Genomic DNA, 127,630 nt, shown 5'->3' with positions numbered 1-127,630 from the left:
AGCGGCTGAGAGGAGCAGCACATTCTGCTGACTGCACGCCAGCGACATAGACATGAATGAGCTGCGCATGTGCACGCTGTGTTAGCAGGAACCAATCAGTGATCACATAGCAGCTGCCTTCTCCTTTGTTTTAATTCAAAACATTTAATTTTTCTTGGCATGCGCTTATATTCACTACTAATCAGAGTTTTAGTTCATTCCGGTTCGGTTTCTGAACTCTCCGACTTCAGATCGTATATTTACAGACTATACATTTTACTTATCCAAACACAACAATAAACCTTCTTCAAACTCATAAACATGTAACGTTAGCTAAGTTCCGTTCCGTTCCGTTGTCTAACAGAAAATATGTAATCGAGAACCGCTTTACTGGACATTCGCTATATACTTATATAAAAACAGTATGAGCACGGTTTAGGGGAGATAACCGTTATTATAAACTGAAGTAGGCTACAGTACCGACAAATTAGGCAGAATGCAAATACGACGCGATGACGTCATTAATATGCTAATGACGCATGACGTCATCTGGCGACATTTAGCTACTTTTCGAGCAGGCTTTAGCTACTTTCCATTGAAAATAGTTGGCAACACTGGTTGGACTTGTGTTATAAAGTTTTAATTAGATTGAATTCTGCTTAGCTCTATATAGTATATGTTACATACCTCTGCTGTCTTTTTCTGACTCATTACTCGATTATCACAAAAAATAAACTGCTTTGTTGAATGGACCAACTTTAAATAAAACAATTGAGTTAAAGTAACTATAACTAATTAGATGGAACCACTGTCCATAATTTCATTGAGTTGTTTGAATGAAATCTTCTGATGTCAGTTGAGTGAAAAATGTTTGGAGAGTTTTTTAATAGACCAAAACATGTTCAGAAAACGTAACCAGTTTATGTTACAGGGAAGTGATTAAATTTATTTGGTTGGACATTACTATTTCACATACATTCCATTGTGTTGTCACAACACAAGGAGATTAATGTTAATAAAAACTCATTTGGTTGTGTGGAACCACTGTCCATAAATGAATTGAGTTAATTTAAATATAATTGTTTTGAGTTTAGATCGTGAACATAGAGAAACGTGAATAAGCGCTGCACGGAGCACTACGCAATATGTGTTGCTCTATAAATGAAGTAGTTGGTGAATGAGCGTTGCGCCATGGTTTGGTACATTTGCACTTCTTTGTTCATGAATGCTGCTAAAGTTTATATGGACATATATGAGTAAAATAATAAGTAAGATCCATATTATTTATTTTTTATCATATTAATGCTTTGCATTTTTGTATTTAATAATTAATCATGTTATTTAAGCTTATTTTGAAATTTGGTTAAGAATCTGAGCATGCTACAGCATGTGATATACAGTGTAGGCTATTCTAAGAGAAATGATTAGATGATGTTATTGTTTATCATATGTGATAGATACAATGGAGATATTTCAGTAATTCAGCTGATTCTTTTTATTGGTTACTGCTTCAGAAACCTTGCATGTGTCCTCTACTTGATGAGCAGTCATTAAAGCCTTAATGACACCTGTAAGCCTCTAATAGGTAGTTATCCAATAGAATGATGTAGTGTCTTTAATGAAACCACAATTTGAAAGTGCTCAGTGACCAGTTTTACAGAAAATAATGCCTAAATGTCTTAAAGCCCCCAGTGAGCAAGCCAAAGTCGATTGTGGCAAGGAAAAAAACTTGATAGATAGAGAGACAGACAGACAGACAGACAGATTAACAGACAGACAGACAGATAGATCCATGCTACCCCCAATGTTTAAACCAAATATACGCCCTTGGTAATACAAGTCATGAATTAAGTCATGTATGTGGTGTTCGGGTCATTTTTGACCCATTTTGATTTTATTTATTTAATACAAATTGTATCCTTTATCTGAGTGGTGGTAAAAAAAAGTGACACTTGTATAAATGAAGGGGTGAGACTATAAAACATCCACAATGCAGAAAATACATGCAGAGTGCACACACACACATACAGGTTTGTTGATTATATTAGTGATCTCTCATTGACTTCCATTGATTTCATATCCGGCTGTTGATATTTTCTATTTCTAAAGTCTGCCACTAAACCTAGCCATCACACAAACATGTGCACATCATTCGATTTGAAGATTAGCATCATCTTTTTTTTTTCTGATGAGGACATTTCGCCCCCACAAGTGTAGACAGACCTGTCTATTATACCAAACATACCACACAGGTCGAAGTCTGAGTCTGAACCCTGTGTGACAATGTTTACAGTGCAATATTGATGTTTGAAATAAATGACAGGTATCAAAGCAATTACTATATATATATATATATATACATACAGTGGATATTAAAAGTCTACACACCCCTGTTAAAATGCCAGGTTCTTGTGATGTAAAAGAATGAGACAAAGATAAATCATGTCAGAACTTTTTCCACCTTTTTCCATTCAGTTGAAAAACAAAATGAAATCTTTGAGGGGGGAAAAATAAAAAATAAAAAATCTCACAATACCCTGGTTGCATAAGTGTGCACACCCTTAAACTAATACTTTGTTGAAGCACCTTTTGATTTTATTATAGCACTCAGTGCAAAAGTGCTCCAAATCTGTCAAATTGCGAGGACATCTCCTGTGCACAGCCCTCTTCAGATCACCCCACAGATGTTCAATTGGATTCAGGTCTGGGCTCTGGCTGGGCCATTCCAAAACGTTAATCTTCTTCTTGTGAAGCCTTGCTTTTGTGGATTTGGATGTGTGCTTTGGGGTCATTGTCGTGCTGAAATGTGAACTTCCTCTTCATCTTCAGCTTTCTAACGGACGCCTGAAGGTTTTGTGCCAAAATTGCCTGGTATTTGGAACTGTTCATAATTCCCTCCACCCTGACTAAGGCCCCGGTTCCAGCTGAAGAAAAACAGCCCCAAAGCATGATGCTGCCACCACCATGCTTCACTGTGGGTATGGTGTTCTTTGGGTGATGTTCAGTGTTGTTTTTGCACCAAACATACCTTTTGGAATTATGGCCAAAAAGTTCAACCTTGGTTTCACCAGACCAGAACACATTTTCCCACGTGCTTTTGGGAGACTTGATGTTTGTTTTTGCAAACTTCAGCCAGGCTTGGGTGTTTTTCTTTGTCATCCTACCCCATAGCCCATTCATATGAAGAATACGGGAGATTGTTGTCACATGTAGCACACAGTCAGTACTTGCCAGAAATTCTTGCAGTTCCTTTAATGTTGCTGTAGGCCTCTTGGAAGCCTCCCTGACCAGTTTTCTTCTCGTCTTTTCGTCAATTTTGGAGGGACGTCCAGTTCTTGGTAATGTCTCTGTTGTGCCATATTTTCTCCACTTGATGATGACTGTCTTCACTGTGTTCCATGGTATATCTAATGCTTTGGAAATTATTTTGTACCCTTCTCCTGACTGATATCTTTCAACAATGTGATCTCTCTGATGCTTTGGAAGCTCTCTGCGGACTCTGAGATGCAACTAAGAAAATGTCAGGAAAATCCTACTAGAACAGCTGAACTTTATTTCTGATTAATCAGTCACTTTAAATGATGGCAGGTGTGTAATGATTTCTATTTAACATGAGTTTGAATGTGATTGGTTAATTCTGAACACAGCCACATCCCCAGTTATAAGAGGGTGTGCACACTTATGAAAACAGGTAATTGTAAGGTTTTTCATTTTCATTTTTCCCCCACGAAGATTTCAGTTTGTTTTTCAATTGAATTGTTCACATCATAGGTCACATTAAAAGTTGAAAAAGTTCTGACATGATTTATCATTGTCTCATTCTTTTACATCACAAAAACCTGGCATTTTAGCAGGGGTGTGTAGACTTTTTATATCCACTGTATATATACAGTGTTTGGGAGTAACAGAATACATGGAACGGGATTACGTATTTAAAATACAAAATATAATTAACTCCAATACAGGTACAATTTAAATCATTGGCAATTAGAATGTAGTTACATTCAAAAAGTATTTTGATTACTGAAGAGATTACTTTGCATTTTTTTGTCATTTGTTTCATTTAATATTTAGTCCTTTCAGATGGAAGATATTTATACATCTAAAAAAAATTATAATAATTATGCGATCCAAAGTGCATTTGAACAGCGGTGAAACACTTTCATATGATGTGTTGCATTCATACGAGCAGACAGAGAAGTACGTTTGAAGTAAGTTTGAAGCAGAAGAAATAGAAATAAACCTTGTGTAAATTGTCAGCTTTACTCTAAGCTAAAATGCTATTTCTAGTCATTTTACATGCACATGTAACCAGACATGAACATATTTTTTCATCAAGAAAATGAATGTTGGATCATAACACATTTTTTTCTAGTAATATCTTTGATATTAGGGCAAGTATCTTATTCTTGATAATATTTTTTATTGTTTTCATGTAAAAAATATCTAAAAATCCTTAAAACAAGATCAATCAAATCGATCTTGTGTTAGAAAAAACACTGCATACAAAATTTAGTTTTTTCAGGGAATGTTTTTAACATGTTTATTTTGTCTTACTGTACTGGCAGAGTTTTTATAGTCAACTAAACAAGTGAAAAAATTTACCAGTGCTGAAGAAGTAATCCAAAGTATTTAGAATATGTTACTGACCTGAACTGCCCTGATACATATATATATATATATATAAAAAAAATGCATTACTTGTGATAATATCTAGAAATTGAGTTTTTACAACATTGACTTAAAAAGATCAGCCAATGCATACAGCACTGAATCCATGCACTGGCCATTGTTGTTATTTCATGTAATTTTTATTCCAGCAGATGTCACCAGAGGTCCACAATGCATGACAAATTGGGACGTTCTTTCAACTAAAATTTTTCTTTTTTTTGTCGAAGTGAAGATAAAAAAGAAGTGTGCTTATTTTATATGAAATTAATTGTGTAACATTAATTTAGAGCTAAATAAGGTTTAAATACAATTTTAAATCCCTATATATATATATATATATATATATATATATATATATATATATATATCGTTCGCTCCATTTGGGCCTATCCGCATCTGTTCGTATCTTTGCATTGACTTTGTATGTAATCGGGCCACGCAAAACGCTGGCTTGACTTTGGATGTGAACGCACCATACGTCATGCTCAGAAATTTAAAGTACAACGCTATCTTATGACACTGAAGCACAATGGTGCATAGCTTGTAAGATGGTACATTTAAATATTTATATATTATTTGTATTGATTTGTTGTTTTAAACACCTTTTTGGGAGTACATTTATTTTGCTTTCAGCGCCACACAGGGCCATTTTACCCAAGGACTGCGGTGATAAGTGTAAGCCTCGTACACACATGCGGAAGCGACTTCCAGCGACAATGACACGATCCCATTCATTTTTGTTGAGAGCTAACGACTCCCGGTGACACGAGCATCAGCGACCTCTGGCGACTAGATATGGGTGTGGTGTGCGACATGACAAAGTTGAGAAAAGTTTAACTTTATGCAAATGAGGAGTGATTTTCGGGAGTGACAACCGATAATAATGAAGATGGTGTTCAGTAGAGCTTGCATCATCCATCTCCTTTTGAGATAATGGAGTCGAATGCAGGCATAATGAACAATGTAATATTATTATTAGTATGACTGACTTTCTTCTGCTGAACACAAACAAATATTTGAATATCTAAGCTCTGTACATCCTCACAATGCAAGTGAATATGTACAAAAATGTGATGCTTCAAAATGCGCATAAAGGCAGCATAAAATGTATCCATAAGTCTCCAGTGGTTAAATCCATATCTTCAGAGGTGAAATGATAGGTGTCAGTGAGAAACAGATACAAATTTAAGTCCCTTTTATTTTTTACTATAAATTCTCTTCTCTGCCCAATAGGTGGCGATATGCCAAAAAAAAAAAAAAAAAAAAAGGTTAATCACCAAAAGAATAATGTGAAAGTGGAGATTGATAGTAAAAATGTACTTAAATATTGATCTGTTTCTCACCCACACTTATCATATGTCTTCTGAACATGCATGGATTTAACAACTGGAGTCGTATGGATAACTTTTATGCTGCCTTAATATTCAAAATTTTGGTACCCATTCACTTGCATTGTGAGGACCTACAGAGCTGCAATATTCTTTTAAAAATATTTTTTTTGTATTCAGCAAAAGAAAGAAAGTTATACAGATCTGGGACGTCATGAGGGTGAGTAAATTATGAGAGAATTTTCATTTTTGGGGAAATATCCAGTTAATTCAATACAGTAATAGTCTTCATTTTCTTTATGCAAAACATCTATATATACAGTATATTTCCATTTTAGGGCTACACACATATACAGTAGTACTCCAGCCAGCCTTAGGACCTAGAGTCTGCCTGGCAGTCCTGTCCTTGCAAAGACCGAGACCTCTGAATGCCCCCAGTTCACATTTCTAGCTTGGTTTTGCCAACAGCAAGGGCCACGCTTTGCTGACATTTTGACAACTCTGCGTTCTCGACCCCTTGCTCCTTCCCTCCCTCCTCCATCAGTCTGTCACAGGGGGAGTGAATCCCCCCTCGCCTGTGTGGTGAAGGTCCATGGGACCAAGCTGTTAATTCAATCAGGAGGGTGGTATGCTCAATTAGGCACTCATAAGGGCCCAGGAAGGGTCTGGGGCCCAAGGAGAGGGCAGGCAGCCCTACCCCTGAGAGCCATTAATTGTGGATGACAGTGTGTAAACATTTGGGTGAATAGGTGGTGCAGGTGTTGGACACACCACTCATTGGACACTGTCTCGGTGGTTCTTTTCACACCCTGCTTTCCTCTGAACTTTCTCTCTTTCTGTAATATATATATATATATATATATATATATATATATATATATATATATATATATATATATATATATTATTACTGTATTTGTGTGTGATTGTATGTTGAGGAGTATTATTTAGAGCAGTGTTTCCCAAAGTTTTATTTTAATTTGTTTTATTTACACCCAAAGCCCCATAATCGACACCAAACCAGGATTTGGCATTATAATTCATTATAAGAAAGTGACCATTATTGCAATGAATAATTCACATTTAAACTAAAATAACCAATAATGGAAAGTATAGCTTCTTCTCCCTTTAATAAGACAATTCAGCTTGTTTGTCTTTCATAAGGACCAACACTATGAAAATACAATATGACATTTCTGAGGGCAAATATTGAGAATTTTTCACAAACTTAGACCTTACAGCAAATGTATTCATAAATCAAATCCAGATTTGATTGCTCACAAAACATACTATTAATGAGTAAAAAACACTTTTTGTGTGTTTTGTTTTCTTTCCTCAAAAAGAAACTGGAAAAAACATCAGATTGATCATAATTTGTTATTTTAATCTATTTACACCCCTCATATTCCACATACACCCCTAACGCATAATTTATTTCTCTTTTTTTATTATTATTAGGTTTAACATAGTAAAAAAAATACCCCCGAAACCTGTTTGGAGATCTTTGCTTTAGGGAACACCCTAAAGAACATGTAAAATGTGAAACAGGCTGGTGACTGAACCCTCTGAAAACTCTGGGCAGGCCTGACATCATGTGACTTTTCCAGATACGGGAGCTTGTGAAAATTACAGCCAGTACATGTAAAAGACATGAAATTCAACAAATGAAAGCCAGATGAGGGACTTTAAAGTGAAAAGGCTCTCCATTTGACCTCACATTATCTTGTTTGAAGTCCCTCATCCATCTCTTTTCTTCATTCTTCCACAATTAATCAAAAATGCACAAATATGGGCAATGTATAGAACGACTTTTAAGATCTGAAAGGTCTTGTCTTGTTGTGTAAGTCCCCAAACAGTATTTCATGTTCAAGTTTTTCTGCAGCTGTACAGCAGGTTTACACAACCATAGTAAAAAGAAAAAATTACAAATGAAATCTACATTTCGTAATTTAGCAGACACTTTATCCAAAGTGACAAATATCTATTTTATATCTTTGTTGTTTCTCCTTGGCTTGACAACAACACGATTATATTAGATGTTTCACATGAGAAAAAGACCCCACTAGTCTTAAATGTGTCCCCTTCAGATTTTCAGGAGAGATCTCAACAATATAATTCAGTCAAAATTCAGAGATTTCAAAATGAGCTCAAACATTTCTCTTCAAATTCTTTAAAAACCGAATTATGTGATCTATGCTATCCACATTGATTTAATAGCTCTGTACTCTTTTTGTATTCCAACAATTGTCTAGTGTATGTCTGTTGAAATTTTTCCAAAGGAACTTGTCTATATATAGGAGACACATCTGAGACAAAGTGGACACTGGCAAAAGCAACATCTGAGCTTAAATATATCTCTGTGAAAACATAATGGACACACTTTATGCTTACACTTTCTTAAGATTTCTGAACACATTGAGATTTCACATTGAGTAATTAGTAGTATTGTGGATATACTGTATAAAAGGGATAGTTCACCCAAAAATTAAAATGATCTCATTATTTACTCACCTTTGTGATGTCCCAGGTGTGTATGACTTTATTTCTTCACCAGAACACATTTGAAGAATAATAGAAAATATCTTAACTTAGTAGGTCCTTAAAATGCAAGTGAGTGGATATTTCTCTTTTGATGCTCCAAAAATCACAGACAGTCAGCATAAACTTCATCCATACGACACCAGCTGGTAAATTCATGTATTCTAATACGACACTATCGCGTTTAGTGCGAAAAAGAAAAATATTAAAATACTTTTTTAACTCTAAATCATTCTTGTGGTCGGCAGTGGTATGCACGTGTGTTACGTAATCGCATTGACATTTGAAACAAGCGAGCAGAGGTGGGGGACTCCAGTTACATGACTTGACTTGAGTCTGATTCGAGTGGCAAATTTAAGGTCTTGTGACTTGCTTGACTAAAGGAAGAATATGACTTGACTTGACTTTGACTTGAGAACCAGTGACTCGAGACTTGACTTGACTTGAACTGCATGACTCGACAATTACTTGAATGTTTTTTGTTATTATAAACTGTAATACAATGCGATTAAAAAAGTTTTGGCAACATCAATGAATTAATATGCAAAAAGTAGTATAAAATTTACAGAATGACTCGTGATGAAATCCAAGTGCTCTCATAGGGATTAAGACTTTAACTAAAGCCCTTGTTTGCAATACCTTTATGACTATTTAATATAAATGTATCTCTGAAGGGAGCTGACTGTCTTCAGAAAAGTTTTGATGGCAGTTTCTTTCATCATATATATATATATATATATATATATATACAAACATTACTGTTATACTATTAATATTAAAAAAAATTATAAGTAGAGCAAAAATAAATATTCATTAAAAAATGTATATTTATTAAACTTATTTTAGTACTGTGGCTTGACTCGACTTGACTTAAAACTCATCAGGACTCGACTTGACTTGCTTGAGGTGAGTCACTGACTTGACTTGTCTTGACTTGATTTGTCTGTACTGCACTTGAGACTAGACTCGAGACTTGATGGTTAGAACTTGAGACTTGCTTGAAAATGTGTGACTTGCTCCCAGTTCTGCCATCGAGAGCTGAGGCATGTGCATCACATCCGGAAGAGCAACGCAGATTACAAGTGGGAAGGAGAAATGCTGTACAGAAGCGTTGTTGATTTTGGTTTAGATATGTATTTATCTGTTTCTTTACTCACAATGGTGTGTTTGTGTTCTTATCCTGGATGCCTCAACCCAGTGGAGAACGTGAGATTACATATGTATCCATGGCAAGATTACATTACATCTCCACCTTCTCGTGAATCATTAGATTATTGTGACAGGTCTCTTGCTCTGTTGTGAAGGAGGAAGCAGGAGCCAGGCAAACAATCCAAAGTAAATATTTATTTTTACTCTATTTCAGTATCCTCACACTGTTTGCTTTTCAGCATAACACAACTGAGTGCACACATTAAAACTGCTGCATGCGTTGTCTCTCTCCTCTGGTGGTCTGGACTTCTTTCTTAAAGAATATTCATATTCATATTCTTTAGGGTCTGATTAAATCGTTCAACCAAGCTGTCCGTTTGGGGGTGGTAAATGCTGGTCCGAATTTATTTAATCCCCAATAATTCGTACAGTTTGCATAATGTACGTAACATGAATGTAGTGCCCTGATCAGTGAGGATTTCTTTCGGTAATTCTGAAGAGTGCCTCCGCAAACACTTTGCTCTGAAATGTTGTGCAGAGGCACTGCTTCCGGATATCATGTTGCATAGTCCACCATAACAATACAAAGCGATGTCTTTGTGCCGTCTGCTCTAATGGCCCGATGAGGTCCATATAAATTATTTCGAAGTGGACCTCGATTTATGGAAGGGGGTGCAATGTCACTCTTCGGGTGGCCGGCAGATTCTCCAGCTGACATTGACTTCATGCTGCACACCACCTGTGAACATCCCCGCAAATGCCCGGCCAATGGAAACGGGCCATTATAAGGTGCAGTGTCTTTTCCTGCCTTAAGTGACCCACCATCAGATTATAATGAGCCATCTGGAATAACATTTTCTGACGGCTCTACTGTATTAATAATTGGGTTGTATACTCATTTGTCTGAGTGTCCTGCATCACTCAATACAACCGATCTGTTATAATAAAAAAAACACAGATATACGAGTGCAACGTCTGGCTGGAGGTGTTGACCATCAATCACTTTCACTTGATTAAAGGCATCCCAAAGGGTCTCTTCTTGCATCTGCTCCAGAGGGAACTCCCATGCAGGGAATCCTCTAAGGGCTGGGGAAGCTGAAATTCACCACACACCACACACTAATATGTTTTCCTGCAGGACCCATCCACACAAATTCCCCTTAATAAAGTTGTAAATGCCACCCAATTCGTGTCGAGACTATGCTTTTGTCCCGAAATTGAATAAAGACCATCACTACAAGGGTAATTTTGAATATTCCTATGCACTCAACTTACCTCCACAAGTCCACTTGTATCCAATGCCTAGGATTGAACCAAGCTTTGGTAAATGGAGGTTTGCTTACAACCCGAATACACCAAGGCTTGGTATGTACCCCCTTAATACTCACAGGTATTCAGTATGCTCCTGCTTGATTGGGGGCAGCTTATGGCACATCGGAGATTCGGGCCAATGCCCTCAAGCCCACACCCACGGAAGCAGATTCACCAACCTGTGGGTGAGAGTGGAGAGGGTTAGGGGAAACTGGAGGTTGAATGGCCCACGGGACAATGGAACCGGTTTTGGGGTCGGAATTCCCCGTTTCCGGGAAATAGGAACAGGATGAGGGGAAGGAGAGGGAGAGGGAAAGAGAGAGAAGAAAAAGATGGCTAGCTGGCCCACGAATGCACTGCCATATGGTCATCATCCAGCTGGACTGCCACATCCATCGACACCAGTCGGTGGCACTGGACCCACTCTGTTGTTCCTTTTGGTAGCCGGACGATGAACTGCTCCTGTACCACCAGATTGAGCATTCCCTCGGCGTAATGTTCTTCAGCCAGCAGCCACCTTTGGCGGGTGTCACGGAGCTGTTGGGTGAATACAAATGGACAGCCGTGCTGATGCTGTTCTGGGCAGCGGCTGGCCCGTTGCATGATGGCCTTCTTCAAGACATGTACACCATGAGGTTAGACGCAGGAGGTTGTTGGGCGAGTTGGGCTTCCCCGGACAACAGCAGCAGTAGACGGGCTTCCCACTGAGTGTTTGGTCACTTTCAAGCTCCAGCCGTCCACTCAAAGAGCTCGAGGAAAGCCTCCGGGTCATCCTGAGGTCCCATGTTCATGAGCGTGACATGAAGCATGGTCATAAGGGAATCCGGGGTCACGGCTGCAGACCCCTCCTGGCGTACCAAGCTCTGAAACACCTGCCGGTCCTCCGCTTGAGCCAGGAGGATCACATGGAACCACTGCTCCTGTTCCATTCACAGGTCAAGCAGAGCCTGATGTTGTGTTTGGTGGATGCTGGCGAGGATCTTGAACAGCGAAGACGGCATTTTCTTCCTCCTAATCCTAGGTTTCGGCACCACTGTGACAGGACTCTTACTCTGTTGTGAAGGAGGGAGTGGGGAGCCAGGCAAAAAAATCAAAGTAAATATTTATTTTTACTACTTTTTATTATCCTCACACTGTTTGCTTTTTAGTATGACACAACTGAGTGTACACATTAAAACTGCTGCGTGCGTTGCTCTCTCTCTCTCCTCTGGCTGTCTGGACTGCCCTCCTATCCCTCTCCAGCTCTCACTGTAACATAGAAGAGCTGAGATATTTCCGCACAGGTGTCAATCCTTACCGTTCTTCCTCTCCTGGCATATCTCCAAAAATGTTGCTCAGCCACATCCACATCACCACAATTATAGTTAAAAAGAACTTAAATTTGTCATTTATATCGCACCAAAAGTGATCGTGTCTCTTTAGAAGACATTAATTTAACATGTGGTGTCGTATGGATGAAGTTTATGCCGACACTGCAATTTTTGCATCAAAAAAGAAATCTCCGTTCACTTGCACCTACTGAGCTAAGAATTTTTTTTCTATTTTTCTTCAAAAGTGTTCTGGTGAAGAAAGAAAATCATACACACCTTTGATATCATGAGGGAATTTTCATTTTTGGGTGAACCTTACCTTTAAAGAAGACAATTGCTATCAAAAATATTAACTGAAGGAATCTCTCAGGGCTGGAGTCAAAACTTTAACTTCTCTGAAAGCTGGTAAAACCACAATAAAGCTCAGTCCAGATGTCTAATTACAATAGCTGTAAATGGGTTTAACAGCACTGAGAACCACACAATTTAAAGTACAAAGGTATTAAGAACAGTTAATGTGAAGTTGGCCTGTCACGGTTATCTTAATAATAATCTAAGAGTAGGGGAGAAAGACCTCTCCTCTGGACCGATGTGTTGATTAAAGCCACGGAATGAACATAGCCTGGCAATAATTGCGTCCGAGTCGGTAGGGTGCCTGCTGGTTGGGGCTGGCTAGTCTTGTCTACAGACACCTGCTAATTTTCTGTCGTCTTCGCTTGCTGTAAACAGACAGTGAACTACGATTGAGGATCTGCGGAAAGGGTTGCAGTGATAATTGGGCAGCACAACCCTTTTCAGTGTGTTCGCCCATCAAACATTTGTTTCAAGTCCAGCCAAGTGACAACAGCCATCTGTGTTGGTCAATGTTTCTCCAACAACAATATTTCACACACCAAAAGGCTTCTTTGTTTTGGATGAGGGCACAGTTAAAGCCGAGAGCAGGAGGAAAGTGGATAAAAGACATAAAGTGATCTCGTTAACATTCCATTAGACACTCCTGTCCCCCCATGCCTCTCCCCTCCCCCAGAAATACTTCACACAGTCCTGGACAAGCAGGGACCATCTGGCACAGTGAGGACTAGTGCAGCTGAGCCCTTAGGGAGATCCAACTGAACTGGCAGTCCAAAAGTAATTTAAGGTACATTCCACAAACTGCCAACCCTGATAGCAGGACCACATGGAGGCAGCCTTGAGCTCAACATTCCCTCTGCATATCTGATAGTGTCACCCATCATAATCCTGTCAATGCCCAGGAAAAAAACAACAACATATGTGTGTGTGTGTGTGTGTGTGTGTGTGTATACACACACACACACACACACACACACACACACACACACACACACACACACACACACACACACACAGAGTTCAAGAGTTCACAGAGTTCAGAGTTCCCAAGTGCCTTTAGTGGGGCATGTTGTCATACAGGGTAAGTTGACTTGTTGTTTACTGACACTATTTGAAACAGATGAAAACCTATAGTAAATCTATTAATTTATAGTAATATTTACACACACACACACACACACGCATGTTGGTCTACCTATCATTATGAGGACTTAGACATAATGATTTTTATTTTTATACTGTACAAACTATAGATTCTATCCCCTAAACCTAACCCTCACAAAAAACTTTCTCCATTTTTACATTTTCAATAAAACATTTAATATGTTATATATTAGTATACGTTTAATGTTTTTTAAGTGATTTATATTATGTAGACACTAGAAATGTCCTCATAAACCACATTTATAGCATAATACCCTTGTAATTACCAGTTTGTAACCTAAAAATTTTTTTCTCGTAAACCAAATAAACATGCACACACACACACACACACACACACACACACACACACACACACACACACACACACACACACACACACACACACACACACACACACACACACACACACACACACAATGTGTCTTAAGATGGTTATTTATATTTTCAGCTTTAGTGTGTCAATAGGAAATATATATTTTATACACCCAAACATTTATTTTGCTGAATAATGAGCCAGTCTGGGATTACAAGAAGAGACACAATTGAGACCTCCGAAATAGATAGAAGATCTGTGGCAATTTCTCCAAGAAGCTTGAAACATCATATCTGCCAACAACTAAGAAAAACTGTGTCCAGGTGTACCTAGAGAATTGGTGCTGTTTTGAAGGCAACGGTGGTCACACCAAATACTGATAAATTAAAACAATTTATGGTATTATTTTTGAAGACATCCTCACTATGCAACATTTTACGCAAATAGCCTTAAAGTTTTGCACAGTACTGTATACAGTACTGTGCAAAACTTTAAGGCTATTTGCTTATATATATATATATATATATATATAGAGAGAGAGAGAGAGAGAGAGAGAGAGAGAGTGAGATAGAGAGAGAGAGAGAGAGAGAGAGAGAGAGAGAGAGAGAGCGCTGTATTTTGTAAGAGCGGTTGTCTGAGTTACAGTAGACTTTGTCAGTTCAAACCAGTCTGGCCATTCTCTGTTGACCTCTCTCATCAACAAGGCATTTCTGTCTACAGAACTGCCGCTCACTGGATGTGTTTGTTTATGGACCATTCGGAGTAAATTCTTGAGACTGTTGTGCATGAAAATCAGAGGAGATCTGCAGTTACAGAAATACTCAAACCAGCCCATCTGGCACCAACAATCATGCCACGGTCCAAATCACTGAGATCACATTTTTCCCCATTCTGATGGTTGATGTGAATAATATCTGAAGCTCTTGACCCATATTTGAATGATTTTATGCACTGCACTGCTGCCACATGCTTGGCTGATTATATAATGGCATGGATGATTGTTGGTGCTAGATGGGCTGGTTTGAGTATTTCTGTAACTGCAGATCTCCTCGGATTTTCACCCACAATAGTCACTAGAGTTTACTCAGAATGGTGCCAAAAACAAAACAAAATATCAAATGAGGTGCAGTTCTGCTGACAGAAATGCCTTTTTGATGAGAGAGGTCAACAGAGAATGGCCAGACTGGTTCGAACTTGACAAAGTCTACTGTAACTCAGAAAAACCACTTTGTTCAATTGTGGTGAGAAGAATAGCATCTCAGAAGGTATCAGAAGCTATCTTTTTTTCCTTCATCTTTTTTTTAAGTCTTACCCAGTTAACAATTTATGGTGACCAAAACATTACTTTTTGGTTGGTTCACAGAAACGCTTAACAGAATGGACATAATATTCTCTTTGGGTTAGCCAGGATTTTTGATTTATTTATTTTATTTCACAGAATGTGGGTTTGGAGAATATTTCCCTAATGGTCTCCTAAACTCTTTATTCTTATATCCTTTCTGCAACACCGCTGTATGGCAACAATAAATGTACAATTGATGTCTTATTCTGATCAATATGTTAATTAACCATCACAATAAGTTAAACGCATCAGTCCACATAATACAGAGTCTTATGTTAAAATGTACGATTTAATTCTAACATTAATATGAAGCCTAATATATGCTGAAACACATATTTTTGATTTGATTAATTGTATTTATTTTATTTTTTTATCGATCTATCTTTCTATCAGTATCACAATACTGAAACGGAGCATTAGCATCGAACATCGATACGCAGATATTGAAGTTATTCTAAATAACCAACGATTACAACACAGTCTTGTGTTTTTTAAATCTGCAATTTATTGATAGACTTTAAAAAATGTCATAGAAATTAATGGTAACACTTTCTATGAAGTCCATATTTATATTGCATTGTAAAGTCAATTAGAACTGTTTCATAATACACCTTATGATATGTTGTAATTTCTCATAAACAATTGTAATCATAATTATAATACATTATAATACGTACAGATTCATAGTTATACCTTAGAGTATAATGCATTAGCACAAGCAACATCAAATGTTATCTGCAGAATGTATAATGTATTATATATATTTCAAATATAATGTGTGTAATAGGTACGCTTTAAGTAAAGGGACAAAATGTATATCTTCTTATAAACTTTCATAAGATATTTTTAGTGGTAATAAGAAATCACAACAAATGCTAGAAATGATATACATTACACGTTCACAAAATACAAAATAACACCATTTCACTGTAAACACACCCAAGAATAAAACAAAATTCAAACTGATTCTATACTGGACTCTATTCAATAAAGTATGTTTGTGAATCTTATTTGGAGACTCATAGAAAGTGTTACCAAATTCAATTAACCTTAATAAAGATAATATTCGATTTATTTTTGTATCACTTATTTGTACCTTTTTTGGGGGGGACATCACGTTTTCTCTTTATTAAATAGCCGTAAAAACATTATTATTATTTTTTAATTATACGCATGAGATTTGTTTAAAACAAATGCAAACGCAAAGCTTTGTGCGTCATTACACTTGCGGTAACCAACGTGGACTGGTGATTAATCCGCGGACTTTTGCACCCCCTCCCCATCACACTGTCATTGGACCCTCCGAATGTCAATCATGCAACATAAACCCACCTCCTCAGGTTTTAAACGCTTCCCAACGTAAACCAAACTATTCAACCTGTAGCGCTGGACAGGACCGTACATCACACAGATTGCATCACTACGACATCACTTTATATGAGTCCTCTCCATGGCACTATGAAAATGAACACCACTTTACACATGTAAAGGAAAACCCCACTGAGGACGAATATATTTGGGAAAACACGTTTGGAATTTCCTGCAACTTTGGAACCTTTGCTAATTAAGTTTAATACTTGTCCATAGACTGTCAAAACATCAGACAGAATGTACTCCCACAATCTGGTCCTTCTCGTAATGTTGTATTCGCTCACGCTGCTCATGGTGATGTGTCTGCCAGGAGCCTCCGCGCAGAAGTCGAATGGTTCGAGGGTAAGTCAGTGCTGAACTTTGATCGCCGTCGCATGATATTCAGTTGCGCTTCTGCGCACGTTTGCGCATTTGGAAAGTGCATCTTTCTGAAAACTTTGCTGCGTCATTTAAAGTCGTCAATGCGTATGCTATTCATACTGTCAGACAAATGAGATGCAAATGTCGCTCTCAATTTTAGAGCACATGTCAGTGTCAGTGTAGTTGCACATGCAAAATTGCAAATAAATAAATAAATACATTAATTAATTAATTAATAAGATAATAATGCATGACAAAAGTCAATCTGATAGAGTTACCATAAGTATGAACCTACTGGTATAGACACAGACATCAAATTAAATCATACCCCCTATTGCATTGCATCCTAATTACTACATTGAACCTTTTTTAGTCTGCATCATAGCCTATTGGGTTAATGCATACTAGGTTTGAGAATGACTAGCTAAACATTCTATAATTAAATAATAATCTTCTGGTAATTTTACAGCATCTTTTACTACCATATAGTGACATTGAATTAAAGTGCTCCCAGCATATTGGTATTGCATAAAATATTTGGAACATAGTTTTAGCATTTGCCAATACTACTGTTATTAATATTATTATTATTTATAATGTATTCGTTTTAGAAAAGATTAACTAAACAGTCTAGACTACATTATAACCCAATGGGAATTTTCCAGTTTATTTATTTATGTATTTATTTATTTTTAGCTGCCATACAGAAACATTTAATTAAAGTGTACCGCATTGCATCCTACAAACCATATGTAGAACCTAGTTTTAACCATTGTCAATGCTTCTAATGTTAATTTGTATTAGTTTTAGATATACCATGACATCAAGAGTAGGCTAAACCGCAAAATATTCCATTGCATATAAAATTCTTAGAAATGCGTTTTAGCCTTTGTGCTTTTTTATTAGGTTTATACTTGCTAGTTTTAATGAAAGATTAACATAAAATTCTAGAAGGCATAGTAACCCACTGGCGATTTCACAGCATCTTTTAGTGATTCAGCTAAATAGTTGGGTTTTTCATGCTGTGGCACATTGTGCTGTGGGATTGTCATTGAGTCTTGAGTGCACCCATTGAACTTTTGTCATAAAGGTCTTTTGCTTCCTGTGCACCCCTCTGTGCACATAGAAAAGAGGACCATTGCCTTTCCAATGCAGCATTTCATACGATTTCAACAAGGACAGCTGTGTGGAGTATTTATTTCTGTAGCTGAATTGGTTTGCAGACAATATTGAATAGTGGTTCTATATGGTGTGTTAAAAAATTACCCCTGGTACCTTTGTGTTTGCATCTGTGGAGATGTCATGTCCATAAGGTAGAAGGTTTGCGTTAAGGTGGTGAGCTGTTTCACTTGTTCTCAAATCTATTGTCTGTAATACATTTAAAATTGATGACAAATTAATTTAGACGTACATGTAATTAGTACCACTTTTCAGGCATAATATGAAAATCTGTCCCTGAAAATGTTTTTTTTGTTCGTCTGTCCTGAAATATTTGAATAATTTAAACACACGATTGTTAAGATTGCTACCAGGTCATTGCATGGTCACTCAAACCAAGATTTGACCATTGAGAGTGAAAGAGAGTGAAAATGAGAAAGAGATAGAGAACAGCGCAAGTGAGTTTGAGAGGAAATGTGTGGATGCCGCTGAGGTATTACTTCCTGGTTTTAACTTAACTCAGGTCTTCGATGATGCTGTCCAACGAGCTTCCAGTCGTTCACACTGGAGCCGATGCAAACATGTCTGATAGGAGATGGCGCTTGTCAGTGAGTTGGCGTAATGTGGCCGATCCTAGGGTACAGGAAACAACATGTTGCTAAATCGTCAATTTTTTTTTTTATAAAGGGGTAGTTCAAACAAAAATTCAAAAAAATCTTCCATCATTTACCTACCCTCATGATGTTCAACTCTATCTGACTTTCTTTCTTCTGTGTAACACAAAGAGAATTGTTAGGCAGAATGTTTGGGACTGACAGCCTCAGTCACCATTCACTTACATTGCATCTTTTTCCATGCAATAAAAGTAAATGGTGACTGAAGCTGTCAGTCCTTCACATTTTCATGTCTCATTTTGTGTTCCACATAAAAAAGAGTTAGATTGGTTTGGAACAACGTGAGGGGAGTACATTATTACAGAATTGTCATTTTTGAGTGAACTATCCCTTTAAGAAATTGTAAGAAAATTTCCGAACCAGGTAATCTTCAAGGAATACGTCAGGTCACACTGTGATATGTTACTAGGTTTTAGAAAAGTACATTAAAGGTGAAGTGTATATATATATATATATTTCAATATTACAATACTTTCTTCTATCTCAGCTTAATATGCAGAAATTACCATAAGGTTGGCGGCTGTGGCTCAGGTGGTAGAGTGGGTTGTCCACTAATCGCTAGGTTGGCAGTTCGATTCCCCGTCCACACAACTCCACATGCTGAAGTGTCCTTGGGCAAGACACTGAAACCCAAGTTTCTCCCATTGGCAGGCTAGCGCCTTGCATGGCGGATCTGCCATCATTGGTGTATGATTGGTGTATGATTGGTGTAAATAAGCCATTTGACTCTGAAAACACATTTAATCAGCTGCACTGAAAGTCACATACATCTGTATTGTATTGTATCCACATTTCCTCTTAGATATTTCCTCTTAGATATTCTTATTTCTTAGATAAGAAATTATTAAGTATTTAGATAACATCACCACTGTGCTCCTTTACTGTGCAACTGCATAATTATTAAAGAGCATGAGGTTCTACATTTATTACAATTTGAAACTTGCTACAAAAAAAACAAAAAACAGGCTGCTGAGAATTATTGTGAAGCATTTGTCTTTGTCATTAATCTCTTTCCAGACTTATGCAGCCTCTTTCTAATTTTTCTTATTTTAACACCCACGATTTTATCTCATGTGACAGGCTAGAATATCTGCTTACCAATTTTCTATTGACAAGAGTTTTACAGCCTCTAGTACTCATATGATTCGAGCGTGTGCATGCATGTGTGATGAATGGTCATGCTCGATGACATAGTAAAAACAATGTGGAAATATCTCCACAATCTCACCTTATTGTTACAGGATGTCAAAAAGACTGTGCTGAAATAGTTATTCAAAGTTAAATGCTTTTAAAAGTTGTTCTCCCTTCTGTGCCCCATTTGTAAAAGCTTATCTCGGTACACTGTCAGCTCTAAAAACAAAAGTGTGAGGACTTAAGGTTTCTGGGCCGTGTGTAAGATGTGTTGGGGCCAAGAAGATGCTCGAGCTCTTTCCAGAAAAACAACTGAGTGATTGGGTTTATTAAAAATGAAGAAAGTATGAAAGGAGAGAGGACAAAAGAAAGCAGAATCCAGTCAATGCAATTCAGAGCTCTTCTACCTGGCCAATTCTGACATCCAGCAGACTTAGAAGTTCATATTTTGTTAGGATTTAATGTTGTCAACAAGTAGAGAAGCGTCTGGGCACAGACAATGTTCCGGCTGTCAGCATGCATCATTTTGTACTATTCTCTGAGATCTTTTGGTTAAACTGGTCCTGTGCAAAGGTCACAGTGAGCTTTCACTGTTATTTATCTGGTAACATGGTCTGACAAACATGATCCTTGTGTTTGTAGCATGATGTCATCGTGGATTTAAAGGGATAACAGAAAACATTTAAATAAACACTTACAGTAAATCATCCTTGATGTTTCACCATAAATCAGAAATAGTGCTTTTTCGCAGTGTGATGTTTTCTTTTTCCATGTTGTTCACTTGTTACAAAGCACTTCAAACACCTGCTCTAATAAGATGTGATGTTACAACATAAACACTTTTATTAATTATTGTATGTGAACTGTTACATGTAAGTCTACATGACCTAATGAAAATAATTATGCTTTGTTCTATCAAGTCACCCTTGCTTCTATTAAAGTCATCCTATAACTAAACTATGATTCCAACCAGTTAATATTAATATTCTTTAACAGTATTAATAAAATGTGATGTAGCTAATTAATGTTATGGTATTTTCAAGTTTCTAAGAACATCATCTATGCTTATTTACCATTAGACTGACTTTAATAGAAGCAAGGGTGACTTGATAGAACAAAGCATAATTATTTTCATTAGGTCATGTAGACTTACATGTAACAGTTCACATACAATAATTAAAGAAAGTGTTTATGTTGTAACATCACATCTTATTAGAGCAGGTGTTTGAAGTGCTTTGTAACAAGTGAACAACATGGAAAAAGAAAACATCACACTGCGAAAAAGCACTATTTCTGATTTATGGTGAAACGTCAAGGATGGCAGTTGAGCATATGGTGTTCTGTAACCTTGAAAGATGTTACTCAACCACAGTTACTCAACCACAGATTAGAAACCCTGTAAATACATCAAAAACAAAAATACAGACGTAAAAAATTTAGTTCCAGCCAAAAATTTATTCTAAAATATTTTTGCCAATACACCATTGAAAAATGCATGTTGGTGGACAATTATTATCATTTTTTCTCACAAGTCTCTCTGGAATACCCAATTCTGATTGGTCAATGGCGCCATCTAGGAGTCCGATATTGTTCGGTAACAACCGCACATCCACGTATCAGACCACTCTTCCGGGCACTGTGAGCCATCTCTCCTGCTTCTCAGATCACTGTGTGATCTCTACAAGTTAGCTAACAAAATGATTTCAACTCAAATCAATGTCTCATATCCATTTATTTGCTTATTTGGCAAGTAGTCTTGTAATAGGCTGAATAATGAGGAGTCAGATGGTCCTTTTCACAAAATAAACAAACACCAACAGAATTCAGATGCAAAACAGAGGTTGATTTCAGCTGTTCACTGATTTCTTCTTAAATTACATACTTTCAACACAAATCAATTTTGTATGTCCATGTATTAATTGATTTGGTTCGTTTTATTTGGTTAGTAGCCATGTGATAAGTCACTTCGCATCAGGGTCCTGATCACCCTGTCTGGGTTTATTGTGCGATAACCACCGGTTGACTGTACATTATCCCTTACATAGCATACAGTAGTTCTAACTCTAAATCCTAATTGGAAAAAATCACGTTTAATATCATTGTAAAAGGCAGATATGTACAAACATAAAGGTGTAAATGGCAGCTTGATCTCATGAAAATTACGTAGAGACAGGGGGCGTGACTGCATTGCATCATAGATGTCACTTTACTCACAGCTGATTGGTTCATATCAGTTTGCGATCTGTAGCCCGAATAAAACCTGTTTGTAACTTAAAAAAAACATAAAACATAAGGACGCAGACACACATGCAACGCGGCTGCTTGCGTCTCTCTCTGTCCAACCGGTGTCTCCAGCTGCCTCTTATCTCACTCTCCTACTGATCAGCTGATTCAGCGCCAGTCATGCTTCACGGCCCGGCCACACCCTCCTTCTCGTCACACTTTTCTCCTGCCCGATTCAGGCTGGGGCGCAACTGGCCATTCTGTCAGCCGGTAGCCCACCCTGCCTCCTGTGAACTTGGAGGGAGAGACGAGGGGAGGCATGGGAAGAGGGTAAAGGGTTTACAGAGACACACAAATCCCAGAGAGAAAGAAGAACTTGCTCGCCGGCTCCCGGATGCACTGTCGCCCAGTCCTCAACCTCTCCTCTGCCCTCTGGTGGATCCCAGCTCACTCCACACCCAGCGGACGGCAGTGACCCCTCCATCCCCAGGCAGATGGCTGCTCCCCTGGTGGATGGCAGCGGTGAGGACTAGGTGACAACGCATCCCTCCTCCTTCCCAGGTTTTGGCACCACTGTAACAGTCTAATGATGGGCAAGGAGGAGGCAGGAACTGGCTGAACAATAAACAAACTTTAATGATGTAAATTAACTAAAAACAACATAAAACATAAGGACAAAGACACACATGCAATGTGGCCATGTGCATCTCTCTCTCTCTCTCTCGAACTGGTGTCTCTGACTGCCCCTTATCTCGCTCTCCCGCTGATCAGCTGATTCAGCGCCGGCCATGCTCCATCACGGCCCAGCCACGCCCTCCACCTTGCCACACTGTTCCAGAGCAGGTTAGCCATGTAGCTTAAGTTGCTATGGCGATGAACACCGTAAAATCCAACCCACCTTCTTGAGCCCGAAAAAACAGCTTGCTCAAAATAAACTCAAACTTACCTGGGTAGCCATGGAAACCAGCATCATGCAACAGGCCAATGATCGTTTTAAATCAACAAAATCTACTTCCCTACCTTAAACCTTAAATCTAAACCTAACAGATATTGTCAATAAAAGAGAATATGCAATGAAAAACAGATTTGAATTAAAGTTAATGGTGCATCGAGTCTTTAAATCAACAAAAAATTCCTCCCTACCCTAAACCTTAAACCTAAACCTTAAGAATAGTATCATAAAAAGCAACGGATGACATGAAAAACACAATTGCTGAAGCAACAACACAATTTGTGGTGCTTCAATGACGCATTGAACTGACGTGTCAACTTGCATCCTCTTCAGGACTCGTACCTCTGTACTTTGCATAGGAATTGCAACGCTCTATCAGTTGAGCTACTGCTGAATTTGATTGTGTCTGAACAAGCTTGTAAATGTAGTGGGTTATGTGATGCAAACATTAACATGTATCACCATACAAGTCATGCACTATAGTAAAAGTGTTTAGATGTCTTAAAGGGATAGTTCACCCAATCATGAAAATGCTCTCATTATTTTCTCACCCTCATACCATCCCAGATGTGTGTGACTTTCATTCTTCTACAGAATACAAATGAAGATTTTTAGAAGAATAGCCCAGTTCTGTTGGTCCATACAATGCAAGTGAATGGTTACTGGAACTTTTAAGGTCCAAAAATGACATAAAGGAGGCATAAAAGTAATTCATATGACTCCAGTGGTTAAATCAATATATTCTGAAGCAATATGATAGGTGTGGGTGAGAGACAGATCAATATATAAATCCTTCTTTTACTATCAATCTCCACTTTTAAACAGCCCCAACCAGTAGGTGGCTGAATGTGAAAGTGAAAGTGAAAAACTTGATTTTCAGTAAGAAAAGGACTTAAATATTTATCTGTTTCTCACCCACACCACATCATCATATTGCTTCAGAAGATATGGCTTTACCTACTGGAGTATTATGGATTACTTTTACAGTATACTGCCATTTGGACCTTCAAAGTTCTGGGCACCATTAACTTGTATTTTGAGGACCAATAGAGATAAAATCTGGAATAGCATGAAAGTGAGTAAATTAAACATTCACTTTTGGGTGAACTATCCTGTTAATAGAACAAGGGAAAGTAAATATTTATGAATGGATAATCTGCTGTTTTATTTGTGATTTTTGTGAAAGGAAATAAAAGTCAGTGTTGTTGTAGTGGTCTAGTGTATATTTCTCCAGGAAAGTGCCATGATATGTACAAGGAGCAGTAAAAATATTCTTGTAAGGTATAGTAAAATGCGTCATAGTCGTAGTAACATAACATGAGAGAGAGAGAGAGAGAGAGAGAGAGAGAGAGAGAGAGAGAAAGTTGTGTGTCTTTTTGTTTAAGTTCTTATTAAATATTATTTTGACTGTTCAGCTGGTTCCCGCCTCCTCCTTTCCCAACCTTTAACCTTGTTACATATGGTTAAGGTAGTTTTAACTGTGGTAAAATAAGAATATGATAGTAAAATCATTGCCTCTCGTGGCTATGCCCTTATAAAGGCTAACTCTTTTGTCCTAGCAGATTTGTGGGTTATTTGTAATTGTTCGAAAAACGCTTTTGTCTTTGGCCAAACTTTAAATTACAGCTTTTTCTCCAAACATGCTTTTGCGTCCGCACAACACTCATGATTTGTACCCTTCATAGATCACTTCAATATTTTATGACTTTGAAGTCTGGATTTAATTGAGCATGAACTTTTCCCATCATGACAATGCATAGTTTCATCTGTTTTCATTTGGTTGTTCAATTAAAAAATACAGCATAAGACTTCCCACAGCATTCTTTTCTCGGAAATGGCCGTTCACACAAATTGTTTCAAAGCTGCAATATGTGCCTTTGCAATGTCATGAACAGGTTCCATTGAACTCCTTTCAAATATTTTTCCATTTATGGACTAAATCTATAGATCTATTGGTTCTTTTTATTACAGCTCTCCACTCTTGGATGTTAGGTCAGGGAAAGGAACGGAACACGACCACAGTATGAGTGATTAAAAAATGCAGTATATACTTGGAGGTTGGCCAGGGATGCAGGTCATACAACACCTGGTCGAGTACATCACCAAAATCTTGTAAAGTCATGTAAAGAACAAACACAGCAAGCCCAGTCTGTGCTTCATGCCAAGACTGCATTCTCTTAGCTCTGCAGATGAGTGCCAAACCCCCTGCACCCCCCTTCTTTCCTCTTTTTATAGGAGCGATCCACATCACACCCTAAGTGCAGGCTTTAGTGTGTGTTTGTGGGTGAGAGGGAGAGTTTACATGTAAATCATGTTTTACATGCATGTGCAAATCTGTGTGTATTTGACAGTATAGGGAAAGCTACTATAAAACTGTAACTACAAGTAATTCTTTAAAAACGTTGTTAGCTACACTACAAGCTTCTAACAAACAGCAGCTAAATACATTGAAGCTATTTAAAGTGTGTGTGTGTGTGTGTGTGTGTGTGTGTGAGAGAGAGAGAGAGAGAGAGAGAGAGAGTATGTGTGTGTGTGTTTGTGTATATTCTGTATATAACAATCAACCTGATAATTACATATTAAATTGGTTACTGCAGGCATGGTTACTACAATATTAATTATTAAAACCATGGTTACTATATGGACAGGCACTGTAGTATTACTGTTGTAAAACCATTGTTAATTGCATCATAACCGTGGTTACTGTAAAAGAATAAATAAATAAAAAATATGGTTACTACAATCGTTGTTAGTACAATATTATTTTAGTAAAGTCATGGTTTCCATTAAAAAACATGGCTGCTTCAGTCATGGTTGTTATAATATTACTAAAATAAAACCATGGCTAATTTTCAAAAGGGTTAAACATACAGGGTGACAACATTATATTAAAAATGTATACTTTATATAAACAAATAAACTAGAAGATACTAGGTGAGCGTGTTTGATTACTCCCTTGGCTTTATTGCTGCGTTCACAAAACAATGTGACAAATAAACATTTTGTGAAGCTAGAGCTACTTGTTGGAAAATGTACCATGTTACTGATTACTTACTGGAACTACTGTCACGCTACTGAATTTTTTTTTTGTTTAGTTAGTAGAGTTGCCACTTTTGATTAATACTCCTTAACACTGGTATTTAGAAATGGAGCATGACAGTGATTGTCCACTTTCTGGCACTGGTTCTCAAAGTATTTTCCCATTCATTTTCTCAATGGAGATTTCAAAAAGATCTTTAATAAAAAGATTTAAGCCATGAGCCAAATTAACCAGGTCCAACAGTAAACTTCAATTTGAAAGAAAATAGTATTTAAAAAAATTATATATTTGTACATTATTTCCAAAATATTCATATATATATACAACTATAAAAGTAGTTTTGGGAAGTAGGGATGCGGACTTGACCATGGCCATGTACACACTGCATCTCAATTCAGTTGTCAGTTCACCTTTAAGTGGTTAATCCTGTTCTGTACCAGCCTGATCACAGTGAAATCGAAAAGAGTAGGTCAACTTTTCCTCAGCCAAAATCAGTAGATGCTGACTGAAGTTTAAAACACTGCCCCCAGTGGCCAAAGCATTAAGTGTTGTTATAGGCACATGTAAGCTCCATTTATGTCCAGCAGAGGATGGCAAAAGCTAGTTGTGAAACGTGTTCTTTTCAGCTATCCAGGATGTAATACAATGATGAGGAATGCATTTTACACCACCCAACCTAAACCTATCCATTAGTTGAGTAAAAATATTGTGTAAGAGGGAAAAATTAATCACACTCTTCACTGATTATGTGAACGCAACTACTTCCTGGTTTCAGGCATGCATCTGAACCTGGGTCTCTCGAGCTACTGATGTAACGCACATCCGGTCACGCCACAGGGGAAGGTAAACATGCTGGAGCCGATGCAAACATGTCTGATAGGAGCTGCCGTTTGTCCGTTTTTTGGCATACTGTTGCTGATCCTAGGGTAACGGAACTTTCAGAAATGGCATGCCAGCTTCTCGCGTGATCATGTTTTCCGAACATACACAGTATGATAACATACTGGAGTGGCAGCCACATTCTACAACTGAATTAACTCCCAGAATCAGGTAGTGACAACTGCATTTTCATAAATTACAGGCAGTGTGTATGGAACCGAACCGAACAACTAGTTGTTAATAACGTGATCAACAGCGCATGAGAAAGGTATGTGTCTGCTGCACCCATTTATATATTCCAGTGTGTCTCTTACCACTGTAGTTAAAATTTCGACCCCTCATCAGCAATGTGGTCTCTCTGTAACCCATACATTATACTGTAGTCCAGAGAAAGGGTGCGCTGTTTAACAGCAGTTGATTAGAAGTGCATAAACAAGACTTAGCGATTTTGTCTATGGCAGCAAACTAAACATTACTGGATAATACTTCCCTGGTGGATAATCTCTTTGTTTAAAAACAGTGAACACAAAATGGGTTCAGCTTGTGGCATTCATGTTTTCTGTTCACAGGCACAAAATACTACAGCGTTGCTATGGTTATCACTTGTCAATCAGTGCAATTGTTGGAGTCAGCTCTGTATTCTCTACTCACATTGAACGAAAATTTAAGGGGACTCAATCCCACATTTAATCGCGGTTGTCACTTCAGTAACTTTGTAGTGTGTATGTGGCTTATGTCATTTGGCTTATGGGAGTTGGGAGTTGCTGCTGTGGTCTTTTGTCATTTCCATGGCAACCACAACTTTTCTGATTGGTGTATATCCTTTCAGCATTAAGGGTAGTGTAGTTCTTCACCAGGTAATTCATCTATTAAACTAGATTAGAATAGTTTTGATTAAAATCGTTTGACTTGTGGCTTATACAGAAGCACATATAATTGCTTTACAGTCCCAGAGCTCATGGTTGGTCTGTAAAATCTGTTTCTCTATGGTGAAAATGAATCAGATTTTAATTTCAGAATCCCGACTGTTGGGCTCTATGCGTTTGATGTGTGTTTGCATGTGTATGTATGTGTGCAATTGTGTTTCCATGCTAAATTACACTAGGCAGACAGCAGACTTGGACAAGGACTGAAGCTGTTAGAGATTAAGAGAGATAGTTTAAGCGAGCCAAAGCTACAGTAGGTAGTTGAATAAAGGGAGAGAAATATGTGTGAGAGAGAGATAGGCAGAACAAGTTGGGAGACAGAGTCATGGGACAAAGGGCTGTTCTCCCTTGGTGGGCCAGAGGCAGTGCTGTGTGCTGGATATACAGTGAGCGACAGCTGGGATTTGGATAAGGAAGGTTTTCTGACAGAGGAAATGTGTTCTGGGTCAGCGCTAAGGCATTTTGCTGTGGAGAGATAGCAGTAGCTATCAGCATTTAATGATATGTTAACTCTGAGAAAATACCTTAGATTACCAGGCCTTCCAGAGGCTTCAATTACTTCCCAATAAAGGTAGTGTCCCTTGTACCCCTTTTACAAGCTTCATAAGCTGTAAGGAATGCCACATTTTTGTCATATTTATATCCTCAAAAGGGATCTGCTCTTCTCTGCATGTTTTGTTGCTACTGCTAATTGTGCTTCTCAGGGGCGAGGCCAGAAATCTCCAAATGAGTGGACCTTGGTGAAACAGGGTGGACCTCTTTTCTGTTCCAAATTTCATCATGAATATAATGAAGCATGCCCCATTCCTCAGCCTCAGCCGATTGATTCAAGTTGCATAATTACATGTAAAATAACAATATTTTTATTATTTTATTAAGTTTATAGGTCATATTGATTCATTTGTAAATACAATTTAATAACGCACCCTAGTGACACCATCTCACGCGTCATGATTTTATTCTGTTTAAACACATCGAAATGTGCTGGTCAGTCCCAATAATCATGCTTAGGGACGTTCCACCACAACCGCTCTCTCAGCTGGTGCAAATCTTAACCTTTATGTATGAACAATAAAGGACAGGTATACAATAATTACACATATGATTGAAAATATAAAGTCTGAACCTGTTTAATCACATTGAAAAGAGGTGGTCAGTGCCAATTATCATGCTCATACAAGTTGTATAATGACAACTTAAGTTCTACTTTATAATAAGCAATCTATTTGCTGGTTTGGGAAATTGCTCCATTGTAAAATAATGAACAACGTCTGTTAAGATGATTGTAAAGGCTTAAGTTGCAATGTTAACGGGAAACCCAGCGTAGTGTTAGAGTTGGGGAATGTTACATTCAAATGGAGGCTAAAGTGAGTAGACAAGCACAGAAGAGAAACTTCATGTTCAAGAACCATTTTCTGAGGTTGTAGCTACTGAATTATGACCCATGACAATTCACCTGTCGTCCCAATGTCCTTGCTTCCTGAGATGGTCTGAGATCATATTCAGCATTCTCATAGATGGCAAATTGTTCCCAGATTACGAACAGGGAAGAAATAGTGAGAACTCATCATATGCGTGTGTTCCGTGAGACACTGCTGTGCGCGTGAGCGCCAATGCCCAATAAACCTCTAAAAAACAGTTAATCAGAGACCGAATCGACGGCTTCTCTTTCATCTGTTTTTCAAAATATGATCAAATGTGCTTCTTCAAACACGTGTATTTGTGTCTAACAGAGCTTCTTGTCATTTGTCACTCCAAGAAGTTTTAAAGGTGGCCTGCCACACAGTTGCGGGTTGATGACGAGCAAAATTATCTGCTAATTTCATACCCTGCCATGTCATCTACAGAAACATCTACCGCACTGCCACGTAAAATAATAATAATAATAATAATATTAACTTAAGTGAGACAAAGCGTGGATACATTATCTTGGTGCTAAGCGCAGTAAGCGTATCTGTTTACAGGCATGACTGGAGAGAGCTGCACAGTGCAGAGAAAATAAGCGACTTGGTAAGAAGCGCACCAAAGCCCATTTCAGTTCAGTATTTTTAACTATATTTATAACAGGAATATTATGATTATCTTGCATGTGAGCTATTTTGCATGTGACAAAATGCCTTTTCTTTTTATTTGCAATATTTGCAATTATTTTGCAAAATTTATATTCCTGCAGTTTTGAAAGGGTGAACCAGCCATCAATCTAGTGGCACTTTTCCACTGTACGTTATGGTTTGACTCGCCTCAACTCTACTTGCTTTACTTTTCAGAGCTTGCATTTCCACTGCAGTTTAGTGTCACCTCAATGTCATATCGTCATATTTGCGCCGCCTCTACTGCCGTGACATCATCTTAAACACAACACAAACTGACCAAAACAATAACACAAATGCTAGCTGTTAGCTACTACCTCACTGTGCTGCATAAAGCAGTTGTTGCATGGTGATTTTACACAAATGTAACAATTCAATTGGCCTGGTTGTTTTAGAAGGAAGCTTCCAGTAGCTGGTCAACTAAATGAAGTGAATCTTTCAAGCAGAGTAGAGTTAACATAACAAAATATACCATCCTCTATTGTGGCTGAGTCCAGGGCGCTGTCCCTCCCATTGCTCGCCGGTCTAGATAGCGTCCATTTGGTCGAACCCCTTCCACTTTCCTTGATGGTTCTGTAGTCAGTTTTATGTTTTTTTTTTACCTTTTCCCTACCCTACTTTGTTGGTAGGTCCAGTGACGATTCTCTCTGACCAGTCAGTGATCTGCAGGATTTTGACGTCACATTTAGTATCGACTTGGCTCACTTGGAACCTCAACCAAGGTGGTACTAATATCAGATACCAGGTACTATCCACAGTGGAAAACACCAAAAAAGCTAGCAGAGTCGAGTTGAGTGGAGTTGTACTGTGCAGTGGAAAAGCTCCATAATACTCTGGCCCTTATGTGGCCTTGCACCTGGAGCTTCTACAATTGGCAAACAAATTGACCAGTTATTTAGTCTGTTTAAAGGGTTAGTTCACCCAAAAATGATCCCATAATTTACCCTCAAGCCAACCTAGGTGTATATGACTTTCTTCTTTCAGCCAAACACAATCTGAGTTATATATAAAAATATACTTGCTCTTCCAAGCTTTATAATGGGATTGAATGGCACCTTAGATTTGAAGCCCAAAAAAGCACATCCATCCATCAAAAAAGTAATCCATACGGCTCCAGGGGGTTAACAAAGGCCTTCTGAAGCAAAGCAATGCATTTTTGTAAGAAAAATATCCATATTTATAACTTTATAAACTATAATCACTACACACCAGAGAGTTGAGTTCCAGCTTATGACGTAGGCGTAGCGTAAGCTCTGTTGAGAAGTGACAGTAAGATCCTGAATTCAAAACTTTCTCCCTTGTCCAAGAAGACCATTTATTGACACTGCAAAAACGACTTGTTCTCTGCTTCCGAGACTTCCCTATATCACTAACGGACCTTCATGAATGCATGACTATTAATCAGCCCCTATTTGGTCCGCACAATGCTGCACAGTTAGAGTGAATGAAAAGGAGAAAGCACCCAGAGGGACCATTCCTGTAGTTGTTATTAAACTAAAAAGGAGATTGTAATGTCTGAGAATATTTGAAAACGTGCTGTTCCTGGCTGTGGAAATTCATCTTTTCTGCATAGCCTTCCAAATGATGACAATGTTGGGAGGGTACTCTGGCAGGATACTTGGCATGCAATGCACAATCCAAAAATTGGCACTTTTGAGTGAAGCCAATTTTCATAGAGCCTCTTGTAGAGATTTAAATAAGACTTTCTCGCTCATAAATTGGCAAGTGGGGTGCAGAGGTGGCAGAGAATGGATAGTGAATCCAGTTGTTTGTGTTGTCTGTCTCTGGGAAATATCTTTGCAATTGTGCAGCCAGCTGTGCAAGGTGCTCCTCAATGTCACAGTTGACAGTGTAATCAAGGTTACGCTCAAAAATACCTCTGTGTTTTTCTCATTAATGCAGTTAGACCAGAGAGCAAACCTTTTAACCATTGCATCAATTTTGTCCTGCACATTGAATATAATGTTGTAGTTGTAGAAAAGCCTTGTAATTCAATATTCAACTCATTCAGACGAGAAAAAAATATCTCAGAGATAGGCCAGTCTTGTGAGACACTCTTTCTCATGCAAGCATGACACAACACAAAAGGATGATTTATAAAAAATAAAAACGTGTCACTACATTTCCAATGGATAATCACCGGCAGCGACTCCATAGAGACGTGGTCAGGTTGCTGCCCATTTCATTGCACAATGTAGAGAAGAGATGTGAATTTAGGGGCCTTGCTTTAAAAAAGTTTACAATTCTTACTGCATTGTCCAAAGCTTCCTTAAGGCATTCTCTTGGCAGCAAGCTCCTATCTGTGGATGCTGCAGTGCACCCAAGATGCACTTGGGGCAACTGCCTGCATGCATGTTACCACTCCATTATGCTTCCCTGTCATGGCTTTCACTCCATCTGTACAGATGCCCATACATTTTGTCCACAAAATCCATGTGATGCGACAAAGCCAGCCAAGACTTTAAATATATCCTCCTAAGTGGTCCTGATTTCCAGTGGTTAGCAAAACAGTACATCTTCCATAATTGACCCTTCGTAAATGTATCGCTCATACACCAGCAGTTGTGCTAAACCAGCAACAACTGTCGATTCTTCATCCTGCAGAATTCACTGGCTATTTTGCAAAGCAAAAGTTGTTTTAAAACGTCTTCTACCAAGTCAGTGATGCGACGTGAAATAGTGTTGTTTAATGATGGCATCCTCTGTACTGTTTTTTTGGCATTTACTCCCAGCATTGCACCAGCAATAATAAACACAGCTGGAAGAATTAAGTCCTTCACAATAGTATGGGGTTTGCCAGTCTTAGCTACTCTGTAGCTCATTATGTAGGATGATTCTAGACCCTTCTTCTAGTGTCTGATGCTGTTAAACATACTTCAGTACTCCTGAGTTTTCTTAAATGTTTTTCAAAAAATTCTTGAGGTTTATTTTTGAAATGAGCATACTTTGTTTCAAGATGTCTGCACAAAAAAAGCTGGTTTCATGCAATTATAAGCAAGTACATTTGCACAAAATACAAACTGTTACTGGGTATTTTCTTTGCTACAAATGTATGTAATGAGCAAATTAATATAGTTCTCTTCATATCTACACCTCTTTACTGATCTTTCTGTACTGCACTTTTCCGGGAGGTGAAGATGATGTGGCTCTTTAACTTCAGAAGCATCACTTTCAGTATCGTGTTAACCGTGAAGGGAGCACCATTGGGCTCATGTACACTTGTTGAAGCAGAGGAGGTGCCTGGGGTGCTGCTGTTGAAGGCTAGATCAGCAGTGCTGCTGGCAACAGTCTCTCTGTCCGCAGTTAACTCCCTAGGTGTGGCCATTTTTTCAGCCATTTATCCATTTTTATCTAATTAGTGATCACTCTGTTACCTAGCCGTGTGCTTGCCATAAATGACCAACACTCATGCGTATTATACACTCTCACGCTTGAACACAAAAGATAAATTGGCTGTGTTCGAAACCAGGAAAATGCTGCCTTCGGAGGCTGCATATGGAGGTAGGAAGGGATCAAGGCACATCTGAATCTAATGTTCGTGTCACATCCTGTCTAGGAATATTAGTATCCTTTGCTGCCTATGAAATACCACAATCCTGTGTTCCACAATGGTTGAGCCGAAGAACTTTGTCCAACTTTTGATTCCATTTTTAATGAGAAATGTATTTTGTAGTCATGAAATATACACTTGGTTATCACCAAAACTCTTGATTTTGTTCTATTAGTAGACCATTGTGGTACAGTTGGTCTGAATGAAGCAGACATGTGACCTATAGGGGACAACCGATGGCAATAATCAGTTGCTGGTATACTAGCAACAATGTGAAATTATACTGCCTCAGTAGCCTGTCCAAATCTAGTTTCTGGAGGTACCTTTGTACACAAGCGCTGTCTGTTGAGTGATTGACTGATAGGGCAGCAAGGCAACAAGAAAGCTACCTATCATTTCGGATGCAGACAACAATTAGTTAATATTATTGGACCATTTATTTTACCATGAAACTACCATTGTGCTGTTTGTACACTAGAGGTGCACACGTTAAAGTTTTGCCTTTGAGGAATACATGAACTCGGATAGTTTTACAGGCATCCCAACCTGCAAAAAGTCATTTCAGGGAGGTATCCCGGACCCATGTATACCGAAATACAGTTTAGTTGTGGTCCCTAAAAGATATAAAAGCATAATATATAATTTCTTTAGGCTATAGGCCTATGCAATTTAATTGAATTATTTGTTAATTATGTAGATTACTTTTAATATAAACTGCTTATACTCTTTATGTAAACTGCTTTTATTTATATTCCATTGCAACTTTAAACAGGTCTAAGGAGTTTATTGTTTTCATGTAGCCTAGGTAACTAGCCGGCCTGAATAATATGCACATGAAATGAAACTTGTTTAACTCACCTCAACATGTCTTTTACAATCATTTAACCCGCCATGGGCAATGCTGAAGTCACTGTTACAAACTGTACAGCGTGCAAGACTGTCATTATGTTTCACTCTTATTAGACAGGGGTACACTTTCGTGTAGTCTGGCGTAAAATGTGTCTTATATTTCGCTTTTTGGGGCACTCTCCCTCTGCCATGGCGCTCCTGTGTCTAGATACACTGAACTGATTAATTAGGAGAAGAGATAAAAGCCCGCCCACACTGACAATTGATTGGTTGACTTACCGAAACAGGCCAATCAGGATGCTCTCTGTCTTACATGCACTTCTTGATGCACACACGCACACACACATGCAAGGTCTCTCGCTCTCTCCCTCTCTGCCGTGCGCGCTACACAGTTTGGAGCACAGTCTAACCGCTCTTGCTCGCTCGCTCTTGATTCCGGGAGATTTTAACTAATTTGCGGGCATCAGGGAGCCGCTATCAATACGCGGGAGACTCCCGGAACTTCCGGGAGACTTGGGATGTCTGGTTTTATTTCAGTCCACTCCAAAATAACATATAATCTCAAACATTTTGCGTTCCCCCTTTGCCACATCATGTACCCCTGTGGATACATGTATCCCAGTTTGGGAACCACTGGTGTGGAATATGCTAGTGCCTGCCATCACATCTGTATAGAATATCACATATTTTGGCTCAAATAAACTAATCAGGATGCCTATTATCCTGTATTTAAGCAGCAAATCAGTCAAAAGCATTCCCCTCCACCAGCGAAATGATGGGGGTGCGACCCTGCACCTGGTGAACATGCCGTATTTGCCATTTCGCAAGATGCATGTTGAAGCGGCCAGACAACAGAAGAGAAACCGTCCACTGCTGGATGCTGATTTATTAATTCTTCACATCTTAGTTTATGCTAGGTTGGATTTGTTTCACTGTTCTTAGCTTTATATAGAATTATTGTATCATCACATCTTGCATGCCTAACAATACAAGTATTGGGGAGCAACAGTGTCTTGACTTTTTTAGTTTTCTATTGTATAGTAATTCGATTTTGGGCTTCATGTAAATTGAGTGCTTTTAGGGGATTTTATAAATCACTTGCACATTTAAAAAAACAGTTCAAGGAGTGTTGGCGGGGTGTATGCGCTTCAAAGATGTTAGCCAATTATAACATAGTGGGCATGTATATTCAAGTCTTAAAGGGACAGCACAGAAAACAAGGTACATTACCTTGGTTCACTGAAAGGGAAGTAATGATGCAATTGGGACTACGTCATTGAGTCACATGATCTGAAGCCTGTATACAATCACTCCAATTGATTGGCTTATGGCTCTTAAGCGATTCTCATAGGGAGCCGCATCACAGAACCCATATAGGCTTCTACCATTTGGTGCCATTTCTCTTGCCTGTGCTTCATCATCTCGTGTCCTCTTGCTTGGTGACTTTAATATTCATGTGGATACAGTTTACTCTAATTCATCTGAGCTATTGTCTGTTTTTGACTGTTTTCACTTGACTCAACAGGTGTCTTTTTCTACTCAGACTCATGGTAATATTCTTATTACATTTGGGTTTGATATTGCTTCAATTTCTCCTTTAGACACTGGTATCTCTGATCATAAGTTTATTGAATTTAGTTTTAGTCTGCCTGCTTAGAAGAAATGCAATAACAAAATTATATATTATCGTGACCTTAAATCTGTCGATGTCACATTGTTTTCTGCTTCCTTCGCTTCCTCTGCAATTTCTAATGTCTTTGATGTCTCCTGTTCTTCATTGATACTTTCTAAGTACCACTCTATTATTTCTGCATGAGCATGTTCCTATTAAGATTAGGTCTGTTCCCTCATCCGGGCCTTAAAATTCACTTGTAGACAGCTTGAGAGGCATTACAGGAAAATGTCTAGGTTACTGTTGTAACCTCCATTCCCTGATGCCACTGATAAGCTTATGCCACGATCATAAGACCCAAAAGCCTGTGAAGCATTCTCGCAGGGAGAATGTGTCCCACTCTGAACATTGCCAGACACTGGTGGAATGACAGAACGCGAGCTGGAGACAGGCACGCCTGTATTGTCCACCCCTAGAAACAGCGTTTGTTGCCTCAGCAACAAAATACTCTAAGCAGACACCGCCTGGCCCAAGGCTTTATTGAATTTCTTTGGCAACGTCTATGGCAAGTGCTACAGGAAGCGTGGGGTGAAATGTTACCTGGGTGTCTGGGCAAACTGACAGTTAGAATGCCAAGGATCTGCAAAGATGTCATTGATGCATGTTTTGATGAGAAAACTTTGAAGTAGTTTAAGAAGTGGGACAGGCAGAGGATGGCAACAACAACTGCCCAAGTTACACCAGGAACACACAATCCCTCCATCAATACTCAGACTGTCCGCAATAGGCTGAGAGAGGCTGGACTTAGGGCTTGTAGGCCTGTTGTAAGGTAGGTCCTTATCAGACATCACCGGCAACAATGTCGCCTATGAGCACAAACCCACCTTCGCTGGACCAGACAGGACTGGCAAAAAGTGATTGTAAAGGTTTTCCACTAAGGAAGGGTCGGAAACAGCGTCAGTTTCAAAGGTAAGGGTAATTAATATCTTCTCTCCACAATTTTAACAAATGACATAACATTTTGCTTCTCGGTGTTGGTGTCGGGCTCTCCCCCTCATGCTCTGTGGCTGCTGCTTTTATCCGCTCTCCTCACATTACTGCAATTAGACACAGGTGTTAGGCTTAATTTAGTGGCGAAGTCTTCTGTAACGCGGACTCAGGCTGGTTGGGATCCATAAGCAGTCTTTTTTAAGAGACGGGGTTCAAGACAAAAACAGGCAAGGTTCAGTTTCACGGCAGACAGGAATGTAGAAGGTGATCGAGTTCGTGGTCAGACAGGCAAAGGATCGAGACAGGCAGCAGATATCGTAGACAAGTAGACAGGCGTAAAGGTAACAAGGGCAGGCAGCAGGTAATCATGGTCGAAGACAGGCTAGGTAGATACACAGGAGATCTAGTAGAAGGTTGATATCAAAACGCTCAGTAATGCAGCCGGGACAAACAAGACTTCGCAATGATGGCACAGACACGCGTGATTTAAATAGTGTGGAGGTAATGGGGAACAGCTTCGGGCAATCGGACCAGGTAAGTGGGTTTATGGGAAGTGAGATTCAAGGTTAGAACTTGGGTGAGTTAGATCTCCGGTGGCCGGTTGAGGACACGCCTTCACCGGCGTTCAGTGACAATATATATATATATATATATATATATATATATATATATATATATATATATATATATATATATATCGGTCAGGTCCATAAATATTGGGACATCGACACAATTCTAATCTTTTTGGCTCTATACACCACCACAATGGATTTGAAATGAAACGAACAAGATGTGCTTTAACTGCAGACTTTCAGATTTAATTTGAGGGTATTTACATCCAAATCAGGTGAACGGTGTAGGAATTACAACAGTTTGTATATGTGCCTCCCACTTTTTAAGGGACCAAAAGTAATGGGACAGATTAACAATCATAAATCAAACTTTCACTTTTTAATAACTGGTTGCAAATCCTTTGCAGTCAATTACAGCCTGAAGTCTGGAATGCATAGACATCACCAGACGCTGGGTTTCATCCCTGGTGATGCTCTGCCAGGCCTCTACTGCAACTGTCTTCAGTTCCTGCTTGTTCTTGAGGCATTTTCCCTTCAGTTTTGTCTTCAGCAAGTGAAATGCATGCTCAATCGGATTCAGGTCAGGTGATTGACTTGGCCATTGCATAACATTCCACTTCTTTCCCTTAAAAAACTCTTTGGTTGCTTTCGCAGTATGCTTCGGGTCATTGTCCATCTGTACTGTGAAGCGCCGTCCAATGAGTTCTGAAGCATTTGGCTGAATATGACCAGATAATATTGCCCGAAACACTTCAGAATTCATCCTGCTGCTTTTGTCAGCAGTCACATCATCAATAAATACAAGAGAACCAGTTCCATTGGCAGCCATTCATGCCCACGCCATGACACTACCACCACCATGCTTCACTGATGAGGTGGTATGCTTTTGATCATGAGCAGTTCCTTTCCTTCTCCATACTCTTCTCTTCCCATCACTCTGGTACAAGATGATCTTTGTCTCATCTGTCCATAGGATGTTGTTCCAGAACTGTGAAGGCTTTTTTAGAGGTTGTCTGGCCTTCTTGTTTTTGAGGCTCACCAATGGTTACATCTTGTGGTGAACCCTCTGTATTCACTCTGGTGAAGTCTTCTCTTGATTGTTGACTTTGACACACATACACCTACCTCCTGGAGAGTGTTCTTGATCTGGCCAACTGTTGTGAAGGGTGTTTTCTTCACCAGGGAAAGAATTCTTCGGTCATCCACCACAGTTGTTTTCCGTGGTCTTCTGGGTCTTTTGGTGTTGCTGAGCTCACTGGTGCGTTCTTTCTATTTAAGAATGTTCCAAACAGTTGATTTGGCCACACCTAATGTTTTTGCTATCTCTCTGATGGGTTTGTTTTGATTTTTCAGCCTAATGATGGCTTGCTTCACTGATAGTGACAGCCCTTTGGATCTCATATTGAGAGTTGACAGCAACTGATTCCAAATGCAAATAGCACACTTGAAATGAACTCTGGACCTTTTATCTGCTCCTTGTAAATGGGATAATGAGGGAATAACACACACCTGGCCATGGGGGGCAGAGGGGACTGGTCGACAGTCCGGTCGCCCTGGGCAGGTGTGGTCTGCGCTGGGTCTTTTCCCCCCTGAAAGAATAGGAATTGGAAAAGAACGCCTTCCCTGATGTGTGTGATAGCGTTAAGATGGCCCCAGCCGCTTTAAACTGTATGCGAGAATCATAGAGAGAGAAAAGGTGCAGCTGGCGTGGCTTGCTCCCATGCTTGGCACATCGCCTTGTTCCCCCTTCGGGGTGTAGGGAAACAGAAGGTTATGACGATTTTATGGGGCGTTGGGGAAGGGTGCGTGCAGAGTGATGCGGCCTGTCGCTTTGGCACGCAACTACCTGCCCGCACGTGTGTCAGCAGCGCACGTACACCTAAATGCAGCATAAAGTATTAATAGACTCCAATGGGTAATCCATGTCTTCTGAAGTGATATGAGTCGATTGTGAATGAAGACAGACCAAAATATAGCTCTTTTCTCTATAAACCTTGACATCAGCAGTCTCCTTGGCTATCATGGTTTCAAGCTCGATTAAACATCCTAGCGCCATCTAGCATGCATCAAGCACTAGGAAGATGAACAGTGTAAAAGGAGTTACAGTATATTTTGGTATATTCTCACGTAAATATGACCAGATCGCTTCTGAAGACATGCATTAAACTGCTGAAGTGTTATTGATTACTTTTATGCTGCCTTTATGTACATTTTGGAGCTTCAAAGTTTTGGTCACCATTCACTTGCATTGTAAGAGCTGAGATATTAAAAAAAAAAAAATAGTGTTCTGCAGAAGAAATAAAGTCATACACATCTTGAATGGCATGAGGGCGAGAAAATGATGAGAGAATTTTACATTTTAGGTGGGATTTCAGGTGGTTCTTCGATAAGATGCAGTTGTTTTTCTTCCGATCCAATAATTTCCTAATGGATGAAAGCAATACAAAAAATGGTATCTACCTTTTTCATTAGGAAATACTTAACATTTTTGAAGTAGTCCTAAAATGTGGTGTTAATGGCTTTCCGTGCTGTTTTTAAGCAAATATATTAACAGATGGACTTGCATTTCTATACAAGTCTGGCTGACATGAAAAGATTATCTTCTCTTTTCTCTCTTTTTATTAGTTCTGCTGTCTTTGTTGTGATACCACTTAATATATCTCCATTATGGCTGTATGAAATTTGACCTCAGCAATTTTTAGACAAAATGATTCATTGGAATGGCAATTGCACCAACGGAAGCTATTTGATTTTCCGGCCACCAAGACCTGTGAAACTCATTGAGCTGTTTTAAAGCTCTGCAGCTCTGTTTAATTTATTACTTAGTCATTATAGGTCTAGTCAGTGTCTTCATTTCTTTGTGGCCTATTAGTCTCAAATAGCCAGACTTTTGACTGATGGCATAAAGTCTGGACCAGATTGTGGCTTGTTCTGGCCAAGATCTTCCCACTTAGACAGGAAGACTTGTCTGATTGACATGTAAAGTGGCCAAACTTTGTGTAGGGGCAGGTTTTAAATTAAGCAGAATCACATGGGCAAAATTGCTGTTGCTCTGAAAACAAGACTGTGATTTGGCCATAGGGATGAGGCTGCAGAACGATTGCTTTTATACAACAATTCTAAAAACAATTAAATAATATAATAATGTAAAAAATGAAATATAAAATAAATGCTTTCAGAGAAAAAAAGCCTTATTAATATATAAAATGCATACTTCATTCTTGTATGTACATTTGTGTGCAGTGGCTTATAGGGGACATAGAGAGTCACTGTGCCATCGTTTGCTCCAAGACTCGTGGCAAGCCTGTGTGTGGTTCGGACGGCCGCAGTTATGATACCAGCTGTGACCTCCAGAGGGCGAAATGCAAGGACCGCACTCTCACCCCTGCCCACAGGGGACAATGCAGAGGTCAGTACATAAGCCTCTTGTGATCAGTTCAATTGAAATGATTGTGAACATTGTATGATATATAACAACAGCTTCTATTCGATGGCAGACACTCCCAAGGCATCACATACTGTTGCTTGTGCAAGAGCTCTGTGTGTCACTATGTAGATGTTAAAATTGCCTGATTGAATGCATAGAATTAAATGCAAAATCAATATATAACACTGTTGTCTTTATAAATGAATATAAAAATACAAGAATAGACATATTACATAAAGTTATCAAGATAATTTGAGAAACTAGCTTCATGACCATAAAGAATTTGGTATAAAAAATATTGTTGTTGATTGAGAAAATGTCAAGAGTACATGTCAGCAAATTCTAGGCAAAGGGTGACTACTTTGAAGATGCTAAAATATAACACAGTTTTGATTTATTTGGGATTTTGTTTAGTCACAACATAATTCCCATAGTTACATTTATGTTATTCCATAGTTTTGATGAATTTACTATTATTCTAAAATGTGAATAAAAAAAATAAAAATAATAATAATAATAATAATAAAGAATGAGTGTTTCAAAACTTGTGTGTGTGTGTGTGTGTGTGTGTGTGTGTATATATATATATATATATATATATATATATATATATATATATATATAGCATAGGCGTTTATTATTAATTATTATTAATATATTATTTAAAATAGGCATTTTTTGGAAATAATAATAAAAAATAAATTTATTGAAAGGAAAGCACCTTGAGATGTAACATGTAATTTTCAAGGGGGTTAAATAACATGCACAACAGATACACAAATACAGACATCATGCTCGCCCTCTTCTACCCACACAGACCTCAGCTATTGTACAAGAAACTTAATTACATAGACCCAGCTAATACATCAGTTACATCAGCATAAAGAAGAACTGAAGAAGTTTAAGCAGTTTATCTTCAGGTTATTTAAAAAATTAAATAAATAAAAATGACACATAAATTAAAACCATAAACAGGTTGTTTTGATATGAAAAAACAAAGATGTCCTGAAGCAATGAAAAGAGGTAGTAGATCTAAAAAAAATAGGAAGATTATTCCAATCAGAAGGAGCTTTGTATTTAAATGGCCTGCGACGACTTCTTTGAAAACGCTAGGAACAAAGCAAAAGGGATATTGGATATGTCTGAGTGGATATGAAGATCTGCATGGGGCCAAAAACTGTTTCAAGTAAGAAGGTAAAATATTTTATTTTAAAGTAAAATAAACACATTTGAAAATTAACCGAACCCATTGAAATTGCCTTCTAGATTTAAGTTGCAACCAATTGAGTGACTCAAATCTACATAGAGAATTATATAGCCTACAACATTAAGTGCCAGAGGTGTTTTGATAAACAGTATCAGTAAAATCAATAATAGGTAGTATCAACTGAGAAAATATTATTTTTCTGACATGGAATGTAAAACAATTAATTGAACGATAAAGTGAACTCAGACAACCATATGTTCTTTTTATAATACAATCAGTATGAGGCATAAAGGAAAGTTCTGGGTCAATCCAGAGTCCAAGATATTTGAACGAATCAACTTTATCAAGAAGTGAACCATCATCAAAAATAATATGCAAATTAAGGGGATATGAGAGACTATGTCACGTACCAAACACCATACAGCAGGACTTCTTATTCAGTATGAGTTTGTTGTTTTGAATCCAGTTTTGGATTGTAAATAGTTCTGAATTTGTAATATATCAGAAATAGAGGTGTAAATAACAGTCTCATCAGCATAAATATGAACAGAACAATCTGAACATATTTGAGGTTGGTCAGTAATAAAAATAGAAAAAAGAATTGGTCCCAAAGTGGAACCTTGTGGAACACCAGTTTCAACAATTAAATAGTCAGACAGAGAACCCTGAAAGACAACACACTGACATATTTTATGAAGACCTAAACCTGAGGAGAGCATTTGAGTTAAACCAATAGAATAGAGCTTATCAAGGGGGAGGTAGCGATCAACCATATCAAAAGCCTTGGAAATATCAATAAAAATTGCACCTGTGAGTTGGCCTTTGTCAAAGGATGAAAACACATGCAGTGGTGGTGGAATGACTGGAATGGGGATAAAATATTGAACTAATTGATGTAATGTGATAATTAATTAAAGATAAATCTCTCAAATATGTTTGCAATAGTACAGATAATAGAAATTGGACACTAGTACTTGCTTTTAACTCACATATAGTATGAAAAACATCAGTAGGCAAGACTTTACTAAAAGAAAATGAGCCATTAGGGATAATAAAGTTTGAGAAGCCGGAAGTTCTATAGGAATTAAAGTTTTGGGATCTGCAGATGGAAGAAAAGTGCTGAATAAAAGCATGTTAAATATACTTTCATCATTAATCCGTATCTGGTTTATTAAGCTTTTGTTAGTTATATTAAAATATGATTCAGTTGATTCCAAAACTGTCTAGGGTTATAACAATCCAGAGAAAAGCTAGCTTTATAATACTTGGATTTTGCATTCCTTGTTTTAGTCTTACATAAATTCACATGTCTATAGTTTTCCCAGTCAGCTGAATCTTTAGACAAACGATATTTGGTCCAGGCTTTACCCCTTTGTTTGAAAAGGTTAACAAGATATGAGCTGATCCAGGGTAAATGTCTGCCTTTACTCTAATTGTTTTCATGGGTCCATATTTATAAATTACATTAGTAACAGAATAAAAAAAATTCCATGAATCATCAACAAAAGGAATTAGTTGTAATATATCCCAGTTGATATCAATTCATATTTTTACACTGTCTCAGTCTAATATATTTAGGAGGAGAACTTGGAGTTTCCAGACTTCCAGCTTTAACAATCAGACATAACACCAGATTTAGTTATCCTTTCAGGATTAGCGACAAGTATCCAATCCAACAAAGATGAAGTTCAAAGATCCACTCTTGTAGGTTCATTAATTTACTGAGAAAGGTTTACACTACAAAATGAATTATCGGAAGAGGAATGATCAAGCCAGTTACTGTTGAAGTCACCCAGGATAATCATTTTATTATGCTTTTCAAGATAATTAATTGTTGGCAAAATACACTTTGTGGAATCAGTCGGAGCAGAAGGGGGCCTATAAAGGTCACCAATAGTTGGTAATTTTGTTAACATGAAGAGTAACATTAATAAAAAGACATTCAAACTTAACAGGCTCTATAATAGGAATGACAAACTTAGAAAAAAGATTTTCTGAAACAAATGTGGCAACCCCACCTCCTCTAGAAGCCCTATCAGCTCTATAAAGTACAAAATTATCAATTGCAATTTAATCATCAGAGATTTTACTATGCAGCCATGTTTCGGAAATAGTAATACTATTGGGTTTATAAAGAAGAACCTGGGATCTGAGGAAATACATTTATGAAACAAGTTTTCTAATATTAAGATGAATAACCTTTAACTCTTAAGCTGATTCATTTGTGCCTAGAGAAGTAATAAAACCACAGGTCAGAAAGCTGAGTTAAGAGAAGGAGGTAATAGTCGTGAGGAGCAATAGCAACAGGCTGAACAAACAGACAAACACCACACATTCTCTCTCTCTCTCTCTCTCTCTCTCTCTCTCTCTCTCTCTCTCTCTCTCTCTCTCTCTCACACACACACACAGTGAAAAAAGAGGTGAGTGACAGATTAACAAGAGTAGAGTTAACAGCCACTGGTTCAGACTGCTACATGACCTATTGTAGACATAAAGAGAGGACGCTGCCTTTATAATGTAAATTATATTCGAGTGAACATAGGAATATACATGGCCTCATAAGTAAATACAAAATGTAAATAAAGGATAGACGCCCATTTCATTACATCAAGAAATAAAAGTTTGCATTCAGTATTCCATGATTTTACAACAGTGATCATCTAATGACAATACAATATTTCATCATTACGACAGATTTTACTACACTGATGCCTCAATTTATGGCAAGCCTTGACTCACACACCATGGCATTATAAGGTAGAAGGCTAAGCAAAAGAAGGTTTGCAATAAAGTTATTTTTTGCAACTTACAGATCACAATAGACAGTTTTTGATAAAATAATATAGTCAATGATCCAATGAACTAAATAACAATATTCAAACAAACAAATGTAGGAGGTTAGCCATTTGCAGGATAATCAACTCGCAACACTATCCTGGGGAGGAGAGGGAAAGGTCACGGAAAAAAGTCTCAGCTTCCTCAGGACAGCATCAAACTGCCAATGTTTCTTGACCAGACCAGCACTGAAATCAGGATTAATATGGACTCGAGCGCCAATGTAGGTGAGTTACTTTCTCTCCCTGGTCAGACGTAAAATCCTCACTTTGACCTGGAAGTGTAAGAACTTGACCAGGATGGGTCTAGGAGCAGACCTATTTTATTTATTTATAAGTATATTTGTATAGGGACAGTACAAAAAAACATGATCCCAGTCAAAACTGGAAAATATGTATTGCACATAGAGAGTATAGCCAAAGCTAATTTGCATCTCAAGTCCCTAGAAAGGCTTTTCTAAGCAAAAATAAAAAACAAAAAATAAAAATACTACTCGTAGAATAAAACTACCACAATGTGTCACTTACACCTACCTAAATTATACATATTAGATTAGATTATACCTAGAGCTAGAGCTGAAGGTGGAAGAGCGATGAGCCGTTTCTATAACTGGCACAGTTATTTATTCCTTGCCAAGAAGTAGCAGAATCAGCTGGTTCAAGAAGGCGATAATGTCTCTTTCTTCGATATAACGAAAATTGGATGACCGACTTCTATTCTCAGTGTCATCAACTTTATCCTTCAGGTAGGCATTTACTTTTTCAAGTGTTTGCACATGATTTGTCAGGACATCATTGTTATCTTCATTAGAGCTCACCATGTGTTCAAGCTCTGAGATCCCTGAATGTTGTTAAGACCAGTTTGGATGGTCAACATTTTTGAATCAAGATGACCATTAATTTCCACTTTGATCAGTGGCATCCCAGACTTTAAAAAAGTAATGTTTATTAGCAGAGTTCCTGGTGAACAACTACACTACCCATAGTCCAGTAGAGAAAGATCCACCAAACTGAAATGAGGCCAATAATGCCTGCCAAAAAGTCAGAAAAGCAACCGGCCACTTTCGTGACGCAATATGAATGTCTCAATCGAGTCTCCCTACACCCTAAAACTACATAGATATTTGTATATATTGGTATATTTTGAAGTAAACTTAAAATATATTGTTTCAATACTTATAATCAACAACCTAAAAGAAAAAGTTATATATATAGTATGTTTATTGTTTTTTTTTATTGTTTTACACCATTTGGAATACTTCATGGCATTGTAGTTTGTGCCCTTGTTAAAGACGGTAAGTACACAGTCTTGTACCTTTGTCTTTTTGACTGATTTTGAAATACTTTTTTGCTTCAAATTAAATTTTGTAATGCTGCTATTCACTTCAGAGCTGGCTGGTTTAGTTCATTGCTTAGAACTCTTTTATGAAGTATTTTGTGAGAAGCCTATTGAAAAAAAAATGGGAAAAATACTTCCGGAAACCAAATGGCTTAAAAAGTGGGCCTGCACTGCACTCTTTATTGGATGATGTTTTGTAATGTTAGACTTAGTTACTATTAACTTTCGGTGCATCTCTTTTTTTTATTAATATTTTTGTCTGGCTGTAAATTCCTTTCAAACTATAGATTGTATCCCCTAACCCAGGGGTGCCCACACTTTTTTGTGCGATGATCTACTTTTAAATGACCAACTCAATAAGATCTACCAACTAAAAAAAACACAGTTTCATTTAAAATAAGAAAATGCTTGTTGGGACTACTGCATGTATCCCTAAATGGAATTCATCTTCTAATTAATAAAAAAATATATAATAATGTTCAATGTTGATATCATTCAGTTTAAAACTAAACCCAAAACACCTACAGCACAATAGATTACAATAGCCAGGGCATTTACCTTATTCTGATGACGAGTAAATATTGACCAGGCGAGGTTTTGTTTATTCAGTTGCCATGACAACTAGGTTTGCGCATTCGCGCCTTCCAAGGACTTCTGAGAACAGAGCGTGAAATTGCGATGCTACTGCCCGGATTAGGCAAAACTGTCTGATTCCATTCAGTTTTGCCTAATCCGGGCAGTAGCATTGCTATTTCGCGCTCTGTTCTCAGAAGCCCTTGGAAGGCGCCTATGCGCAAACCTAGTTGTCATGGCAACTGAATAAACAAAACCTTGCCTGGTCAATATTTACTCGTCAAGTGCAAGTCAGACAGAAACTAAAAGAAGGAAAGACATTATATTTATTTTTATAAAAATGTAACAAAAGTACATTAAAATTTTGTGCGATCTACCAGCATTGCCTTTACGATCGACTGGTAGATTGCGATCGACGTATTGGGCACCCCTGCCCTAACCCTACTCATAAACCAATTTTATAGCATAATACCCTTGTAATTACCAGTTTGTAACCTAAAAAAATGTCCTAATTTTGACAACTCAAATTTATAAATTATTTTATAAGCGGAGAGGTGACAGTAAATGAGAGACCATGGAATAGGAAATAACCCAAGCTAGATTCAAACTCCCAACATGCAACATGTCAGAGCACATTTCCTACCCAACCAGGTTACATCTATGATATATACTGTATATCAGTCCCTCTTGCGATCCCAATAATTCTTGTATATTCAACCAATCTCTGCATTATTTGTGGTATCTTGCGATTTAGTATAATTTACGCAAGTTTTCACAAAAGACGTAAATTTGAGGGAATCCCATCACTTTACTTCATGATTCACAGCTGCAAAGCAAATGTTTCAAAATCTTGACATATAAAAAAAATATCAAAATGCACAGTTGTATATATACTGTGAGTATAGAATTATAGAATAATTATAGTGTAAAATTTTGAATGGACTTAACTTAAACCTAATGTGCTGGACTGTTCATTGAGTATTTGTTAAAAATGTGTTGTTCTGTATTTAATTATTGATTTACTTTAATATCACAATTTCAGGTAAAAACTGGGTAAGGATAGATCAACCTCCCATTCTCCCTGCACCTACACATTCATCAGAGGACAAAGAAATGGAATTGAAAGGTATGAGCTATGGTGACACAGCAGGTGGAAAAAACATACACACAAGACTCAATGCCCTACTAAAACAGGGCTTTGCACCCAGTGAAAATGTGTAGTTTGGCTTCATCTCAATTCACACTTTTACTGTTTACCAGATGTAATGTTTGTACTTTGCTGGTGAAGTAGCATGCAGTACTGCAGAACATTGGGACATACAACTTAATCATGAATCAGCTTCTTGTCATGTGCTGGTTGCGTCTTCACGTAAAACTTAAGTGCTTCCACACATACAGCCTTTACTGTAAATTTAATGTAACATTTTAGTATTCAGAAGTTGTGTGTGAACAGGACCTTTTGTTAAAATGTTGGCAAATCAGCTCAGCAGATATGGTGGCCGATATAGTTAATTTTTGAGCTGGAATGAAACCAGACCTTTTCTATGTGGATTGTTCAACGATTTTGCACCAATATAATTATGCAAAGGTACTCAAAAGGCTTATTTCTTAAACAAATATTTTTATAAAAGAATATTTGACATTATTATTATTACATCAATATTATACAACATTATATGATCTTATAGCTAACTAGATAACAACGTAGCTACTTTCATTGCTTGTCATCTGAGTGTAAGTTAACGTTTACACGTTAGCACGTTTACACATTATCTTACACTCAGATGACAATAACTTTTCGGTATTTATTTTACAAACTAGTTAGCAACTTACCGAGAAGACACTGCTTAACACCACACCGCTTAACTCTCCCCTGTCTGCAGAGTCACCGTCAGTTCAGAGTCAGCTCTTTAAACAAAGGAGTCAGCGCGCACTCTGCTGGACTAACTACATTATGACACCAATTCTAAAGCATTGTTTTCTGCATTAAATGTTCTGAAAAAAAGTTTTAATAGCTGCTCATATCTGTAAACTTATACAGTGATACGATATATCGGTGAAAGGCTAATATTGGCCGATAATATCGGTCGGGCACTAATATGGATAAAAGATGCTGAATGTATAAGTACAAATGTGGTACATGTACCGGAAACGGTAATCCAGCTATTTTATTCCGATTTAATGGATTTCATGTCTGCAAGTGGTTATTAGCATCTAGCTAAATAGTTTAATCCTTATTTTCAGATCATTTTGACCAATTTTGATTTTGTTTCCTTAATTAGAATGGTATACTTTATCTGAATGGTATAAAACATTGTGACTATTCCTCCACTAGCTATCTAAACACGCAAAATGTGGACTTGATTTGATAAGTCTAAGTGGTTATAAAAATAAATTTAAAAAAGTGACACTTGTGGTGTTTAGGATCAAAAGTGACCTGCCATGGGAAATGAATGAGAAATACTAAAATACAGAGATTATTTTTATTATTATTTGATGAATACAAATCTGTAAATTAGACAAAATGCAGAACACAACCACACATACATGAAGGGTCGAGAGGGTCTACAACATCCACAATGCAGAAAACACACAAACCACACACATACAGGTTTGTTTGATTATATTATAGATTTCTAATTGACTTCCTTTGATTTCGGACTAATTATATGTTCTATTTCCAAACTCTACCCCTAAACCTAAAAATCACTATCACTAGATTCAATATCTAAATAAATATCTAGCACATCACTAGATTGGAAGATCAACATCATCTGACCCATTTATGAGCTTTTTTTTTTTTTTTTACTGATAAGGACATTTGGCCCCAAAAGTGTAGACAAACCTATCTATATACACACAAACATACCACACAGGTTTATAAAAGTCTGAGTCTGAACCCTTTTTGACCAAATTTATGCTGGAATTTTGATGTTTGTTATTTAAAATGTTCAAAATAATTACTCTGTCTTTTCTTTGTGAAAATCAGATTTAACCATGGCAGCATGGTCAGGTTTAAAGGCATATTTGAGTATCATTGCAAAATATGACACTTCGACACAAATGGTTTAGAAAAATGGCCAATTATTGCTTATCTCAGATCAGTGCAGCAGAACACATCTGTCTGTGTGAATGTGACAACCTACAGAGGATATACAGTCCCCAGAGCATTAGAGATAACTACCAAGGAAACGCGTATGCCCACTGGTATGCGTGTAAGTTTTTGCAGACCATGTTCATACACTTCTTGGAATGCCAAACCCTCAACTGAAAGACAGATTGACTGGCCAGAAGTCAAGGTCAGACCTCATCATCAATTTCTTAGACTGGATCAAACAGTCAGTTAAAGATGTTTTTGTCATCACTGTTTTTAGGGAAAAAAAGCAAGAAAATCAGTGTCCACTAACAAACTTTCCATAGCTATATCAGCTTGCTTAAAGCTAAATTGAACCTTTGGTTCAATTTCAGCTTAAAGTTATTTACAAATAAAATACATTTTCAGCTAACCAAAATAGGATATAAAAACAATTATTAAAAAAAATGTCATGGAAGTCAGGTCTCAAGACATGGATAATATAGACTAGGGAAAGAAATGGAAAAGGTCAGATTAACACACAATTTGCTTTAGGGTAACAAACCTGTTTTATTCACTTCACAAGTCAAGATTAATGCATATAACAACAAAATAAAATGATTAATAATGAAGGGATGGCTTTGAATATACCAATTAAAATCTTTTTCTTTGTCACATTACAACCTGGAGGTCAAATTAAAATATTTTTCTGGCACCATGTGAAAGCTACACACATTTGTTAGTTAGTAAACCTACATTTAAAACATGTTGTAAAGAATTGCTGAAATGTGTTTGTTAACTAGAACATGTGCAGTGGAATGGATGCAATGAAAGCAGCCACTATACAACATATGTTGATAATTTTTAGAAATTATTCAGTGTAAAGGGGTATAAGGGAAAGGAGGAGGTGAGAAATGGCTTGGAAACATAAATAATAGTTTAATAATAAACTGAACCAAAAACACACAAACATAAACACACAGAGCAGCTACCTGTAATTCTCTCTCTCTCGAACTGTCTTCACCGGCCACCATTATCCCTCGTGTACCCCCATCAGGCTGATTGGGGACCGGGCGTGCGTTGTTCCAGCCTGGCTCCGCTGTCCTCCGCTCTATACTTCTCCCGGCATTGCCTCAGGCCCGTGGCAAGAAGTATACCCCCCCCCCCTCTCCAGTGTGCCTTGCGCCCTGTCTGCCGGCGGGTCATACCTGCCTTCCTCGACCTGGGAGGAGACAGGAGTGTAAAAACAACAACAAAAACAAAATAGGCAAGGTAAAGGCCAACACAGTGACAGAGAGAGAACTCTCTGGTTCTCTGATGCACCTTCGCGTGGTCCCTGGTCACTCCTCCACCCTCTCAGGCAGACGGCTATTCAGACCAACCCCCAGTGGACAGAATGCCCCTCCGCGTTCTTGCTGACCCATGGGGGCGCTCCTACTCCCCTAGCAGCGGCCCTATCACTCCAGGCAGTCTGGGAGTCGCTTCCCTCCTCCCCTCGCGGACGGCAGTCTTCTCGACCCCTCCACGTTTCTGGGGGACGGCAGGGCACTCCTCCGCCCCTGGCAGTGGCCCCTTCACTTCAGGCGGTCGGGGAGTCCAGTCCCCACTCGCCTCACGGACAGCGGCCGTTCTCTGCATCCGGGCGGTCGGGCTACTCTGTCCCCAGGCAGATGGCAGCGGCACTCCCCTGGGTGGACGGCAGTGTCGAGGACTCCGTGACGGGCATCCCTCCTCCCACCCGGGTTTCGGCACCAGTGTAAAGGGGTATAAGGGAAAGGAGGAGACGAGACGAGAACCGGCTTGGCAACATAAATAATAGTTTAATAATAAACAGAACCAAAAACACACAAACATAAACACACAGAGAAGCTGCCTGTAATTCTCTCTCTCTCTCGAACTGTTGTCACTGGCCGCCTTTATCCCTCGCGCGCCCCCATCAGGCTGATTGGGGACCGGGCAAGCATTGTTCCCACCCTCCTCCGCTCTACATTCAACTATTTATTAAAATGTAATTTAAAAAAGACAAGCTGGAATCCATTACATTACATTCTGTCTTGCATCCATTCGTTTTTAGTATTCAGATATCAGCCACGTATTTGATTAAATTGTTTCTATTGATGCACAGTGTTGAGGGATAAAAATTGATGCTTCTGTGCTTGGTTGTTCCATATATGTCAATATGATTGACTTCTGTGATGTCGGGGGCTGACTGCAGCCCACCTGTTTCTCCCAGCCGGTCTGTTACAGTCTTCTCAGACATAGCAGGTGTTTCTAATTTCTTGCATTATGGATGCCTTTGAGAGCATCTGCTCATAGGCATGACCTGGACAGATTTGTAGTTTGTATAGTATGCATGCTATGTATAGTTGGGTCCAAAAGTTCTAAAACTCATATTTTCCTTCTTAAGAGGCAGTTTAAAACAAAAAACTTCACTATGCATATCATACCGCATGTGATGAAATCTGTTTTATGAGATGGCTTTGCAAAAACGTACAAATCTGATCTTCAAACATGCTCCTTTTATTGTGCTGCTGTCCTAGGTGTATTATTAATCTAACATGATATTCTTATGATTACATTCACATTTATTCAGCAGATGTGCTTTTTTCCAAGCGGCTTTCATTTTATGGTGCCATAGGTGCATCCCCAACGTGAGGCCTGTTCCAAAAAGTAGATAGCATCATAACTGTATGCTATCTCCTAAAAAAACAATGCTGACCAAATTTAAGGTAGCATCACATGTATCTTATGCAGTAAAGGCAATTCAAAAGTGACACTTTTAACAAATATGTATGTGTGACATGTATTTCTTTGCTTATTAGAGTATTGTAGCACCATCTGACTCTGTTGGAATCTGTTTTGAGTTGAGTCTTCTGTGCGGGCAGCTATTTTTTGTGGCACATGGAGTTGCAGCCTATGTAGAGCATTCCAAATCAGTTATTTATGAGGTTCCGTCTTGGTTAGGATGCTGCCTTTAAAGGTTGCTGCCTATGTAGTTAGCCGACTGGGTTTTGGAACAGATCTGTATGGTCCCCTTGGTCCCTAACTGAATACCAGATAGCAATTACGTTTTTTGTATCTGTATTTCAGAAGCAGGCCAGTCAAAGTGTCAGACGGAGAGGAGCCAGGCCTTGGAGCAGGCAAAGAGGCCACAGGAATCCATTTTCATCCCAGAATGCAATGATGATGGAACATTTGCCCAGGTCTGTCAGAGTTCTGCACTGCTGCACTTTATGTGTTGTATGTGACATCAGTGTATCCCAAAGGAAACCTACAGATCACAGTTGGATGGACAAATTAAAAAATCCAAAATATTCCCCAGCTTTGATCTGTATCCACAAAAGCATCACACTTCACTTTGTTTCTCATCAGTATGGTCACATAGGGACTTCAGATGGAAGCTGTACATTAAATTGCATTTATATACTTCCAACCGTTCATTTCACCTGTACTATACTTTGTAAAACAGTGATCATCCAGTCCACCTAAGCTTTTAATGCCTCATCATTTATGAGAGTCGTTTATCAATTTGAATAACTGTATTCCCCCAGCGCAACAGTCGGGACGTTTTGTGCGGGTCATCCAGGAGATACGAGAATGGTTACAGGAGGGTTATTGCTGTTATGCAGTACCTCTTAAACTTAAACTTTATTATTTATAGCTTGATTATTTACAATGACATGGACATTATCAAGAAGCTTAACAAGGTGGACATGAAGACAAAGTTAGGATAGAGAATTTACATGTTTACATGAGGGTGTCAGGTTATTTTTGGTATTGTTTTACCATCTTTGAAAATGTTTATTATATCATTGCAATGTGTGCAATTTTTTTTAAACAGGATGGAATGTTTTCGAGACACAAACCAGCAAATTCCACAAAACATCACAGAATTCATAAAATTCATTGGTACTGGAATATTTGAAATAAACATTCTAGAGTTTGTGGCTTTTAGCCTATGGATATTTTCTTTTTAGCCATTCAAGCTATCTATAGGTGTATTTTTAACCCTTGAAAAACTTCTTAGCATATATACGCATTTTAAATTTACAGTCTTGCTCTTCTAGGAAATGGACAAAGTACTGATGACGCATCTTGCAGTAGATATATTTTCTGTCTGTCAAATGCCCTCTAGAATGAGAATGTCCCTCCCTCTTCAAGTGCCAAGTTCATGGTTCTTGAATGTAACATAACTAAAGCCTTTTGTCTATTCAAAAACAGAGACAAGCCCTTTGATATGCCCGACTTTCTTCACGTTTCAATAGGAAATACACAGCCTGATCTCATGAAAATTATATGATCGTGGCAACATTGTTTGAAAAATGAACTCATGTGGTTCATTACACGTTAGTTTTGAGGTAAAATTACAACTAAGGGGTGCTAAAAAGATGAGTTTTTTAAGGTTAATGCTCAATGATGTTTTAAATAAACAGAGCCTTCCTCCCTAAACCTTTAACCTAAACTGAACCAATAGTGTCATAAAAAGCAAATGTGAGATGATTACCTCATTAACGTTTAATGATTATAGCATTAACCTTAAAAACCTCATCTGTTTTTCTAGTCGAAATAAACTAAATCAAGGCCGCTACCTTAAATACTACACCTTAAACTAACTGATGGCATCATAAAAGCAAATGTGAGGTAAACAGAACAGACATCCCTACCCTAAACCCTACATCTAAACCTAACTGAGAGTGCCATAAAAGCAAATGTGAGATACAATGTTTCTTTTAATCATAGCTGAAGCAGCCACGTTATTTTGTGGCACTTCTATGACACTTTCGGCTCATTTGTCAAATTGCTTGCTTTGATAGACACGTACCGTGGTTTTCCATGTTTAAAGTCCAATGCTCTATGAGTTGAGCTACTGTGCAACTTAGTCATGCTGGAATAAGCTTTAAATGTAGTTGGCTATGCAATGCAAGCATTAAAATATATTGATATTCGAACTATGCATTATAATAAAAGTGTTTAGATGACATAAGTTAGCATTGTGTGAGTAACAGAGCAAAAATAAGTGTTAATGAAATGTTAATCTTCCGTTTTACTGCGATTTGTTGTGGGTATTGTTCATTTAACCAGAAAACTGCTGCGATATGTTGAACAAGGCACTTAAAACTCAATTTACAAAAATGTAGTTATAGTGACATGATAGTATGGGACCAGGATGGAAATACATCAACTCAGAACAGAAAACTGCCAAAAATATGTATAAATGTCAATTCAAACCCAAGTAGTGAAATCATTTACATATAGAAAAAAAAAAAAGAATGAAAATGTTCTGCATTGCACTCTTACTGTTTGTGTCTCTTTCAGGTCCAGTGCCACACTCTCACAGGATACTGCTGGTGCGTGACAATAGATGGCAAGCCAATAAGCGGTTCTTCTGTCCAGAACAAAACGCCAGTATGTTCAGGTACTGTATGTATGCAGATACCATCTCTAGACTGTTTGCTTGGGTTATTGCTTTGTGTTTAGGTCTTGCTGATAAGCAGAACCTCTAAACCATCAGGCTTTGCTCAGGTGCCTCAGTCAAGAAGTTGTGTCTGTAGTACATCAATTTCAAAGCTATTAGACATTGTTTGATTCACAATGTGCTTTTTGTTTTGATGGATTCAGCAGGATGTTAAACTCTAGCCACTGCTCTGTTTAGTTTATTTCTACTGTGTTTGTGCACGGAGCCGAGACTTGATGGATAATGTCCTGGAGGACTTGCGCTGACTCAGAAAGTTCATCCATTTTTTTCCCTACTCTTTCTTTGACTGATTTTTTTCCCTTTCTGTCTTTTTCCAACATCACACTTAATCGATCATTTATCTTCATTTGTTTGAGTCTCTATGGTTTTTCCCTCCTCTCCATCATGGCTTTCTCTCTTTTTCTCCTTCTCCATCAAATAACTGCTTTCAGTGTATGGTTTGGAATGAAGGAGATGTTCTCTCTATACATGAATGGGAACACTTTGCTGTAATGGTCCAGAATTTTCTGTTAGAGATAGCACCACAGAATCCTGCCAGAATTGGATAACATTATGATTGGAACAATTGGCTCTAGTCAATTTTTAATGCATCTTAATATTTTCTGATTAAATGCCATCTCACACTTACCTAACCTTGACACCTGTTGAACTTTGCCTGTTCCATTATAAATGTTTCATGTTTTACTATAAATTGAATTGTTTTATCATTATTATCAACATATTTTACATAAAATATGCTTTATCCTAGAATCTTGATTTCAGAGCAGTTGGAAATAGCCTTGGTCCACACTTACATGTTTTCGTTTTAAAACGCATTGGTTTCGCTACGTCTAGGCCTCTTTTCCACAATGGAACAGTGTTTTCCACCACTGAAAACGAAGGCGGATATCATAACGGCATACTTTTTTTTTTGAGTAATCAAATAGAAACAGATTAGTCTGGACATGGTCTTAATGTAACTTAAGCGCAAAGCAATTATTTAAATAAATAGTTATAGAATTATATCATTTCTGTGTAACTAAGTTACAAAGTTGGAAGTGCGATTTCAAGTTTCGTTCTACTGCACTTTTCCAAGTAAGAAGTTGGAAATTCCCTTTTTCCAAGCTGAAGGGAAAGAAGCATATGTTCAAATGTCCGTCATTCAAACAACGTTTTTATGGTGCTACAGGTTCACATACTACAGTATATACAGAATAGCATTTTGCCAAAATGCACAGATTATTGCCATTTTTTTCTTGATTCGTTATTTTTTTAGGCTGCCTAGAGATTCCAATCAATTAAAATATTTAATTGTAATTTAGAAGAAAAGAAATCGTAGTGAACACTGTATCAAATTCACTTCCAAGACAAATAAATAAATAAATACCAATATGCATTTGTGTAATTATTTGGTTCACCAGTTTGGATGGATCAAGCTCTTAGTGTAGATTTATGCAACAGCGCACTTTACTCATCATACTTGCACAAAATAGGCTAAAACTGTTTCTATATTTCTTAAAATTGCATCCAAACACATGGGAAATGCAAACCTGGAACTCAAATTGGAAAATTTCAATAATTAAGCAGCTTTTTCCATAATTTATAGATGTAGCTTTTGTAGAGATACTGCTAGCCTACGAAAAAAATGTCCTCCACTAGTCTTTACATTTCTATGAATGACGGCGATGATTCACTTGCAATGATAATTCAATTCCACCATACTAAGAGCACAAATGACTACTTTTGTTACAAATGTTCTGTCTGGGATTCATTTATACATAACTTACCTGTGAAGAGGGTCTTCCTCCAGTTTTTACTGATTGACGAGTTCTCTGCTAGAGGCATGTGTGTATTCCATTCTAAAGACAGGTGCCAACTGGTGATGTTCCGTTTATTCAATAACATCAATGCAGATGATCTTGGCTCGACTTGTGTGTACAGTTCATAAATGTTCAAATGATAGACCAGTCCTGTCCCAGAAATGAGTGAATCCCATGAATCACTAATTAAGTGAAATGTCTCGCACACGTTTGCAGGAAACTTCCGTGAATTTATGGGAACTCATGCTGGGACAAGTGGATTGTCAGGTAGTACTTTTAATTCCAAATAGTTCTCTTTGTCCAGCATTGTAATTGATTTGACTGTCTAATCTTGTATTCATGCATGCTTTTACTCCTGAGAATTTGCACGTACCTGGAAGAATGTGATTGGCAATTGTATGTGCATAACAAGTAACCCTCTTCTCAATGTATATGTGTTTGTGTCATATCAAAGTGTGTTTCATACATTGGTTCTCAAATCTGGAGATCTACCTTCCTGCAGAATTTAGTTTCAACATCAATCAAACACAGCAGAACTAGATAATCAGTGGTTTGGGCCAAACAGTAGTCATTCCTAACAAGCAAGTGCTTCACAGGGCCTTTTGAAACTACCGTTTTTAGCATCCAAATGACGTTTGGTGCTCTTTCCTAATGGCTAGATGCTCTGAGCATTAGGTCATTGTGCAAATGTAACAGCTGCTCATTTGAATTTGAGTGACTGAATAGGGTTTAATACTAAATTCTGCAGGAATTCTGATACCTGGGCAGAGCACCAGTGGTTAAATCTGAAGTGTGTAATTTCAGCATATGGAATTAATAGTGATTGTAATCATTGTTTTCAAACAGCTTTCCTGAATACTTCCCCTGTTTGCCACTGGTCGAACAAACATATAGTACCATCCCAAACTCACACCATTTGTTGAGCCATTGTTGCTGTGTCGTACTAGTCAGGATGCTCAAACATGTCAGGATGGCTCAAAGAGCCACATTGTTTATACTCGTTCAGGAAATTAAATAACTAACATATATTTGTTTGCATCTTAATCTGGGTTATAAAAAAATACACACATCAGCTTAGTTTATGCAATAATTTAAATTCTGATATAATTTACTTCTGTGGAACACAAAAAGAGCTGTTTTGCAAAACGTCAGAGCTGCTGTTTTCCATTCAATGAAAGTGGAGAGTGATATGTATGAATTTGCACAAAAAAAAAAAACAAAGCAACCTAAAGTAACTTTACTTGTGTGCTGTATTTGAAAACCACACAATAGCCTTGTGTGACTAGCAGAGTTATCAATGGTGACAATCTTCCCCTCCGCCAGAACTCTTAAATCACATTCACATATACAAATTGGTTGAACAAGATCGGTCAGATGACACTTGAACACCAATTGTGTACAGAACAAATTCTCACACAGGATATTTCTGTGGTGGAGGAAACGATGGTCAGTGAATAACAATTTTAGTCTGCTCCTCACACAAAGCCATCACATTTTCATTCACATGCTTTAGAAGAATTAAATATAGATATACCTATAGATGACTTATATAATACTTACAGTATAAGTGCCCCAAGGTGTATGTTTTTTTGTTCTTTTTGAAGCTTGGCTGTAAAAATAAACATCCTTTTGTATGGAATTGTTTGGAAAATAGCTGCTTAAACATTCTTCTAAATATCTCCATTTATGTTCAATGGAAGAACAAAAATCATATGGATTGGAATGCCATTAAGTGTGAGTAGAATGATAATTGATATTTCTATTGAAATATTGCCCCCACTAATTTTCTTTGTGCTTTGTTTATTTTTCTTATCCACTATCATTGAATACACCAACAAATGTTGTGCCCATTTAAACACACCTGGGATAATATGGGGTTTTGTAATTAACAATAATGCAAAATAAAAATTATAATAATGAAAGAATATTTCTAGACAATAAGATTTGTCATCAATGATGATGTGAATTAAGAGTGGTCTGGTGGTTTTGGACAGGTCTTAACACTGATTCTTATTTTTGGGGTCTTCTACTGATCACTGTTTTTTTTTCTCTCTCTCTCTCTCTCTCTCTCTCTCTCTCTCTCTCTCTCTCTCAAATGTGTGTGAATGAATTTAGATTTGTAAAATACATTTTGTATTCTTTTTTATATGACTTTTCCAGAGTGCATGTTGTGTAAAATATTTATACAGATTTCAGCCTGGTGTACTGTGAGCTAGTTACTGTACTGCATTGCAAAATGTGGGTAAACACTGTGATCTTTCTTTAAAGGGTCAGTAACCGATAAACCACCAGGACCTCCTAGCTCTGGTAGAAAAGGTGAGTTGAGTTTCACAGAAATGTGCGTGTGTGCATGTGTGTGTTCGTGTATAAACAGAGGCATAGTAAACTATATTTGATGTAGAATATTATATCTATCTATCTATCTATCTATCTATCTATCTATCTATCTATCTATCTATCTATCTATCTATCTATCTATCTATCTATCTATCTATCTATCTAGTACTGTAAAGTGATTCAATTTAGAGATGCATCTTCTAGAAGAGAGTTTTAGCATGGAAGTGTGTTAAATAAGATTTTGTTGTTGTTTTTGTTGTTTAAGATAAACTATTTCACTTTGATTGTTTTGAGTTATATAGTGTATAGTTACGTTGCCTTTTTATTTGTTAAATATCTGTTGGTTACCCTATTGACTATCACATAATTATTCAAACTCACTGACTGGTCAATTGTGAAAATATTTGGTTTAGCTAAACCACTGAACATTGCATGCCTCTACTTCTTTCAATTTATTTGTTTAAAAGTTTAAATGTGTTTCAGCAAGACATCCATCCTGACATGTTCATTGGTTTGACTCAGACTCAACTTTGTGTCAGGCCTTTACTTCAGACTTAGGTTTCTCCAAGGACCGTAAAGATTGAAAACCTATTCCAGTTGTTCCGTTTAACAGCCAGTGTAAGGACTTAGTTAAAATCAAAGGCTTGGGTCTGCCAATGCCCCTCTGCTCAGTTACAGCAGTGAAATCTCAAACAGCTAATATAGATGTTAACAGCAGTGATGGCCGTCACCTACTTCTGTGGCCCCTTACTCAGGAAAGCCAGATTGTCATTTACAGGCCCCTGGGGTGGTATATAGGGATTCAAGAGTGTGTAAAGTTTTGTACCATGGGGTTGGAGATGGGAGTGCTGGGAATGGGAGGTTTTGCAGAATGGAGTGTGTATGCGGTTTGGCTTTGGAGTTTTTTTCGGATCTTATTTCACCTCTTCTGCACCAGTGTGCAACAGATGCTTGTGTCACCAGCATGTAAACGGTGCTCAAATGCCACTGTCTGTTGAAGCCTACATCAGCAATATACGGAACTGAACAGTTGGGTTTAATTAAAGTGTCATTTAAAATCTCTTTAGCAAAATAGTCTTTTTTTGGGGTAACCTATATATATACTGTGTGTGTGTATATATATACTGTATATATTAATCATGTTTAACTAATTTCCAGTGAATGTTGTTCACATTCCTGAATCGAGATCCATCAAACTACCCTAAAAACAGTAAACTCTTCAATCATCACTGCAACAAGTTTTTGCAAGCTAGTGGAGACTAGCTAAGTAATGTTAGAGAATGTAAAATTCATTAAAAATGCATTAAAAAGTTACAAAATACATACTAATCCAATTACATAATTCATTGTGCTTTAGCCATTAAATGCATACATTGGTCTTTAGTGTCCTGATATCTCGTTCCACCATTATCTCAACCATATTTTGGAGTTATGTCCCTACTTCTCTAGGATTCCTCAACTTTTCTCTTATGAATTTTACAATGATAGAAAAATGCAAATATTGCAATAAATAAAATTTTTATTGCTGTGGGTCATTATTGACCCGAGATATGTATTAATGTTGCACTATATATTTGCACATCCGTAAATCATAAAAAAAGCTAAATCAATATTTGATGTGACCACCTTTGCTTTCAAAACAGCACCAATTCTCCTAGGTACACCGTCAAGCAAAGAGGCACTGAGTTTGAAGGTAGGCCTTAAAATACATCCTCAGGTACACCTCCAGTTGACTCCGATTAGCCAATTAGCTTCTGATAGGCTTGAGTATAGGCTTGAAATTTTATAGAATTTTCCAAGCTGCTCAAAGGCACAGTTAACTTAGTGAATGTAAAATTCTGAACCACTGGAATTGTAATATAGTCAATTAAAATTGAAACAATCTGTCTGTAAACAATTGTTGGAAAAGATTACTTGTGTCATGCACAAAGTATATGTCCTAAATGACTTGCCAAAACTATAGTGTACTAATATGAAATCTGTGGAGTGGTTAAAAATGAATTGCCCTTCTGTCACTCACTCGACGTTGTGTCGAATGAAGTGACACAAGGGGTCTTCCTTGAGAGCCTCGCATACCTCTGAACTTGAGAAAAGGCCAGTGAGGAATTGGCAGAAAGAATTTGCATGTCCCGCCCCGGACATACAGGTATAAAGGGAAGCGGGTGTGTGTCTGTCAGTCAGATTTTTTCTTCGGAGCCAAGCGGTTGTGCAGCAGCAAGCTGAAGTCTCACCACTGTTCCACTCAGCTCTGTTGGCAAGAAGGACTGCTGTTGGATCTTATGGCGCGTTTCCAGCGGCGTTCTCTCTATGCACGCTGTGCAGTCCACGCCCCTTGGCGCTTCGACAGTGCTTTCTGTCTAAAAGAGTGTTTTCCCCACCTTAAAGAGTTTGATTTCTCTGAAAGATTTTATTTTCACTCATAAAAGAGCAATACGCAAGCAGGTGTTGAACGTCCTTTTCAGGACGCGACTTTTTAAAGATAACTTTCCGCCTCTGTGTAGTTCCTGGATGCGGTCGATATCTCTCCTAGACCAATGTTCATAGACGTTCATGTTCGTGTGCCTGGGCAGCGATACTGAGGCCGCGTTTGTGGATGGTTCATGTACTCATTGCAAGAACATGACCATGACATCATAACGGTCGTGGCTTTCATTCATCAAATGAAACTGACGATGGAGGCGACTTGGGGATCGTAGCGGGCTCAGTTTCTCCGGGGAAATCCCCACGAACCACCCACCCCCCAGCATGCTCGATTGCCTCGTTCGTCTCACAGCCAGCCTGCGTTCACCCTTGAATTGGATGAGTATGTCGGCGCTGGTTACCACAGATGCCTCTCAACTGGGTTGGTGCGCCTTGTGAAATGGATAGGGCCTCGGCTGCGTTGGCATATCAACTGGCTGGCTGTATTCCGTGCCCTGCAGAGGTTTCTCCCGCTGTTCGGGGCAAGCACATCTCTCATCCGTTCAGACAGCACTGCAATGGTAGCGTACATAAATCACCAAGGGGCGTGCGCTCTCGTCATATGTCACAACTGGCCCGCCATCTCCTCCTTTGGACTCAGCAGCAACTCAGGTCACTTCGTGCAACTCATACCCCGGGCAAAAGCAACACGACAGCGGATGCGCTGTCGCGACAAGTTTTGCCCAGCAGAGAGTGGAGGCTGCTCCCCCAGGTGGTCCAGCTGATTTGGGGCTGATTCGGCATGGCACAGATCAGGGAGGATGAGGAACAAGTCATCTTAGTGGCTCCTTACTGGCCCACTCAGACTTGGTTCTCGGATCGCATGCTCCTTGTGACAGCACCTCCCTGGTAAATTCTCCTGAGGAAGGACATTCTTTCTCAGGGACGGGGCACCCTCTGGCATCTGCACCCAGACCACTGGAACCTGCATGTCAGGCCCCTGGACGGGACGCGGAAGATCTGAGTGACCTAACACTTGCAGTCGTAGACACGATCAACCAGAGCCCCCTCCACCAGGCAACTTTACGCCCTGAAGTGTCGCTTGTTCGCGAATTGGTGTTCTTCCCGATCTGAAGACCCACAGAGATGCGCAATTCTGTGCTCTCATTCCTGCAAGAGAGGCAGGAGGGGAGGATGTCCTCCTCCACCTCGAAGGTGTACTGTACGTAGCCACTATAGCGGCCCACCACAACACAGTGGACGGCAAGACCCTGGGTAAGCACGACTTGATTATCAGGTTCCATAGAGACGCCCAGAGACTGCATCCTCCCCGGCCAAGCCTGTTCCCCTTCTTGGATCTCTCAGTGGTCCTTTTGGGCCTTAAGAGACCCCCCTTCGAGCCACTTGACTCAGTTGAGCTCATGGCCCTCTCCTTGAAGATGGCCCTCCTGATAGCGCTAACTTCCATAAAGAGTGTTGTGGACCTGCAAGCGTTCTCTGTCAGCGATACTTGCCAAGAGTTCATTCCGGGATCAGGTCTTGAACCTGCAAGCGCTGCCCGGGTGGAGGCAGACCCAGCCTTTTTGTTGCTGTGTCCGGTACGTGTTTTGCATATCTATTTTGACCACACACAGAGCTTTAGATGTTCTGAGCAGCTTTTTGTCTGCTTTGTTCCCCTGTCGGTGGACCAGTGTCTCCCTTGTGCAGTCCCACTGCCCCTGGTCACTGTGTTTGTAGAGCTCCACCCTCATCAGGTAGGACCAACCACCGTGCCGCTCCCACATGTGGCTTGACAACCCATGTGGTCTATTGGCCACATATCACCTCCCCCTAGTCTGGGCAGGATGTGGCCTCCACAGGGCCTTTTCCCCCTGAAAGAATAGGATCGGGGAAGACTGCCTTCCCCGATGCATTTCATAGCATTAAGATAGCCCCAGCCGCTTTACACTCTATGTGAGAGACATAGAGAGAGAAAAGGCACCTGTTCCCTCCTCAGGGGTCCTGGGAACCTAAGGTCTGTATATGACATATTTTCAGTTGATTCTAGCACGCAGTAGCCTGCTTGTGTAACAGGCCCTGGGCATTAGGCCTGTGGTCAGATTAAAATGTTGTCCTGAAAAGAACAGGAATATGATGAAACCTGTGATCACACGTTCTGTAAGTGAAGCTAACTTGCTAGGCTTTAGCTGTAGCATTCCAACCACGTTACTCTGTGTTCCTCTAAATAACTACTAACTGCAATCTTCATCCAGTATAAAACACGGAAAAGCATTCATACATTATACTGACATTATTTTGACCACATTTGTGTGTTTTTGCTAGCAACTAACCTGAAAAGAACAGGAAAATTATGAGACTGGCAACAGGTATTGTGTTTCCTTCTCTCGCTTCTGCCAGACTAAAGATGAGAGTCGGCTACAGCCACAATATGCAGTCTCACTGGGATGCGAGGCCCCCTTGTGGTGGAAATTTGGAATACAGCTTAAAAAATAAATTTACACCAAATGAAACAAATGAGGCCCTTATAAAGCAATATACATATGCCAACTATTCAAAATATACGAAATTAAACCACTTAATGTGACCACACATTGCTGGGCGTCAAACTTGCACATGTGTCAGCGGTTCACGTAACACAGTCTAGTGCATGGCACTTTTGAATGGGACCACTAGTGTCGACACAACGTTGAGTGAATGACTGAAGGGGAATGTCACGGTTACTGTTGTAACATCCTGAGGGAGGGAACGAGATGTTGTGTCCCTTCTGCCACGACACTAAACCTACCACTGTAAACGACCGTATCTTATTCACGGCTCCTCAGTGCAAAAACCTGAATGACAGACACACGCCCGCTTCCCTTTATACCTGTATGTCCAGGGCGGTACATGCAAATTCTGTCTGCCATTTTCTCATTGGTCTTTTCTCAAGTTCAGAGGTACGCAAGGCTCCCAAGGAAGACCCCTTGTGTCACTTCATTCGACACAATGTTTCGTTCCCTCCCCAATGCAAATCTCTTTTTATATATATTGAAATTTGACTTTGTGACAATATTCATGAGAGAAATGTTGAGGTACACTAAAGGGTTTGTCATAACTTAAAAAAAATGTATGTGGTAAAATGAAGAGGAATGAAGTCACAGGTCACTAAAGACCAGAGGCAGGTATTTACGGGTTCAAATGATCATCAGCTCATTTCAGTGAATATATCACTACCATTATATTTCCAGATATCCCCTGCGTGTAAAAGACCATATGTTAGCTGAGTTCAATACTTGTATTTTTTGACCTGGTTTCCACTGCCACCTAATTGAGGCATTTGCAGTGTGGCTTTGGCCCCTCCACTGCAAGGTCCTGCAATTACCTGATGTTGGGCACGTGAAATTCAGCCAGAATGCAATAGAGCATTTGTGGGTAAGTACTGTAGGAGGTTTCCCATTTCTTAAGAATTATGGCATATTTGACTGAGTGGGTTAAATATTCAGTTATTGACATTTACTGTAAATAAACATTTAAATCACTCCTTATCTAGACACTATCCATCCGTAAACACTTATTTATCTTTAGTGTGTGTGACTTAGTGTGAATGGATAAGCACTGTTGTTTATCTCTGTGTTTTCTCACCTTTATTTTCTCTCTGTGTAGCCCCTCTATCTCTCACCCACTTTGTTTTCTGAGCTCTTGGCCGGGCCATGTGCAAATCCCAATCATTCAACTGTTGTGGAGAGTAGATTGTATTAACCTCAATAATGGTAGTCTCTTTCCGTTTCTTTCTCACCCTCAATCCAGATGATGGTTTTAAATCCACACCCACTATGGAGACACATGTTGTCCCAGAAGCTGAGGGTAATTCTGCAACTTAAAAAAACATTAACATAACATTAAAGTTAGTCCTGCAATTATTTATGTCTTAATTCTGATTGAAGCAAACATGATGGTAATTTTTATTTTATTTATTTTTTTGGTCACAGAGATTACAGCCCCCACATTGTGGATTAAGCAGCTGGTATACAAAGAGAACAAACAGAACAACTCAAATAGTAGGAAGCCAGGTAAGTAAGCATCCATCCATCCAATTGTTACTCACCATCATGATTTTCTAAACCTGGATGACTTTATTTCTTCTGTGGAATATACTAAAAGGAGATGTTTTGCTAAGTGTGTCCATGGGCTGTCAAGCTACAAAAAATGAACCATATGGTTGATCATATGATCATTTGCACTTCCTCATATTCAAACTTGGTGCATTCAACATTCTTGGCGAACAAATTATGTTTTAACACTGCTGAGGTCAAATCTGGCTTGACGCACCGTCACAGAGTAACTTGTATATTGATTTGTTACTCAAATGACACAAATCAATTGTATTCTTTTTTTTTTTTAAACACATTTCTTTTATACAGTAAACTATACTGTTTTATGTACATGGAAGAATAAGTCATATGTATTTATAAATTTTTGGTTGTAAACTATTGCTTTAATTTTGAGCCAAGTAAATATCAAATTAATTTGTTTCCATGTGTTTGATTTCAAAGCAGACGTAGCTAGCTAATTACGTCATGGTTTATATCTTACAATATACAGTACTTCTTTGAGCAGCAATAACCAAAAACACACATTTTCGAATAAAGTTTTGTGCTGACACATAAATATCTTGTGGCCAGCCTCCACAATCCAACAAAAATATTTTTAAATCATTATTATTGCTTTATCCAAGTCGGTGCATTCAAGCGCATTTGATTGTGCAACAATTCCATTCCAGTTTTAGATTTGATATTCAGCATGTCCTGGGCCGAGATACCTAATACCACTAGAATTATGGTGCAATCTCCTTCTCTGTATGTGTCGACTGTCTTCTGTATAATTTGTTTTGCTCTCTGTGTCTCCTTTACAATTTCTTTCAAATTAGTTTTGCACCCTCTGGGCATGCTTAGTCAACACCATCGAGCACTGTGAGGTTTTTGGATGAGAACAGCAGTGCAGTCTGTAGTGGTGTGTGAATTTTTAGAGTGCAGGAGTATAGATTTCCTGGCTGAGGGCAACGACGTGTGTGTTGTGTATGTCTATCAGTGTATATGAATATAGTTCCAGTGGTGGTATGACCAAAATGTTATATCATGGTTTAAGCAGGGTTTTTATTGTTTTGACTTTTAAATAATTTATATTCTATTTTATTTTCAATTAGTTCTTTCACTTTAGTTATTTTTTTCATAGTGTTCAGTCTATTACTGTTACTATTTGCAATGATCTTGCATGCAATGAATGCAAAGTAGACACTCCCATTAATAATATACCTGAAAATAAATCTACCATATAACTGTATAATTGGTTTAGCAAAATCTCTACTATTTGATTTCTGCTTTAGCACAGTATATACAGTACCATTAACCAGGAGCCAATTATGTGTATAATTGGTAGGCATGGAAAATAATATCCGAGGGTATTTATTCCACCTTAGACACAATTCATATGAACAAAATTGAAAGGAATTCTAACAAAGGGCTTTCTCTGTTGAATGAAACACTTACCATAATGTATATATATATATATATATATATATATATACACTGAAGTTTGGAATAATGTACAGATTTTGCTCTTATGGAAAGAAATTGGTACTTTTATTCACCAAAGTGGCATTCAACTGATCACAATGTATGTATGTGTAGGACATTAATAATTTGAAAAATTACTATTACAATTTGAAAAAAACTTAAACTACTTCAAAGTGTTCTCATAAAAAAATCCTCCATGTGCAACAATGACAGCTTTGCAGATCCTTGGCATTCAAACTGTCAGTTTGTCCAGATACTCGGGTGACATTTCACCCCACACTTCCTGTAGCTCTTGCCATAGGTGTGGCTGTCTTGTCGGGCACTTCTCACGCACCTTACAGTCTAGCTGATACCACTAATCTCAATGGGGTTTATGATCCATAACACTCTTTTCCAATTATCTGATGTCCAATGTCTGTGTTTCTTTGTCCACTCTAACATTTTCATTTTTGTTTTTCTGTTTCAAAAGTGGCTTTTTCTTTGTAATTATTCCCATAAGGCCTGCACCCCTGAGTCTTCTCTTTACTATTGTACTGTTCAAGCATAGTATAGCCTTCATTCCTCAAAATAATGATTGACTGACGAGATTCTAGAGGTGTTGGAGTGATGAATGCTGGAAATGGGGTCTGTCTAGATTTGATCAAAATGACTTTTTTCAAATATTAATGGTGATAATGTTTTACATCAGTAATGTCCTGACTATACTTTGTGATCAGTTGAATACCACTTTGGTGAATTAAAGTATCAATTTCCTTCCGAAACAGCAAAATCTGTAGATTTCTCCAAACTTTGTGTGTGTGTGTGTGTGTGTGTGTGTGAGTGTGTATTTATCACTTTGTGGGGACCAAATGTCCCCATAAGGATAGTAAAACCCGAAATTTTTGACCTTGTGGGGACATTTTGTCGGTCCCCATGAGGAAAACAGCTTATAAATCATACTAAATTATGTTTTTTGAAAATGTAAAAATGCAGAATGTTTTCTGTGAGGGTTAGGTTTAGGGGTAGGGTTAGGTTTAGGGGATAGAATATAAAGTTTGTACAGTATAAAAACCATTATGTCTATGGAAAGTCCCCATAAAACATGGAAACACAACATGTGTGTGTGTGTGTGTGTGTGTGTGTGTGTGTATATTTCACTTTGTGTGAAAATCGCTGGTAAAAGTATATGCAGTGTTACAAATTACCAAGGTGCTTCATCTGCCTAGAAAGGGCTTGAGGAATTGACAAGAGATTATGCATTATTGGATCATCCATTGTGAACAAAATAAAACAAAGTAAATAAATAAATACCTTACTTTCTTGATATACAGTTGATATACTTATCCAAAATCTAATTTAAACCTCAAAACAAGTTTTAGGATTTAAAACAAAGAAACATCATGACAAAAAATGAATTAGACATTTTGTGAGACAATGTTTACTCTTTGTATCTATAGTAAGAGTTTCCTTAGAAATAGGTTGTTGCTCTATGACGTTTCAATACCGCCTCTTAACTCGGTGCAAAGTTCAAATTAAATCCCTGCAATTGCAGTTTGGATATTCCACCAGCAGGTGGTAATAAAGTTAATATCCAAACTCTGAAAGTACAGAACATCAAATAATGTCCCTGAAACTCGCAATCTTTCATCGGCAATCGCTTGAGATTTGTATTAAACTTTCTAGAGGTCGTGGTTTATTTTTTCAGATATTTGTATTATTATATAGTAATGTTTATATGCATTATTATTATTGTATATTTACAATTGTATTTATGATTTAATTTGTAGCCTACAAGTAATTTTCCACCTGTTGTAGAGATTTATTTTTAGTCACTGCAAAAGGGGCAGGTGGAAGAAAGAGAGACTAAAATGTTTGAATAAGATGTTTTTTAAAGTGTAATTTGAATTAAAAAATATGTTCTATTAATTTTTTTTTCGTGTTTAAATACATATAATATTTTAAGTTTACAATCGATAGGTAGAAGTGAAGTGCTTGCAGATACAATCACTGTTAATAATGGCCATGATTGTGTGTCAGTAGATGAAAATGATAATAATAATTTCATTCCCTATAATTTGGCATTCATCAAGGAAGCAGTTAATGCACATTTTCTATTCTTCTAATTCATCACATACAGTCCATTTACACTACCAACACCTTATGAATGTGCAGTTGTTTATATTATTGGTGCTTAACATGGTATGGACTATAATAGGAAGCAGATGGTGAACATCCCTGAGAAGAACCTCAGAATTCTTTTGCACTTAATCCAGCCTCATTTGCGCGTTGCGTGGACGATTTCACCAAACCTACTAGCACCAAGATGGGTGCACGAAAATACCAAAATAACATGCCCACGCTCATTGACTTCGTGCTTATGACTTATGGCTTGGTAATTCCCTGAGTGGGAGAGAGAATGCTCTTTTTGAGGTTGAGTCTCAAACTCAGAGAAACCAGATGAGCTAATACGATATCCCTGTGCTGAACTGCCAGTTCTTGAGACTGAGGTAGTTTCAGCCAGTCGTCTAAGTAATTCAGAATGCGGATGCCCCAGAGTTACAAAGGAGCCAGCGCTGCATCCATGCATTTCGTGAATGTGCAGGGTGATAGGGCTAGGCCGAATGGATGAACCCGATATTGGAAGGCTTAGCCCCGAAAGTGAACCTCAGGAACTTCCTGTGTTGTGGCAGAATTTCTATATGAAAGTATGCGTCCATGAGATCGATCGTGATCAACCAATCGTGATGTTGGATTTGGGACACGACCTTCTTGATAGTTAGCATTTTGCCCTGACTGAGCGATTCAAGCCTCGAAGATCTAAGATCGGACGCAACCCCCCCACCCTTATTGGGAACCAGGAAGTATTTGCTGTAATAACCTGACTCTTTCTCTGGAAGGGGAACACGTTCTATGGCCCCTTTGACCAAGAGATTTTGCAGTTCTTTCCACAGTAGACATGCTTGCTCCGGTTTCACGGTAGTGGAAACCACGCCGTTGAAACGCGGAGGACGGCGAACAAATTGAATTCTGTAGCCTTTTTCTACTGTTCTAAGGACCCACATAGAAATACCTAGCAAGTTTCCATGCCAGGTTCTCTGAGATGGGTATTCATTTTTACACTTCCTGTTGAGGGGATGTTGAGTGTTCCGTGTCCTGGACTAAGGCAGGAAGCAACGGTACACCCAACATTTCTCTGGAAGCCTCTAACTCCCAAAACACCAGAGGCGGCGGGAATGGAGAGCTTTCGTGGGGGTATCGGGTGGGTCGAAGTGGATGATACACGCGCCCCGTCCTGAGGGGGGCTACCCCCAGAAGGCTGGGCGCAGGATCGTCAGGGTTTTTTCCTCTTAGAAATGACTGCCCTGAGGTCTTGCTTTGGGGGCTGCTGAGGGCGACGAGCCGGTCCCCAGAGTCTACGAGGGGGAGCACGACTCACTTTCTAGAAGGACCGGGGTGGGGCTGGGTGGCCGATGGCCTCTCCCCCTGAGTGTGGCAAGGAAGGAATTGCCCAAAGGCTTCCTCGTGACTTTTTGCCTCCTGGAACCTGGTGATAAATACATTCATAGCATCACCAAATAAGCCAGAAGGTGAAACCGGGGCATCGAGAAGGAACATTTTGTCCTTGTCTCTGATGCCCGACTGGTTGAGCCATAAGTGTCTCTCTGTGCTGACTAAAGCAGACATAGACCTGTCAATGGAGTGGGCCGTCTGCTTGGTCGCGCGGAGAGACAGATCGCGGCGGCATCCACAATAGTTGAATATATCGATGCCGAGGGCACGAAGACATGGGAAGTATAAGGTTTTCTCCATGAACGAGAGAGCTCGTCATGGAGGTCATCAAAGAAAGGAAGGGACGGATGTGGCTTTCCCTTCCCTTGGCTACCAGACAGAAATCTGTCCTCCAACTTTTGGGGGTCTCTTGTTCGTGTGGCCAGTCTAATTGAAGCCTGGCCACCACACGAGTAATCACCTGGAGTAATTCCTCCGATGATTTATTATCATGCCCGGAATGCTCAGAGGTGGGTAACTCGATGTCCGCAGACTCAAGAGATTCATGATTCCCCTCATGAACCGAAGAGGCGCCGGATTGCGCTTCAGGATCACGGGAAGGATCAGCTGGATCTGGGGAGAGAGCGAGCAATAGGGACGGACCCGTCTCTCGCTCCTGAGCCAGATCCATACAAGAGCCCCACGATGGAAGTGTGGGCGCTGACTCTCGGAAGTAAGCAAGACGAGTGCAAAGCATTTTGAATGAGAACAGATCGCAATGCTCGCACTTTCCCCGGCCAAAACAAGAGCAGCATGCTCTTCCCCCAAACATACAAAATAAAACTGGTGTGTGTCCCTCTCAGCCATAGAGTGTAATCAAGCGAACACACACTGCTTGCTCTGTCTTTCAGTCATTTTTTTATTTTAGGAAAAAAGAGAAAGGTTTCTGCACACTGCCTAACAAAATCTAAATCCTAAAAGAGGCAAAATAGCAAAGTAGCTAATGTTGGATGATTTAGAAAGTTTCTGACAGGCTCTTGAAGCACAACACACACTTGTGAGTGATCTGAAGACAAAAGATCTGACGATGCACCTGTGATCTATTTATAGCCCTGCTACAGGTGCATCCAATGATGTCACCAGCAGTAGCTATAAATTCTGGAAAATTTTGTTGACGTGTTGCAGACATATTCACAGCTGGTCACACCTGAAGTTGTTCCCAAAGCGCTAAATCAGCACAGCATCAAAGTGTAGCTTTTTGACAGGGAACTACCATCATTGGAATCTCTCAATATTCAGTGGACTAACAGATGTGTTAAGAAGATCATTGAGGACCCATCCCATCTATCACATAACTTTTTTCAGCTGCTTCTCTCAGGCAGACGCCTGAGATTATTACCAACTAAAACATCCAGATCAAAGAACAGCTGTCAGTTTACTTAGAAAAAGAAGAGGAAATCAGTCCTAAAGTAATTTGTTACTTTACCATGTACACATTTCTATATTTTGAGTAACTCACCGAACACTGGTTAGGCCTGACTACATAAATCTTCAATATGTTACTGATGAGGAGAATTGACAGTCTCGATGAAACTTTTCTTACCCTACCTGTTGCATATTATTATTTGAAGAAAACATGGTACCCTCAAGATCACACCCCTCCTCTTCTGGCCCATCACACCCTCTTCTGTTACTTTATGTGTGCAGAATACATAGATCCAAGTGCAGGGTGATCACCTCACAGCTGAAAAAATTTGGAGGGATAGCGAAAGAATAGAGCGAGATGTAGAGACAGTGCACTGGGGTGGGGTGTGTGGTGTGTTTGTGTGTGTGTGTGTGTGTGTGTGTGTGGGGGGGTTAGTATGCAAATGAGCAAAACAATTGAGAGAGAGAGGAACATTGTGTTTACTGGAGACTGATAAGTCTAAGCACTTGTACTAAGAGCTGTTTTGTTTGGCCAGATCAAGGCACGATGAAAAGCATATGCTCTGATTTTCAGCCACGATAGCGAGGAACTCAGCAGTTTACCTACATCATACTGCACATAGACTAATCAATACCAGCCTGTAAACACTGAACGAGAACCACAGCTAAACATTCTAAGAAACAGTAAGCTCTCACCTCGGCTGTACTCTCACTTAAAGTATATCTGGTTGTTTAAATGAACATGACTCACTTGTCCTTAAACAAAATGTGTAGAATGTATTAAAGTTACTCTACTCTGCAGTGGAGGAGGATCAGATGAACTTTTATGTGCACATCTTTAAAAAAATAAATTAAAAAAATGCAACAAAAATATGACGTCAATAGGATTAAATGGCATTTGCGATTATCTTATCCATTCCTGATTTATTGTAAAAGGAGACTGGTAGAATCGTAATAATAATAAAATAAAAATATTTTGGGAATCCCAGCTGCTTGGCGCCAGTATACTCTCAGTATTATAAACAGTGCTAAATAATTTAGATATGAAGGAACTTTGGCGGGAAGCTCAGGAGTCATGGATTCTGCCGTGAACACTTGAGTGCAAATTGCAGGCCTTCTGTGGAAAAGAGGACATATTAATGCTCCGATGGCTAACTTGCGGCCCCTTCTCTCATTCTTAAGTCAGGTCCCACTTAAAACACTCCTGGCCTTGTTCCTGATCACGCCAACGCTGTCAGTCCCCTTACCAGAACTGTTTGTAATGGAGACAAAAGCAAAAAACAGCAGGATTTTGTTACACTGAATGAGGTTTTAGCTCATGCTTTTCATTTGGAGGCTCAGATGAACCAATGACTGGGTTGAGCTGGTCTCTCTCGCTGCTGTCTCACAGATCTTAAGCCCCCCCCCTTTTTTTGTTACAAATTTAGGTAATTGGGGTTGGAGCCATGGCCTTGTGGTTAATGGAATAGTTCACCCAAAAATTATAATTTTCTCATAACTTACTCCTTATTAAACCCTTATTCCATCTCAAACTTGTATGAGTATTTTTATTCTGCTGAGCACAAACAAAGATATATTGAAGGAGATATGTGTTTATGTTCATACAAAGCAAGTCAATGGGTCCAACATTTGTAAACTCCAAAAAGGACGTAAAGGCAGCATAAAGGTAATCCATACGACTTGAGTGAACTGCCCTTTAGAAATCAAGACAGAAAGAAGACTTTGGAGAGTGTAAAGTCTTATGTAGCTAATGCAGCGGTGCATCCACTCTTTAGAAGCTTGGGTTTCAGCAGCCAACAGTGGTTCTTAAAACTCTATTTCTGGCTTGACGTTTTGTAAACATCTGATTGAGAAGAACATGAATCTGATGTGTTAAAAAGCTCTTCATCACACCACTAGGAGGATTAGCCTCAACATGTGGTTCTGTTATACTTGGCCTGACACATTACGTGAGCAATGTGCTAAATGGATTTCAACATAAATAGAGATTTATGAGACAAGGCGTAAAACATTTAAAAGAACATCTCTCAAGTGTCCTATATTTTAATAAATACAATTAGACTGATTTCATGAAAGATCATCCATTCAGGAAAGGGGTGAAGATGCCTCTTAAATGTATTTTAAGAAATCTTTTATAGGCCTTCATTAGGCAATTATACTGTAGCTGACTTAGTTCAAGTGGTGTACATTTAATGTTGGATGATTTCATAATTGCAGAAATAACATTTACAACACACTTTTTACTATTCTCTGGCTGAATTGACTGACTGGTAGACAAAATGTACACATACAACTCTTGACAGAGGTGGTGGATGAAAGGAATGCCCCAAAACAAGGTTCAATACAATTTAAACTCTATGAACAGCATCTGTGGCATGGTGTTTATTACCACAGAATTAATTTGGCCTTGTTCCTTAGTTTGTGAGAACAATACAAAATTGTGTGTGTACTAATGCACTTAAAATGGAAGCCATTTGGGCAAGGCTTTGAACTGGAATAGACCTTAAAATTAGGCTTGGGAACCGAGAACTGGTTCTTATTCAGAACCTTATTCCAATTCTTAAAAAATACTGGAAGCATGTGATTTTCATGACTTTCAGTTCCAATAACAGTTCTTGAGCATGCATTTTTCTGCTGATGCAGACAGAACACCACAATAAAAATAAACTCTAACAGTGTTTAGAACTCACACAGAACTGAATAAAATGTCAGAATCGAATGTGAAAATTGGTAAAAGCTTTAATCACGATGAATATAAAATAATATTTTTAATTAATCACAAGCGTTAACCTGTTAATTTTGACAGTTCTAATATTTATATTATTATAGAGAAAAGAAAATGTAATTGCAGCTTTCATTTGGTCCATGCTGCATATGAGGAATATGCTTTCTGTCTCATTCTATGTATATAATCCACATGAGATCAGTAAAGTAACTTATATACTTTATTATTATAACTTTCAATAATGATTGAAAGTTTATACAGTATATTATATGCAGTAGATTGTGTTATTTTTTATGTACAAGATTCATGGTGCTAATGCTTATACATTGCCATACTATGCACTTACCTTCTGTTATTGTTTTTTTTCTTTTTTTTTTTCTGAATTGATTTTTAGCTGTCAAACACACACACACACACACACACACACACACACACACACACACACAGACGCACGCATTCTCTACTTTATTTCAGTTTTATCACCAAAATTGCGTTTCAATAAATGAATTAATTCAAAACTTTAATCAAATGAAAAGATAACAATTCATTTTCAACATAATTGTCATGGTCCTGTCTCTCTGTCAGTCTGAGTTTTTGTCTGAGTTTATTAGACACACCTGCCCTGTCTTGTTAACCTTTGATTTCTTTCCCTATTTTAGTCTCCTCATGTGTGCTGTCCAGTGCCAGTTCCTCTTGTGTGTCTTGTGTTTCCAGTCGGTCTTATTTATTCTATGTCGGTCTTGCTTCCAGACCCAGTCCTGTTTAGTCCGTTCAGTCCTAATTACCCTCTGCCCCAGCCATGGATTTTTTACTTTGTGTTTTTTCCCTTCGGGGTAGTTTATGTTTGATTGTTTTCCCCACTTGTGGGATTTTTGGTTTGTTTTTTGCCTCATTTGTTATATTAATAAAACCTTTGATGAACTGAGCTTGGGTGCTGAGTCTCATCATTCTCTACATTTGTGACAGAACAAACTGGCCAAGATGGACCCAGCAGAGATTTTTCAACTGATCGCCAGCATGCAGCACTAGTTAAGCAGCTTTATGGGCTGCGGCAGGATGATAAGTCCATGTGGGGGTATGCCCTTGAATATTTATCATTGTCCTCGGGTCTGGGATACGATCAGACCTGACTAATTGATCTCTCTTGGGCAGGTCTGAGTGAGCCCATTAGATCCATTGTCCCAGAACGGAGTGAGGAGGCAGAGTTTCCCGAGTCAGTAAAGCTTGCCCTCAAATGGGAGAGGAACTTCAAGGCCTGTGCCTCGGGAGACTTCCAATCTTCATAACAACCCGAGTTGGAAGTGGACATCTCAGCCGAGCCCTCTGCTGCTGACTGCCAGGAGGCAGAGGCTGCTACAGCAGCAGTGCCCCTCACTGCCCCATAGAGAAGGAGAAGGGTACCTACTCCTCTGTCGCTGCCATTGAACATGGAGGCGTTTCCCTCCCGCTGCCAGCGCCCATGGCCATGGAGGCAATTACCCTGCTGCTGCCAGCGCCCATGGCCACGTAGGTCATTCCCCTGTCACTGTTTGTGCTCACAGCCATGGAGGCTGTTCCCCATCACTGCCAGGACCCACAACCAAGGAGGTTGTTCCCCTGTCACCACCTGTGCTCACAGCCATGAAGGCTGTTCCCTTGTCACTGCCAGTGCCCAGGACTGCGAAGGTCGTTCCCCTGTCACTACCTGTGCTCACAGCCACTGAGGCCATTCCCCTACCACAGCCAGTGCCCGAGCCTTCCATGGCTCCATCCCCTGAGCCACTCACCTCTGAACCCTGTCCAGTGTCCACTGTCCAGTTCACTGCCCACTATCCATCCACCAGACCCTGCCTCTGCCCTGAGGCCTCCCAGGCCGCCAGACCCCGTCCTTTTTCTGAAGCTCCCTTCTTGGTTTATCTCCCTTTCTGTTGTGTTAGTGCTCATTTTGTTTGTCTTCTGTATTGTTTGATGTTCCCATTTTGAGACACCGGGATGCGTCCCTTTTGGAGGGGGGATGGGGGGGGGGTCTACTGTCATGGTCCTGTCGCTCTATTAGTCTGTGTTTATTCGGACATGACCGTGGCATCATCATCCCATGTCTGGTTTCAGTTATATTCCCTGCCATGCGCTTTTCGGTCTGCCTTGTTTCATATCCGGAGTGTGGTGTCTGGATCCTGACTTCCTGTCTGGTTCGGTTTCGGTCTGCGTCAGGATCCGGACACTCATGCTCCATGTTCTGTTTGTTATTGATGTGGGAGCATCACATTTTTGTCATCTTGGCAGCATGCACTCACGTCAGTAGTTTATATCTGTCTCTCGCAAACATGGGTTCGCCTCTCATTGCACTCGTGTGTGCTGCGCTTCCGGGTTGCAAGCTGTATTGACGTTGTGCTGAGGTTCGGTCACTTCAGTCTAAGATTTTGGGTTTGTGTGTGGCCAAACTCTTGCACAGGTGTCCTGTCTTGTTTATGTCACCTGTTGTGTGCATCACATGGCGTTTGCCTTGCGATGTACAGTACGCTACAGTTCCTTTTTCTGTGAGAGTGCATGGCCTCGCTTTGTTTTGCGTTGCTACGCATTCTCTCATCTTGTTTGTCGGTTGGCATGAGTGTATATTGCCTTATCGTCTTGGTGATGTGCGCTCATGCCTTTCGGGTGTTTTGTTTTCTTGTGAGAGCACTTCACTTGTTTTATTTCTGTATCGCTGCATGTCTGTCTGTCTGTCTGTCTGTCTTATGTCATACCCCGCCTCCTTGTTTGCTTATTATTATTTTATTAGTCACACCTGCCCTGTCTTGTTAACCTGTTGATTTCTATCACTGTATTAGTCTCCTTGTGTGTGCTGTCCAGTGCCAATTCATCTTGTGTGTCTTGTGTTTCCAGTCAGTCTTGCCTATGTATTCTATGTCGGTCTTGCTTCCAGTCCTGTTCGGTCTGGTCGGTCTTGATTCCTGTTACCCTCTGCCCCAACCCTGGATTATTTAGTTTGTATTTTTAAGCTTTGGGGTAGTTTATGTTTTATTTCCCCCTTGTGAGAGTTTTAAGTTGTTTTTTGTTCTTTATAATTAAATCCCCTTTTTAACTCTGCGTTTGGGTCCTGTCAATCTCTGCTAAATCGTGACACAGAATTTTTTATTATTTTTTATCAAATTAAGTGCTTATGTAAGAACCTCACAGCACAATCCAAAATACAACATTTGAGTAATATTTTCTCAAATAAAGTGCTCCATAACAGAGCATCACATTTGTTAGATACTGCTTAAGCACAATAAAATTACTACTTATTTATTATTTGAATTATTATTATTATTATTTGTTGTATTACACTGAATATTACGTAACTATACAGTAGTGATGTATTTCTTACATACTGATTTCCTATCAACAATATTCTTCTTCTTCATATTGTGGGCGATGTGGATGAAAATTCTTGTTAAGCGTAAACAGTCGTTATGTTATGAACTAACGCAGCATTAAAAATTAAAAAATATTTAGAACAAATTATCATAGAATTATAGCAAGGCGTTATCTATTAATGATTATGGGTTTGAGGATGATGGCCATATATTGCAAATAGAAGCATTTTAGTTATTTTGTTGAGTCTTTATCATCGATGGAAGAACCTGAGCAGACTAACCTGAAAAGCTATATAGCCTATTAGCGCCTTCACAGCTGTAAAGTTGGAAATGTTTTGAGAACTGTAGATAATTGTTTAGTTTAAAGCATATATTGAGTCTAGTTGGAACCTGAACAGTTTGTTGTACCAAGATAATGTACTTACTGCAGATACAAGGGAGTTTCAGCAGGCGATGGTACTGTCATGCTTCCGTTTTTCGGATAAAATACAATTATTTTATGGGAGTTGAATGTGTAGTAAGCTCAATCTAGCTTTATAATAGTTAGTTTACATACATAATCACTGTCTCTAAATGCTATAAACTACATGAAATATTTTAGTGTTGACTGAACAACTGATCCTGTTGATAGATTGAATTTATTGTTCTTGTGTAGGAAATAACGATGTATTAGCAGCCACACAATAAGCTGTACATACAAAAATAACTAAATACAATACAATTAAACATTTATTTGGACATAATTATAAACATTGTACACAAAAGTTAAATGTTTTCTGTAAAGCAACTACAAAACAGTATGTGTTATTAAAAGCTCTGTACAAATACATTTCACTGATACTAAATTAATATCCATACTGTTACCATTTCACAAGTAATATCCGCTGTTGAATTCTTGCCAATAAAGTGAAAAGAGCACTCAAACAAATGATTCCAAAGCTTTTTCAAACAGATGTTCCTAAGTTAATCCTCCTGTATAAGGCAGAAAATGGAAGAAGCAGCATCTGGGACAGGAGCATCTTGTGCTTTGCGAGTGGTTTCTGATCATAACATTGCTGTTTTAGTCAATAATTTTGTTTCACTTGATTATTAGGATATCTGATAACTTCACACATTGTCCAGGGAATTTTAAAGACATCTTGATTTACAACATTTAAAAAGCGAGAAGCTAACGGCATGACACTCCAGCAAGCAGTGACCAGCTTCACGCAAAATGCCAACCAATCGCACTTCCGCTAGCCAGCCAAAAATTATGCCCACCTAGCGAAATACAGACTAGAGACTCACTGACAATAGTATGGATATATTTAGCTTTTATTTTGACAGAGCTTTTATTTTGAAGTGTTTGTGTTGTTTTGACCAAGGAGCTCTGACATTATGATGGCAGCTTCCCACTCTGGAAAAGTCGGTCGCTACTTGACTCAAAGTGAAACCACGAAAGTCATATTAAAACACAAAAGTCTGCTATTTAATTAAAGAAGTTTGTACTCTGTATGTGCCTCACACTACTATGTGAATTTGCACTCTGTTTACTGTCACCTGCTACAAACAGAGCGCACAGTGCTCATGATGGTGTTTTCCCTGTATGAGCCTTGGAGGAGCTTTAAAAGGTATGAGCAGCCGGCGTCAGAACAACACTGTCTCTACACATTCACAAGTGCTCACATTTGAATTACATGCAAATTATATATTTCAATATATGATTTTTATTTGTGGGCTGAATATTTACGTAATGGCATTCGCACGTTAGATGGTGTCGGTTTTTGGTATCAGCATTTTTACGAATACGAGTACCAGTACATGAGCGTGGTATCGGGACATCCCTAGTTAAAAACATGTATATTTTGCAACTGTGTGCTAGTCATGGCAATATCTCACCTTCTGTTCTCTTCTTTTTAAAGAAAGTCAAAATATTTCCTTAAACTGTTCTGATGGCCACTTTGGAAAGTGTGCGTAACTTTTGAAAACTTGTATTGCCGTTTGTGGTGTAAGTTTCATGTGAACACATGGAAGGGGATGTCAACCCATTGCTAATCTCCAAAGTACATGTTTGCCACAGTGTAGAGAGAGCTTGCACACCCTTGATTGCCAGATTGTGCAACTAAAGCTTAACACTGGAATATTTCTAATCTGTGCAAATCACAAAAGATCTGATTGGGGGCTGCCTGTATTGATATCTGGCAACCCCAATTATGTTGAAATATTTAGAAATCAAAATAGCTGTTATTCAGTTTCTGTTATTTATCAAATGTAGAGAATACAAATATTTTACTTGCATGATTAGTTCTAATTAATACATGACACAACTTATCTAAAGGGGATGGTAAGGGGGGTTGGTGGTTTTACAAGGGGTATGGTGTTTGCCATTACTTTCAACAAGGGGGGTGGCATTCCTTCGCATTCCACCTCAACTTGAGCCCAGCCTTTAAGAAAAACTTTTAACTATCTTCAAACTACAAACCATTTACAAAAATGAGCATACACTGTAGATCAAAGAAATGATGATGGTAATTACCATTGTTGAAGAATAGGAAACTATATTTGAAGTGCAAATATTTCTGTGTAATGAGTGTGTTTCTTATGGTTTTAGAGAAAGTTCACTCTTGTGACCAGGAGAGGCAGAGCGCTTTGGATGAGGCCCGGCAGAACCCACGGGAGGCCACCTTTATTCCTGACTGCGGTCTGCTTGGCCTTTACAAGCCGGTACAATGCCACCAATCCACTGGTTACTGCTGGTGTGTGCTGGTGGACACTGGGCGACCCATACCTGGAACCTCCGCAAGGTTAGAAGGATAATCGGGGGAATTTGTACTTAGCACAGCACACTTAACACGATCTTGCAGATCGGTAATGAGAGTAAGGTTATAATCTCCTGGGACTGTACAACATTTCTCCACCACTGATAAAGACATCTGAAACGGCTCTTTAAAATGTTGAAGGTGCGTTCAATAACCCCACGCGTCCGGATTTATGGTTATAATGCTCCTCTGCTTCCAGACAAACAGCGTTCAATTTTGTGAATATAGCACAATCTAAACTCAGCAAAAAAAGATATGTACCTTTTACAGGACACTGTATTTAAAAGGTAATTTTGTAAAAATCCAAATAAGATCTTTATTGTAAAGGGTTTAAATTATGTTTTCCATGCTTGTTCAATGAACCATAAACAATTAATGAACACGCGCCTTTGGAACAGTCATTAAGACACTAACAGCTTACAGATGGTAGGCAAATAAGGTCACAGTTATAAAAACGTAGGACACAAAAGAGACCTTTCTACTGACTCTGAAAAACACCAAAAGAAAGATGCCCAGGGTCCCAGCTCATCTGCGTGAACATGCCTTAGGCATGCTGCATGGAGGCATGAGGACTGCGGATGTGGCCAGGGCAATAATTTAATATGTCCGTACTGTGAGACGCCCAAGACAGCACTACAGGGAGACAGGAAGGACAGCTGATCATCCTTGCATTGGCAGATCATGTTTAATAACACCTGCACAGGATCTGTACATCCGAATATCACACCTGCGGGACAGGTACAGGATGGTAACAACAACTACCCGAGTTACATCAGGAATGCACAATCACTCCATGGGCACAAACCCACCTTCGCTGGACCAGACAAGACTGGCAAAAAGTGCTCTTCACTGATGAGTCACGGTTTTGTCTCACCAGGGGTAATGGTCGAACTAGTGTTTATCGTCGAAGGAATAAGCATTACACCGAGGCCTGTACTCTGGAGTGGGATCGATTTGGAGGTGGAGATTCTGACATGATCTGGGGCGGTGTGTCACAGCATCATCGGTTTGAGCTTGTTGTGATTGCAGGCAATCTCAACACTGCATTACAGGGAAGATATCCTCCTCCCTCATGTGGTACCCGTCCTGCAGGCTCATCCTGACATGACCCTCTAGCATGACAAAGTCACCAGCCATACTGCTCGTTCTGTGCATGATTTCCAGCAAGACAGGGATGTCAGTGTTCTTTTTTTTTGCCATGACCAGCGAATAGCCCGGATCTCAATTCCATTGAGCACATCTTGGACCTGTTGGATCAGAGGGTGAGGGCTAGGGTCATTCCCCCCAGAAATGTCCAGGAACTTGCAAGTGCCTTGGTGAAAGAGTGGGTAAACATCTCACATCAAGAACTGGCAAATCTGGTGCAGTCCATGAGGAGGAGATGTACTGCAGTACTTAATGCAGCTGGTGGCCACCAGATGCTGACTGCTACTTTTGATTTTGCCCCACCCCCTTTGTTCAGGGACACATTATTCCATTTCTGTTAATCACTTGTCTGTGAAACTTGTTATGTTTATGTCTTAATCATTGCATCTTTTTGTTTATACAAATATTTGTTAAGTTTGCTGAAATTAAAAGCAGTTGAAAGTGAGAGGACATTTCTTTTTTGCTGAGTTTATAATAAGCCTAATTTACATAGAAAGTAGGCATTTTTGCACTGAAATTCTGTCAGTAGGATTGCTTGTAAATGCCACTGAGTCAACACATTATTATTTTCAGTGTAACTGCATTATATATACAACGTGTTTCTAGACAAGCTTGCATGTCCTAACATCTCTAGATGGTATAAATATGACAATGATCAGAAATACAATACATTGTGCCTGATTCATTAATTTGTGGAATGTGTTATGACAATCAGCTTTCGGGCCAAATTTCGAAGGCTTTATTTATCCATGAGCATAGTGCTGAATTATTTAGAACGGACTCACAATTGAGAGTGTGACATGTCCTGATGTGTTTCTTCCCTTTATGAGCCCTGATTTATTTTCCATTTCAAGAGATGTGCTCTGTATGTGTAAATCACTCTCCTTTGCCAATTTTGTCATGGAAATGTTGAGATGGTTTAGCCAACTGGTTCCTGCCATGTTTTTTTGTTGTTTTCTTTTTTTTGCACTAAAAAGTTTGCAATTTGTATTCAGGCATTGAGCCCACCCTGATTCGCCCCCATGTTGAGACAGTTTGATCCTTTGGATAGATCTTCTGGATGTGTGTGTTAAAGCTTAGATTACATGTTGTGCTTGTATGAGGCTACAATCTAAATCTTGGCTTTAAATATTTTTTTTTATTATTAACAAAAAAGAACAAAAAACAAATAAAGACTGAAACAGATACATAATAAATAAATAGTCAAAACTTAACTTTAAAAAAACAAATATAAACTGTCTCAGTTATTCTCACTTTCTATACATTCTATCTTATAACTAGAATAAGAAACCAAACATGGCAAACAAGGGTAAATTATCTCGGATAACCAAGAATAAAGAACTGGACAAGTTTGTTTGTGGACTGATAGGGCTGTCAATCAATTAAAATTTGTAATCGAATGAATTACATGGTGTCCCGATTAATTAATCACGATTAATCGCATATACAAACATTTGCTGAGAAAGGCCCTCATATAATAATAACTCAATATATAATGATTATACATATTTATATCAATATATCATTATACATAGTTATCTTTAAATATTAAAAAATTATATATATATATATATATATATATATATATATATATATATATATATATATATATATATATATATTATATAAAATATTCAGATAATTAAAATGCTTTACATTCCTGTAGCAGAAGAGTTAATCATTGATGAGGCCATACAAAAAGCGGCTTTAGAATACAATGTATTGTTTACTACCATATTATTGATCATAAGTCAATCATTGGCATACAGTTCACAGCAATCCATTTCACAAGTGAATTTGTCAATCAGTTGGAGTTTTATTATGAGGGCTTGTTTAAGGGCCCATCAATTTACACCTACGTCAGATGTCTCGGGTGTGTTGCATCATAAACATAAAATGTTTAGGTTACTGTGTCAAGTTAAATATAGTTTAATACTCAATCTTTAAACAGATCTTGGGATCCCTTAGATCGCATTTGCGCTCCTTCGAGTGTTTTGAACACAAGAACCAGAAAACAAGAAAAAGCATGTTTGTGTTGTTCTGCCTACTGAAGTGTTTTCTTCACTGTATAAACTGCGTGTTGCTCATACAGCTGAAATTTCACTTACTGCCCTCTGGAGTTAACAGGTGGTACTACAAGCTTGCATTTCTCAGGAATCTTCCTTATTATGGTCAGTCGGCATGCGATTAATTGTGTAAATGTTTTTTACTCGTTATTTTTTGTAAAATTAATCGACTGAATTAACGCGTTAAATCGACAGCCCTAATTGTTTAGATTTTTTTCCCCCTTTTTAGCTGAATGGCTGAAATCATCATTTCCAATCTGATTGGCTGTTGCTACTCACAACAGGCGTCAGAGTGTACCGTTTCTTTTGTTTGTTTTCATTCCACCTAAAGATAAAGTCATTTTTACAAAGGACAGGGTTGCAGTGTTAAGGAAGAAGTAGACATTTGATTTGCCTACATTTGCCAGGGTTATTGCCATCAAATCTTTGAAAGATGTTCAGAGTGTATGTATCCACTAGTAGAACTGACAGAAATTTGGTCACAAAGTTGATACACTATTTTACCATGTGTTCTGTCCAACTGTTTGCAGAGACTGACCTGTTTATTATTTTATTATGTCAGTTTATTGTTGTGTTATAATCTGTTCCTAATAAACCCACCCCTAAATGTCACGTACAAAAGAAATAACTGTTATGGCTCACTGTATGTCAGTTAGATGGTCTCTTTCTGTCTTAAGGCTCGGGTACACTTCTTTTTTCCAAGTTCCGAGTCGTCTTGCATACGGTCGAGTGCTCAGCCTTTCAAAGGATACTTTGTTGACAGCGAGCGAATACAAAAGCATTTAAAACATGCATATTATGACTGCTTTGTGATGCTCTTTCAGTAAAATCAATGGCAGAAACATGCGCCGACAATGCACAAAGACGAGGCATGTCCACGTGATGAGGAAATCTGGGTTGCGCACAGACTGTCCTGATGATTATAATTGCATCGCACAATGCACAATACTGCGCGTGTACCAATCAGAAATGTGGACAGCGGAAGTATGCTTTGGACATTAGTGGGAGGTTCTTGGTCTGTATAAGCTTCAATAAGGACCAGACATTATGCTGCAAGTCAAATGTCTAGCGATGCAAGCCTAGAACGGCTGTATTAACTGAGACAGGACTTGTATGGTATTTAAACTTCTCTCTCTCTCTGCTTAGCCACACCAACCAACCCCAACACTCTCTGTTTTTCTCCATTAGGTATGAGAAACCAGAATGTGACAGCACAGCTCGTTCTCGAGTCACAGAAATGGAGGATCCCTTCAGAGACCGAGATCTGACAGGTCAGCAGATCTCTCACCCAGTCTTTGTCACTTTTTTCATAAGTTTGTGCAATATAAAATACATGAAATAAACTGTAGCAAACATGTTTCCCTGCACATAAGATGTTATGTTTCAATTTGCCTTGATTATGTTGCTTACAAAAAACAACTGAACGAATTTTCAGTTCCCTTTTGTAGGAACTCGAGCTGTGTAATCGCATTGGGACATGCCCTTATACAATCACGCCAATTTATTGACAGATGTCGCTTAGGCAACGCCTCCAGGGAGCTACATCATGGGCTTCATAAAGGTGTTTGCTTTGTGACATCGAGTCAGATTGTCTGTTCTTCAGTGCACAATCTCGTCTGGCCCGTATTGTACCAATGACTCACGTCGAAACGAGGATAATTATAATTCTCCCTTTTGAGTGGACAGGATGGAATTTAAGAAGGGACTAATGTGTTTTTTCTGAATATTACAAGGGTCAGACTGGGACAATGGTGCTGTTCGAGGCTTGCAATTTCTCACCACGAGGCGTTATCCCCACTTGTTCCAGTTCCAAAGCCTCCAGATTGGAGCTCCGTGTGTGGGGACTTTTTGTGATTTCGCCTTTGTGTCTGAGAAGATTGTAGAGTGAACGGACATCGGATTCTTCCTCATGCTTTTTCCCACCCCTTGAGCGAAAGCACGAGTCTGGTCAGACATGCTCATAGTTTATGCCTAAATACAATAAAGGCAAAAACATTATCAAATTCCCTTCAACCAGCCATAGAATTAGAATAGCAAAGGCTTTCCCCTGCTGTGCCACTGGTTTGGGGGCAGCCGCCAAAAGTATGCCAATTGTGAGATCTACTGGTTACAGGTCACGCTGCAGTCAAGAGCCATGCATAAATCCCTCTGTCTGACCGTCTGTTGGTTTGGAAGCAGCTGAAGGGCATTTTGAACTGGGTACTTCAAACGATGAAGCATGATTATGTAATTCAATTCAGGCATACTCTGCCGGTATTCAGTGGGGTTGTTCCTACAGATATTTCTGTTCGGGAAGCCCCTTTTTATTCGTGAAATTCATTCTCTCTTAGAAAAAGGGCAATAGAGGAGATTCCCCCTTCTCAGAGAGAGTGCTTTTACAGCTGTTATTTTCTGGTCCTGAAACAGATGGTGGCTTGCCTTCCATTCTGTATTTTAGATGTTTGAATTCCAAACTAATGAAATGTCAATTTGGAATGCTGACACAGAAGCAAATAATTTCTTAAGATTTGAAGGACGCTTATATCCATTTTCAGATTGCGCTGAAGCACAAGTGACAAGATTTTCCTATTGCCAAGAGAGTAGACTCTGTTTTTAGCTCGATTCACAGGCGATCCAGGCATGTCAGTCTCAAGTTCGGGTTCTGTCATTCCGCCGGTGTCTAGCGATGTTCAGTGAGGACTCATGATTGCAGCTGGTACCAATTTACCATTTAAACACACCCACCTTCTGATGTCAGGCATTCCGTTGGGACAGGTATGTCACAGCAAAGTAACGACAGACACCTCCTCCACGCATTGGGCTGCTGTGTACAAGGGTCGGTCAGTGGGGTTTGGATGGGCCAGAGTCAATATTGCCACATAAACTGAGAGGTTTCACAGTGCTGCTTGATTTAAAGTTTTTCCTCCTGGTGATTCATGGCAGTCGTGTCCTTATACAGTTGGACAACTGGACGGTGTCTTACATCAATTGCATCAATTGGAAGTGCAGCTTGCGGCCCAACAGCTCCCTGCAGCTAACCTCCTCGTCTACACTGAGAGATCCATTCTGTAGCAGGTGGCCGGACTCCCGAACAGAGCCGACAGCACTTCCATGCCCTGAAGCTGGGCAAACACGGCTGCCCGTTTGCCTTCGCACAGCTGCTCCTGGATGCCTGCCAGAAATGGTTGCTAGTGGGGAAACCCCACGGCACCCAGGACATTTGGACAAGGTGGTACTAGAGCAGTTCATTGCCCAGCTGCCTGGTGGGATGTCCGAGTGGGTCCAGTGCCACCGTCCAGTGTGCTGGAGGAAGCGATTCAGTAGGCCTATGCACTGCACACAATAAAACTGTAAACTCAAAACACAAAAAGAGGATTCAGTAATGATGGGGATGAAATATAACTTTTTAAAAGGTACAAGGCACTGCAAGGAAGGCCAATGCAGGCTTATATTCAATGAAATGGAAATAAACTATATGTTATATATATATATACACAGTTGTGGCCAAAAATATTGGCACCCTTTATAAATATGAGCAAAGAAGACTGAAAAAATCTGCTTTGTTTATCCTTTTGATCTTTTTTTTTAAAAAAATCACAATGATCTTTTTAAGATTTTGGAAATGTATTGGTTCGGGAGTACATTTAGTGGTTGGAATAAGTCACTTTATAGACACCATGTAGCAAGGGTACAAACAAATTGATTAATTTCAAATTATTTTACTCTGAATAGGGGCACTTGGCAGGGTTACCCTCTTCCCCCATTATTGTCTGTCTTGCCTTGGAAACATTAGCTGCAACGATAAGTAGGAGGTGTGGCACTGTAACGAACTCTAATCCCCAAGTTCACTCCGCCCCCTCTAGCTCTCACACTCGCTCCCAATCACCGGAATATTAGTTTAACCTGCACTGTTCAATTCCTCTATTTATACCCTGCCCTTTCTCCCCACAGTTGTTGGTTATTGTTTAGTTTACCCCTTCGCTTTGCCAGCTCTAGTGTTTCGCTAGCTTTCCCCTGTTTATTCTACTCTTTTGTTCGTCTTCGTATATTCTGATCTCCCGGCTTCGACCTTACGCTTCCCCTTACTACGCTTCTCTGGATTTGCCCCTTTGTACTTTTGCCATTCTGCCAATAAAGCAGTTTTACCCGACATTGTGACTATCTCTTCTTGTGTGCGAGACAGAATAACCAACCCCACAAAATTTAGTCACAATGGATACGGTGGAAAACCTCCAAGGCTCATTAGAGCGGATCTGTGCGGCGATTTCTGCCCAAGGATCTACTGTTGGGAGACATGATCAAGCACTTACAACCCAGGGGCAGCAGATACAAGAGATACTACAGACGGTACGTGCGCTTTCTGATCAGTTTAACCCTGTTCCACCTGTGTCTGTCCCTGAACCCGCTGATGCTCCCAACGTATTTCCGAGCGCCGTGAGTTTTCAACCCCCCGAGAGGTTTGATGGCTCTTCGGACACTTGCAAAGGGTTTTTAATGCAGTGCAGTGTTTACATGAAGTATCATCCCCTTTTACGCTCTGACAGTGAGAGAATTCACTTTTTGATTTCACTTCTCACTGGAAAAGCGCGGCAATGGGCCACCGCGTTGTGGACGGCCGATAGCCCACTTCTTGCTTCCTACGATCAATTCTGTCACCAGATTACCGTGGTTTTTGATCACCCTGCAGCTGGTAGAGATGTGGGCACCCGCCTCGTGTTTCTTAAACAGGCGTCACGCACCGCAGCCAATTATGCCCTTGATTTCCGCACCCTTGCCGCTGGTAGCGGGTGGAGCGACCCCGCTCTTCTAACTGTCTACCGCCTGGGTTTGAGCAGTCAACTGCAGATGGAGCTAGCCTGTAGAGGAGAATCACTGTCGCTGGAGAATTATATTCAACTCTCCATTACGGTTGATAATCTCCTACGCGATCGCGCTTTTCGAAGTCCCTCTGTCATCCAAGAGCGCACGGTGGGTTCCAACTCGTCTAACCCCCCACCTCTCGAAAGCTCTTCCAATTCTGAACCCATGCAGCTTGGTCGCGCTCCATTAACCCCTGCAGAGCGCACTAGACGTTTAACACAGAGCCTCTGTCTGTACTGTGGCAAACCGGGTCATCGTATTGCCTCATGCCCGGTCTGTCCCCAGCCTTCTCTCTCCAGAAGCCAGGTTAGAACGTCCGTCATTCTTAACATTACCCAGAAACAAGTCTGCTTCCCTGTGGTTTTGATCTTTAATGATGTCTCCTTTTCTACCCCAGCCCTAGTTGATTCCGGGGCAGTGGGGAATTTTTTGGACGATGGCTTGGTCCAAAGACTTGGTATCCCACTTAGTCCAGTTGTGCCACCTCTCAAGGTTAATTCTTTGGATGGGGCACCCCTCGGATCGGGATTCATTTCCTTCAGAACCATGCCATTGTCCCTCCAAGTAGGCTTGTTCCACAAGGAGACCATTCAGTTTTTTATTGTTCAGTCACCCAAGGACCCAGTAGTTTTGGGTCACCCCTGGTTATCTCTTCACGACCCCCATATTTCCTGGCGCACGGGGGAGCTGTTGCGCTGGACTGACCATTGTCTGTCCCACTGTATCTCCCTTCCTGTTTTCTCAACCTCCGTAGAGAGCCCCGAGGTGAGATCTCCGGTCTCTATTCCCCCGGAGTATTCTTCATATGCTGATGTGTTCGAAAAGACCCAGGTTAATCTCCCTCCACATCGTAGTGTGGACTGCGCCATCGATCTTCTTCCGGGGTCCCCGCTCCCTAAGAGCAGAGTATACCCCTTAACGCTGCCTGAAACCAAGGCCATGGAGGATTACATCGACGAGGCGCTCAGTCTCGGCATAATACGACCGTCCACCTCCCCAGTAGCGTCAGGCTTCTTCTTCGTAGACAAGAAGGATGGCGGGCTTCGCCCCTGCATCGATTACCGTGCCTTGAATAAGGTAACGGTGAAGTTCGCCTATCCCTTGCCTCTCATCCAGCCGGCCCTTGAGCAAGTCAGCAAAGCCAAGATCTTCACTAAGCTTGACCTCAGGAGCGCATACAACCTCGTGCGCATTCGAAAGGTGGACGAGTGGAAAACTGCGTTCATCACCACCAGAGGGCACTACGAATACTTGGTGATGCCGTACGGCCTCGCAAACTCCCCTTCGGTGTTTCAGTCGTTCATGAATGAGATCTTCCGCGACATGCTGGACCAATTCTCGTAGATGATCTTTTAATTCACTCCTCCACACTCTCGGAACACACTAACCACGTCTTGAGGGTGTTACAGAGACTTAGAGAGCACGATTTATTTGTTAAGGCAGAGAAGTGCGCCTTTCATCGTTCCTCCGTCTCCTTTCTGGGCTATGTCTTGTCTGCAGGAACGATGAGGATGGAGGCCGACAAGGTTGCCGCAGTCCTGTCCTGGCCAGAACCTAGGACGCTGAAGGAGCTCCAACGGTTTCTGGGTTTCGCCAACTACTACAGGCGCTTCATCCGAAACTTCGGTAAGATCGCCGCACCCCTCACTGCTCTGACATGAGGCAACCCGAAGTCCCTCACATGGAGCACTCCTGTGCAGCAGGCCTTTCAAGCTCTAAAAGACATTTTTACCACTTCCCCTGTTCTCCAGCAACCCGATCCAACGCTCCCGTTCGTGGTGGAGGTGGACTCCTCTGAGGTGGGGGTGGGAGCGGTGCTCTCACAGCCACACGGGACTCCCACTAACTGTACCCTTGTGCCTTCTACTCCCATAAACTGTCCCCCCGAACAAAACTATGACGTCGGGAATAGAGAGTTGCTGGCCATTAAACTAGCCCTTGAGGAATGGCGTCATTGGTTGGAGGGTTCTAAGTTCCCTTTCGTTGTCTTCACCGACCACAAGAACCTGGAGTACATTCGTTCAGCCAAGAGGTTGAACCCCAGACAAGCCAGGTGGGCCATGTTTTTCACTCGTTTTAACTTTTCTGTAACCTTTCGCCCAGGCTCCAAAAACACCAAGGCTGACGCTCTCTCTCGACTCTTCAGCTACGGCTCCAAACCTTCGGGGCCAGAGACTATTCTCCCTACATCGTGCATCGTAGCCCCCGTTAGGTGGGAATTGACGGAGGCCATCCTACAGGCTCAAGGTAACGAGCCTGCGCCTCCTCAACCCCCCCAACAAGATGTACGTACCCACCATTATTCGCCCTCAGCTGATGCAGTGGGTCCATACTTCCCTTTGTTCCGGCCATCCGGGTATCACTCGTTCCACTGAGCTGCTCACGAAGAGATTTTGGTGGCCCTCACTCAAGGACGACGTCCATGACTATGTCCTTTCCTGTCCAGTCTGTGCCCAGTCCAAAACTCCTCGTCACCTTCCCACTGGGCTCCTCCAACCGTTGCCCGTACCCGATCGACCGTGGTCCCACATCGCCATGGACTTCATCACCGACTTACCTCCCTCCGACGGTCGGACGGAGATCCTAGTGGTGATTGACAGGTTTTCTAAGATGTGCCGCTTGATTCCCCTACCTGGATTACCCAACGCAACCCAACTGGCTGACCTCGTAATCGACCACGTCTTCCGGAACTTCAGCATCCCCGAGGAGATCACGTCTGATAGAGGGACCCAATTCACGTCTCGTTTCTGGCGGGCCTTCAGTGACAGACTAAGCATCCAGCTAAACTTCTCCTCGGGGTACCACCCCCAAACCAATGGTCAGACTGAGCGCCTCAACCAGGAGATAGGTAAATAACTGAGAGCCTACTGTGCCCAGAACCAGGGTAACCGAATACGCCCAAAATAGCCTGGTCAGCTCCTCGACCCGCCTCACCCCATTCCAATGCGTCTTGGGTTATCAGCCACCCCTTTTTCCTTGGGAGGCTAATCCCAGTGATGTTCCGGCGGTGGATGCCTGGGCCCGGAAGTGCTCCCAGGTCTGGAGAGCCACCCATGACCGTCTACAACGCTCTAGTCAAACCCAGAAGTCCAAGGCAGACCGCCGACACCGACCCACTCCTATATTCCATCCAGGCCAGCGTGTGTGGTTATCGACCCGAGACATCCGTCTTCGTCTCCCGTCCAAGAAGCTGAGCCCTAAGTATGTCGGCCCTTTTAAGATTGTGCAGAGAATTAACCCGGTCACTTATAAATTACTTTTGCCACCCCGCTACAAAATCTGTCCTGTGTTTCATGTCTCCCTCCTTAAGCCCGTGTTTTACAGCCCCATGTTCCCGCCCACTGCATCCCAGACACCCCCTCCACCACTCGATGTCGGAGGTCAGCCCGCATATACTGTCCGGGCCTTGTTAGACTCCAGACGTCGGGGTGGTCAGTTGCAGTACCTGGTAGACTGGGAGGGCTACGGACCTGAGGAACAGTCGTGGGTACAGTCGAGGGATGTCTTGGACCAAGCTCTCAAGCTTGATTACTATCGCCAGCATCCCGATCGTCCCGTACCACTTCCCAGAGGTCGCGCTCGTCGTAACCGAGCGCAGCCGTCCGGAGCCGTCCGCAGCAGAGGGGGAAGTACTGTAACGAACTCTAATCCCCAAGTTCACTCCGCCCCCTCTAGCTCTCACACTCGCTCCCAATCACCGGAATATTAGTTTCACCTGCACTGTTCAATTCCTCTATTTATACCCTGCCCTTTCTCCCCACAGTTGTTGGTTATTGTTTAATTTACCCCTTCGCTTTGCCAGCTCTAGTGTTTCGCTAGCTTTCCCCTGTTTATTCTACTCTCTTGTTCGTCTTCGTATATTCTGATCTCCCGGCTTCGACCTTACGCTTCCCCTTACTACGCTTCTCTGGATTTGCCCCTTTGTACTTTTGCCATTCTGCCAATAAAGCAGTTTTACCTGACATTGTGACTATCTCTTCTTGTGTGCGTGACAGGCACAAAAGGTTCTGCTTTATGCAGATGATATTTTATTATTTGTCTCTGACCCAACTAGATATTTGCCTTGCCTCCACAGAATTATTAATTCCTGTTCTCAGGATACAGAGTCAATTGATCTAAATCTGAAGCTTTGGCTCTGACAGCGTACTGTCCAGTAATGGCTGGGCACCTTCCAGTGGCCCAAACAGGGCATTAAGTATTTGGGTATTTTATTCCCAGCAAATTTGTCTGATTTAGTTAGTTAATTTTGACCCTTTAATAAAAAGATATTCGAGTGATGGGACAGGTGGGCTTCATTACATTTATCAATGATTGGGAAGGTTAATGTTATTAAAATTAACTGTATTCCAAAATTCAGCTACTTGCTACAGTCACTCCCTATAGATGTCCCCCTCTCTTATTTCAAGCAATTTGATAGCATAGTGAAGTCCTTCATTTGGAATGGTAAATATCCCAGACTAAATTTCAACAAATTACATAGGCCAATTGACAAAGGTGGGCATAATAGTTTTCCCCTGTTTATTCTACTCTCTTGTTCGTCTTCGTATATTCTGATCTCCCGGCTTCGACCTTACGCTTCCCCTTACTACGCTTCTCTGGATTTGCCCCTTTGTACTTTTGCCATTCTGCCAATAAAGCAGTTTTACCCGACATTGTGACTATCTCTTCTTGTGTGCGTGACAGGCACAAAAGGTTCTGCTTTACGCAGATGATATTTTATTATTTGTCTCTGACCCAACTAGATATTTGCCTTGCCTCCACAGAATTATTAATTCCTGTTCTCAAGATACAGAATCAATTGATCTAAATCTGAAGCTTTGGCTCTGACAGCGTACTGTCCAGTAATGGCTGGGCACCTTCCAGTGGCCCAAACAGGGCATTAAGTATTTGGGTATTTTATTCCCAGCAAATTTGTCTGATTTAGTTAGTTAATTTTGACCCTTTAATAAAAAGATTTTCGAGTGATGGGACAGGTGGGCTTCATTACATTTATCAATGATTGGGAAGGTTAATGTTATTAAAATTAACTGTATTCCAAAATTCAACTACTTGCTACAGTCACTCCCTATAGATGTCCCCCTCTCTTATTTCAAGCAATTTGATAGCATAGTGAAGTCCTTCATTTGGAATGGTAAATATCCCAGACTACATTTCAACAAATTACATAGGCCGATTGACAAAGGTGGGCATAATAGTTTTGTTTTATTATGATGTGTTTGGTCTCAGACATTTGGTTCATTGGTCGCTTCCACCTGAAAGAGCCCCTCCCTGGTTTTCTATTGATCATGAAGTCCTTGCCCCTATTTCGCCATTGCAAAGGCTTTCCATCAAGTTAACCAGAGAAGTTACTGTAAGTCACACCCCGTTATTTCACATTTGCACATGATTTGGACAAGAGTGGCCAGAGTATTTTTTTAAATGTTGCCGCCACTATAGATGGAGGTCGGGTGGCTCAACTCATTCGTGTCTATGACTGTGATGGATTTGACGTAGTTTTGTTCTTGTTGTTTTTATGCATGTTTATGCACTTTTTGCAGCCTCCCTTTGACAAGATAACAGCTCTGAGTCTTCTCTTATAATGCCTACTGAGGTTGGAGAACACCTAGCACAGGATCTGAGACCATTCCTACATTCAGAATCTCTACAGATCCTTCAAATTCAGAGGTCCATGTTGGTGGACTCTCCTCTTCAGTTCACCCCACAAATTTTCTATGGGGTTCAGATGAGGGGACTGGGATGGCCATGCCAGAACCTTGATTTTGTGGTTAGTGAACCATTTTTTTGCTGATTTTGATGTTTGTTTTGGATCATTGTCCTGCTGGAAGATCCAACCAGGGCCCATTGTAAGCTTTCTGTCAGAGGCAGCCAGGTTTAGATTTTTTTATCTGTTGGTATTTGATCGAGTCTGTGATGCCATGTATCCAAACAAGATGTCCAGGACCTCTGGCATAAAAAACAGCTCCACAAAATTAGAGATCCAGCACCACATTTAATCATGGGCATTGTGTACTTCATCTCTTTGTGCGCCAAACCCATCTCTGGTGTTTGCTGGCAAAAAGCTCTTTTTGGTTTGTTTCATCTGACCACAGAACATGGTCGCATTTGAAGTTCCAGCAGTGTCTGGCAAACTGAAGACACTTGAGTTTGTTGTTGGATGAGAGCAGAGGCTTTTTTTGTTGAAACCCTCCCAAACAGCTTGTGGTGATGTAGGTGATGTCTGATATATTTTTTGTGACTTTCCTACCCCAAGACCCAACTAATTTCTGCAATTCTCCAGCTGTGATCCTTGGAGATTATTTGGCCACTTGAACCATCCTACTCACTGTGCGTGGAGACAATATAAATACACATCCTTTTCCAGGCTGATTCTAAAGATCTCCAGTTAACTGGAACTTGTTAATTATTGTTAATTGCGATGCTTTGGCTGTTTTCTTATAGCCACTTCCCATTTTGTGAAGCTCAACAGCCTTTTGCAGCACATCAGAACTGTATTTTTTTGTCTAACCCACTATGATTGATGATTAAGGGAATTTTACCTCATGTTTTACCCCTATGAAACAGAAAGTCATGGCTGAATAAATTAATGTTCCTGGTAAAAAAAAAAAAAAAATATGAATGGGAATATTGTTCAGATAAATTATACTCAAAAGAATTTCTAGGGTTGCCAATAATTGTGGCCAATGTGTTTTGTAGAAAAATATTTATTTAATAGTGAGGTATTTTCCCTCTTTCAGTTGTTTTACTTCAATTAAAGGTTCAATTTTTGTGAATTTATTGAATGAAAGATCAAAAGGATAAACAATGAAGATCTTTTTTCAGTCTTCTTTGCTCATATTTACCAGGGGTGGCAATATTTTTGGCCACCACTGTATATATATATATATATATATATATATATATATATATATATATATATATACCCACAAGCTGTAGAATTATTTCATTATTTAGAATAATTTAATCATTATCTATTGAACTACTTTTATTTGGAGGCCTCTCTTTGTATACATTTTATGTGATAAATGAGTTAATCTGCATATTATGTAATTCATTAAAATCGATTGACACCCTTCTCAGAATGACATACAGGGATTTTTGTTAACACAATTAAATGATGACACAAATTAATGGGCAAATCTCAGGATTGAACAGACCGAGGAGACCAATTCACTAAAACAAATAGTTTTAGTGAATTTGCTGAAATTAATCAAACTTTCCACTGCTCCTTTAGAGAGAAATAACATCTGCAAATCATGATAAAAAACCGTGATGTTGTATTGTGTTACACTACACTTCTACTCATTGGAAAAAATATCTTGTTACTGGAAAAGCTACACTATTTTGAAAATGTCTCGGTTACATGGAACGTATCCCTGGTTCCCTGAGTGGGAACGAGACTCTGCATAGTCACTATGGGACACATCTGAGTGTCACGTGGCCTGAATCCCTTATACAATCACATCAATTTATTGGCTGATGGTGCTTAAGCGACGCCCATAGGGAGCTACATCACAGGCTCTATAAAGGCATTCGCTTTCACACCATCAAGTCAGATATTCTGCAGGAAGGCATGAGCCTATGGAGCTGCTAGAGAGTATGGCCAGCAATGCAAATTACTCCCAATTTGAAATGCCCAATTCCCACTACTCTTTGTGGTGGCGTGGTTAATCCAGGTGGCTGCTGTCTCAGATGCCTCCACTTCTGAGACAGTCAGTCTGCCCAATTTATCACGTGGCTCGTTGTGCATGACACCGCGGCGACTCCGCATGTGGAGGATCATGATAATCTCCGCGATCCCTGCACAACTTACCATATGCCCCATTAAAAGCGAGAACCACTAATCACGACCACGAGGAAGTTACCCCATGTGACTCTTCCCTCCCTAGCAACCGGGCAAATTTGGTTGCTTAGGAGACCTGGCTGGAGTCACTCAGCACACCCTGGATTGGAACTCACAAATCCAGGGGTGGTAGTCAGCGTAAATACTCGCTGAGCTACCCAGGCCCTCTTATATGCCAATATAGCGACTGGTCCGTCGAAACACCACAGGCTGGATGACCCTCATACACAGTGCCCCAACACGTGGAGGAGGCGTCTGTCATTATAACCTTGCAGCAACAAACCTGTCCCAACGCAACACCCAACATTAGAAGGTGGATTGTTTCCATGATTACAGAGTTTGGTAGCACCCATGCATCACTTTGAAGAGACGGGATGCATTTGTCAGTGATTGAAGTCCCTTTGTGGGGTTCATCCAGCACTGAAAAGGTCTCGCATGCAACATGCCAAGGGGAATGACAGCAGAAGCCACGATCATGAGCCCCAAAAGCCTGTGAAACATTCTTGCAGAGAGATTGCATCCCACTCGAACATTGCTTGGGACTGGCAAAAAGGAGAACGCGAATTGGCCACAGATGCACCTGCATTGTGAATCTAGCTCCATCCCTAGAGATAGAGTCTGTAACCCTGGCAACAGAACACTCTTGTCTAGGTTTACACACAACCCTATATTGCTCAAATGGCTGAGAACGACATATCAATGTTGGGCAGCCAAAGTATCAGAGTGGGATAACACCAACCAATCATCAAGATTATTGAAAACACAGATGCCTTGAAGCCTCAAGTGTGTCAAAGCCACACACAAGCATTTTGTGAAAGTATGTGGTGCCAGAGTAATACAAACGGAAGGATGCAAGATTTATGTGCTTTGCCCCCAAAAGCAATTCTGAGAAAGCACCTGTGCTTCAGCGCAATCTGAATATGGAAATAAGCATCCTTCAAATCTATTGTCACAAACCAGTCCCCTGGCTGTGCTTGTGACATTATTTGCTTCTGCGTCAGCATTCTGAATTGACATTTCATTCAAATATGTCAAATCCAGAATGGAATGCAAGCCGCCGTCTTTTTTCGAGACTAGAAAATAACGGCAGTAAAAGCCACATTCTCTCTGAGAAGAGGGAATCTCCTCTATTGCCCCTTTTTCTAAGAGAGAGTGAATTTCCCAAATCAAAAATGGGGCTCTCCGAACAGAAACTTTTGTTGGAACATCCCCATTGAATACCAGTGGAGCCCGTCTAAATTACATAACCATGATTTATCATTTGAAGTACCCAGTTCAAATGCCCTTCATCTGCTGCCAAGCAGACGGGCAGACAGAGGGATTAATGCATGGCTCTTCCCCGCAGTCTGACCTGTAACCACTAGATGGCACACTTGGCTTACTTTTGGAGACTGCCCCCAAACCAGCGGCACAGTGGAGGGAAGCCTTTACTCCTCCAATACTGTGGCTTGTTGAAGAGGATTTGGTAATGTTTTTGCCTTTATTGTATTTAGGCATAAATGATAAGTGCACTGAAATGTATCTACAGCAGGGACGCTGAGAGAATAAACCTCAGGGAATCAGGGAAAATCATATGAACACTGGGGGGATCATTTCATGAAACTGGTTCGCCGCAAAGGTGCAAGCGTGTTTTATGGAGAGATATTGTGTGGTGCTTATGGTCACTGTGTATGTTATATACACTTTTGCTTGATGAACATTGAAATCCGTTATGCATGTCTCAAGACCTTTGGTCATGGAGACAGAGGCTGAATTTGGGATGTGTTTTTTTGATGTTTGCTCCCCAGTGCAAACTGTGGGGGGAAAATGAACCGTATTCTGGCTGTCAGGTATTCAAGGCGGTTACAACGGTGAACTCAATCCAATACTGTCTGAAGGGCAAGCAGGAGCGAGGAACCCAATCCCTCTGAGGGGGTGCAAAACTCCTGTCTGACGCCTTATGTGGCTCTCTGGTGGGCAGGGACAGATTATGGGCCAATTATCTCCATGGGCCCCCCTCCACTCAAAAGTTTTTGAGTGTGTGTGGGGGTTCGTTGTTCATGCCCAATTGGTTTTTCAAGCAGGGGGGATCACCAAACTGGCGCAGCCTTAAAGCCCAGGACACCCCTGGGCAGTCAAGTGCCCCCTGGTAGTCAAGAGCCCCTGGGCATTGGCCCCATTGGCCCGCCCAACAGTCTGGATTGTGACACAGTGACATTCATTAGGAAGGCCTTGTCCTTGTCACAAATATCTGTGAGTGTAAGCCACAGATGGCATTCTGCAGCCAAGAGGGCTGCCATATTCTGACCAATAGCATGAGCAATGTGTTTGGTGGCTTTCAGTGCCAAATCAGAAGTTTTCCGTAGTTCCATGATGGCCTCAGCATCCAGCCCAGCTCCCTCATCTAAATCCCTCATAAAATGGGCCTGGTAGGCTTGCAAAACTGCCAGCATGTGCAAAGCTGAAACCATCTGACCCGAAGCATGGTAGGCCTTGCTAAACATCACCTGCATGGCTTCGAAGGAAGAGTAGGTCTCAATTTCCATGTTGTCGCCAAAGAAGGAAAGAGTTGTGCAGCCATTGTCACTTCCATCGCCGGGACCGAATTATATCCATGGTCGACACACATTAAAAAATTCAGAGGATGATTGATTTGTAATCCTGGCTGAGTTAGGTTGATCCCAGGACTTTTAAATATCATGATGGAGTTGTGGGAAAAAAGGGAGCTGCCTGTGAGGCATATCTGCACGTTGGCCTGCTAAAACACAGTCGTCCAAGATCAATTTATGAGCCTCCAACTGCATTTCATCCGGACAGGTGCAATTTCTCCATTGCACGTGTAATAAACTCCATCAACTTTCCAAAGGAGGCAAGCCTTTTGCAGAGCATCCTGACATTAATTCTATCACACTGTGAGCAATCAGAACCCTCCAACGTGACCTCTGTGTAGCGAAACCCCAAACAGGCAGCGCACGTGGGAATCTTCACCGATGATGGGTCGCACGGAGGTAAGCACTTCTTAAATTTGATTCTGTATTGCCACTCAAACGGGAGAATAATAATGATCCTTGCTTCGACGTGAGTCCCTAGTACTTCATGGGCCAGATGTGATGGTGTACTGAAGAACAGAAAATTGGACTCAATGGCACAAAAGCGAGCACCTTTATGGAACCCGTAACATAGCTCCCAAAGGCGTCGCTTAAGTGCCATCAGCCAATAAATTGTCATGATTGTATAAGGTCTTCATGTAACGGGAGCCAGCTGGTAGATGGCTGTGCAGTGTGTGGATCCCACTCTCCTGACCTCAAGAAGTGCACTAGCGAGTGATGCTAGAGGCTGTGGCTTTTAGCCTCCTTGTCAGCGTGCCCGCCTCCCACGCCGGAGATGCCGGTTCGAGACCCGTTCGGAGCGGGGTGACCAGAGCCGGTTACATTCAGACCATGTGACACTCAGATGTGTTCTGTTGCGATCAAACAAAAGAGTTACTTCTGTTGCTACTAAAGAATGTCATTAAGTTAGTAGCGTTAATTCTTTTAGTTAGTTCACCGAGTTAGTGGAAGTGAAATTGTAAACAGATTTTTATATCCTCCTGTTTTAAGTGGCGCTATAAGAGATAATTAATGAAAGAACATTTGCTCGAGTCGAGCATACTCTTTCAGCCTCACAATTGGGACAGTTAATAGTGCTACCCAGGTGTTTAGAAATGTGCCGTTAAAGTTAACAGGGCTGCGGTGGTCTGCAAATGTGCCCTTATCACCTCTAAACTTTACATTTTTGCTCTGTTTTACAGCTCACACATGCTCAAAAACATTCAACACAAATGCTGATATCTGTTGCTTTGCATACTATTTTGATTATCATGTGTATGAACTGTTGAGGTTGAGATCCAAGTGACTTTTAAATTGCAGTTTGCTGCCTTACACTTATTTGTGTGCAATTACGATACTAAATATTGATCTTGTTTGATTAAATGTTACAGGGTGTCCAGATGGAAAGAAAGTGGAATTTATAACCAGCTTGTTGGATGCCCTTACTACTGACATGGTCCAAGCTGTCAACTCACCAACCCCTTCTGGTGGTGGAAGGTAAGAGACTGAACGGCATGAACAAATGTGACTGTCACTAATAAATATTATGTTTCTTCAAAACAATGGTCTTAAGACGTCTTGAAAATATACAAGCATTGATTATTAAATAAGTAAACTGTGGAAAGCTATGATTTTCATTGAATACAATTTTAATTGTATTAAATGTGAAAAATATATATATGTGTGTGTGTGTGTGTGTGTGTGTGTGTGTGTGTGTGTGTGTGTGTGTGTGTGTGTGTGTGTGTGTGTGTGCGTGCGCGCGCGTGATGCAGAAGAGGGTGTGGCATTATGATATACCCTTCACCAACTGTGAACATTTCTCTTCAGGTTTGATGAGCCTGACCCAAACCACACACTGGAGGAACGGGTGGTTCATTGGTACTTTGCCCAGCTGGATAACAATGGAAGTCAGGACATCAACAAGAAAGAGTTGAAGCCTTTCAAACGCTACGTGAAGAAGAAAGCCAAACCCAAACGATGTGCCCGCAAGTTCACAGAATACTGCGACCTTAACAAGGACAAGACCATCTCGCTTCAAGAACTCAAAGGCTGCTTAGGAGTCAATAAAGAAGGTGTGCAGTTTATTTATTTATTTTATTTATTTGCTGAATGCATTTTAAATATGACTTGATTTGGTACTAAACTTACGAACCGGAGAAGTTATGTTGTGCTTTGGTGGAACCTCATTTTGTGAAGTTACGTAATTTCCACTGGCACTTCCTTTTTCATAGAGTTCACAATATACTCTGTGTTCCTGCCAACTTCCTATCAAGGTCTTTCTAATTTGATATTGTGGAGATGTTACAGATATCAGGCAATAGTATTTAAAGACTAAGTGGAAAAAAAATCTAATTTCCCAGTATTCCAACTATGAGTAAGCCATTTGATTTCCCTGAAAAGGGTAAACACTGTGGTCTGTATGAGCCAGACATAGCAACTAATGGTATTGATTTGTGGCATTAGCCTACTGTCTACATGGGAGAGTTCAGTAAACCTTTGAAAACAATCATTATTATTGCATTTACATTTGATGACTCTAGTGCTAATTTTTCAGCACAAACAAGCCTTCTTACTATGTAAATTAGGGTTATTATTGATTGCACCTCATATACAAATATGGTGCTTTTAGTGTTGCACTATTAGCCGAGCACACCATTTTAAAGAGCTGATTCAGGTGCCAGTGGTGGAGCGATGCTTACTGTACCTTTGGTGAATCAGGTGACAAAATAGTCAGATCACGCATGCAAATAAGCTACACTATCAGTGGTTGCAAATTAATTCTTAGTGAACTCCATGTGTATTCCATTGGTATTGATTTTTTTTTTTTTTTTTTCATTTTTTTGTCTTTTCTGTGTGTGCTTTATTTTTACAGGTAGCACTACAAGCAGCAGCAGTCAGGGGACAAGGCAAGGGACAAATTTGTTCAGTAAGGCCTGACTAATTGCTTTTGCGCTAACATTTGCCTCAGAAGCTGCAGAGAGCATACATCATAACATTTTAACAATATGAACAGAGTGCAAGCAATGTAGTGCACATATAGGGCTTGCACATTTTAAGGTGGAGATGGTACAAACTAGGGCTGGGTGACATGTCAAATACTCACAATATATTTCCAATTAAAAAAAAATTCTGATGTAAAATCAAGCAACATCAGTAATATTGTGATGATTTGAAATGCACTATTTAGTTGGCTTTTAATTTTTTTAAAACTGTGACATTAGACTGGTTTCAGGATCTCTCTTGTCTCGTATGAGTGTGTAAATTTTTATAGCGTCTCTGATTTAGCGCAAATGCCTTTAGAATTCATAGGTTTGTCATAGGTCAGCTAAAACTACTAGTTTTTGTAAATCTGTTTAAAATTCTGATTCAAATACTTTTTTTGCATCATCCCTCAAACATTTTTACTTAAGTGCAAGTGTGGCATTTTATCTGTATTAAAATTTAGTCTATTTAGTAAAAAAAACAAAACATCTAGGCACATGTTCCTTTTTAATACTAAATATGTTTATATTAGTGCATATATATGAAAATGATTAAACCTCATTATTCCCATGAATAAATCTGATATATGCCATATGAGCATATTTATAAAACTATATTTCATATAGTCTAGGCAAAACTGTTCTGTACATATTCAAATTCCACAATGATTTAGGAAAAGATACATAAATCATACAAGACTATGCATGCAACTTAATGTTGTTCTGCAAAATATCCACATTTGCTGCTACTGAGGTATGGGTCGGTTTAGGAGTAAGGGTAGGGTTAGGATATGGGGTTAGAGTTAGGTTTTGGGTAAAGTTAACTGTAACTACAAATGTAATGAAATGCAGGTGCTTTAAATGTATTTACAATGCAAAAAGATGTATGTACATAATAAGTACATTATGTCAAATGGTTAAGTACATAGTAGTTAAGGCCACCTAATATAAAGTGGGTCCAAATATATATCTATATATATACACACACACTGGCGGCCAAAGGTTTTGCCTTATGGAAAGAAATTGGTAATTTTATTCACCAAATTGGCATTTAGCTGATCACAATGTATAGTCAGGACATTAATAATGTGAAAAAATACTATTACAATTTGAAAAAAAACGTAAACTACTTCAAAGTGTTCTCATAAAAAAATCCTCCATGTGCAGCAATGACAGCTTTGCAGATCCTTGGCATTCTAACTGTCAGTTTGTCCAGATACTCGGGTGACATTTCACCTCACACTTCTTGTAGCACTTGCAATAGATGTGGCTGTCTTGTCGGGCACTTCTCACGCACCATACAGTCTAGCTGATCCCACAAAAGCTCAGTGGGGTTAAGATCCATAATACTCTCTTCCAATTATCTATTGTCCAATGTCTGTTTTTCGTTGCCCACTCTAACCTTTTCTTTTTGTTTTTCTGTTTCAAAAGTGTCTTTTTCATCCCTGAGTCTTCTGTTTACTGTTGTACTTGAAACTAGTGTTAAGTGGGTAGAATTCAATGAAGTTGTCAGCTGAGGACATGTGAGGTGTCTATTTCTCAAACTAGAGACTCTGATGTACTTATCCTCATGTTTAGTTGTACATCTGGCCTTCCACATCTCTTTCTGTCCTTGTTAGAGCCAGTTGTCCTTTGTCTTTGAAGACTGTGGTGTACACTTTTGTATGACATTTTCAATTTGTTGACAATTGTATAGCCTTCGTTCCTCAAAACAATGATTGACTGATTAGTTTCTAGAGAAAGCTGTTTCTTTTTTTGCCATTTTTGACCTAATGTTGACCTTAAGACATGCCAGTCCATTGTATATACATTTACATTTATGTATTTGGCAGATGCTTTTATCCAAAGCGACTTACAGTGCATTTATTACATGGACAATCACCCCAGAGCAACCTGGAGTTAAGTTCCTTGCTCAAAAACACAATGGTGGTGACTGTTGGGATCGAACCAGCGACCTTCTGCTTAACAGTTATGTGCTTTAGCCCACTACGCCACCACCACTCCCTTTGTGTACTCCATTGAATACTGTGGCAACTCAAAAACAAACACAATGACAATGTTAAGCTTCATTTAATGAACCAAAAAGCTTTCAGATGTGTTTGATATAATAGCAAGTGATTTTCTAGCACCAAATTAACAATTTAGCATGATTACTCAAGGATAAGGTTTTGGAGTGATGGCTCTCTAGATTTGATAAAAAATTACTTTTTCAAATAGTGATGTTGCTGTTATTTTACATCAGTAATGTCCTGACTATACTTTGTGATCAGTTGAATACCACTATGGTTAATTATAGTACCAATTTCCTTCCAAAACAGCAAAATCTTTATGCTATTCCAAACTTTTGGCCACCGATGTATATTTGTAAATGTCAATTTTTGTAGTATTTTGACATATATGTTGCATACAATTATGTGACTTTTTATATCAGTGCAAACTATACATGGCAATGCATTTTATATGTGTTTTACATATATTGTCATTTATAATATTTCTGTTTGCGTTCCTTGTGTTTGTTTAGTAAAACAGTGTGGGAAAACTGTATTTTACTTCTTGCATTAAAGATTTTTTAATCTAAAAATGACCATTTAAGCAAGTTTTGTTAGCAAATATTGTCTGTATAGGCTATATTTTATAAAATCAAAGGCTGAGAAATAATGAGATGTATTTTTAGATATTGCCCAGCCCTAGTGCAAACCATGGCACAGTGTCTGTGCACGTGCTTGTATAAACATTTTTGGAAGCTAGATTAAACTGATGATTACTTTAATCACAGTTTTTACGGTCCACGGGGTGTATGGAATTGAGTTGGATGTGAGCTGTTCCCTGAGAATAATCAGGAAAGGAAAAAAAATGGCAGATAAACTGCATGTGACATCATGACAGAGATCAATTTGGTGGAAAATTCCCATTCAGCCCCTAGAGCCTGTCAAGCTCTCTTCTCAGTGAGGTAGTGGAGAAACCAACTGGGTCAACTCCATCATGTCTCCTGAATTCATCTGTTGGGAGCAAAGATCTCTATAATACTTGGAGGGAGCTATCCATTTTCATTCCTATTCATCTCAATGGCAGTTGCTCAGCTGGCTCATGCCCAATCACATGAGTCGTGAATGCCATGTGACTGATTATTCTGGAGCTGCAGGGAAATTACATCCTGAAATGCTGGCAATGCTGGTTGCTAATAACACTAGAAGAATGTGCACAGTCCTAAGCCCCTCACTGACGAATATCTTGAGCTGTTACACCAATGGCAGCATACAGAGGAAAATATTAAATCCATATCACATTTTTAAGAGCTCTTAAGGTTAACTGGATCATGCTAACTAGCTAAACCTTAACCACTTTGTTGGAAGCAACTCGTTCTCCCTTAAGATGATCAGGCTGAAAATCCACCTGATCCTTCCCCTAATTGAGTTCATTAATGCCACATCTTACCATTAGCTGCTCAAGTTCTAGCGCTCCATCACTGAACAAAGACTTTGCTACTTAAGTTACTTATTACAAGAATAAATCCTGTCTAATAGCTTTTGTTGGACAAAACTACCAAGTTTGGAGTTACTCAATTCTCTTCGCACACTTCATTTATTCTGCTTCATAGATAAGCAAAGACAAGTGCATTATTACATCTGTAAAACGTTTCCAACATCATAAATCTAGTAAGAGAATTTGCTTTCTAAAATAACCATCAGGAGTCATGACAGTGAATATATTCCATTTTATTGTGAATATATTGCAAAAAATATAGTGCTGTCATGCATTCACTGTATCTTGCCGGGTTATGAGTAGGAAAGTGTGGTTTGGATATTAATCCTGTTGTGCTTCTGCATATCGGCCTCTGGTTTGTGGTTCTCTAAAGCGGAACTTATGAGCAGAATTTATTTTTCTAAATGCAGTAATTCAATGTGTCCAAACACACCTGTTTCTTTTTGCAAAATTACAGTGTGAAGTTTAATTCACTGTGGTTCTGTGCATAGATGTTCAAAAGATATGTGTGGCTTTATAACTGGTTTGAAGACATTAAGGCACCTTGTTGCTTAAAAGAAAAACACCTTAAACCAGACTAAGGTTGTTTATTGAACTTATCTGGTTTAAACATTTTTAGCATTTCAACAGGTCTACCAGCATTGCCAAACACATCTCAACTGGTTTAAGATGGTCCTCCAGCCTGGTTAATCTGGTCTAACTGGTCCCCCAGTCTGATTAGCTGAAAAGTGCCCAAAACCCACCTAAAATCAGCCAATTGACCAGCCTGACCAGGCTGGGGAAACTACTTGGCCCAGCTAACCAGCATAGGCTGGTTTTAGCTGTTTAATTTTTTTCAGCAGCACCAATTACCTCACATTTGATTAGTGGTAGTCCTCAGTGATATTTTCTTTTAGAGCCACAGAAAAATACACTTATTTGGAAAAATGTATGTTTATTTGAAATGATGGCTACCGAAATAGCACTGAGACTGCGACTTGTCACTTGTCACTTGTCACTTGTGTTTTTTTTTTACCATTTTGGAGACATAGCCACATAGTTGAAAGCAGAGACACTCTGTCTCATAACATGATGACAAGTCTCTCCCTCACTTTCCTCATCTCAGCTCACAGTCTCAATTTAGTCTTTTTTCCCTGCCATAATGTTTTATAATGCTCGTAGTTATGTGTTTAGTGTTTGATGACAGTCTCGCTAGCCCTCTAGCATTGTCCTTTGTTTCTCACCAGCTCGCTCTCCTACCAGTGGGAATCCCTTGCAATTAGTTGTGGAGCTGTTGTTTACCCTGGCTTGTGGGCTTCAGTATCCTAGCAGAGACACACTGAGGCAGGGCTGAGCTCATGTGTTTACCCTGGCACTGCCAACTTCAACCTATAAACAGTGGCCGAGAGCAAGTAGAACGTCAGGTCCAGTGGACTGTGATTAGCACTGCCAAGATAAACAGCTGGTTCGTTTGGAGAGCTGAGGGGGCTTCTCCTGCCTACAGCCAACAAGTTTGCTTTTCAACACCCCCTTTCCACATACACACTCTGGGGTTGATGGATTGAACAAAGCTTCACCTAAAAGACAGTTTTATGTCTTGTCACTTAAGTGTGCAGGAATTGAAACAGATGAGTCTAGTGTAGTCAGGATTTAGGACTGCGCACTGCCAAAATATCCAAGATGAGATGAGAGCCAATGGACAATTTCCTTGGTCTGGCTGTGGCTGTGTTTAACAATTAATGTTTGACAATTGGTATCATATATGCTGCTCGACTGCTGAATTTGAGAGTACAGTGATTTATAGCATTACATTAGATCCATATTCCATATTTGCATATATTAATATAATCCATCAATTAATGGGCCAGTTACAATTATGTCTGATTAGTTACAATAATTGATACCTTAGTATTTATTTTCCTTGCGATACTCAGTTTCCTTACTTAGTTTCAAACTAAGATACTTTGGGTGCTTTGGGTGATCTCTTAGCAGGGGGAGGGGTTAAAAATAATTTTGCTCTAACAGTACAATTTACACCACTGCATCTTTGGGAGTCATAGAACGCTTCACAAACCTTTCAAAACATTGTACTTTGCATGGCAATAATATGATCACCACTCCACAATAACATCCAAGATGCCTACAGTACCCCAAAAATGGCCCCTTTCACAATAAATGTATTAGTACGGTGACATCTTGCATATAAGCAATCGCTATATAAAAATACATCTACCAAATGTAAACTTACACATCAAACTTGCGTCTGGGTGATGTACGTGTGCTATCTGGGATAGTTATTCGCCAATTTTATTGTTGCTGATGTCTTGCATCGAACTTACAGCTGATTTGTTTTTAATGAATATTCAGAGATAATGTGCAGCATCCAGTGTAGACACAGTCTTAAACACAAACATGTAAATTGAAAATGGCTAGGAACAGAGTGAACCTTAAGTCGGCAGCTGTAAAATGTTGACTATCAACAAAGGTACTACCTCAACGAATCATAAAATTCAACCTGTGACTTTTTCTCAGTACTTTTGTTTTGTTGCTGAAACTATTCTTGCATTAGGTTTAGTAACTCACAATGGCCAAACCCAAATGCAAAAACAGTGTGAAAGTGTGAAAACCTCCATCCAACCATCTGCTTTGTTTTCATTGTATGTAAATAATTCTGAACTAAATGCACTAGTAATTAGCTTCTAATGTATGGCTTTGCTTTAAAGTCTTTGTTGGAAAATTAAGCAGACTCTTAAAACGGAATTAGCAATCCTTCAAGGCTAATTATTTAAGGAGTAATGGCACTGTTTGGGACACACCTGCTCTGCACATTTATCCAGATTCTACCAGTGCATTGTAACACTTATTTTGGTACTTCCTCTCATCATTCACGTTTCAAGTGTTTTAGCAGGGTAGTCCACATGCCACTAAACTGCTTTTGAGCATTAAGTGGTAAAAATAGACCGCTGCCCTAGAATAGATGTCAGACAGAAAAAGTTTTAGTAAGCTAAAAGGCGTTTTTGCCAGTTTGTTTGCTTTAACATTGAGAGCAGGCTTGTCTCGTCTGCGACTCTTATTTCTTGTGTAAAAAAGAGGCTTTGTGAGTCCATCCCATTAGTCTCATAAAAAGGACTCTTTAAGCATCTGGCTGAGAGAATGTTGCAGACACAATGATTTGTTGCATCTTTGTAATTTCCGATAATTATGGATGACATCATGGTGATGTTTTCTATGGAGTATGTGAAAATGGAAGCAAGATACTTGCTGTGTTGACTTGCTTGAAAAATTTGGCACTGCTTTGGAGCCCTCTCTTTTCTATAGGCTGTTATATTAAAGTCTCAAAACTTGAATTTATTGTATGTTCAGTTCCCCTTCTGTCACTCACTTGACGTTGTGTCGAATGAAGTGACACAAGGGGTCTTCCTGGGATGCCAAACATGCCTCTGAACCTGAGAAAAGGCCAATGTCAAGTTGGCAGACAGAATTTGCATGCCCCACCCCGGACATACGGGTATAAAGGAAGCGGGGCAGCGAGTGTCAGTCAGAATTTCCTTGGAGCCGAACGATTGTGCAACAGCAAGCTGAAGTTCACCACTGTTTCACTCACCTCTGTCAGCGAGCAGCATTGCTGTTGGATCGCTTCGACAGCCCTTTTCACTGCTCAAAGTGTGTTCTCCTCCTAAAAGAGTTTAATTTCTCTAAAAGAGTTTGAGTTTTCCACTCATAAAAATAGCAATACACAGCGGCATTGAATGTCCTTTTCAGGGCGCGTCTTTTTCAAGATGCCCTTCCGTCCCTGTGTTGTTCCTGGATAAGGTTGATTTCTCTCCAAGACCGTCAGCCACAGACGCTGCCTCGTGTGCCTGGGCAGCAATCACACTGAGGCGGCGATCGTGGATGGCTCATGTACTCAATGCGAGAACATGACCATGGCAGCGTTGTGGTTGCGGCTCTCCTTCCTCAAGGTGAATGCCACTTCAGCCACCCCCCACATCGCTCCTTCTTTCCACGGGATTGATGACAACCCGGCTGGCGATGAAGGCGATATGGGGATAATGACGGACTCTGTTTCGCCGGGTAAATCCCCACGAACCACCTGCCCCCAACACGCTCGCTCACTTCCGTCCAAGCTTTGGATGAGTGCGGATCGCCTCACAGCCATCCGGCATTCTCCCTTGAGCCCCTGGAATTGGATGATGACATCGCCGCTGCATCGGAGAGCATCCAGGCATCTGACGCTGAAGACTCAACTGGGCTGCTGCCTTCGGGCAGATGGCCTTCATAATTGCCCAGGCTGCCGTGAGCGTGAGCTTGGACTGGAACCCTCCGTCCTCCCCACAGCCTTTGCGGCTTGACGATTGGTACCTTGGCTCCTTCACTTCCCAATCCGACTCAGCTAAGTGATTCACTTCGCCCGGCCTTCCGCCTAGTTTCAGCGGTATTCGCTCCACTTCCGTGCGCGGCGAGAAAGCCAGCGCCTTACGAGTAGAGATCACGACCCTGCACCTCAAGGATGCGATAGAGCCCGTCCATCTAGCCGAGATGGAGAAGGGTTTCTACAGCCCTTACTTCATCGTACCCAAAAAAGGCGGCGGGTTGCGACCAATCTTAGACCTGCGAGTACTCAACCGTGCTTTACACAGACTCCTGTTCAAAATGCTCACACAGAAACAGATTCTTACCTGCGTTCCAGAACTAGATTGGTTTGCAGCAGTAGACTTGAAGGATGCGTACTTCCACACCTCCATTCTGCTTCGACACGACCCTTCTTATGGTTCGCGTTCGACGGCCAGGTGTATCAGTACAAGGTCCTCTCCTTCGGCCTGTCCCTGTCCCCTCGCGTCTTCACGAAGATCGCAGATGGCCATTCGCATACTCAACTACCTCGATGACTGGCTCATCCTGGCTCACTCTCAAGAGTTACTATGCGCTCATAGGGACCAGGTGCTCAGGCACCTCAGCCGTCTAGGTGCTTGTCCCGATTCTCGTCCCGTTTCAGAGCATCTCTTTTCTCGGCATGGAGTTAGACTCCGTCTCAATGACAGCGCACCTCACCAACAAGCGTGCTCAGTCAGTGCTCAGGTGCCTCACTCTCTTCGAGCCCGGCACAGCGGTTCCTCTAAAATAATTCCAGAGGCTCCTGGGGCATATGGCATCCTCAGCCATGACCACGCCACTCGGGTTGATGCATATGAGACCGCTTCAGCACTGGCTACAGACTCGAGTCCCGAGATGGGCCTTGTGCCACGGCACATACCGTGTGACAATCACCTCTTCTTGCCATCAGACTTGCAAGCCTTGGACAGACCTCTGCTTTCTGCGGACCGGAGTCCTCTTGCAGCAGGTGTCCAGACGTGTCGTGGTTACCGCAGACGCCTCTCAACAGGGTTGGGGTGCTGTGTGGAATGGGCACGCTGCCGCTGGCCTCTGTACAGGACCCCGGCAGCGTTGGCACATCAACTGCCTAGAGTTGCTGGCTGTATCTCTTGCCCTACGGAGGTTTCTCCCACTAAACCGGGGCAAGCATGTCTTGATCCATTCAGACAGCACCGAAACGTTAGCATACATAAATCGCCAAGGTGCCATGCGCTCTCGTCATGTCACAACTCCACGCCATCTCCTCCTTTGGAGTCATATCCTCCCCCTAGATTGGGCAGGATGTGGCCTCCGCAGGGTCTTTTCCCCCTGAAAGAATAAGACCAGGAAAGACCACCTTCCCCGATGCATTTCATAGCATTAAGATAGCCCCAGCTGCTTCACGTCCTATGTGAGAGACATAGTGAGAGAAAAGGCCGCGGCTGCCGGGCTTGCTCCCATGCTAGTCATGTAGCACTTATTCCCCCCCTTTGGAGTGCGGGGAACCTAAGGTCTGTATCTGACATCTCTTTGGGGGCGTTGGGGAGGGCTACGTGCAGCCGACACAGTTTCCTCTAGCACGCAGTAGCCTGCTTGCACCTGTCTCGACAGTTCACGTAACACGGTTAGTGGTGCCGTTTTTAGATGGGACCCCTTGTGTCACTTCATGTGTCCCTCCTGCCACAGCACTAGACATACCACTGTAAACGGCCGTACTTTATTTTCGGCTCCTCAGTGCAAAATCCTGACTGACACTCGCTGTCCCGCTTCCCTTTATACCGTATGTCCGTGGGTGAAGCATGCAAATTCTGTCTGCCAACTTGTCATTGGCCTTTTCTCAGGTTCAGAGGAACATTTGGCATCCCAAGAAGACCCCTTGTGTCACTTAATTTGACACAACGTCTTGTTTCTTTCCTCGGGGAACAGAGGTTACAACAGTAACCATGACGGTTATATTACATAACATTTGCCTCTGTTTTACAATATCCGACACTTTTGGGACATTTCACCTAGTTAGGTGCATCTGTAGTGGCATGCATGCTGCAATATTTTGTATATAGTAGGGACAAACTTGACTTGATGTTTCTCATGATTTAAAAAATATTTTGATCTAAATGCTTATGCATTTCTTGATATTGATTGTATAGATGGATAAATTGTGCCTGCTTATCAATTCACATTTACATGTATGCATTTGGCAGATGCTTTTCAGCCAAAGCCATGCTCAACCAGTTTAGCTAGAAGAATTATAGCTGAGCTCAAGTATTTCTCTAGAAAATATATATTTATTGATTCATTCAGAGTTGGACCAGATAGTGAAGAAAAATCTGACAACAAGAGCCTAACATAACTGGGAACTAGCGTAGCATACCTACAGTAATTGAAAAAAGTGTAAATTTGTGTTGTTCAGTGGCTTTGATGGTGCTATTAATCTAAAATGTTGAAAATAGAGTGATTAAACCTTTGACTGGAAATGTAATTAAAATGCATACATTTACATTTACTCATTGAACACTTTTATGCAAAGCATCTTACAAATGAGGAACATAAACGTTTTGCCATACTAAAGTCAAATATATCTACTAATGCCAAATACCTAGTAAGCTAGTGCAAAAGATTGTATTTTTTATTTAAATTTTTTTTTTTTTTTTTTTTTTTTTTTAATGGTAAGTGCCATTATGCTTGTGGATTGGTTAACTGCTCGTTTTTAACAGTTGCTTGAAGGTCGAGATGTTTCCACAGATTGTGTGAAGGATTTGAACTTGTTCTGGCCAGCTACAGAAAGCCAGTGATTTCAAATCAATAAGGGACGATGTAAGCCCTCTGTGATTGACTGAAGACCAGACATGCCACTGCATTCTGGACCATCAGCAGTGGCTTAATTGCACTAGCTGGGAGGTCGGCCAACTAAGGATTGCAGTAGTCCAGTCTTTAAATGACAAGAGATTGGATGATGAGCTGTGGAACTTCTTTGGAAAGGAATGGTCTGATATTCCTGATGTTGTAAACTGGGCATGTTGTGTAGATCGAAAAGTGGAGGGGTCCAAGCACTTATTCCTGAGGAACACCAGGGGTTAGCTGATTTGACTTGGACAGCTCTTCTGTCCAAGAGACCTTTAATAATCTGCCTGTGAGGTATGACAAAAACCAGCCAAGTGCAGTGTGTCTGATGCCCAGGTCGGAGAAGTTGGACAGGAGGATCAGGTAGTTCACTGTGCCAAAAGCAGCAGACAGGTCAAGGAGGACGAGAACATATTATTTGGAGTTAGCTTTTAGGCAGGGTTTCAGCTACTGACAAGAGGGCAGTCTCCATTGAGTGTCCTTTTTTAAAGCTGGACTGAAGTCTGTCAAGTAGGTTGTTCTTTGAAAGAAAAGCAGACAACTGGTTGAATGCATTTTTCTTAATTTATTCATGTATCATTAATTTATCATCATTTATTTATCTGTATTCATTTATTTATGCATTTACGTAAACCTTAGCTCCTGTTGTTTACACACAGTTTATGCCAAATAATAATAGCATCCCTCTAAATTCTATAGAAACCATGCAAAATCTCTAAAGGCATAGTTTACCCAAAAATATTAATCTGGTCATTTTGTACTCACCCTTATGTTGTTCCAAGCCCAGTTGAAATTCTGTCTTCCATGGAACACAAAAGGAGAAGTTAGGCAGAAGGTTAATCTAGGTCACCATGCAGTTTTATTTAACAGTATGTAAAAGGATGCAATGAAAGTGAATGGTGACTGAAAAAAGCATTTTGTCTAATTGTGTTCCATGGAAGAAAGAAAATCATATGGGTTTGGAACAATACGAGGGTGAACAAATGATGAGAGAATGTCTTTCATGTCAGCAATACCTCATTGCACACCTCTTCTGCCTCTGGGCACCAGCCTTGTGTTCAAGGTCTCTAATGTGCAGCCTAATCAGAGATCTACAGTCAGGTAAGGCAACTCTCAGACACACTGGATCTGGTTTCCCCGGCCTTTATCAGATCAGGGGGACGGGGTGAGCAGGGAGAGGCTTTGTGTCCTTAATGGCACATTCATTTCATCACTTTACCCCTCTGAAAGAGTCAAGGCCAGAATGGAGTCTTTTTGTGGTGCCTGTTAATTGCCGAAGGGAATTGGGCTTTTGTGGAGAGTGAGTGTACAGACACTGAGAGCTCAGAAAATTCCCCACACTAGTGAACAAACAAGACAAACTCACAAATCTGCCTCAATATCTTCTCCACAAACCAGTTATCTACAAATATAAGTTGTGAAAGCTAAGATATATGGCTGAATAAATTTTATAGCAATAACTACCAATCATTTATAATGCTCTATTTCAACCAATGTGGGGAAGCAACATTTAAATTGTAGCTTGCCAAGCTATCTTTTTGATAAAGTTGTTAGGTACACTGCAAATTGCAGTGTCTAAAAAGAAAAAAAAAAAAAACATTTGTGTGACTAAAATGTACTTAAAAAAAATTAAACATGCATACATTTAATTGACAAATAACAACTTAACAATTACAACTTAAATGTACAAATACATACATTTATGCCAAAAAGAAATCAATAAAACAAACAAAACTAGAAAGCACTCTAAATTCGTTAACATTCACTCACTCTAAACATGCATTACTTTATTCAGTGTAACACCAAAGGAGAAGGTTTGCAAAAATGTGCAAGCTGCTCTCTTCCACACAATGAAAGTGGATGGGGACTAAGGTCTGTCAATCTCCAAAAATAAAAATATATATATAATTACATAAAAATATATATAAATGTATATGACTGAAAGTAAACAGACTGAAAGTTATTATTTACTTTCTTTGAAAATATAGCTTAATATTTATTTTATTTCAATAAAAAAAGAGCAGCTTACACATTCTGCTATAAATAACCCCCTTTGTGTTGCACAGAAAAAAGAACAACAGTACTTTTCAGTAAAAAAAGAAATATCTTGGGTGAACTGTTCTTTTAAGTTAGTAGCTTTGCAAGCTTAATTAGTTACACTCAAACACTGGTTTGAACTCAGTTTAAGTAGGAAACGGCATGGCTGTTGAAACAGAACTGTCCTTTTGATTGAATGTCCACCTGCGTCCCCACCCCCAAATGCCTGCTGTTGACCCCTATACTCCACAGAAACATATCTGATGGACTCACTAGGCTCGGGAACCCCTCTGCCTATCAGGCCCTTCCCCCATGAATATAGGAGGAGGTTCTTCACTGGAACTCTTGTACTCCCTTCCACCGCAGCCATCTGCAAGCAATTTGTCTGCTTTACCCATCTCCCTGGTGGGACCTGTGGACACCGAATGTCCCATGCCATCATAATCCAATGACATGCCACATCAGTCAGTCACAATGTACTGCACATGGCATGAATGACAGTATATACGATTTCTTTTGTGCAATATGTTTTTTATGTTGAAAATTACTCTTTCATCCAGCAAAGCTGCAATTTGCATAAAGCACCAATGATTTGTGGGCTAACGTCAAGCACCCCACACTCAAAGGAGAAATGGATCAGGTAGGGAATTAGAGAAATGGTAGGATGAAGACAAGGAGGTAGCAGTAGAGGACCCACAAGAAAAGAATCTGTTTACCACATGACTTCTGAAAGAGAGAACAAACATAGTCTCTTAACCTCCCATATACAGTAACGTGCTCTCTCTCACACACACACAAAACATCATGGGAGCTGACATCGAACATATCATCTCCAACGTGCATTGTGTTTTATGAATCTGGAGTTCTGCTCAAAGCCCTCCTGCACATCCACATTGTAAAGGCCAAGGCTACATTCAAATTAGCATATTACCATGCTACTTTTAATATGGCTGCATTTGATAGTAGGGATGGGTCATGATCGTTGACAAGTCCAACCGTGGGTCAGCAACCTATTATATTTTAATAAAGCCCCTCACACCTGCATGCCAACCTACCTCTTGATCACGCAGCATGTTTTTATGAACCGAGTGGAAAGCTAAACACAATTAATATGTGACTAGACTACGGTATAGTTAATAGACAAGCACAGCATGAGCAAGCCATTTTTGCATCACGAGCCGGTTCCACAGATTAATTCAGGCAGCACTTCACTTTTGAGGAGTAAACGCTTTGCTATATATATATATATATATATATATATATATATATAGTTCGATGTAAATACACTTTATGTAACCATAGCAACATAACATTACAGAGCAAGTAGAGTGAGCTATAGCAATTGAAATATTTCCTAAATTACTTTTATTAGCAAAGTTAATATAATGGAATTCAGCTTGTTTTGCATGGAGGGTGAGAGAACGAAATCCGGAATATGTCAAAAAGGTTGCGACCCCTGATCTATTCGATAATTGATGTCAACTAGTTTTTTCTAGATTTTAGCGGAGGTGCAGACAATGTGCTGTTCTTTAGCTGCTAGATAGTTTACCTTTTTGGAAAAGTTGAGTCATCCCCTTTAAAGCAGCACTGGTACAGCCATACACATTCAGACAGATTTAGTTCTTCATTCTATGCTTGTTGCGTTCAGGGGCGCATTAACACACAGGCTTACATGGGCTAAAGCCCAGCGGTCCACAACTCCCAGGGGGGGCCATTTTGCAGCATCCGCCACCCCATTCTGCCCTGTGGACATCCCTTGAATGAGCGTTTGTAAACACTTTCAGCAAGATACGCTGTTGTATACATGGATACAGTGCACAACTGTATAAGCCATCCATGTAGCACATGTTCATCGCACAGCAGTCCCCCCCACCCCCATATCCCTGCTCAACGACTGACAGGGGGCCTCCGTGGAACAGCGAGCCCATGGGCCCAAAGGTACCTTAAAGCACCCCTGGTTGTGTTGCGTCTCATGCTGTTTTTGGAGCATCTCTCTATTAAAGGCTGGGTGTATCCTGATTTTCCGATCTCTTTGTGTGACGAAGAGACCAAAAGTATTTTTTTCAATAATCGTGGTCCTGTAACAAATCCCACATTCAAAGATTGCTGTCTTAAGAAGTACTATGACACAGGTTTTACGTTAGTAATGTCAAATGCTCATTGGCACTTGTGTGTCTTGTGTCCAATTGTGACATGCTCAAGTTGGGAATGGTTTGTAATACAGGGTGTGCTTTAAACTGATTAGTTGACTAGTGGTTCACACAAGCCACTAACTAGTGATTTTTTTTTTTTTAAATATGTTGTTTTGTGCATCCCATGTATGTAATATATATACTCTGCACATTGTGCAAATTTCTCTTGGCATAGAACACCCAGATGATCTACTACATATGCCAAAATTTGCAGTGTACAAAAGAACTTACTGCATAGAATACTGTATCTCACAATGCAATGCACTGAACTTGACCTTCCAGTGTGATTAATTAACCAGAAGTAACTATGTTATGTTTTTTAACATCTCTTTCTTGACCCATTATTTGATCAGACTGCCAAAAATGAAGGCATGTTTACACAAAATGGAATTGGAAAGGCAAAAAAAAAAACTAAAAAACGTTTTGTCCAAGTTGTAAGTAGACGCCACTCGTTGAATTAAACATGCGATATGATGAGGTCACGTAACAAACATTTTGAAATGTAAAGAAGTAATCCCTACTATTTGACTTAATATTTGTATAAAACAGAATGCAGTATTCAGTGTATACTGCACAGATTTTAGTAAGTATTGTAAACAAAGCCCACTATACTGTTTTCCACATTTCCTATTTGTCATGTGTAATCTACTTCCAGACAAGATCTAGGACACATGCATGTCTATGTGAACGGGTGCATGCATGAGTGCAGATAATCGTAAGAATGCCGCAGTTTTGTCACGCTATTGCTTTTGGCGCATCTGTAGGCAAGCTAGCTGAGCGAAGTTGTCAAACTCTCTCACTGGCTTATCTTTCCTCCAGTAGGTCGTCTGGTTTGAAGACAGAAAGTTCCAGAAGATGAGTCAGTAGCACAAAGCACAATGGAAATTCAACTGTACACTGCTGGAAGAGTACAACGAAGGATTCTTAGAAGAAGAAAATAAAAATTAAGAGGTTCCTCAAAACAAACAAAATGATAACATGGAACCTAAATGTTTGCACTTTCTCCTCCCATTGTTAGATATTTTAAAATGTTCTTGTTTGTGTTGTAAACTTTTTTAATAATATGATTAAAAGATTGACAAAAATGTACATGTTTGGCCAAAAGAATATGTGGACACCCAAACACCACTATCATATGTGGTTGTTGAGCATTTAATTACAGATCATCTGCATAAATAGGGGTTTGATCCTCCTATAAAGGGGATGACTCCTGGCAAGGCTTTTCACTACAGTAGATGTTGGAACGTGGCTGCAGGGATGAGCTCCCATTCAGACAATAGAGCATCAATGAGGTGAGAAAATGATGTTGGGAAATAAGTCCTGGCTTGCCATTGGAATTCCAGTTTATTCACAATGTGTTTCTACAATTTGTTAGTATGTCATTGTATGGCATTTGCTTAAGATTTGTCTTAACTGCAATCAAAGGGCATAGAAGAGTGTCCACATACTTTTGGCCAAGTAGTGTATGTCAGATAACACAGCCTGTAAGTGTAAATGACTATCTGCTACCAACAACAATGCATTTTCTGCATATCTACACTCACCGCCAATTAAGACAGTATTATATAGTTATTAAAGCATTTGCATGATAACATTTTAAATGACAAATTCAAAATTCAAATTTTGAATGTCAATTCAGAATTCAAAATAATGCTCTGTTGAAATTAGCATGTCTAGAAATGCCTCTTCGCCTGTGTGCAGTTTTTCTTTTTGTAAATGTCCACTCATCCAGTTTGTTTACTCTGTTGTTCACCTTAACAACAGAACTAATGGAGCATTAATAGTGAACAAGAAATGTAGCTAAATCTTTTCTGTAAACAAACATTAGCCACAGTCTCCAGACCTGCACCTTAGAAAACTAGTAATGTTCAACTAACGATCACCTGAGAATTATCAGTAAGTTCTGCATGATTCATTCAGAAGTCAGAGTTCAAAAACACCATCACACAAAATTGGCTTTGTAAATGTCACAAAACACTTTGCTTAGATTCACCTCTTCAGACTGATTATTCAGTGAGTACATGGTGTGCCTCACAACTTCAAGGTGTTTTTTTCTTCTTTTTTCATGATGTCTTAAAAGCCTTAAAGCTGAAGTGTGTAATTTTTTGTTTAATGTTCTTTCTTTCTTTTTTTTTTTTTTTTTTTTTTTATTATTTCTGTGCTTAATATGCAGTCAACTGTAAGTAAACTTTTTGTAGGTTTATTTAATCAAAGGTATAGAATTGCAGATCTATGGCACTATAATATTTTTTTTTTTTTTTTGACCACCATGGTACTTATTTGTAAAGGTAGGAACCCATGTTTTATCTGTCTAAAAGTGGAATTTATTATTGTAAATTTGGGGGTACAACTTGGTCTCACAATAAACCAGTAAAATTAAGGTAGTGTTCAAAATTATTCTCACCACCTACAACTGTAAATAAGCACATATGTGCTTACACGTCCTGTCTGGTGTGATTTATAGTTAAGCATCAGTGTTAGATGGAATAGGTTGGATCATTTTTAGTTTTTTTTTAGTAATCAATTCTATAGTTATTTTTCAGGAACAGATCGTAAGGGTACTTAATAGAAAAAGATAAAGTAATAGTTATATTTTCTTCATTCTGTGGGTTTGGAGTTCATTTCTTGTCCATCCTGAAAGCTAAACAGTACAATGAAATGTGTACCCCCTAATGTTGACATTATTTTTCTAATTTAGGAAAGATGTTGTTTGTTGCTCTGTGTGTGTGTGTGTGTGTGTGTGTGTGTGTGTGTGTGTGTGTGTGTGTGTGTGTGTGTGTGTGTGTGTGTGTGCTATGTTTATACTACATTGTGGGGACCAAATGTCCCCACAATGATAGTAAAAACCTGAGATCACCTACCTTGTGGGGCCCAGCCAGCGCTCCCCATGAGGGAAATGGCTTATTAAACACTATATGATGTTTTTTTTTTAAATGCAAAAAGGTTTCTGAGAGGGTTGGGTTTAGGGTGTGTGTGTGTGTGTGTGTATTTTTGACCTTTGGGTATGTACTTGGAAGCCATTACTTTGGCTTAAAAAGTAAAATAGTCAAGTTGTAAATATTTATCATATGTGCTTTTAGTCTTTTATCAAAGTCAATCTTAAAACAGTGTTTAGCAAACTCTGATAATAAAGTCAATTAAATTACTTTAAAGTACATTGTATTAGTTGGCTGTTTTGCTCTCATCATAAAATTGCTGTTTTTTTTCCAGTCACAATACACATTTAAAAAACTTTTCTGTGTCAGCCTGTATTTTATATGAAAATGTACACTACATTTAAAAAGTTTGGAATCACTATGAAGTGTTTTATTTTTTATATAAATTAATAATTTTACTGTATGCACCAAGGATGCATTCAATTGATTTTAAAAATACAGCAAAGACGTTTATAATGTTACAAATAATGATGTCTAGTTCAAATAAATCCTAATTCTTCAAACTTTCTGTTTATTAAAGAATCCAACATTTGCAGCAATAACAACTGAGCAGACCTTAGGCATTCTAGATATAATTTTAGTAAGATATACAGCTGACATCTCATCTCATCTCATGCTTAAGTAGGATTTGCATATGTGTATTTAGTGTTAACCCGAATAACAAGCTCTTTCTCACTGCCACTGCAATAATTTAAATATGACAATAGGACATTTTCAACAAAAACTTTTTTGGGTGTCTAATATTTTCTTTCTGCTCAAGCTTTTATGCCTTTAAATTACCAATTTCATTCCATAAGAGCAAAATCTGTACATTATTCCAAACTTTTGGCTGCCAGTGTGTGTGTGTGTGTGTGTGTGTGTGTGTGTGTGCGTGTGTGTGTGTATATATATATATATATATATATATATATATATATATATATATATATATATATATATATATACATACACTCAGACACATTACTGCCTGCCATTTCCTTCAGAGACTTCTTCAACGCTGATGTTTTTCAACAGGTGCTGCATCGATGTTCCAATAAACCCTCAACAGCAGACCTCCACAGGGTAAGTGGCAGGCCTCCATCCATTTTCCCTGCACTCGGCAGCCAGATCAGCATATTTAAGTGTCTTCCTCACACAGGCTGCCTCCAGTCCCTCTTTCCATGGGACAGTCAGTTCAATCATTATGACCAACCTAGCTGATGCCAACCATAACACTATGTAAGGCCTCAAAAAGTTGATGCCGATCTCAGAAGCAAATTTTAGCTGCTGGCCGAAGTCTACCATCATTGACCAATCACTTCCATGTGCCAGGATTGACCTCTCCTCCCTCCGTGCTGTGCCTTGTGTGGCAACTTCCTTTTTAACAAACTCAATGTACTTCCTCTGAGGTGCATCTACACACCTCAAGGATCTCTGCCAGTTTTCGTAGAACCTGATCATGCCACCACCTGTACCGTCCTTGTTCCAAAGCATTCTTGCACCCAGCCAACATGTACTATAGATTTGCGCTTGGGGCATCGCAGAAGGGACAACTCTCCTCTTTAGCACACCACAGAGACAAATTTCCAGGGCTTGGAAGAGTGTCATAGATGGATCATATTAGAAAAATTAGCCTGGCCTGGGGTATCTTCCACAGGGTAGTTTATCCTAAAACTCTATTAGATGCACCCTACCATACGGTCCAGCACCCTTGCTGCTGCTGGAATTTCACAGTTGCCAGTGCACAAGAGTCATTCACTATAGAAACCGTTCTATCCTCTGCCATGATGAATATTTACATCTCTTCTAAACTCTGGTAAAAGGTAAGCACCTTGTGTATGTTTTTGATTATTCCATCTGTTGTGTCTCTCTGCTGTGATAAGTCTTAATGCTGATGTTGTTAGTTTAACTGAATATCCCAGCTGTGATGTAGTTGTTGTAATCTGAGAGATCATGGAGTGAGAGACTTCAAAGAATAACTTTGAAGAGGACTTCAAAGAAACTGCTTGCTGACTAACATGTGCTCACTCAATACACATCAAACTTAACTGGCTCATAACATATTAAAATGTCTTTTGTCGCCACCTGCTAGATAAAATCTTTAATGTCACAGGAAAAATTAAAAGACATATTTTACACATCTGTGCTGCTCTTATACTTTATTTTAGAATGGCATGAACACAAGCAGAGTGATACAAACAGTGAAGCGCCGGAGTCACTCATCCAATCAGAATCGGGGACTAGAACTGTTGTATAAATATTTATTACAAACATTATTTCATTAAAGTATAGTGTAAAGATTTAACACATTTCAATAAACTTTTAGTACTTTAAACATATTGATCCTGAATGCTAAAATTATTAATACAATATGAAGGCAAAACCTATTTAGTAATGTAAAAAATATTAAAGCAAAGAAATTGTTACTTTGATGTGTCACAATTGCCCCCAACCACTTTCACAATTGCACCCACATTGGGAGCAACTTCAATACTGACTAGTATTTAGTTCAGTGTTATGATAAAGTCTTTTTCAATGTAAATATCTAATGGGGCCATTAAATCTACTTGCCATTTTTGTTATGAGAAACAAACATACCCCAACATTATAGTTTTCTCTATAATTATGAGTTATGAAGGAAAATGGTAACAATTGCCCCTGGCCTCACCTACTAGGTATATGAACTTACTTTGCCTTGCATAACATCTTTCCTTTCATATATATATATATATATATATATATATATATATATATATATATATATATATATATATTTATACACACACACACACACACACTGTTAATAGTATTTAAACTTCAGAGAAGTAAACACACACTTGTTCACAGCTGCCAATTTACGCCAACCTGAAACGCAGGTTCGTGCACACCCTTTAGTGCTTCCAGACCTCAGCTGAGACCTAAATGTTTCAAATTGTCTGACCAAGCTGGAACGGCTGTAATCATGGCCAATCAAACATGGGAACCAATCTGGATGGAGGCACAGATTACTGTGAATATCACAAATAGGCAGAGGGTGCCCCAAAAGAGACGTGATTAAGCCTGGAATTGGCCTAAACCAACTCACCATCCCAACAGTAAAGACAGGGCCACATGTTCAGATTGTACCTAACAGCAATGAAACCAAGAGCTTCTGTAAAAGAGGCACTCCCACATCCCAGGTGCACAACTGATTAGATGTCTAGTGTCTAGGGTGAGTAGAACCAATATAGGAGGATGTGAGATCACTGTTGTGTGCAGTGGAGCATTGAAGTACCAACGTTTTATAATTTGACTTCCTTTAGAAGCAGAGATGCAGAGATTTGTTACGGAAGATGAGGATGTATCAGAGGTGGGGTCAAGGATTTTTGGGGGGTGAAATGTGGAGAGAAGAAATAGGGGTTTAAAGGCAGCTGCAATACATGTGTCTAACACTGACACATGTGGCATTTGACTTCTAGTGTGAAGTTCAAAAGAATTTTATAATGACGCAGCTGCTTAGGGATGTGTACATGAGAGAGTGTGTGTGTGCAAGTGTTCTCTTACGAGAGGTTCTCTCGTATTGCGTAAGCTAGCTTACGCTACAGGAAAGATTCATCTTTTCTGAGATATTGAAGCCAAAAAATTATCCTTAATTTTGTATCCATTGTCAACGCAGTGCGGCAGCTGCAGACCTTGAGCGGGCTAGCTAGCGAGCTCATTGGTTGCTCTGTGGCAACTGCTGCAGCCTATAGACGAGCTTGGGCTGAACTCGCGATCCAATGAGAGGCGTCCGCGCGCTCACTGCATCAAAGCCCGCCAAAAAGGGCGTGACTAGAGTGCATATAAGCGTAGTTCGTAGGCTGGAACCCTGATTTTCATCTCTTCAGCGAAGCTCTTCGCATCACTGAACCGGAAGCCGTACGCCGCTCGAGGGGCATCAAGCAAGCGTGACAGCGCCAGAAGCCGCCGTCTTCGCCACCTTCAGCCGTCCTGCGAGCTACGCCATCCGGCGACGTATCCTTTTTAAAAGCAAGCTAGTTCTTAAAGAACTTCACAAAAGAGTACGAAGCGTCTTTTTAAGATGCCTCGCCCACTTGCGCCTCATGCCGCGCTCCTCTCAGCACCGGAGACCGCCACATCATCTGGCGCCTCTGCCTGGGACTGGGGCATGCAGAGCTCGCCTCGCCAGGCGGATGCGATCTCTGCGAGGAGCTGCCGATGTCGACCCCGCGGGCTCGACTCGAGCGCTCAGGACCGAAGCCGCCGCCGCCTTCCGCTCAGCCGCAGAGAAAAAGCACCGCCTCAAAGGCTGCCGGAAACAGTGGTAGAAGCGATTGCCTCGCCGGAGCCCATCCCTCGAAAGCATCGCCTTCACCCTCGCCCACCCGGACGCCGAGTTGCCGCCAGCGCTGCTCTGCTGCCATCTCGGACGAAGAAGCGGAGGATAAGGGCTGTTCCATCATGGCTTCGACAGCGAGGAGTGGTCAGGCTCACACGCCTCCTCCTCAGCCCAGGAATCCAGCAGGACCCGCGCCGGAGTCGAAGGGGAACTAACACGCCTCTCACACAGGCCGCCGACCGCCTCGGGCTCGAGTGGTCACCGCCCCTTGAGCAGGCACCCAACAGACTTGACGGCTGCTTTCTACAGAGCCGCCGCCACGCAGCACCTGCTACCCGGCCGCTCCCTTCCTGCCGGAACTCCACGCCGAGCTTTCCAAATCATGGAACGCGCTTTCTCGGCCAGGGTCCGATCCCACGCCTCCACCTCTCTTGCTTCGGTGGACGGCGCCACTGAGAAGGGCTACGCTCCATCCCTCCGGTCGAGGATGCGGTAGCAGCACACCTTTGCCCGCCCTCCGCGAGATGGCGGTCTAAACCAGTGCTCCCGCCTAAGGCCTGCAGAACAACTTCCACCTGTGTTGGCCGCTCTATTCCGCCGCCGGCCAAGCTGCATCTGCTCTGCACTCTATGGCCGTCCTACAGATCCTCCAAGCGGACCTTCTGCGGGAGTGGGATGAGGAAAGCAGGCATCCAGAGGCGGTTGCAGACATACGGAGTGCTACGGACCTCGCCCTCAGGCTACCAAAGCTGCAGCCCAAGCTATAGGGAAGTGCATGGCCGCGCTGACTGTGACCGAGAGACATCTGTGGCTAACGCTAGCCGACATGGGAGAAGCAGAGCGCTCACGCTCCTCAACGCACCGCTCTCTCCATCCGGTCTCTTCGGCTCCGCGGTGAGTGGTATCATTGACCGGTTTTCAGAGGTCCAAAAGCCACACAAGCCATGAATCTCTTTCTGCCTCGTCACGCTAGCTCCTCTGCAGGCCGCCCACGTGAGCCTCCTGCACGAGCCTCTTCACAGCCTCAGCTCAACAAAGCCAGACTTCTCAGCGTCGACAGGGCAGCCGCCTCGATCGTGCTCAGACAGCCGCCGCAGACCGCCGCCCCGCTGGCCTCGGACTAGAATTGCGCTGAAACCTGAACAACCGAAGTCCTCCTAGCTTTGTTGACAAAACGACGGATCAGTCCCGCTGCGGCCGACCACCGTCAAAGCTTCGCCCCTGTCAGTCCCCTTCCTTCAGGCTACTACAGTGGTAGATTCAGCAGCCAACAAGCCGGTGTTAACGCCCGCTTGCCTGCGCTCAAACGCCATTTTCACGGCGACCCAAATAAATCTGGTAAAGAGCAAGCATGCCATATGTGTAGAAAATGTGCCCACAACCCAGTGTTCACCTCTACACACAAGCATTACACATCCCGTGTCCATACCAGAGAGCAAACATGTCTTATGTGTAGAAAATGTGCCCACAATCCAGTGTTCACCCCTACACACAAGCATTACACATCCCGTGGCTCTATCACGGCACACTCACATAAAGCGGTTACAAACCGCCGAGTGTTAGGGTTAATAAACGCACCCACCTAATCCGTGCGCGCGCTCCATTCTCTGGCCAGCTCTGTCACACCGACCAGCCTTATGTGTAGAAAATGTGCCCACAATCCAGTGTTCACCTCTACACACAAGCATTACACGCCCGTGTCCCCATCAGAGCACACTCAAAAGCCGTTACAAACCACTCGAGTGTTAGAGTCAATAAATGCGCCACGAATACGCAGCGCTACCATTCTCTGCCCGCTCTGTCACACGGCCAGCAAACACTTCTCTGTATGTAAGTCCCGTGCCCGTGACTATGCTTGTGTATCACTTAACAGACGTGACTCTTTCCCCATTCACCTCAATCGGAAGTCACTCACAGAACAGCCTGTCCATGCTGTCTGCGAGCAGTCCAGCATAAGCACAGTAAGCCGCCACACATTCTGTTCAGCGCTGTGTGCGGCAATCAGAGCGATTTGGCCACTCACCCTCTAACATTACGCTTCAAAGCGTGGGAAGATATTCCAGGGATATCCGAATGGGTGTTAAGCACAATAAAACAGGGCTATTTGCTACAGTTCGATCGCCGCCCTCCTCGCTTCAGAGCTGCTCGAAACTACTGTGAACACGGAAGCAGCGTGCATGCTTCGCTCAGAAATAGCAAACCTTCTGTGCAAAAGGGCCATAGAGAGAGTGCCGTCCCCTGAGCTGAAGTCGGGTTTTACAGCCGTTATTTTCTTGTCCCCAAGAAAGACGGCGGCCTCAGACCAATATTAGATCTCAGGGTTTTGAACAAAGCGCTTGCAAAAAGACCGCTCAAAATGCTTACAACCAGCAAACTCCTCACGCATGTGCGCCAGGGGACTGGTTTATTTCTCTCGATCTGAAAGATGCATACTTTCAGATTCAGATAAATCCCCGTCACAGGCCATTCTTG

General features: G+C 40.1%; 1 protein-coding gene across 7 annotated transcripts; it reads left to right on the top strand.

The window, feature by feature from the left end:
• Window positions 1–16,847: 16,847 nt before the first annotated feature.
• Window positions 16,848–121,298, top strand: LOC127662557 (SPARC-related modular calcium-binding protein 1-like). Of its 7 annotated transcripts, none has more exons than XM_052153798.1 (15): window positions 16,848–17,169; window positions 41,077–41,242; window positions 48,256–48,339; window positions 53,377–53,489; window positions 55,603–55,702; window positions 57,778–57,828; window positions 59,830–59,877; window positions 66,052–66,141; window positions 66,267–66,347; window positions 81,394–81,586; window positions 86,002–86,084; window positions 101,451–101,556; window positions 101,887–102,131; window positions 102,932–102,985; window positions 118,748–121,298. In XM_052153798.1, the coding sequence occupies exons 1-15, from the start codon at window positions 17,065–17,067 to the stop codon at window positions 118,759–118,761; spliced, it is 1,533 nt and encodes a 510-aa protein (XP_052009758.1). In that variant the 5' UTR covers window positions 16,848–17,064; the 3' UTR covers window positions 118,762–121,298. The 7 variants fall into 7 exon arrangements, with proteins under 7 accessions (XP_052009758.1, XP_052009757.1, XP_052009759.1 ...); XM_052153797.1 differs by having other exon boundaries at window positions 118,745–121,298; XM_052153799.1 differs by having other exon boundaries at window positions 66,085–66,141; window positions 102,932–102,965; window positions 118,745–121,297.
• The last annotated feature ends 6,332 nt before the right edge of the window (window positions 121,299–127,630 follow it).

This window comes from Xyrauchen texanus, chromosome 22 (genome assembly GCF_025860055.1).
Source record: "Xyrauchen texanus isolate HMW12.3.18 chromosome 22, RBS_HiC_50CHRs, whole genome shotgun sequence".
NCBI lineage: Eukaryota > Metazoa > Chordata > Actinopteri > Cypriniformes > Catostomidae > Xyrauchen > Xyrauchen texanus.
This window is presented reverse-complemented; position numbering and strand designations above follow the sequence as displayed.

Coding starts and splice junctions, on each gene's coding strand:
- LOC127662557 (XM_052153795.1), top strand. CDS start 17,065: ATGTACTCCCACAATCTGGTCCTTCTCGTAATGTTGTATTCGCTCACG. Junction 59,878..66,051: donor TCCTAGCTCTGGTAGAAAAG/GTGAGTTGAGTT, acceptor CAATAATGGTAG/TCTCTTTCCGTTTCTTTCTC. Junction 86,085..101,450: donor CAGAGACCGAGATCTGACAG/GTCAGCAGATCT, acceptor TAAATGTTACAG/GGTGTCCAGATGGAAAGAAA.